This window comes from Zootoca vivipara, chromosome 10, assembly GCF_965207765.1.
Source record: "Zootoca vivipara chromosome 10, rZooViv2.hap1.1, whole genome shotgun sequence".
Lineage (NCBI taxonomy): Eukaryota > Metazoa > Chordata > Lepidosauria > Squamata > Lacertidae > Zootoca > Zootoca vivipara.
In genome coordinates, this window is record NC_142593.1 from 44,460,149 (window position 1) to 44,603,135 (window position 142,987).

Sequence of the window (142,987 nt, forward strand, 5' to 3'; positions counted from 1 at the left end):
CGGAATCCGTTCTGGAAGTCCGTTCAACTTCCAAAATATTCAGAAACCAAAGAGTGGCTTCTGATTGGCTGCAGGAACCTCCTGCAGCCAATCGGTAGCCGTGCCAGACGTTCGGCTTCCAAAAATCATTTGCAAACCAGAACACTCACTTTTGGGTTTCAATCGTTTGGGAGCCAAGGGATTTGAGATCCAAGGTACGACTGTACTCTCTTAAGAAGAATGCTACATCATGTTGCATCACCCCAAGGCATTCTGGGAGGTGAATTTATAGCCCACCTTTCCTCCCAAAGGAGCCCAGGGTGGCAAACAACAAGTGATAAAACAATTCTGAGGGGATTATGAACAGGAATCACACCACAGTCATTTTTTTAAATAAAAAACCTCATTTATTGATACAAGATTAGTCTTGATCTTTGAGTATTTCAGGATGGCTGACGAAGTCTGGCTCTGTACAGTCCATCTGTTTGCTTTAAGACAATATGAAATAAGTGTTCTGGGTTATTGCTGGTTTGAGACAGCTAAAGACCTACCAAGAAAAATGCAGTCATCTTCAACTTCTCCAAACCCAGTCTAAGCATCAACTTGCAGCATAGGGGTCCTCTAGTAATCTCAATCATGGAACTCCAAATCTTTAACCATATACTGTATGTCCAAATTTCTCTGTTTTCCTCTTTCACTCTCTTTCCTCTTTCAGTTTTTCTCTCGGTTTCCCCACCCAACCTCTCCCTCTTCCCTCTCTTAAAAGACAGCGAACCTTTCAATAAATAAGCCAGTTAAATGCTGGAGTTGCCACCTGTGTGACCAGCCATATTGGTCAGCTGATGTCCAATTGCTCTAGAATCTGGCATAATCAAGAAGCAGAGCTAACTGTGAGCCTATGGAGATATTCTTGGGTCATTTATTAAATTTATATCTGAACCTCCCTCCCAAAGGAGAGCAGAGAAGAAGAGAGGCGAGGCCTGGTTTGCCATAGGTGAGTCAGTAAGTGCAGAGAACAATTTAATAGCACATCATTAGTGTCCTCGGACGCCCTCCTTTACATTCTCCCATACCAATGGAACAGCTGCCATTTACCACCGCAGGAAAAAGTAAAGTGCCATACTTAAGTGCACATCTGAAGTATGAATAAAATCTATTCTGTGTTTGACACTGGGTGGGCTGCTCCATCGGAGGGGGGGGAATGCACTGCCCCCATATGTCCTTGAAATATACAAGCCTTCTCTTCCCATATCACCTACAAAATTATGTCCATTTTGCTAGTTTTAATAATCCTCATTCCACCGTTCTCCTGACCCCTTACTTTTTTATTATTATTATTTAGAAAAACGTATAAACTGCTTAATCAAATAATTCCTAAGGGGGGGGTAGACAAAACAAAACAAAACAATTCTCAATAATATACAAATGCAATCAACAAAAATCAACACGTAATACTATAACTAAGTTATTTGCCCAGGGAGACTTGCCAAAGGTTGTAGCGGGAATGTAATGCAGTGTATAACACACTGGAAAACCTAGTGGTTCTCCTAGTGTAAGCAAACATAGACTAGGGATTTTGTACATTGCAGGGTCTTATGCTAACAACAGTGATGTTCTCCCCCTGGCACTTGAGGACGCCAGCCTCGCATTCTGTCATGGTCTGCTGCGCGACCCTTCCTTCCACCTCAACACAAATGCTTATTCCTGTGTCGCCACACTGTCCAGCTTCTTTGCACGTGCACTGGTTGGTTGGATCTAAGCAACCGCCACAAATGAGAAAAAATTAAACAATAGTGAATGAGACAGTAATTAACTGAACGATCTGGATTAACAAGCAGCTACAGGAAGACCAAAAGAAGCCAACCTCACAGGCGTTCCTTTTATCCTCCCAATGCAAGATATGGGGCTGATTTGGCCAGGGCCGGTGCTAGGGCTTTTTGCGCCCTAGGCAAAACACCTTTTGGCGCCCCCGGCACATGCGTCACGACGCATTGCTGACGGCCCTGCGCAGGCATCGAGCGAGCGGCAGCAGCGCCGCCGTTCGCTCGCTGCAGCCGCTGAGGAGCTCACAGCGTGCCCTCCATAGGCGGGAGGGTGCTGAGCTTTTCTTTTGGCTCGCGCTCCTCCTGCCTATGGAGGGGACGCTGTGATCTCCTCAGGGGCTGCAGTGAGCGAGCGGTGGAGGCAGCAGCAGCAGCACCCATAGCTTAAGACTTCAGGTACAGGCGCTGCCACCGCCACCGCTCGCTCGCTGCAGCCGCTGAGGAGCTCACAGCGTCCCCCCCATAGGCGGGAGGACATAGGTGCCAAGTCTCCCGTATTCCCCGGGAAACCCCTGTTTTTCCAGCTGTCCAGCTGGGGAATATGGGAGACTTGGCAGCTATGGCAGAAGGATGTAGGGGAAACCTCTTACCATGACATGTCTCCCACAGTTGGCATGAGCCACAAGGTCTCGTGGATGCAGCAGGAGTCCTGCAGGTTTCCTTGCTGACCAAAGCATATTGCCTGCCCATGCACTCCAATGCGTGTAGCTTGCAGATGGTTAGCCATGTGCTCCTCTTGTTTCTTTGGTCTGTAGCACAGATGTCCAGGGAAGAGCTGGGAGGAAAAGCAGGAAATCACACTATTGACATGGGGCTGAACTTTACAGCAGGGTTGGGGAATCTGCAGCCTTCCAAGATGTTGACTGACACCAACTCCCATCAGCCCCAACAAGCATGGCAAAAAAATCAGAGATTTATTATTATTATTATTATTGAGTTTATACCTCGCAAACGGGACACATTCTAAAAACCAACAAAGCAAAAACATTTCAAAACAGTTAAACTATTCCAAAAAGAATTTAAAACATTTTAAAAACACCTACAAGTTAAAACACCCTAAAAGCAGCTGCAGTTAAAAACAATGATCCCAGGACTGGCAGGAACAATATTGTTCAGCCACCAAATGCCTGAGTAAACACGGATGTTTTCAAATCCCTTGTGAAAGTTGATAAAAGGGGAAAACACAATTGACTTCCGCATATGCCCAACAAAAACTGAAAGGTAACAGGTTACCTATCCCTGCTTTACGGGAAGAGCCTGCACAATTTGTGACCCACAAAGCCAAATGCTTCCCAACAACCAGAATGCTCTGCAGTCCACGCAGCAAAATAATGATGTGTGGACAGTTCAGTATAAACCTGTCAATGACATGTTGCAGAATACACCCACCCTTAGGAATAAACTTAAAAGAAGAATGTCAGGTTGGGCATACATTACTTGACAGAGATTGCCAGTATCACAGGATGGATTCTCCAGAGCTTTAGCAGAAAAAGGGAATCAAATTACTGTATTCATTACTTATCTGACTAGCATCCCCCCCATAAAAGCCATCCATTTTTATTTCACTTGCCTTTGTTAGAAAAAGGTCCCCCCTGCAGGATCTAAGGGTAACTCGCTGCCACACTTCCAAATCTCCAGAATATATGCTTTTGTCTCCTTTTCTCTCCCTATTTTACACACCCAAAGCCCTCTTTCCCCTTTCTGTTACTTTAGCCAAGCTATATCTCTACTAATACCAAATGACAGCTCCATCAAGGCAGGTAAAAAAGATGAAACGGACTAAAGTGGGGCAGGGCTGAGAAAATGGTATTTTATTGCTAGCAAAGCTCGCTTTATTTCTCCCAAAGCTTTCTAATCCGTCATGGGCTCATGCCCTTGGAGGGTTTAGCTTTCTATCAGAAATGAGATACCTATGGCAACTCACCCACATTCATACGGCATCTTACACACACATTTTGCCTGTTGGGCTTTCTCCCATGGCTGGCATTCAGGGGCAGCTGGCCCAGTATCTGTGCTGGGAACTAAGGAGAAAGAAGAAACATAAGATCTAGAATGGAATGAGCAGGTCGGCTAGAGATTATCTTGATAGCCCTGGCAGAGCCGACAATGGTTCATTCCTGCTTTGTTTTCCCTGGAGTTGGGTGGGAAGGCATTTCCTCTCCCGCAATCTCAGTGCCGGGAGCGCCAATTTTATTATAGAGTCTCCGCAGCCATACACGGTGACAAGGCTTCTCGAAGCGCTCTCGCCTCCTGACAATCCCCAGTCACAAAATGCGCCTGGCTAATTTTGAACGCTGCACATTTAACTCTGTTAGCATGTTCGGTAAGACGTTGAGACCTTTCCAGTGCTATGTGGTTCGGCAGGAAGGGCCACATTTCAGTGGCAGGACACCTGCTTTGCACACAGAAGGCCCCAGGTTCAAATCTCCAAATTTGGGCTGGGAGTGACCCCTGCTTGAAACCCTGGAGTGCTGCTGGCAGTCAGCGTAGACAAGGATATATTTTATTTACAGTATTTCATGAAATTTATACACCGCTGGATTGTAAAATTTAAAAAAGCACCTAAAAGCAGTTTACTAAAGAGTTAAAACAATAAAACGATCATTAAGGAAACAAAAAGTAAGGTAAAACTTTTGAAAAGTTAAAACCCTATTATCATGATCCTAACAAATAGACTAAAAAGCAGACCAAAACACACATCAACTTCCTACATCTCTGGATAGGCTTGTCAAAACAATAGTATAAATAAATAATAATAATACCCCATCCATCTGGCTGGGTTTCCCCAGCCACGCTGGGCTGCTCCCAACTGAATATTAAAAACACAATACAGCATTAAACATTAAAAACTTCCCTAAACAGGGGGGCCTTCAGATGTCTTCTAGAAGTAAGATAGTTGCTTATTGCCTTGACATCTGCTGGGAGGGCATTCCACAGGGCGGGAGCCACTACCGAGAAGGCCCTCTGCCTGGTTCCCTGTAACCTCACTTCTCGCAGTGGGAGAACCGCCAGAAGGCCCTCGGAGCTGGACCTCAGTGTCCAGGCAGAACGATGGGGGTGGAGACGCTCCTTCAGGTAGTGTTGTCAGCAGGTTCCAAAAGGAGTACAATGAAGGTGCCTGCCTGATATCCATAGGCAGGGAGTTTCAAAGAGTGGGTGCAACCACACTATAAGATCAAATTCTCGCAAATGTGGAAAGGGTGTTATGTGGTACCTGCGCCAATTCTGTTGATCGAAGCGGCCGAGGGGGCGCAAATGGGGTAAGGCGATCTCACAGGTAAACTGGCCCCCCGGTTGTTAAGGCCTTTATATACCGACTAGTCTCATTCAGCCCGTTAAGAAAACGGGCGCTAGAGGTGCGACGGGGCCGCGGCTTTCCCTCCCTTTCTGCGCTCGGCCGCGGGGTGCGCCAGAAACGCAATTAAACAAAGCGCTCTCCCGTCGTGTCCCGCAGCCTAGCGCAGAGAGGGAGGGACGACCGCGGCCCCGTCGCTCCTCCCACGGGCCAGGTAGGGTTGTCAGGAGGAGGCGGACCAAGATGGCGGCATCGGGTTCCGGGGCCCGATGCCGCCATCTTGATCCGCCGCTGCAGGGGAACGGGAGGCAGAGGGTTGAGGGGGGGAGAGAACATGCGCGTGTGTACGTCCCGCCTCTTCATCCAGTCCCTGTGTCCGTGGGGCACATGCACATTAGCGCGGACAAAGGGACACAGGGAATCTGGACGCAGAGACACAGGGACTTTATTATATAGGATAGTAACACCTTGAGCTTGGCCCAGTTGCAAATCAGCACAATTAACGAGATGGAGCCAATGGTCTGACTCGCTATAAGGCAGCGTTCTATGTTCCTCTCAGTCGGCTGGCTTTGCTGGAAGGAACGTTGTTTGGGAATGGTGCCTCAGTTTCCCTGTCTTTCCCTGGGCTGGGAGGAAGTGTGGAAGAAGAAGAGCCAGCCAGCTCAAAACAAACAAGGGCCTGATTTGCTTTCTGCAAGAATCCAAAGAAATGGCACTGGTGGCCCTGCTAGAAACCTGTTGGGAAAGGAAGATGGGCTGTGAATGCTAATGCCGTGCACCTTCTAGCCTACGCTCAGCCTGTAAACAAAACCATCTATCACAAAGATGCCACAAGACACCGGAGACCTTTGCTCCAAGAAGAGATGCGTGCCGAGTCTCCACCCCTGAGATTTCTTGGAGACTGGAGGTGCACATAGCAATATAGAAGAACAACCACCAAAGGACCAGGAAAGGAAACTGTACAAATTGGATGCTTCACGATGGGCCTGTTTGTGGCCTTTTCTGATAGAGATCCTCCGGTCCCGAGTTATTTCTACTTGAAGTGTAATTCCAATCCATCAAAACATAATTAAAAACCTCCCCCTTTGCAGCCTCTCGAGCAACTGGACCTGTCTTTTCCCTCTGGTTTTACAATGAGGGGAAAATCTATTGACTTTCCCCCTTCACAGTACTGTGACTCAAAAAAAGCCGATTGTGTTTAGTTTAGAAGCTCTCACAAACACAGTTAATGCAGCCCGTCCATTTTTAATATACCTGTTTTAAAACAACTCATATCTTTTTGTGCACCTTTTTTATGAACTTTTTTAAAAAGGCATTCTCTTTCTTTATCACTGCTGCTTTTCTCTGCCCGCACAGTACTGAAAGGGTTAACAGCTGGCAGCCTTGGGCCGAATTTAACCATCTAGCACAGGAGTAGCCAATGCAGTGCCCTCCAGATGCTGTTGCACTACAACTCCCATCATCCCTGATCGTTAGCTATGCTGGCAGGGGCTGATGGGAGTTGTAGTCCAACAGCATCTGGAGGGCATCACGTTGGCTAACTCTGATCTAGCAGCAGTCATGGGGCAAATTCCAAAATGAGGAGGGGAGGGGAAGTTTGGAGCCAAATTATAGGTATCTCCTCCTCCCGATATACTTTTGAATTGAACCCCAAACCTTCTGAACTGGATCCATAACTGGAAACAGAGGCAGCTGTCTCATACAGAGTCAGTCCCATTGGTCTCAGTATCGTTGACACTGAATGGCAGTAGCTGGTTTCAGGCTGGAGTCCTTCTCGAGACCTTTTGCATCCAAAGCAGGGGCTTTAGCACTGAGTTAGAAGTTCAGAAGCTTCAGCTGGTGCAGAATTCAGGGGCCGAGATGGTTTAAACAAATTGCACCGATCCTGGCCCAACTGCACTGGCTGCCAATTAATTTCTCGGCCCAATTCAAAGTGCTGGTTTTGACCTATAAAACCATAAATGGCTTAGGACCGCAATACTTCAGGGACCACCTCTTCCCATATGAACTGACCTGGACCCTACAATCACTATCTGAGGCCCATCTTCTTGGTGAGAGTTCTGGAAGGTGGCAACCTGAGAATGGGCCTTTTCTGCAGTGGCTCCCCATTTGTGGAATGCTCTCCCCAAGGAGGCTCGCCTGGTGCCTTTGTTGCATATCTTTAGGTGAAAATGTTTCTTTGGGGCTGATTGGACTTCCTATGGACTTTTAAATGTGTTTGTGGGAGCAGGGGGGTCATTGGTTTGTTTTTGTTCTCGTTTTATTCTGTATTTTGAGTTTTCATTTTGTATTTTTATGTTGCGAACTGCCCTGTGATCTTCAGAGGAAGGGCGGTATAGAAATTTAATCAATCAATCAATAATATACCTCCCCCATTTTGTGCTGCATCATTCTCTGGTGTTCTCCCCATCCTCCTCCTCTCACACTGTGCAACTTACCAGTGCAAAGAGGCATGGAGTCCAAGGGATGCCATAGCTGGGACTGAGAACATGGGTGCTATGGTGCATTGTTGCTGCACAATTTAGTAATGCTCAGAACCCTTGGACGCTGCAGCAAGTGCCCACTATAGAACTCTGAAACCAAACCTTCTCCCATTTGCAAGAGAGAGAAAGAGAGGAGTTAAGCCTACCAGCTGACTCCAAATACCAGGGATTTTTTTCAAAGGGGAACTCACAGGAACTCAGTTCCAGCACCTCTCAAGTGGGTTCTGGCACCTCTCGGGTGAGCATCATTGCCATTCTAAGAGAATAAAGGAGGTTGTTCCCGGTGAGTTCTGGCACCTCTTTTTCTAGAAAAACGACACAGAGCAGCTCTTGCACACAGGCAAAAGTGACCAGACTTGGCTTCCTTCAAGCAGGAGAAGACTCTCTGAAATCCACTTAATGTCTCTCCACCCAGTGAAGGGCTTTTGTGGTGCAGGGTGTTGTTAAATGGCTAAAACCGACCTGGTCTTAACATGCTCAGGGTTTGGATAGTGGAATGCTTCTCTGGAGGCCCTCGGAAGCTGCTCTGAAGTTTCCAAAGAAAGATCAGGCTGTAAGTGCACCAAAAAAATGTCCTAGAGAACTACATACCTCTCCTCCGGCACTGGATATTGTTGACGTTGGGAGACCATTTCAGGGTGGGTTCACACAAAAGGACGGCTGCTCCTTCCAGCTGTGTGTCTTCTGGGCACGACAGCTTTATTTTCTCTCCTATCTGATACAACGGTTTCACTGGGTCTGCACTCAGTCCTCCTTCCAATGCAGGCAAGACACAAGCCGTTTCTAAGGAATAAAGAGGAGAACCAAGCAGTGGGAGCTGCTTCATTAGGGTGAACATCAAGGTCCTGCCCTGAAGATAAACTGGGCAAGGGAGAGCCGTGTCAGCTACATCCAGAGCTCCTTGGAGGGACGGAAGAATGAAAACACATTTGTATCACTAGCCCTTGAGGGCTGTGAGGTGAAAATAAATGCTCCCTCTCAGCAGTCACCACGCCACCCCCCCCCACCTTCGGCAATCGTCTCGAACAGTTGCATGACAGAAATTTAAGAATGGTGTCTTTTCCTGGCATAGAATGACCGCTCTCCACATCAAATGGAGGGCGCCCTTTGTGTGCCCGCGCAGACCACCCCTGATCCTACATGGCTCCCAGCAGAGCACTCCTGGACCGCAACCCCAAGTCGCAAACCTTGAGGTTCCCACCACACCTTAGTTCAAAGAACCAAGCGTGACAGGTGAGCGGAACAATATCTTTAAGCATAAAAGGGGGTGGAGCCTACATGGGAGCTCTCAGTAAGCTCCAGAGCTTCACCCGCCCTACCCGCCCTTCGTTAAGGTCTTTTATTGCAGGTTAACTTATTCTTTACAGGTATGCAAGCACTGCTATGGTCTTACAATGGTTGCTGTTGAAGGACTGGGAAGGAATTTCCCTGCATTGGCAGGTTTCGCCTTCCCCGTAGCAAAACGTCACAACTTTGGTGGTTATAGGCCTTGGGCGGAATCCTTTAGTCTATCTTACCTAAATTGGGGGGGGAGGGTGTGAAACGGTGACACACACACCCCTGCGGCGGCGATCCCAGGGTTCCCCGTTAAAGGGGTTGTGTTGAGGGGCGTCACTGGCCATACGCTGGAAGGTTGTCAGAGCACTCCCGTGTTGCGGTGAAATGGCGGGGGGGGGCTATCTGCTTAAACATACAGTGGTACCTCTACTTACGAATAACTCTACTTACAAATGTTTCTACTTACGAATGGAGCTCCGTCCGCCATCTTGGATGCAGTTTAGATAGGATTTTTCCTACTTGCGAATTTTTAGATAGGGTTGCTTTGACTTACGAATTTTTTTCCCCAATGCATTCCTATGGGATTCGACTTACAATTTTTTTCGACTTACAAATGTGCATTCGGAACGCATTAAATTCGTAAGTAGAGGTACCACTGTATGTCTTCCAGAGCCAGCCCAATCCCCAGACATATTGGCTAACCCTGATGTGCCCCAGATCCCTGGCCGGGGACTGGGAGGGATAAACGACCAATGCCTAAGCAAGGTCTTCCTACATCTGAAAGGTTAATAAAGTTGTGGCCAATTTTAATCCCATAGCATGTTGTCACGAGTCATTACTCCACCCGGGTGTCACCTAGGGTCGGGGAGGGGGTTTCTGCCTGGGCACAGAAATGTAAATGGTGAATTGCTGCCAAGTCTCCTGCTGAAAAATGCGGGATCAGCAGCGGCGCGGCACCGGAAGTCGCTTCTACGCATGTCTGGGCACCGGAAATCGGGCGGCGCCAGGACCCAAAATGGAGCCTCCCTGGCAGGTAGGAAATCCGGGGGATTTATGGGATTTTTTCCAATCCGGGCTGCCAGTGAGAAATGGTTTAAAATACAGGGGTTTCCCGCGAAAAATGAGAGACTTGGAAGGTATGGGGGGGAGGGTGTGAAGCGGTGACACACACACCCCTGCGGCCGCGATCCCAGGGTTCCCCGTTAAAGGGTTTGTGTTGAGGGGCACACAAATGTAAATGGTGAATTGTACTTTGCAGCCAGCCTTACGGATACATACTCTGGCAGCTCATCTGTCCAACGGTCCACCTCAAGCCTTCGCCACAGGTCACCACTGGGTCCCCCACAACAGCATATCCATTATTGCAGGTGTAAATGATGCTTTTCCCCACAGGATAGGATGAATCGGCATCCTAAAAAGTAGAAAAATTGAGGGTCACTGAGTGGAAGGATGGCTCTCTATTCTTACATGCTTGAATAATTCTTATAGAGTTATAGAATTCTTATAGAGTTATAGAATTATTTGTTTGCATTTTTGAATTATCAGCATCGTGGATATTTCTGTCTAGATAAACTTGTTTACTGCCTAAATAAACCAGTGAACCAGCAATGAAATCCATATAGCACAAACAAAGTACAAACATATGGACTCAGAAGTTAATTTCCACTGAGTTCAGTGGGGCTTACTCCTGGGCAAGTGGGAATTACAGGTGGCCTTCAGATCCTGTTTGGATTATTACAATTTCCATCAGCCCTGACTGTTGCCCATGCTGGCTGATGGAAGCCATAGTTCCACAACATCTGGAGGTCTCCGCATGGGCTACCTTAGAGGTACGCAGAACTGCAACCTAAATTTTACTACTCTTATCTACGCAGAGAACCTGCATAAGGAGGGCATTCTATTGTGCTTCACCTACTTGCACATATCCATTTTCCAAGGGAGGAGGCGGTGGGCAGGATTCTGTGCCCAACGTAGACACATCAAAGCAGTGTGGTTCTATTGAACTATAAATCAAAACATTTTGGGGAAAAAAACACCATGATTATAATTTATTTCAGAGTTCAAGAAATTTGTCGCCTTTCATTTCAAAACACTTTACATCTCAGAGGGGTCTGTTTCTGCAAGGCCATTAAGCTTCTATCAAATTAAAATTATCAGCATCTGGAGAGGGACACAAACACACGCATACAGAAAGAGCAGCTTATGGATGCTCACTAACTTTTGCCCCTTTCTTGTCCCAACCTAAATAAGAATGCTCCAAACCCTTGCATGGAAAAAAGTTACCATAGTTTGAGCTAATAATAATATTATTATACTTTATTATTTGTACCCCGCCCATCTGGCTAAGACTTTTTCCAGGTCACAAATAATTCTCTAATGAGATTTTAAAATTTCAATTTAAAAAAAGTGTTTATATCCTGATCATACAACTGGATTTTCCAACCAGAACTGTGCTTGCCCAATTTCTGCAATGTTGCCATTTCAGGTCCTCCCAAACCATTTGTTGAAGGCACTGAAAAGTTTCAGTTTAAACACTTGGTAGACATTTGTGGTAGTTTCAGAACTCCAGGTCATTCACCCATCTTGCACCTGGCACCAAAACTGGGTCTCCCTGCCTCCATGTTGTTTTATAATTACTCATACTACTTTATGAGCACAAAGTAAAAATGGTAGGATGTGCGGCAAAATCAACACAGAATGCCTGTAATACAACATAAGAAATAAAAGAAGCAATTGAAATGCCATTAAAAGCCAATGCACATATTTAGTGTGAATAGATGCGCTGTCTTCTGACTTCAACCACAAATCCACAGATGTACTGTAGATCACTTGAATGAACCTTGTGGATCACTGGTATTCAAAAGATCACTGTTTGAGAACCACTTCACTACACCATGTATATGGGCTGACCTCCAGATGTTGTTGGACTACAACTCCCATCAGCCTCATCTAGCATGCCCAGTGGTCAGGCATAATGGGAACTATAGCTCAGCAACATCTGGAGAGCAATACATTGACTCTCTCTTCAATGTATAATTTGCAGCAAGTCTCAGGTGACTCCAGGACTTGCCAAACCATATTTCCTCTTAGCAAGTATCATTTCCACCTACCGAAAATGTTGCAAATCCTCATGCTCATCCTCACACTGGCGGCTTTCAGCTGCTTCTCCGATGCAGGACCTTCCACCGCCACTGGGATTGGGATTATTACAGCTTCGACTTCTTGATTTCCCTCCTCCTGTACAAGAACTCCATGAGGACCAGCAGCTCCAACTTCCATCAATGACTCCTTCATAATGGCAGGAAAGTCCATGCATCATTTTTCAGTGGATCTCTATGCAACTCACCATCACAAGATATTCACCTGCACCCTCCCCCCTCTGGAGGGAAGAGCTTGAAACCTGGACAAAATTGGGAAATTTGACATATTTGATTCCCCTTAAGGGGGAACCCTTGTCTATCCACCAGCCTTCAGTTTCAGCTGCTCCCCTTCTTAGAGGTGAAAATAGCAAAACTGTTAACTATTGCGGTGTCCCTACAGTTCACACATTGTTGCAACTGCACAGAAGACCAACTGAGATCATTTGCCAGAGCCCTAGGTGATTTACAGTAAATCAGCAAGAGTTCATGACTCCCAATTGTTTGACAATCGCAAGTAGGGAGGGGGCAGAAATCCTGATGTGCTGATTCCTTATCTCTCAGCACCAGTGTTCCTCACACGTAAATTATGGGTACGTAATTGCTTGCCATTGACTAAGGGCTCATCCAGACTTCCATTTGCACCATGCTTTCTAGGCACAGATCAGCACTTCTTTTTGTCCTAGTACTTTCCCCGGGAAAACCTGCATTTTACCGCTGAATCAGAGCAAATGGCAATTCACAGAAAAGCTGACTGTTGTCTCCCCCACCCCAGTGAATCACAATCCCCAGATTCCCATATTTATTTTCACACACACACACACACACACACACACACACACACACACCCCACACACAAAGAGCAAGCTTCCAGGACTTGTATAACCTGAGATATGAGAGGAAATGCACAGCCACTATTCTCATTTTGTTGTTGTTGTTGTTGTTGTTGTTGTTGTTGTTGTTGTTAGAAACTGGCCTGCTCCCCTATTCAGTGTTTCGCTTTAAAAATTCCTGTGGATGCCTATGGAAAACAGATGTGTACCTTCCAGCATGTGACTTACAGAATGTGGTGGGTTATTATCTCCAGCTCCTCAGCTATCATATTTGCACCAGACTTTCCTCCCCCTGAACCACTCTTTTGCTTCCAGATTTCGTTGAAACCAGGTTTACTAGAACCAGGTTTGGTTGAAACCAGGTTTACCTTTAGATTCTAGTAAAACAAATGCAAGCTACAGTAGATCCTGCAAGCCTACCTCCGACGTTGAAGAGGCCAGACACAAGAGTTGGTCCTTTTGCGCTCTAAGGACCCATCCACACTTTCGCTTAACCCATGCCTAGAAAGCATGAGTCTGGGTGGTTTTCCACTTGACCCATGCTTTCTAGGAGGAGGTCTAATTGGTATTTCCTTTGCCCCACCGCCCTCCCCACCGAAAACCCACTTTTTAGCACTAAATTAGAACAAAAAGCAGAGACATCACCTTGCCGACAAAGGTCTGTATAGTTAAAGCTATGGTTTTTCCAGTAGTGATGTAAGGAAGTGAGAGCTGGACCATAAAGAAGGCTGATCGCTGAAGAATTGATGCTTTTGAATTCTGGTGCTGGAGGAGACTCTTGGGAGTCCCATGGACTGCAAGAAGATCAAACCTATCCATTCCGAAGGAAATCAGCCCTGAGTGCCCACTGGAAGGACAGATCCTGAAGCTGAGGCTCCAATACTTTGGCCACCTCATGAGAAGAGAAGATTCCCTGGAAAAGATCCTGATGTTGGGAAAGATTTAGGGCACTAGGAGAAGGGGACGACAGAGGACGAGATGGTTGGACAGTGTTCTCCAAGCTATCAACATGAGTCTGACCAAACTGCGGGAGGCAGTGGAAGACAGGAGTGCCTGGCGTGCTATGGTCCATGGGGTCACAAAGAGTCGGACACAACTAAACGACTAAACAACAACAACAGAACAAAAAGGCAACTGGCAGAAAACCCCATTGCTGTTTGCTCCAAGTCAGCACTAAATATCAGGTTTCCTTGGGGGTGGGTGGGTGGAAGCAGTGGGAGAAACGTAGTGTGGATAAGCCCAAAGTAACTTCAAATCACGGTAACATCATGTGCGCATGTGTATCTGTGTGTGTGCATCCATTCGGGGAGGGCTGGTAGTTTTCACACATTGCAGTACCTGCTTTAAACACTTCCACTCTAAAACAGGAGAGAAATGACTTGCCTGGCTGGTCTTGCACAAGAGTTCCCAGTTCGCAAGCTGCTCCAAAAGTATACGGTTTGCAGAAGCATAGGCACTGAGTTTCCACAACAGCCGGCTCACCGCCATTTCGACACGGGCGGCATTTGCAGGGATCGTTTTCGCTCAGGTACTCTTCGATGGCTCGTTTCAGGTGATGTCTTTTGACGGATGCACAAGGTACCTCCTTCACCAACTCATACAATGGTGTGAGCTATATATATATATATAATTAACATGTCCAACTGTTTGTTTGTTTTCAAAGAACATTACTTTTTCTTACATTCTACTTGGCTTCCCATTTTTCTCCATGAGGGGAGAATTGCATTCAAAAATTATTCAAAGGGAGAGAAGATGAAATTCACGTGTGGGGTGCAGGGTTTTTTTTGTTGAATTTCCCTTACTTTTGAGTAAGGTGCACATGTTTCAATTAAAACCTAGGAGAAGATTCCTCCCATGTTTTTTTTAAATAATCAGTAAGTGTGGACAGCTGGGGAGGCTGCACAGTGCTGGCCCAATCTTTACTGGAAAGCAGAAATACACACATCCCATGCCTAGCCACCTTGCAATGATGAGAAGTATGCTCAAAACCCCACGCACCTGAAATTGCCCTGAGACACTCCACACACTCTCAACTGCCCTGAGAATTAGGCAGGGGGGGGGGAATGAAACCTATTTTCTTTTTGCAGGGGAAGAAAACTTCTGTGAAATTGGAGGCCAGATTTTGGCACAGTATTAATGGTACTCTTGCCTCCAGAAACGAAGAGCAATGTTCAACGCAGCCAATATTAATGCTTGTCAATCCTGCATGGTTAACATTCCTGTTAAAATCAGTGGGACTTAACTTAAACAACCTTTATTTGTTAGGATCATGATAATAGGGGTTCCAGGTGGTATTTCGCTCAAGAGGTGAGTAGGTTCGGACCTGCTTTAAGAGTGACAAAGAATCTGAGCATCCTCAGACCATTCCTTGGACACCAGAGTAGAAAACTTCTATTGTTATTTTTTAACTTTGCCTTTTGACATATTTCTAGAGCAACTTCCAAAAGGACAGCAGCAAAATTAACAGATGAAAGACAACAATAATGACTAAACAGCCCCAAATAACCAGTAGTTAAAACTATTTGAATTGCCGGTGGAATTGCTTTAAGAATTAGAATTGCATGTGGCATGCAAGATGCAGCTGGTTTACATTCTTTTTTTCTTTGCATAATCTAAAGCAAGTCCATCTTTCGCCAGATACTTCATGAAAAAAGTGGGCTGTGTTTTCAGGTGAACAAGTATTGACCTGTGCATTTCTTGAGGTTTTGTCCTGTGAAGTTAACCAGTCGCCCAGGATAATGTTTGCTGTGTGGTGCCTATACCTAACCAAACTTGCTCATGTGGGCTACACATAGCTGGCAAGCATTGTGCATATGAATCTTAATTATGCCAAATGCAATAAGGTTGAATTGCTTTGCTCAAATCTGATATCTTGAAATTTCTGCTTATTCCCTGGATCTGAGCAAACTAGATGCTCAGATGGAGTACAGGGACCTTAATTAACTTGCAAACAAGGTACAATGCTCACAGGGATTTCTGCTTTTATTTGATTTATTTGACTTAGCAAGCTCAGCAGCAACTTCCTTTCACTTGAATTGTGTTTTTTGGGGGAAAACTGCAATGAAGGAGAAAAAGAAAGGAGGGTTTTTTTATTTTAAAAATGTGGTCATGAGTAAAGGTAAAGGGACCCCTGACCATTAGGTCCAGTCATGACCGACTCTGGGGTTGCGCGCTCATCTCGCATTATTGGCCGAGGGAGCCAGCGTATAGCTTCCAGGTCATGTGGCCAGCATGACTAAGCCGCTTCTGGCAAACCAGAGCAGCACACGGAAATGCCATTTACCTTCCCGCTGTAGCGGTTCCTATTTATCTACTTGCACTTTGACGTGCTTTCGAACTGCTAGGTTGGCAGGAGCTGGGACCAAGCAACGGGAGCTCACCCCGTCACAGGGATTCGAACCGCTGACCTTCTGATCAGCAAGCCTTAGGCTTTGTGGTTTAACCCACAGCGCCACCTGGGTCCCTGGGTCATGAGTAACTTACACTAAATGGAAGTCTTGTCTGGATCTGGGTGGCAGTACCCATGTCAGGGACAGTGATGGTAGAGCTGCTTCAGGATATATCGAGTGATATTGAACTGAAGGCATAAGCCTCCCTCAGGATGCCTTCCAGTAGGAGTCCTCCTTTTGCACTTATAAGAAGCCAATAGACCTTCTCAGATGGTCACGACTCAAGGATGCTCAACATCATGCCCACTGCCTTGCTCCAGATGCCCAAGCATTGATGGTTCCTTTGTAAAAACAGAGCCTCTGCATGCACACGTGACATGCACATAAGCTCTCTGTGTGCAATGGATGAAGCGTGCATTTTGCAGTGCACCAGATCACACCTTAGGGATGAGGGAGAAATCTGGTTCAGTTCGCATTAACTGCGAACCTATCTAATTCGCAACCCCAAAACCAACATGCAAATCAAAACCAAACTATCCTTTGAAATTTGAACTTCTCTGAACTTTGCCATGCCATTCTGCAACCAAATAATATGTAGAAAAACGCACATGTCTGGGGGAAAGTGTGCATAACATTGTGAGCATTCTTTTTTTAAAAAAAAATAAATACAAAAATGCATTATATTAGGAGAAATTGCTTGCAGAAGTGTGTCTATTAGGCAAAATTGCATAGGACAATGTTTACATTGCGATAAATGTGCACTTAAACACTGGTTAATTTTTGGGAGATCATATAAAAAGGCGTTTTGTGGAGACCTGAATGTAAGACTGGAAAAATAAGAGAAGCTGAAATGGACAATTGCATCTTTCTCTAGGGTTCATGCAGCATGCAAATGATATGGGTGTAAGCTCTGTGCAGAAGATGAGGTCAGCATTTGAAGGTTGGAAGCAATGACAAAAAGCATGATAAGAACATAAGAATAGCCCTGTTGGGTCATGCAATGGCCCATCTATTGGTTCTCACCGGGGGGAACCCGCAAGAAGGATTCCAGCACTAGAGCACTCTCTCCTCCTCTGGCTTCCAGCAATTGGTATTCAGAAGCATATTCCCACTTCATGTGTTGAAAATCCCTGGCTTTTAGCCGTGTGAGAATGATTCATCTAATAAAAAAAATATCACACAAATCAAAGTTTTACCTTTTGCTTAATGACTCTAGGAGAATAGGACACCGATCTAGCCCAGAAGGAGTACCGCTGAGTATTTGCCACAGGATCATTTATGTCCATGTAGCTTAGCCCAGCTACAGCTCCAGGACTTCCTCCCTCTACTAACGGGTCAGCTCGAATCCGATTGCTGGTGGTACCTGGAAGCACACAGAGAGCACAGCATTTTAAAAATAAGCATCTTATATTGTCGAACAGTTGCGTTGTGGCACGTACAACTGGCATTTAAATGGACTTTAGGACGTAAAAATTAAGTACAGTCGTACCTTGGATCCTGAACGCCTTGGTACTCGGACATTTTGGCTTCCAAAAGCTGCAAACCTGGAAGGGAGTGTTTGGGTTTGCGGAACCCAAACATCCGACGGGGCTTCCGACTGGCTGCAGGAGCTTCCTGAAGCCAATCAGAAGCCGAGCTTTGGTTTCCGAATGTTTTGGAAGTTGAACAGACTTCCGTAACGGATTCCGTTCAACTTCCAAGGTGTGACTGTATAGTACAAGAACTTAAAAGAAGAGCCTTCTGGATCAGGCCAGTGGCTGGCCTAGCCAAGCAACCTATTCTCACAGTGGCCAATGAAAGGTTCATAGAAAACCTACAAGCAGGACTTGAGCACAGGAGCCCTCTTCCCTAATGTGGCACCTGATATTCAGAAGCATGACTGCTTCTGACCTTGAAGGCAGAGCACAGCCATCTCCATGAATGTTTCTTTGGAAAGCCATACAATTTGGGGGCCATCATTGGGTCAGGGCTGATTCAGCCGCAGGTCAGCACAGAGACTCAGAGACAAGCAGTAAAGTTGATTCTTTGTCAAGGAAACAGAATACAAACAGAGAAACCTACGGCAAGACTGGCCTCGGTTAAGCAGTTGCCGGAGCCTCACACTTCCCCCTGCATCTCCTCCTCGTCCACCTGTTTCCCTAGCCGTCTTAAACTCCTTCAGAGAAGGGCCCCCATGTGCTCTTTGCTCTGCTACATGCCTCTTCGTGCCCTTGGAGACAAGGGAGCTGCGGAGCTGAATATAGTAGGACCGGCCAGCTTCTGTTTGCTTTAGTGAAACGTTCCAATTGGTTAAGCCGGATGGCTGCTATTGACCAGGAAGCCTCTCAGAGAACACACACAAACAACTATTTACCTGAAGATTGTCGCAGCATTTCATCTAGTTTGTTGCATTCTGTTTTCTTCTTCTTTACGAACCAAAAATTCCAACCTGATGAAGTGCATTTGTGCATGTCCAGCGTGCTCAAACCTAGGCCAAGAAATGGGCATTAACCTTGATGATCAATGAATGATCGATGCAATCATTTCCAATGCGCAGGAAAATGTCCCACAGAATTGGGTCCCAAGTTAGCCTAGAACTTCTTAAGGAAGATGGGTATATTTACTGATTTGCTTGTTTATTAAGAGCTCCACCCCACCTTCCTGCCTAAGCAAAAGACTTCAAGGCAGCCTACACATTTTTTTTAAGGTCTCAAACAGAACTGTAAAGGAACCATCAACAGGTGACTCCAGTCTCTGGCTCCATCAAGGCCAAGCACAACTTGCCAGAAATCAGCTGGCAAGCAGAGATGGAGATGCTGGCATCACCTGTATTAGTAGAGAAAGACTCAGATGAACAGCCATTTAACTGGGTAGCGTCACAACCTACAAAGGCTAGCTGCATGAAGCCTTTACCATCTTGGGGGAGGAAGGCTAACAAAAGAGGTAAGTATCCCAGACTCTGGAAGGAGGAGAGGAAATCAGGTAAAACAGCGACAGCATAGCTGCCAAGTTTTCCCTTTTCTCGCGAGGAAGCCTATTCAGCATAAGGGAAAATCCCTTTAAAAAAGGGATAACTTGTCAGCTATGAGCGACAGTCTGGAAGTGCACTAGATTCTACTCTTGCTTACTAGAATAAAGGGATCCTCCGCATTTCATATAAACAGAGAATAATGTTTTGGGGTTTCTCTGTTGCTTGCATGCAAGAATAAAATGCCTTTTATTCCCAAACTCACTCCTTTACTAATTGGGAAATGAGTGCACCAGTACACTACCTTGTGCTTTTGCACTGTCTGAAGCGACATGAAACAGAACTTTGTAATGTCCTCCCAAAGATCCAGAGTGCAGGAAATGTGTTCCAAAACGTTCAATTAACCTTCGGTATGCATTATATTCATAGAAGGTGGGAAGGTTAGCAAGCTCTTTCCAGAAGGGCTCAGCAAGATTTAGAAATTCCGGCTGTTTGTTGATGAACTGAGCAACTTCCACACTGTTTTCGATAACCATGAGCAGATTACTCTAGGAAAGGAAAACATATATAGAACTCAAGCAGTTGTTTTCACAATAGTAGGAAAGTGTTTGTAAAGTGTTTGTAAAAAGAGCAATTTACAGCTGATATCTCCTGGATAAAGAATTCTTTGTTAACTGCGTAATTCCACATGCCAGTTAGCTATTTGGTGTCAGAGTTCAGCAAACAGGGAAATACTGAAATTTCAAACTTCCCGATCCAGTAATGCAGAGGTTTTCAACCTTTTTGAGTCCACGACTCCCTTGACCAACTACATTCTTTCTGCGGCACCCCTGTGGGGCTCAGGAGCCCAATTATGTCACCCCTTGCCTGCAGAGCTGGCAGCCTCTCACCCTTTTCGAACACCCTCCCTTGTGGAGTGTTCCCTAAGCCTCCTCTCCTCTCTGCTCTGCTTGGGTCTCTGAGTCTCTGAGCTGCTCCACCTGCCCGAAAGAGAGGTGTCTCCTCACACTGCCTCACAGGTGCCTGGACTTGTCTGTCCATTCCCAACATCAAGGGCTGCAGGCTGGCTGGGCTCCCTCACCCGCTTGCTTGCTTACTCCGAGGCCGACTCAGATCCTGGCAACCAGCACGCCCTGGCCAGCCCCAGAGGCACCATTTACCATGGATTTTGTAGCCAGGGCTGCTGCAACAAACAGCTGTGCAAGCCTCTGAGAGGCAGAGACGCGTGAGAGCATCAGAGAAGGGAGGGGAGGAAAGAGGGCCAGTGTTGTCCACAGCACCCCTGACCATCATTCAAAGCACCCCAGGATGCCATGCCATACTTCTTGAAAACCACTGCAGTAATGAGGGATGAGGAAGAAATTCAGTTCTATTCACATTTTGATGTGAAAAACGGAACGCAAATCAAAGCACAGTGCACCTTTACATTTTGCACTTTTCCAACTTACAATAAGCATGCATAAAAGGTAAAGGGACCCCTGACCATTAGGTCCAGTCGTGACCGACTCTGGGGTTGCGGCGCTCATCTCGCGTTATTGGCCGAGGGAGCCGGAGTACAGCTTCCGGGTCATGTGGCCAGCATGACAAAGCCGCTTCTGGCGAACCAGAGCAGCGCACGGAAACGCCGTTTGCATAACTGTGTATATTAATAGACACTGTGTAGAAAAGCACACAAATAGTGAAAAGAACATTAAAAAGGCATAAAATTTGGGGAAATTGCTTGCAAGAAATTATGCAGAACACTGGGTACCTTTGAACTGCCTTCTTGAATTGTATTTTTTTCATGCTGGCGGTATTTTTTTCCGGTTGCAAGCCTCTCTGTGTGTTTTCTATAAGCCCAGGAACTGTTGTAAAACTCAGCGCTGAAATCATTCTGAATGGTCACCTATTAAAAAGAAGGAAAAGGTATCTATATATAAAATTCTCTAGAAAGAAATAAAATATTGGCAATTCAATTGTTTCTCAGCCCAGATATTAGGTACCTTCATGCTAGCTATTTTCTTGAGGAAAGGTACAAATTTAACTCATGCCACCCAAAATTGTGTGTGAAACATTAAACCTAAAAATCGACAAACTACACCAAATTTAGTGTATTATAAAGCACCTATCCCCCTCCCCAGCAATCCTGTCATGACTACCAGATACATGCTTTCTCTTTAAAGTTATTGTAATGAACCACAGGTTCTTCAGAGTTGCTTTTCCTCTGTTCCTTCCATGCAAGGCCCACAATTTAAAGCTCTGTCTCCAAGCCCCTCTCTTTGCTCTGGAGCTTTCCCCACAAAAAACCACTCTTTAAAGCTCAATTAGAGTAAACATCCATCCACGGAAAACCCAAATTGACTGCTCCGATTCAGCTTTAAAGAGTGGGTTTTAGTGGGGAAAGCGAGGGTCAAAAAAACCACTCGAAGACGGAGCATTTGGGGACCTCTGCCTGGAAAGTGTGGACAAACGCTGTGTCCATGCAGTTTTAGCTCAACTTGAACCCTAAAGATAACGTACATTCTTGCTTCCCCCAACAGACCTTTGCATTTTAAAAAATGTTATTCAGCTTGTATTTTTAAGCAAACTAACCTAATTCACATCACCTTGACTAAACACGGGATCATAAAATAATTAAGCTATGGGTTTCACACAATCTACATTGCAATACAGTTCTTAGCTTTAAAAACATACCCCAAATGCATATTGCAGAATAAAGTGATTTTAAAAATGTGTGCATGAGATAAAACATTTATATTTGTATACCTATTATGATGATGATGATTATCTGTATACCACCCAATACCTGTAGATCCCAGGGCAATTCACAACATAAAATCACAATTAAAAAGACACAAAATCCATTAAAAAATGAAAAAAAAATGTGGTGAGTATATTTTAAATTGAGAAAACGAGCTGGCACAGACTTGTGAATGAACACATGAAAAATGGACTCCGAATGGAAGTAGGCTGAGCCATGCATGAGAAAGACTGTAAACCAGTGGTAGGGAATTTGCTTGCATGCAGAAGATCCCAGATTCAGGCGTCAGCATCTTCATGTAGGGCTGAGAGAGAGCCCTGCTTGAAATCATGGAGAGCAGCTGCCAGTCAGTGTAGAACAAAAAGAACTAGATGAGCCAACGGGCTGGCTCAGTATAGGGCAGCTTCTTATGTTTTTGTCTAGAAGCAGTTTGCAGGGTGGGACAGAACCATACCTGCTAAGTCTCCCACTGAAAAATGCGGGATCAGCAGCGGCGCAGCAGCGGACGTTGCATAGAAGCAACTTCCGGGGCCGCTCTTCCCATGTGTGGGCACCGGAAATTGGGCAGAGTGGCACCGGAAGTCGCTTCTACGCATGCCCGGCGGCCATCTTGGTGGTGGCCGCATGACGGCGGCCATCTTGGTGACGCCCGCCGCCATGCAGCCACCACCAAGATGGCCGCCGGGCATGCATAGAAGCGACTTCCGGTGCCGCTCTGCCCGATTTCGGGTGCCCACACATGGGAAGAGTGGCACCCAAAATGGAGGCTCCCTGGCAGGTAGGAAATCCGGGGGATTTCCGGGATTTTCCTCCATTCGGGAGAACAGCGGGGAATGGATTAAAATCCAGAGGTTTCCCGTGAAAAATGGGGTGCTTGGTAGCTAAGGACAGAACCACTACACTAGCTTCCATACAGATGCGTTGCTATTGGTTGTCAGGAGGAGCATAGCAGAAGTAATTCAACAAGGTGCAAATGCACCAGCTAAGCCAATGCTGCTCTTTTGCCAGTGTGTTTGCACTGCACCAAACTATTTGCCTTGCCTGATAGGCAACAGAGAGCCAGCTGCCAAGATGCTAAAGTTTTGCCCCACCCCCCAGCCAGTGGGCTGCTTCTGTTCCTATCCCCAGATGATACTGTGGCTGAAAACAAGCAATCGGACACACCTGGAATGTGTAAGCAAGGACACTGTCACTCAGCCGATAATATTCTCTCTGGTCTCCACTGAACACTTTTCTGCATTGGCCACCAAAGCTCTTAGTATGGATGACTCCACCTCTGCTCTCACCCGTAAGAGCGTCAAAGCTGCAACCAATCAGAGTCAGGACACAGATTGCAAAGTTCACAGGATTTAGAAACATCAGTTGTTAACTAAATGTTCGCATACATCAGCAGACTACTTCCAAAACTAAATTATGCAAAGAACAGGGCACTTTGTAATGAGATTTTGTACTGGCAGAGCTACGATGCAAATCCCCGCCACTGCAAGTTACATCAGGGAAAATAAAACAAAATGTTTCCCCAACAGAAAAGAGCAAGCACCTGATCGTTCTAATGCATTTTATCTCTATGGCAACTGCCCCTGCTATGTTACATTTCCAGGTAAAATTAATGCAACTTGACAAACAACAATGGTCAATCTCCTCGTATCTTTTTTCTCCTCCTGTGTTCAGCCTGAATTGAGGTCACCAACAAGGCCAAGGGGACACATAAAGCCTGTAATTTATTTGCTTTGAAATAATCACCTGCCATTTATGCTGAAGTTCTGGTACATCCACCAAGAGCTAAGGAATAGCAGCAGTAGTTCATTGCGACCACTCCTATGAGCCATTGCAGGGAGGTGCTAGACTCAGTATACCTCACCCACCTGCAACATATTGGCCTATTATTGGCCTATCCAACATGTGTTTTGTAAGAATCGCTACAGTAATCATTGTATGTTATTCGACTCTGCCCCCTCCCATGACATCACATGCGTGACGTCAGGATGTCTCAGTGGGCCCCCTCAATCAACTGGAGAAGATGGCGCTTCTGGTCAGGAGTCTACATTGTCACGCAAGGCCCATGCCTCTGGAGCTCTGGGGCCTCCTGGTCTTGCTGTAGCTGCTCAAGCAAGCAGTGGCGTGAGCAGCAGTAGCAACCTCTTCGTGCCTTGCAGGGCCAACTTTACCCAGGGGTGCAAGGGGTGCGGGGCACCTGGGCGCTGAATTCTTGGGGGTACCAAATGTATATCTACTGTATACCGGTCCCTCTCGATCAGCGGCAGTGAAAAGCAATGGAGTGAAAGTCCAGGCACCCCCAAACTGCGACCCTCCAGATGTTTTGGCCTACAACTCCCATGATCCCAAGCTAACAGGACCAGTGGTCGGGGAAGATGGGAATTGTAGTCCAAAACATCTGGAGGGTTGAAGTTTGGGGGTGCCTGCTAAAGACGGCCCTGGTGCCTTGTTCTCTCTTTGAGGAAGGCAAGGAAGGTAAGGCTCAGAGGGAGATTCAGGCAAATGGGCAGCAGCAACAACAATGGCAAGGAGGAAATGGTCCTCGTGCTCTGGGAGGAGGGCCCCTTAAGAGCAACTCCCACCCAAAACAGATGCCAAATGGCCTATCCGAGAAGTAGCTACAATGCTCATGAAAAGATAATCTTCTCACTTCATATGGCCACGAGACAACTGATGCTTTGAAGACCTGGAACTAAATAAATGCTTTGCCCTATGTACGTAGAAGCTAAATGTTTTTGTTTCTCTTAAATAACCAATCATCGTTGCATCAAAATGAATAAGAACGACAAAGAACTCACCCTGCTCCTGTAAGCTCTACATTAGGAGGCGGCTTCAAAGGTGGCTTGGTGTTTTCACACACCATCTTGATCTCATCGCATCGGTCCTCATCAGCGCCATCTTCCTCACAGTCGTGATCTCCATTGCACACCAAGGATTTGCTAATGCACTGCCCTGTGGCCATAAATACAGGTAACATAGGAACGATGAAGAAACTCTTGCACCCATCTAGAGAACAGAAACTGATTCTTCTGAGATTCCTCCTCCCTCATAGAAAGGTGGGGACCCCTACATGGCTCTCACTACCACAATGCCCCCAAACAACTCACTTGGTACTTATGGAGGCCCCGGTCCTCTCCTGGTTTTCTTTCTTTATTTTACATTTTGTTGGGTTTTTCTTTTCTTTGACCTTGAACAATGCTGGGCTGAGCGGAAAGTAAAGCTTCAGCCTTCAGATGTCCTCTTTCTTTCCTTTTTGTTTTATGTTTGGGAATGGATCAACAGATTTTTGCCATTTTTGGTAGCTTTGCGGATGGACATGTTTCTCCAAGCGTCTTGGAATTTTCTTTCTGTGAAATGGGTTGCCTTGGTTTGGTGTTTGGGACTGAAAGCCAGCCCCCGCCTCCCACTAAGTTTCTGGGTTAGTTATTTGTCCTTTGTGACAAGGCAAATCTCCTTGGCTTCTCCTTTAGGGGCTTCTCTGGAAACCTCATGGGCAAGCAAGGTCCATTGGAGCGTAGTAAGCCCTTCCATCCTATCCTCAGGTTGTATATATGTGTAAATAAAACTCCATATCCTAAAGACATCAAGTCTCCATTGACCTTCATTTCAAGGAAACTGTACCCTGGGTAAGCACTGGAACTCCTGGGGTCTCTCAAAGCTCAGAGATTGGGGTGCAGGCAACAATATTTATGTGCTGTTATCTGATGCCTGAGAGTTCTGTTATTTACCACTGTATAAGTCATTTACTGTGAGTCCCTCTAGAGACCCTGCATAAAGAACTAACTCTCTCTCTCTCTCTCTCTCTCTCTCTCTCTCTCTCTCTCTCTCTCTGTGTGTGTGTGTGTGTGTGTGTGTGTGTGTTTATATATATAAAAGGTAAAGGGACCCCTGACCATTAGGTCCAGTCGTGACCGACTCTGGGGTTGCACGCTCATCTCGCATTATTGGCCGAGGGAGCCGGCGTACAGGTTCCAGGTCATGTGGCCAGCATGACAAAGCCGCTTCTGGCAAACCAGAGCAGCACATGGAAACGCCGTTTACCTTCCCGCTGTAGCGGTTCCTATTTATCTACTTGCACTTTGACGTGCTTTAGAACTGCTAGGTTGGCAGGAGCTGGGACCAAGCAACGGGAGCTCACCCCGTCACAGGGATTTGACCTTCTGATCAGCAAGCCCTAGGATCAGTGGTTTAACCACAGCGCCACCTGGGTCCCTGTGTTTATATATATATATATAAATAATAGAAATCATAATAAAGAGTTACACTTGCATTCCCATATCTCCCTCTTTTTGGTCCCATCGGCTTCTGCTGTGGAACAATAATAAAATCATAGAATTATAGAGTTGGAAAGGACAATGAACAGGTCAGTTGGATTCTTGAAGGAACGTACCCGACGAACATCTAAAACGATTGCCACACCCATCTTCTGTTGGGCACCCTCTTGTAGGAACACAAGGACAGGTTTCAAAGGAACTTCCTGGACATGGCTGTCCTCCAAACTGCCCATAAACTGCTACGGTCCGTCTGCGAATCTAAATCCAAAAACAATCCTTTAGGCTAGAAGTAGGTTCCAGTAGTGCTCTTAGGAGCAAGGCAGATGATATGTTAGCTCTGAATTTGTGCCCTTTGAAGAAAGGGGAATGTCACAAATTTCCTGGGGAGGCAGGAAGGTCAATGCTGGGCCTTTTTGCCACCATCTCCATCATCTGCCGCTCTCAGTGGTCAGATGTAGGGTCATGAACTTCATCCCCAAAGTGCAGTCCTAATTGTGTCACTGGCAACATCACATGTGCACCTGTCTGCAGAACAAGCTGCTGTTATAAGGCATAGGAGTAGAACCTGGTTTAAAAGTTGGCAACCCTACCCATGTGTGTTTTATATTGCCGGATATTCAAAAGTGTTGTATTTGGATACGAGAGACCCAGTTTCAAATTGTCACTCAAGCAGAAAATCTTATTAAGTTTCCCTGCGTTGGTTACTGAAGGCCAAAAACTCTGTATTGCTAGACCACATGTTCACCATTTATGGTGTGGGAGTTTGCTTAAAGAGAAAATTAACTAATAATCTGGTAAGAAAACTTGGATTGTTCACCAGCGCTGCCTTAATTGAGAAACATTTCAGCTACTCAGGCAATGAATCTTGTAAAAGTAACCAGCGAAGAATATAAACATGGAAATAATTTGCATTTTAATTTGAGAGTTATTGTTGCGGGGAAAACAGGCGGATCTATTTGGCCACATCAGCAGCAAATGAAAAACAGCGGTTTGGTTTATAGGCTGTCTGTTCCTGGATTTATATATCCTCCGCTAGAGAACTCAGATGCCAGGAAATTAATCTATATAGGAAAGCTAAAGTAGTTTAGTTTAGCTAGCTGAGGTTGCAATCCTATACCTTGGGAGTAAGCTCCATTGAGCACAATGGGACTTGTGCCTGCATAGGCACGCATAGGATTGCCCTGTGAGGCACCAATCCTATGCACATGTGGTCCCACTTAACTCAGTAGGATTTACTTATGAGTAAAGATAAATAAGATTGAGGTGTGAAATATAGGGTGTTTCAGGTGGGAATCAGTCATATACTGTGGTATCTCAGTTTTTGAATGTAATCCGTTCCGGAAGTCCATTCGAGTTCCGACATGTTGGAAAACCGAAAACTGAAAGCGGAAGCCTCAAAACGGAAGCCTCAAAATGGAGAACTCAAAATGGAAGCCGTGTTTCCTGTTTGACTTCTGAAGCGCGTTCAAAAACTGAGGCATTTACTTCCGGGTTTTTGGCGTTCAAGTTCTGAAACGTTCAACTACAGAGGCGTTCAAAAACCGAGGTACCACTGTACTGACAAATTAACCTTGCACAGTTAGAGAGGCCTTGTAGGGGAAGATGCACTGGAAAGTGTGGGGTAACACTTGCTCTGCCACAATCATAGGATCATAGATCTAAAAGAGGCCACAAGGGTCATCAAATCCAACCCCCTGCAATGCATGAATCTCTTTGCCCAACATGGGGCTCGAACCCACGACCCTGAGATTAAAGAGTCTCATGCTCTACCAAGCTATCCTTCACATAGTGTTGTCTAACTTTCCTGCAAACAAATCAAAATGAATGTTCAAATGGCCAGCATCATCATCATTTAGCCTTCCCAAGTTAAATGAATGAATGCTCATAAACAGGACTTCTGGATGCACCTGTAGTGATTGTCTAAGACAGGCATCCCCAAACTTCGGCCCTCCAGATGTTTTGGACTACAATTCCCATCTTCCCCGACCACTGGTCCTGTTAGCTAGGGATCATGGGAGTTGTAGGCCAAAACATCTGGAGGGTCGCAGTTTGGGGATGCCTGGTCTAAGATGACTTTAAGCAATGGTTGCAGATGAAGATCTAGGGCAGCAGTTCCCAAACTTTCTCTTCACAGACCACTTGCTGGACCCTGTAATGGTTTTTCTGCCCAATGTAGCAATTTAATGTGTTGTGCTAGTACGATACTAAGTGTATTTTTATTGGGTCCCCCCCCCCCCGGGTTATATATTGTATTGCAACTTAAGGTGTAATTGTGGATTTCATATTGCCATGAAATACAATATAAGGAATAAAAGAAACAACAAAAAGACAATCAAACACCAATTGAATATGATGGATATGCCAACTCCAATCTTCAACCACAAATCCACAGATACATTGTAGGTCACCTGCTGGTCTGAAGACCACAGTTTGGGAACCCCTTATCTAGGGCACAATCCTCTTGGAAGTTCTCCTGTGCAAACCCTTTTGAAAGAACAGGCTGCGCAGAAGCTCAGCAGTGTTGCTGTGCAGTTAACGCATTCCAAGGCACTTGAGCACGCGAACTTCCCAAACGATTGTGCCCTAGACCAAGGGTGGGCAATCTACTGGTAGATCTTTGGGAGATCTGTAGTAGATTGGCCAGGGTTTCCAATTTTTTAGTCGTTTAACAGTAATAACAACATGACTTCCCCATCTGAGACTGCTGAAATGAAGGAAAGCTAAAAGGATTTCCCATGAAAGGGTTGAGCTCAGTTCTATTCTGGTGCTAAAAATAAATCTCTTAGGGTTTAGAATGTACTTCAAAGCACCATGTGTGTGTATATGTGTCATTAAAATTTTAAGTACTGGTATATGGTATATGTTATTTGCACCTGGTTCTGGTTGGTAGATATTGGAGTATTAATAAAAGAACTAAGTGCATCACATAAGGCTGACCATTCCTGTCCTAGATCTTCATTCATAACCATCACTTAAAATCAACAAATTACCTCTATAATCCAATTAATAATCATGATTATTAATAAACATATGATCCTCAAAATATTGGGTAACAAAATAATGGCAACCAGATTGCTGTTGTTATTATTATTACTACCCGAGTAGCATACAAATGGCACACATTTATAATACTGTACCTGAGTCTTAGTACAGCCATCACATTCTGACCAAGGACCAAATGGATTCCAGCTGCAATCGACTGGAGAAGCCCTGGATTTTATACGGGGAGAAAGAAAAATACTGTCAAGGTTTCAACATTGGGAGAAGCACCATAGGCCAATGGTAAAGAACATGCAGAAGGTCCCAGGTTCAATCACAAGGATCTGCAGGAAGGTCTCGGAAAAATTCCCATTTGATCTTGCAGTTATCTGTTTTGAAAAGTTGTTGACTTCCTCCATAACAAAGTAATCTCGAGGAATCCCAAAGTTAGTGGATGGCCTGGATCAAGCTACATCTCAATCATCCTGTTCAGCACTGCCCCTTCCAACTATGAGTTGTAGCCAGTCCTACTCAGGGCAGATCCAGGTAACAAACCTAAGTTAATCATGTCCATTAACATCAGTGGGACTACTCTGAGCAGGAGTAGCATTGGCTGCAACCCTGTGTTGCTACTGCCCTGTGATCATTCCCTTGGGAGAAAGTTCTGAGTAAATGTGGTTAAGATTGGGCTGCACATCTTGCTGACGAGGAGCTCATGCATATGATCATATGATGACAATAGGAAGCTTCCTGTGCCTCCATCAATTCTTCCTTGTCCGTAGGACGTTCTCCTCCAAATCACTGCCTTCCCACACTTTCTCCTTCCTCAGTCCAGATTTTCTCATTCCCTCTCCTTTTGGAGTATCCCTGGTAAGAGAAGATCCAGACTGATATAGGAGAAAGTGTGGGAAGGCAGTGATTTGGAGGAGAACCTTCTATGGACAACAGAGAATTGATGGAGGTGCAGGAAGATTGCTATCCTCACTATAAGACTGTATTGAGAAAAGCCATTTGCTCTTCTTCCCTTGCTGCTGGGCTGCTCCAGTTCTCTGCCTGCCTGGCCATAGCTCTTCCCCTTTCTGTTACTGCACAAGGCCATGCTTTTTATGTAGCAGATCATATGGAAGTGCGGAACAGCCAGTGGTTGCTGCAGCTTCACCAGCAATTGTTTTTACAAAAGTACAGCAGCGCTTCCTGGAAATGTGCAGCAAGTATCAAAACATGTTTACTCTGAAGAAACTGAAGTGGTACCACTTGTACTGCTTTTACAGTCACGGCTTCCGCCAAATGACCTTGGGAACTGTGGTTTGTTTGCAGGGAATTGTAGGTCTCCTAACAACTCTTAGCACCCTTAAAAACTGTTGTCCCCAGGATTATTTGGAGGGAGCCATGACTGTTAAAGTGGCATAAGTATGGATGTCATCTGTTAGGGATGCTGGAGAGAGAAGATCCAGCTATATGGTCTCCAAGGTCTCATCCAACTCTATGGTTCTATCGTAATATGAAAAATCTCATATGGAGATTGCACATGCAATAGCTGTGGGGTTCTCTCCCCTCCCCCCAATAGAGCTCCTGCAGGGTGGTGGAAATCATAAGTTTCAGTTTCTGATTTTTGTGCAGCCGTCTTCTACCTCTAACAATTGCATAAAAAGCAGGAATTCAGTTTGTGATTCCCCCCTCCCTTGCAATAGCATTTGTCTATCTGTTTATCCACAGGTGGCGCTGTGGGTTAAACCACAGAGCCTAGGGCTTGCTGATCAGAAGGTCGGCGGTTTGAATCCCTGCGACGGGGTGAGCTCCCGTTGCTCGGTCCCAGCTCCTGCCAACCTAGCAGTTCGAAAGCACGTCAAAGTGCAAGTAGATAAATAGGTACCACTCCAAGCGGGAAGGTAAACGGCGTTTCCGTGCGCTGCTCTGGTTCACCAGAAGTGACTTTGTCATGCTGGCCACATGACCTGGAAGCTGTACGCCGGCTCCCTCGGCCAATAACACGAGATGAGCGCCGCAACCCCAGAGTCGGTCACGGCTGGACCTAATGGTTAAGGGGTGCCTTTACCTTTACCTTTTTACCAGCTGAATTTCTGCCTATCATGCAGCTATTAAAAGCACAGGAGCCCTACCAGAGAGAGAGAGAAAAGTTGGCAACCTAGATAAGAAGAAGGAAAGATCACTCTCAATCCTAAACTTATACTGCACAGCTGAAGCTAACTAGCTACTCAAGTCCTACCGATGAACAGAGGAAAATACATGCTGAATATATATGCTCATCCCTTTTCAAAGTGCCAAAGAACCGCTCACCTTGAAAAAGCAGGAAAGGAGGCCACAATTGCCACCAGAACAAATGTTCCAAGGGCCTAAAGAGAAGGAAGGGGAGACTGGAATTATTGTTCGGCTCACATTTGGCCTGATTTTCCAAGTATAACAGCATAAGCCTAACCATGCCTACTCAGAAGCAACTTGTATTGACTGCAAGGAAGCTAAATCCCAGGTAAATGGGGTTAGGATTGCATCCAAATCAAAGGCAAGCAGCTGTCAAAGTCATAGGGCTGAATTTAAAAATTCCAGTTATTGCAACTCACCATGTCCCCATCGACACTCCCCCCCCCCCGCCCTTACACCCTGGTAGTTCTTCATCCATATGCCTTGCATAAATGAATATTACATTAGACTTGGTTTCATCTGCAGAAATTGGCTCAATGATTGCCTTACCTTCATGTTGGGAGAAATGCTCAACCTACATGGCAACTAGCAGTGAAGAAAACATTCCTCCTCCGGGAGAAGAAGGCAATTTAGAACCAGGAGGAGCAGTCGTCAGCCTGTCTGTCTCAAAACTTCTGGAGACTAACCCTGCCTGGCGGTTCTACTTTTTCTTTCACAAGAGAGGCCTTAAGCAATACGGAGGAATGTTAACAATAACCCATCTCCTCTCCTCTAGGGACACTTAACAGCCTGTTCCTGTAACTTCCCAAGTATCTTAAAATAGTAAGAACTACTAGATTATAAAACAAAGCTTGGCTTGGAGTGGAATAAGCCCTGATGAACTTTTTTTAAAAAAAGAGAGTTTAGGAAGCTGCCTTGCAACATATCAGACTATTTATCCAATTAGACCAGCGTTGTATACAACTTTGAATGGCACCTGCTTTCCAGGCCCTTTAAGGGAGTAGCACAGTGGCAGAGCAGATCCCAGGTTCAATCCCTAGCACCCTTGGGCAGGGCTGGGAATGTCCCCTGCCTGCAGCTCTGGAGAGTCATCTTGCTTTATTAGCCGAGGGAGCCGGTGTACAGCTTCCGGGTCATGTGGCCAGCGTGACTAAGCCGCTTCTGGCTAACCAGAGCAGCGCACGGAAACGCCGGTTACCTTCCCGCCAGAGTGGTACCTATTTATCTACTTGCACTTTGACTTGCTTTCAAATTGCTAGGTTGGCAGGAGCCAGGACTGAGCAACGGGAGCCTACCCCGTTGTGGGGATTTGAACTGCCGACCTTCTGATCGGCAAGCCCTAGGCTCTGTGGTTTAGACCACAGCGCCACCCACGTCCCAGAAAGTGTAGGCAACTCTAAACTAGCGGGACCACTAGTCTGATTCAGTATCAGAACATCCCCTCCAAGTGCCCTGATTTTCCAGGCATATTCCCGGAATTATGAAAGCTTCTAATTTGATCTGCCAGTGCTGCCGCCACTGAGCTTGGGGAGGAGGATGAGCCAGAGCTTGCCCAGAGTGGCAGCAGCAGCGAGGGAGGATCTCATTGCCTCTCCATGGCCTCGTGCTAATTTAGACATAGAGATGCAAAGTTAAATATAATCACTAGGATTTTCAGTAGAAACACAACACCTAGTGGGGAGGATTTGTGAGAAGGTCTTCAATCAAGGTGACTAAGGCTGTTTTGGTACTGAAACTCTGGTTTAGATAACCTGCTTCCTCTAGGGAGGACCACTTCAAGAGGGGCTGTATCACCACCGCTTTCAAAGTGGCAGGGAAAACTTCCTCCCATAATGAGGCATTAACCACTCCCTCGATCCATCCCATCAAGCACCTCTTACTAGATTTAAACAGCTTCACCACTACAAGCCTCTTGCTCACATCGCTAGGCTGCAACAACATCCACAGTCTGCAACTTGGCAGTGCTCCACAGCTGTCCAACAGGCCTGAACTAATTTGGGCATCGTTTAGCATGGTTCCAAGCAATTTTGACTTCAAAGTGCTTCGCAAATCTTGTAGAAAAGGTATAATCTTTTCAGGACCAAGTATTCCTTTGGACAATGATAGGACTGAACAGCCTCCCCAGACCTGGTGCCCTCCAGACATATTGAACAACAACTTTCATCAGTTCTGGTCTGCACAGTGGTTGGAGAAAGCTGTGCTAGAATTTCTGCTTGGACAATGGAACAGCTGAGGAACTTTGAGCTATGGAACGAAGAACCGAGGAAAAGAAAAAGGGAGGAAGATGAGGCAATATGGTGCCATGAGCTTCAGCCTTCCCCAAACTTTTTTGTTTAGTGCAGTAAGTAATTTAAAACTTGCTTCACAAATAGACAATACTGGAACTGAATGTCTAGGGACTAATGGGATGTTTCTGCTTGAGTCCCTTCAGGCTACTTCCATCTGTCGTCTAGAACAAAACAAGATACTGCCTAAGAAAGCTTTAATTCTTCTTCCTAAAGCGTTGTAGTGTTCCAAAGAGTCTGTTATATTTCCTTATGAGTTTTGGCTTTCTATGCAACAGAAATTCAGGTTCCTCCTTAAATTTCAAATGCCTTTGGAGCATAGTAACATCACACTCATTAAAATTGATTTCAAGTCATGGATCTTAAGAAGTCCTCTGATCTCGATCTGAAGATTGCAGCTGACAGACAACCTAACCCATCCCTTGATGCACCATCCCTGTTAATGTACAAATATTCTCCCTCTCCATTCATTATCTGTTATGTTCCCAGATGCCAACCCTTTCTCTCTATTACTTCTGCAGATGGTGATGGTCAAATTACGGCTGGAAAGAGAGAACATTGGGCTGATACGTTCTTAGCTTGGGAAATTGGCTGTCAGCGAGAGCTTCTGGACTTTCTTCTGTTAGCAAATGTCACCCGCTTTTTCTAATTAGCTGTAATTAGCTGGCTCCAAAGTTCTTAAGGTTTTTATCACATTTCAGGGACTAAGAGAATGAGCCTAGGGACGTGCCTTTCGGAAATGTGTCAAACAACAGTGTTTGGCTATTTTCCTCAGAACAAATGGTTCTTTCCCAGGGGGCTTAATGGAAGTAAACTTTCATAGGAGCCTAATCAACCTTCTGTTGCCTCCAAGGAAAACAAAGGATTTATTTGCACATTCATGCGGCAGGTTATATATATACTGCATCATCCATTATGGACATAGGGTGGCTGAAATTAAGATATGAGTTGCAGAACAATTCCTTAAGCTCTCAACCTTAAAGTGCAATTTCAGCAACTAACAGTACCAGTTTTGGATTTCAGATGGTAAAGAATACCCAGAATTGGCAAATGAAGCAATCGGCCACCTGCAGCATTTGGTGTCATCTGTCTTTGTGAGCAGGATTCTCAATGATAGTGATCCTCAAAACAACCCCCCCAAAAAAACCCCATATGTTTAGCCGTATGAAACGAGTCAAGAGGTAGCCTTTCTAATATAACCCCTCAGTGGAATGAAATCTGGAAGAACTAACATGCCCAGATGCCTCACTAAAATCCTTCAGAATATTTGTATCTTGTAGGATTCAACTTTAAAGAAATAGTGGGGTGTCTGACTTCACCTTTCTCTTTAATTTGACTTCACTTTAATTTTAATTTCCCTGCTGACCTTTTGAAAATCACAGTAGTTACAATCACTTATTCCCTCCCACCCTCAACCCCAAAAATAACTGGGCAGATGCAAGCGGTTAACTGGAAGCATACTGACCTCTAGTGGCAATCTGTGTTTGTGTTGTCCACATTAAGTCAACACAATGTAACTAGCAGAGCACCAGTTGCTTGACAACAGTCCTATTTTGGCAATCTAAGGCAAGCAGCGAAACCAATAATTTTATCAATCCCTGATGTGCGCCATACACGACTTGTGGGATGTGCTTGATTTGGTGGGGCTCAGCCCTGCTGGCCTCTGCCTGCCTCCAGCAATGCAGGAGTCACCGACTGAACATGCAGGCAGGCGTTAAGTGCCACTAGTGGATTCTTGCCTGCAGCAGCCACCCAAGCCTCATTGCTGGGGCATCCACAGAATTCAAAGCTGGCTCTGCCACCATTGCATGAGGGCATCAGGCCCAATTGTTGCACCAGTTTCAGGGAAGGGGCATAGCTCTGTGGGAGAGCCTCTGCTTTAAGTGCAAAAGGTCCAAGGCTCAATCCCTGGCATTTCAAGGTAGGGCTGAGAGAGACATGCCTGAAACCCCAAACAGGCTGCTGCTAGTCAGTGCAGACAATACTGAACTAGATAAATCGCTGGTCTGAGTCTGTAAGGCAGCTTCCTCTGCTCCTATAAGTGGGGCAGTGATTTGCCTTCATCTTCCTGTCTATGTTCTGCCCCAGGAAGCACACTAGACCTCTGGTAATATGAGGCTGCCTTCTAAATGCTTTGTTGTTGTTGTTTAGTCGTTTAGTCGTGTCCGACTCTTCGTGACCCCATGGACCAGAGCACGCCAGGCACTCCTGTCTTCCACTGCCTCCTGCAGTTTGGTCAGACTCATGTTGGTACCTTCGAGAACACTGTCCAACCATCTCATCCTCTGTCGTCCCCTTCTCCTCTTCTAAATGCTTTATATATATATATATATATTTATAAAATAATAATATGCAGAGTAAAACTTTAGGCAATGTAATAGAGAAGAGGTTGTAGCAATGCATTAGAATTGGGATGTTGGGAAAGAAAGCTCCTATTTTCATCTATGAAATTAGTAGATACTGCACAACTGAAGTTGAGCCAACAAAAAAGAATTCACTTTTCAACTCTCAGGATTATGTTCAACCCTATGTATGTTCACAGAAGTCCCACTGTATTAAATGGGCTTACTCCCGAATACTGTCGCGAGCTTTCGTTTAAATTGTTCTGTAGTGTAACTGCAAAACCAGCATTTGGTAGAATCGTGATCTGTGGGTTGCCGTCTTCACATGCTTCCCTGAGAGTAAGCCTTACTGAAAACAGCAGAGTGGTAAACACGCACAGGGTAGTGCTGCAAGACGTTCTGTGCAAGAGTTTTGCAGGTGGTCCATTTATTTCATAAAATTTATACACTGCTGGGTGGGGTGAGAGAGAAAAACCACACCCCTCAAAACAGTTAAGACCAAACAATAAAATCAATTTAAAAAATTACAATAGTTTAAAAACGTACAAAAAAGTTATCGAAAACTGTGACCCATTAAAATTCACGGCAGAATTTCTAAGCGTCTGGGCCGTTTGCATTTGGATCCCCTCCCCCCAAAAATTGAATTTGCAACTCTATGTCTGCTGCCGCATCCAGGGGTTGCAGCGTAGTTACTGTAAGTTATATATACTGTAAGTTACTATTTGCAAGGGAGGCCGAGACCCCGCCCCCACTGACGTCACTTCCCCGGTCCCTAGCCCTTTCCTCGTGTCACCCTTTCCCCCTTCCGCTCCCCCTCTGCATGCTTATTCAAGGGAGCCTATTCAGCGGTTGCGCTTCCTTCGCCGGAAGCCGCGGCGAGGATATTGCGGAAGTCGGGGTGGAGCTAGCTCTCTTTCGTTGTGGCGGCTGAAGGAAGATGGTGAGTGCGAGTTTGGGGGCGGCGGAGAATCCTTTGCCATCCGTCGCCGTTGAGGGCCCTGCGGCCGAGGCCGCGTAGGGAAGCGTTTACCTGGAAACTGCTAAGGACCGGGAGCCGTGTATTTCTGCCCCGTCCCTCAGGCGTTGCGGTCGCTCAGCCGCCGGAGCCTCGAGTTCCATAGCGCGAAGAGAGCGCGGGGAGCTGCTACAAGGAGGCCCGGTTGGGCCTACCAGCGGGCTTCGTCTGTCTCTGCAACGCCACGGGTTGGTGGGGCGGAGGTTAGAGGGGGAAGCCGTGCAGAGGCCCAGGCCTGGCTCGGGTCACCTCGCAGCTCGAGCCACGGCCCGTTGTCTTGTTTCTAGCGTTGCTTTAAGGCGGGGGATGAGAGTGACCAAACGTGTGCCTGTAAAGTTCATGGGTTGCAAGTATACTGGCATGTTAGGCGTGTGTGTTTGCTCTGATTTCTGGAGTGAAAGGTGATACTGGGCTGAGAAGGATGCAGAATGCTCGTGTACTGTAAAAAAAATGAAAGCTCTTGGGTGTTTTTTAAAATATATATATATTGCATACATTATGTTGGATAGCTTAGGTGTGCGTATGTATGGGTCCCCTAATACTGATGCTTTGGCCACTATACCAGTTGGTATTAAAATGCCTAAGGGTGCCTCAGTGAACTTTGTGAATGTCCAGAAATGCTTTACAGCCGGATCCTACCCATGCATACTCAGATTAAAACCTCAGTTTCAATGGGACAGAGGCCTTGGGGTTTGCATCGCTGTAATATTTTATTGGGTTTTGTTAGTATATCGGCTGAATCAAGCACAACCATAGCAATGGAAAGGTGAATTAAAAAACAAGAAGGTAAGGGGCTTTGGGCACCTTCTGAGGGAGGCTGGCACCCCTAGTTCTTAGAGGGGTTTGAACTGCATTTAAAATTTGAAATGCATTGTCGTTTTGTATGAAAAGCATGCCTTTCATTTAATAATAAGGTAGTGCTTGGAAAACACAGAAAATTGACAGTGCCTGTAAACCCACCATAATATTTCACGTCCTTTGTATGGTTAAGCCTTCACCAATCTGGTGTCCTCCTAATTTGTCCGACTGCAACTCCTATTTCCCCCAGTCATCACAGCTGTGCTGTGCTGGTATGGGATGATGAGCATGTATATAGTGCATTTCAAGGAAACATTCAAAAAGATCCTAGTAATCCCAACAGTGGGCCAGCATTGTTTCTGTCTTGCTGGGGCAAAGACTGAGGGAAATTTTACTTTTCTGAAACTGCAAAGTGAATGGCATAGCAGAGATGGGAGTTGAATATTTTGTAGTTCACACTCTTAATATGCTGTACCAACCCAATAACTTTTGTCCTTATACTATGTATGCAAAGTACACTTGGTTTTTCTATAAAACGCTTGTTGCTCGTTAATGCTTTATCAAAGTGTAGGATTAAGATTGTTCTGCATCTGTTTATTCTAATAATATAACACTGCATATTATTATAATCGTAGCATTTGCATAAACATTTCCATTTACGTTTTAGACAAAGGGAACATCCTCCTTTGGAAAGCGTCGCAATAAGACGCACACCTTGTGCCGTCGATGTGGGTCCAAGGCCTATCATCTCCAGAAGTCCACATGCGGAAAATGTGGATATCCTGCTAAGCGCAAGAGGAAGTGTAAGTGCAGAACTTCCCAAATGCAGGAACATATCTGACTTTAACATGACTGGTTCCGTAATACCTTGCTGCTTTGAGATCCATGGTGTTGCACCATATAAATGCAAATACATACCGTAGTTTATTGTGAAAATATTTTGCCTGAGAAAAACAGTGTAGCTTTGGATTTAAGGACTGCTTGGGCAATCGGAGGTTTCATGCAGGCAAGTGACTGGGCTGAGGAAGGAGTAACAGGTTGTGCCATCCTTTTTTTGCTTTGATAGAAGCAATTTCAGTGTAGAAATTCAGGCTACCGGTACTAGCTTGAGCACACTAGTAAACTGTATGTGTGTATGTGTTTAACAGTTTTAACATATGTGGGGAACACAATTTGTTCACATTTTCTGAGATTGCTATTCATATTTTCCACCCTTGGCCTTTTCAAAGAGAGCCAGGGTAGGTAGAGTGGTTAAAGTGTAGGGACTTTATTGAAGTCAACAAGGTTTGAATCCTTACTCAAGCCATGTGTTTCACTGGTTGACATTGGGCCAATCACTATGCCTTATCTGTGAGCATCAAAATGGGCAGGAAAACCATGGAGGGAAGCTGATCTGCAGATCAAATAAACTTGCTTCTTGATTGTAATGCATCACACAATCTACTTTTTTGTATTTTAGATAACTGGAGTGCTAAGGCCAAGAGACGCAATACTACCGGAACTGGCCGTATGAGGCATCTGAAAAAGGTCTACCGCAGATTCAGGTACAGTAGTGTATCCTTGCTATTACAGATAATGTGTTCTGGAATGCAATGTGGGTTATTTAATGCAAGATCCATATGAATATATGCTGTAAGCTACCATGGTGGGTTTTTTTTTACTAGGCAAGGTATAAATATTAATAAATAATGAGTTCTAGCTAACTAGATTAATGTGCTTGTTAGTCATGTCCATTGCAACATTAATAGGTAATAAAGCAATTATATCTCTTAAATGAGATTAAGCGTCACTGAAGTCAGTGAGACTTTCTCCTTAGTGGGATTGCAGTGTAAATAGTCATAACCTGGCAGTGTATTCTAAACAAATAGCAGCCCCAATGGCTGATATGTTTCCAGCAGTGCATCTTGAAGTCCACTATACTGTTGAAAACACTACCAGGGTTTTTTAATCTTACTGCTAACCCACAAACACACATGCAATATATAATATATATAATCTTACTGCTAACCCACAAACACACATGCAGTATATAAACTGAGGATTAAAGTTACTCATCTGACAAAGTGATGCTAGTCCATGAAGATTTATGACATAATAAATTGGTTAGTCTTTAAGACTGGTCTGTGTTGCAACAAACACAGCTACCTCTCGGGGGGGGGGGGGACATTAAAGCACACTTTAAAATGTTCAACATGTTGAGAAGTGTTTGTTCATTTTTGCAGCTTATCTATGATGCTTACAAAAAACAAAAGTCTGAACATCTGAGTTCATAAGTGATTTCATTTTTTAACTGAGATAAGCTGATGAAAAAGAACACTAAAATCAGTTAAATGGATACGTGCACTCTAGAACAATTGTAGTAATCACTAACTCCACTTCATCTTGTATACACAGGAATGGATTCCGTGAAGGAACAGCGCCAAAGCCCAAGAGAGCTGCTGTTGCAGCATCCAGCTCATCTTAAGGACTCAAATGTCTTTTTAAAATAAATGGCCTGAACTGCGAAGAACGCTTGTCATCTTTACATGTTCCTCAGTACCTCCTCTTCCACATTGAGACCTTTGTTCAAGCTTGGTTGTTCAGATAGTTCCTGATGGAATTAATCTGAAATTTGATGAGATAAATATATAAAATCTCATGTTCAAATATACAAAACTTTTTTTTTCCAAAAAAAAACACCCAAAACCTTAGTACTGGTTGTGTGAAGCTTCATTTTGGTGGTATGGTACAGTTGGATATGTTGAAGATGTGTCGTGAGAAAACTTGCTCCAGAAATTTATAACATAAAGAATAGGTTTTATTGGAGTGTCCACAACTAGCTTTGTATATTCACATATAGAAGATTGTAATTTAGGCTGTAATCCTTAAAGTTACTTTGTATAATTCTCCACCTGCTCCCAAGCAGTCCCAATACTGCACCAAAATGAAATTGTTCCAGGAATGTTCTGAAGTGCAATACTGCATAAAGAAGATCGCAACTGTACAGTGGTACCTCTGGTTAAGAACTTACAGTAATACCTTCCGGAGGTCCGTTCTTAACCTGAAACTGTTCTTAACCTGAAGCACCACTTTAGCTAATGGGGCCTCCTGCTGCCGCCGCACCACCAGAGCACAATTTCTGTTCTCATCCTGAAGCAAAGTTCTTAACCTGAGGTACTATTTCTGGTTTAGCGGAGTTTGTAACCTGAAGCATTTGTAACCCGAGGTACCACTGTACTTTAATGTGGTTAGCATTAACCACAGAGTTTCGAGTAAACAAAAACTCCAAACTGCATAGGAAAAAAATGCAAATATTTACTAAGGTTCTTGTTTCCTTGAGCACTTGTTTTATCACTTTGCTTTGTTGGTCTTTACTACAAGCATTGCTTTATTGTTGCAAAGGGGAAGGACTTGATTTGACAAACATCTCATCATTTTGGGCTTACCTTCAAAATAGCCATGTCAGGTTTCACTTTACTTATGATTATATCTACCGAGGTCTTGCCTGAGGTTTGAAATTGGCACATCAAGTAGGGGCTTTCACACCTGAAATTTATTGAGACATTCCTCTGCAAGTTCACTAGTAAAACGATACTAGGAACAGCTTCATTTTGGTTTAATACAGGTGGAGTTGCCTTGTAGTCTTGACCTAAACCATCATACATTTTAGCCTGTACAAGTATTTATTACAATTCAAATGTTGAATTTGCCAGAGGGCATGTGCCCTTTATACTGCTGAGTTGCCAGTATATGGTGAATTAAAATAAGGCATATTATGAGATACTCAGTGTTGGGTATCCTTGCTGTGGCGGCGTAGACCCTTTGAAATCAAAATACTTGAGTGTCAGAGATTCTACTACAAGTATGACTAACACTGGATATCACCTGTATATGCATTTAATATACAGTTGTCCATTGTAAGGGGAAAGGTCCAATAAAGTAAGGATTGTGCTATGTATGATAGTATTACATGGCCAAAGTTTGGAGGCACATGGGCAAACGAGCATTGACTTCTTTGCTATCTCCATACAGTCGTACCTCGGGTTACGAACAACCCGGGTTACGAACTTCGCAAACCCGGAAGTATTTTCACCGCGTGCGCAAAAGCGCCGTGCGCCTTTGCGCATGCGCAAAGCAGCGGTTCGGGCCCTTTTCGGGTTACGAACTGCGACCCGGAACGGATCACGTTCGTAACCCAAGGTACCACTGTATTGGTCTCCAACACACAAACCCAATATAGCACAACATAGCTTTGGGCAAAAAAATTAGGTTTGCAGGGCAGGTTGCTCTGAGCCAGTATTGCTGTAGTTAATACTAAGCACTATATAAACAAGAAATGCTATATTCTCTAATGTACAGAACCAGATTTTTGATAGCTTCAAGAACAACTTTTTAAAAATTTCAGCATAACTGGGACTTTGCACATTCAACAACTGGACTGTAGAGCTTAAAAGCAACACTTAAAGAAAAGTAGCAAAATGCATATTTCTCCGTAATTATGGATGACCTAGATCAGGCATCCCCCAACTTCAGCCCTCCAGATGTTTTGGACTACAATTCCCATCTTCCCCAACCACTGGTCATGTTAGCTAGGGATCATGGGAGTTGTAGGCCAAAACATCTGGAGGGCCGCAGGTTGGGGATGCCTGTTCTAGATCATTTGTTGGTATAAGATCTGACAGTGTCTGGTCATTGGTAGACACAGTGGAGTAGGGCCTTGGTGAGATCTGCTCTGTAACGTATGCCATCTGGGATCAAATTCTGCCATAGCTCAGAGGGAGTCTGCATGTTTTGCACACAGGACACATATGGTTCTAGTCCGAAAGCCTGGAAAGCTGCTGCTAGTCAGTGCAGGCAGTACTGATCTCTGTCAACCAATGGTCTGATTGATGCTCCAGTTAATGCTTAGGCGTGTAAAAGATGAGTTTGAGCATAATTGGGAGGAGAGACCACAGTTCAGCAGCAAATGCATTCTTTTCAGTGGAGTTGTAAATCGGATGCAGAGGGTCCCATCCAGCAGCCATTTTCGCAGAGACAATCTCCCACCACCTGCATGCAGCTCAATGGAGGTGTGTGCACTTGTTATTGGGATACTCCCAGTATTTTGTGATTCACTATGTGCCTTCACCACATACCACTGCAGCAGTTATTTTGTCAGTAGTCATGTCCCACACCGCAGAAACTTTTTAAGAAATTCTAGATGTATGCACAGACCAAAAGGCTGGGAAGCCCATCCTATGAACTTAGAGAGTGTCTGCTAGATTGTGAAGATGCACAGATCTAGGTAAGGCCATGGGTTGTCTCAATACCCGGCACCTTTGTACATTCTAGTTACATATGTCTTGAATCCACATTCCTAGTTCCATCCCTTGCACCTTTACGAAGGAGGACTACTGCCAGAACTGGAGTAAATACTTCGATTTCATGAGTTGAATTTGATGAGGTGGCTGCTATTTTGTTATAGGCATGGGTAAATCGTAGCCTGTGATTTGCCAGACCCTGTGATTTGATAGTTCTTTCCAGAGAATGTTATCTCTTGTTGCAGTGCGGAGTACTGCGCTAATGCACGTTTGGCATATTAATGCTGCAATCCTATGCACGCACACTTGAAACATCTACCTTTTAATACAAGGCAACATATTTTTGAGTAACCTTGGAGGGCTTCCAGCCTCTCTGTGTGAAATAGTGGGTGTGTTTTTATAATGGAAGAGAAGGAGAACTGTGAGTCAGCCTTTCTTCCGCCTATTGCGCCTCCCTTGATCTGGCCCTTGGCCAAGTTCATTTCTGAAGAGAGAATCTCTTCTGTGTGTGTCTGTGTTTGAGCTATTCTGGAGTACATTTAGTAACTTTAAAACTGATTACTGCCCTGTATTTTAATCTTGGCATGGCCTGCAAAAATGAGATGGGTAAATATTTTCCTATCTGCCAGGAAAAGTTTGAACATGTTTGAACCAGTGGTCAACACCACCTGTCTAAAGAGGATAACAAGGAGGGATCCAGTCTAACCTCTCTTGGGAGGGAATTCCACAATATTGGAGCAGACACTACCACCCAGGCCTCCAGCTCACCTCACTCGATGACAGTGGGGGCAGAGCACGTCCAGAATGGTTAGGAGCCAGTGGGCAGCCTTATTCACCATGAATCTGCCTAATCCAGGGGTTCCCAACAAAATTTTATCGAGGACCCCTCATCGAGCCGCTATTGTGACAAGGACCCCCATTAATTCCTAATCCTAAAATTAAAAAGTGAGAGCCAAATTAAGAGTCTTTTTATATTTATACGTTTTTTACAGTTACAACAGAGTACTCCATCAGTATACAGTTAGTTTTAATTTTCAGTTCTTAATGAGATGGGTTAAATCTGTCCTTTGAGTCCATTATTTCTGAAATATTAGGTTCCAAACTTGAAACTTTCACTCTGAAATCCGACTGCATGTCGAGCCGATTCCTATATTTGTTTTTCATGAAGCACATGGAAGAAAATGCTTGCTCACACCGATATGTGGTTGCAAATGGAAGGATCTTTTTCATTGCCTTATCTCCAAGTTTCTGGTTTACAAACACTACTGTTTTGCAAAGAGGCAGCGCACGCCAGGGAGGAGGGAGGGGAATGGAGAAGACAGGGTACCTGCAAATGAAGCCGACGCGCGCAAAGCATCTTGGGGAGGTGAGCGTTAGTAGAATGCATGCGCTGCCTCTTTACCTAGAATCATAGAATCCTAGAGTTGGAAGAGACCACAAGGGCCATCCAGTCCAACCCCCCTGCCAAGCAGGAAACACCACCAAAGCATTCTTGACAGATGGCTGTCAGGCCGTCAAGCCTCTGCTTAAAGACCTCCAAAGAAGGAGATTCCACCACACTCCTTGGCAGCAAATTCCACTGTCAAACAGCTCTTACTGTCAGGAAGTTCTTCTTAATGTTGAGGTGGAATCTTCTTTCTTGTAGTTTGAATCCATTGCTCCGTGTCCGCTTCTCTGGAGCAGCAGAAAACAACCTTTCTCCCTCCTCTATATGACATCCTTTTCTATATTTGAACATGGCTATCATATCACCCCTTGACCTTCTCTTCCCCAGCCTAAACATACCCAGCCCCCTAAGCCGTTCCTCATAAGGCATCATTTCCATTTCCATTTTGGTTGCCCTCTTCTGGACACGTTCCAGCTTGTCAGTATCCTTCTTGAACTGTGGTGCCCAGAACTGGACACAGTACTCCAGGTGAGGTCTGACCAGAGCAGAATAAAGGGATAAGATTACTTCCCATGATCTAGATGCTATACCCCTATTGATGCAACAAAGAATTGCATTGGCTTTTTTAGCTGCTGCATCACACTGTTGACTCATGTCAAGTTTGTGGTCTACCAAGACTTCTAGATCCTTTTCACATGTACTGCTCTCAAGCCAGGTGTCTCCCATCCTGTATTTGCAAAACAGTAGTGTTTGTAAAGCGCCACCTAACGGCATACAGCAGACCTACTGCCTCTATCTAATTCTAGTTTTGCGCTAGACTCTGCTCATGCAGGAGGCGGCCAAAACAAAAAAATCTGTTATCATACAAAATATATTTAATATATTTTTTATTCTAATAGCATCTTGCGGACCCCTCTGGCATAGCTCGCGGACCCCTGGGGGTCCCCGGACCACCTGTTGGGAACCACTGGCCTAATCCACTTTGAAAGCCATGCAAGGTGGTGGCGCTGAACCCACCCATGAGGGAAGGTAAGGGAACTGCCTCGGGGAGCAGGAGTCACTGGGGCAGCAGATTCAGCCTCCAAGGAATGTAGATCTTGGTCCTGATGTAGATCTTCACTCCCCACTTCTTCCCTGGCACAGGGTGGGAGAGGGACATTACTTTACGGTTTGACTCGGGAGCCAAGATATTTTGGGCCAGCCCTGCCATCACTATATTCTGTGGGAGCGAGTCCCATAGGGCAACGTGCTGCACAAAAGGAGTGGATTTATTGTGGTCTTTTAGTTGTGTGTGTGCTGAAGCAGACTATATATATGCAGACATATATTTATCATAGAATTGGAAGGGATATCAAGGGTCATCTAGTCCAGGGATCTCAAGTAGATCATAAACGACAGAAGGCAATTATATGCCTTTCCCCACCGCCATGGACTCAAGTTGGTTCATAGCCCAGGAACCGAATTGTTGAGCTTAATTAAAAGGCTTGGGATCCAAACAGCATCTACCTCTGAAACAAGTCCCCTTGAACTCAACCAGGCTCACTCCAGGGCAGGGATCCCCAAACTCGGTCATCCAGATTTTTTGGACTACAACTCCCATCATCCCTAACTAACAGGAACAACGGTCAGGGATGATGGGAATTGTAGTCCCAAAACAGCTTGAGGGCAGAGTTTGGGGATGCCTGTCCTAGGGTCTAGAAGCAAGGCTTTCTGTCCTTTCCCAATTTCCCAAACAGGAAATTACATACCCTCCAACATTTCAACGATGATAATAGGGATTTCCCATTCCATAATGATAATTATACTATTTATCCCCACCACCACATCTTACTGGGTTGCCCCAGCCACTCTGGGCAGATCCAACATATATAAAAAAAACATAATAAAACTTTACAAAAAACAACAACAACCCTTCCCTATAAAGGATTGCCATCAGACGGATAACATCTCCAACATTTCCTCCAACATTTCTCCAATGAAAATAGGGACATCCCAAGGAAAAGCGGGACGTTCAGGGATCCTATCAGAAACCGGGGCGGCTTTTCTAAATCGGGGACGTCCCTGGAAAATGGGGACATTTAGAGAGTCTGGGATTATTTGGAATAATGATCCCCCAAGGCCTGCCTATATCTCCCCACCTGCCTCCCGCCCCTGGTCTCCGAAAAGCGGGGTAAAAGCAAGAAGTCGCGCAGTCTCGCTTCTAGGCTTTCGAGGCGGGCGGGCGCTTGTGTGGTTGAACCTCCTTCGCAGCCCGCACAGCCTCGCCTGAGCTCCTCTCTCTCTCTCTCTCTCTCTCCCCTCCTATTGGCGAGGAGGGAGGGCACCGGGCCGCCTCGCTCCCCCGCTCCCTTGTGCGCAGGCTCGGCTCTCGGCGCAAGATGGCGGCGGCGGATAAACAGAAACATGAGCACGGGCGGGTGAAGATAGGGCACTACATCTTGGGGGACACGCTGGGCGTGGGCACCTTCGGCAAAGTCAAGGGTGAGCGCGGGGCAGGGAGGGCGGAGGCGGCAGCGGAATGGACCCCGTTCCCAGATCATTTGGGGTTAGGGTGGCGGTGGAAAGGGGTTGTGTCCTTTCCACCCCAAAGGCTCTGAGGGGCAATGCTGGCGCCTTTTCCTAATGGGGAGAATTTCGGGGGTGGGTGGGAGAGGCGATGATGGGAGGGGCGTTGCTTAGTAACCTGGGGAGGGGTTGCATCAGTGGTAGCTTTGCACCCCCCCAAGTTTTGCAAAACGGGGATCGTTTTTTTTAGGGGGCGGGAGGTAGGGAAGAAGGTAGGCTGGTTGCACCTTTCGGTCTTCCAGCTAAATATCAGGATTGGCTGTGAAAACACTCCCTCCCCCCCCCCGCAAAAAAAAAAATCTACCTGCAAAACTTCCCAGCAACCCATATCTTATGGCTCTGCTAATGCAAGATATCCGGATGCAAGTTCACTTCTATGGAAGGGAGGGTGTAGGATTGCAAGGCTTAACCCGGCAGGGCAGCCCCAAACCTGTGCATGTTTACTCTGAGGTAAGAGCTCAGTCAGTTCAGTGAGGCTCTGCTCCCAGAGGTTGGGATTTTTTTCCCTGACAACCTGATCCTTAACAAACTTACTCGCTCAGGACACAAGGTCCCATTGAATTCATTTGGATTTCTGGGTTGCAGCCAGCCTTGCAGTTGCAATCCACTGCACTTTCTAGACGGAAGTAAGCCCAACTGACTCCCATATCACTTACTTCCAAGAAGTGGTATGTGCATTTATGGCTTGGATGACTCACAGGAGTGACAGTTTGTGTTTTTTCCAAATTACAGTAGTTGATGTGGAGCAAAAGTGTGTAGTTTTGTTAAGACTTCAGACTTCTTTTCTGTTACTGTCACCTTGCAATCCCTCCTGCTGCTTGCAGCCAGGGCTAAGTTCCTTGTTCTTGCCCTAACCAGTTTCAACCAGTCCAGGGCTGCATGCCCCCCCCCCAATTCCCCATAAGCAGATTTTGCTGAGATCTGTCCTGAAAGTGATATGTTACAATAAGAGTGTTGGTTAAATATGGTCAGGTAGAGAATTGTGCTCTGTCTGGAAAACTTTGCAGCAGTAATCAACAGTCTAAATTCTTTCTAAAAAGAACAGCCTAGTTATGAGTACAAAAGCCGAGGTGATTGATGTGTATACCGTACATGGAATCTCAAGTTCATGGTGTTCTTACTAAAAGCTGGCAAGGGTGGAATTTGTTTCTCTGTTACTTCTTGCCAAAAGAAAATATCCCTCTAAAAATCACCATTGGAGATATTGCTAATGGGGTCTTGGATCTTACAAGCCAATCATGTTTACTTAGATGCAAGTCTCAGGGGCTTCACAAAAGAAATGACTTGGAGGAATAAAACAACACAGATACCACAGTAATTAACTTAGCATCATAAAACAATTACTGTACACACATTAAAATAATAAAGACAAGGTAGGTAGTTGTACATTTAAAACTAGCTGGAATAAATGAGGATTTGGTTTGTCTTCAGAATCCTAATAGTTTTGTAGTCTGGCAGACTCTCTTTGGGAACATATTCTAAAATGATGGTGTTGCCAGAAAGTCTCCATCCTCATCACCCACTTGTAACAATTAGACAATGATTTGGCCCTTAGGATTGTACTTCAGACTCCTTCGCTCCATCCTTGCATGCTTCAGTTCCCTCCCTTGCTTCCCGGTTCCTGCTTTCAGCCAGGCGAGCTGGAAGTTATAGTTTTCCTGAACCAGGAAGTGAGGGAGGGGATCCGGAACATAGGAGTGGGAGTCTGATCCCAAGAAATGACCCCAAGAGCCAGAACATGGTTGGTTGTGCATCAAGCTGATGGGTTAACCCAGGCATCGCTTTATTTTGATAAAAATTAACTTTGTTGCATCACATTCCTCTTTCTTCAAATTGTGGGTGGAGTGATTTGCTTCCTTCCTCAAGGGTGTGTTCAAGTGGAAACATGGAGAGATTCTCTTCCTATAAAGCTAATCAGAGGATGTTTTGTTGTCCCTTGATAGCTTTTCATAAAATGTTACCTCTGGAATTTTGACTGTCAAGGTAGCTTTCTGTACTGCTTGTTGGCTTGGGCTGGTCCTTATTTAACCTCCCGTTAGGATGATACCTGGAGCAGTGCTCCTCCTGAAGCTCATATGGGGGGAAAACGTTTCCTCAAATATAGTGGCCCTGCTGATTTCATGCTCTGAAGGTAATCGGAGCTAGGATCTTGAATTAGTCAAAGTGTACTAAAGGTAAAGGACCCCTGGCAGTTAAGTCCAGTTGTGGACGACTCTGGTGTTGCAGCGCTCATCTTGCTTTACTGGCCAAGGGAGGCGGCATTTGTCTGCAGACAGTTTTTCTGGGTCATGCGGCCAGCATGACTAAGCCGCTTCTGGCGAAACCAGAGCAGCGCACGGAAATGCCGTTTACCTTCCCGCTGGAGCGGGATTTATCTACGTATTTATCTACGTACTTGCACTTTGATGTGCTTTCGAACTGCCAGGTTGGCAGGAGCTGGGACTGAGCAACGGGAGCTCACCCTGTCACGGGGATTCGAACTGCCTGCCTTCCAATCAGCAAGTCCAAGAGGCTCATTGGTTTAGACCACAGCGCCACCCGCGTCCCTGTCAAAGTGCATATGAACCAAAGTGATAATCGCCAGGTTCATACATAAATTTAAACCATGATTAAGCTTAACTATGGCTTAAAGCATGCTGGTGTTCATAGGGGGAAAAAATTGCTGCCTTTTCATTCCTCCGCTGCTCCTGTGCTGTCAAGAATTAAGCAATGTCTTGGGTTAATGTGTCCAAACCCAGGGTCATGGTTTGTTTGACAGAGACTAACCATGTGCTTCGGTTCAGACTTCTAAGCCAAACAGTGGAATACTCTCAGTTGCATGGCAACCACAAGGTTAGCTATATTTAAAAGTGATGTGCTAACGAGAGCAATGTGTCTTCTTTGCATGATTCCGGCAGGCAATTGGATGGTAGAATTTTGTATCTGTTTGCACCTCGGTTTCAGAGCACTACCTCTACAGGAATAGATCTTGGAGGTTGCAAGAGCATAAGTGACTGTGGCAAACCATTTTCTTCAGGGAATGGTGGCAGACTGCTTACCAGATTCAACTGAATAAATCTTGCACAATTGCACATTAAAGATTTGTTTGCATTAGTAAGTAGCTGTGATCTGTTGGCACCTACTATCTGACAAGAAGAGCTTTCCACACAGCAGATGATCACTCTTCATTTGCAGGGACAATGTAGAGGAAGATACTCTCCGCTGTTTGTCCAAATGTTCTGTTCTTGAAAAAGATAAGGTGCAGATACCTTTTCCAACTGCTTGCTAAAATGACTTATTGACCTACTCTGCAAAAGGTTCTGCATGTATTTGCAAGCAGCGTTAACAAGCAGTTACTGGATCTTCTTACTGTTGCTAAATTGCACAGAAATATTCAAAACAGTAGTTTGCTCTTTCTTATGTTTGATTTTTGGACTTGATAGTAAACTTTGAACTGGTACTGTTTTGTCGCTGACTGTTTTGACTGGCTTTCTAGTCTGTCTGACAAAGTTCTGTGTCACTTGTTCAGAATGCATTGGCCAAATAAATGGCATTGCCTAATTTGGACCCGTGTACTAGAGTGGAATACTTTGTAATCAGTGCTGTGCTAACAGAATAGTAGACATTAAGACTGTATAATGTGTATCAACCAAGTTTAGGAGCTAATGAATTGTGATTTTCTAGAGGACCTTGTAAGGCAATTGCTAAAAGTAATAATTGTGATGGATTAGGTGATTATCGAGGATGAACATAAAATCAAAGTCCTAGCCCAGGTTGTTCCTTTCCTTTCTCATTCAGTACTTGCTGTGTAACTGCAATGTGCTCTAGCTACTCTAGTCAACAAGGCCTTGCAGCTTGAACCTCCCATGCACATTTATGTAGAAATTTGGAGACGTTTGATGACACTTATTTCCAAGAAGGTGTGCATAGGGTTGCAGACTTTGAATAGCGTTTTGCAACCTATTTTCAGTCTTTTCATGAAGTTACTCAAAGCAGGTATCCATTTGTATTCCGGATATACGCAGGTGGGATTAGTTCGATCCCATTAATAAGTCAAATAATTGGCAGACCTGTTTTAAAACAAACAGAACTGGAACAATGTCTGTAACATGCCCGCCTTGTAGCATTTTAAAATTTATTTTAAAGGTGGTATAAGCTGTTAATGCAAACCTCAGTGGAGAAATTATCTCTCTTGCAGCAATTGCTCTGTGGGCAATTCTAAGAAATATATTAAGCATCTGCTGTTTTGCTTGCTGCTGTCTGAGACAGGATTTTCAGTCGGATGAATCACTAAATGTACGAATCAAAATGCCAATTTCTAATGCTGTTCCAGCATCTCTGACTAATACTAGCAGAGCTGAGTTGACATAAGAGGGGAGAATGTTGGTGCGGTAATAACTGAGTCAGGGGCAAGTTGTTAGTCCTCTTGTGTAAAGGATCACTGAGGGGGCCTTTCCAAAATGTAAGTGTGTGTTGGGGTCATGCATACATGTATGTATTTGTGGAACTTTTTACCCCATCTTTTCCAGCAGGCTTTCAAGCATTTTTATTTTGGGGCTTGAACAGTTGATGGAATCAGAATCATCACGTGACTATTTGGATAGCATGCAGCAGATGCTTTGTTCTTTTCCTGTGTATCTTCACAGGAAATTGCAGCCCAATTACATCTAGGTGAAGTCTTGTTCCGTGTTGCAAAAAAATAAAGCAGTTATTGGCAAGGAAATACTTTTCTTTCACATTGCACAACTGTTTTAATTCAGGTCTTCCCTCAAATGAGAATTTCACTGTCAACCCAGCCCATGTTAATTAGAGCTTGGCAATTACTTAAATTCTTTGGCCCAAAACTAAATCTTTAGGAGCACTGAGCACCTTCAGGGAGGTGTTCAGGGAGTTTTCAGTCCTGTTGGGCTTTGCATGACAGTTGTATAGCACTACATTCGCTTACAGTCTTAGAAACTTGGATAGAGAATTATTCGCCACATGGCTCCTGGAACCTTGGTTACAGGCGCAAAAACAGAAAGTTTCGTCGCCATCTTGTCCTTTTTACAAGAGTAACTCGCGCCGTGGCAGGGAAGCGGTACTTCACTGCGCCGCAGTGTTCCTACTTTGGAGTTGGCAGGGAGGCGTTTTTCCTCCCATGCCCTCAGTGGCAGCGGTGGCAATTTTATTATCGAGTCTCAGTCGCCATACACGGCAACAAGACTTTTGGAAGTGCTCACATTCTGACAATTGCCCGTTGCAAAACGTGCTAGCTAATTTCGAGTGCTTATGTTTAGTAAGAGCTAGAGACCTTCAAGAGCTATGTGGTTCGGCAGGAAGGGCCACATTTCAGCGGCAGAACATCTGCTTTGCATGCAGAAGAACCCAGCATCTCTAGGTAGGAGAGACCCCCCAGTCTGAAACCCTGGAAAGTCTATGCTGATCGCTATAGACAATATTGAGCTAGATCAGGCATAGGCAAACTCGGCCCTCCAGATGTTTTGGGACTACAACTCCCATCATCCCTGACCACTGGTCCTGTTAGCTAGGGATGATGGGAGTTGTAGTCCCGAAACATCTGGACGGCCGAGTTTGCCTATGCTTGAGCTAGATGGACAAATGATCTGACTTGCTATGGCAACTTCCTGTGTTCCTAACAGCCTTAGAACATAACAGGTAATATAGTCTTTCTGTTTTAAAACAAGATCATCTTCTTCCAGAGTCTATTATTTTCTGTTCTGTACTCCATATCGGAGGTGGCCAGCTTAAAGTCTGCAGGCCATAAAGTGCCCGGAATAACTTTATGAGGCTCCCAGCAGTCCTGCCAAATTTGATTCAAGGTGTGGTTTAAGGTCCATTTCTCTCTCTCTCTCTCTCTCTCTCTCTCAGAAAAAGGAGCAATGCTCAGTTAAGACAAGGGACAGCAGCAGATCTACTTGGTGAGCAGAGCTTTGGGGAGGGACTTTTGTTCCTTTGCAGTCCTGTTCATGATCTCTCAGTAGGGTGTCTGCATTAGGTTCCTGTGAAGTTACTTCTCGTTTTGCTCAAGACCCCTACCATATGCGTTTCGGGTTGTGTTGTTTGACCCCCGTGCTCTAGGGTAGCACAACCCCTGAGAGTTTGGATGGAAGTTGCCCATCTCCGCTCCGTCCCCTCTATACTAAGAGCGATTTCAGTTCTCGGAATAATGGTCCTTACGTGATACCATCCACATCCAAGAGGGAAGTGTCAGCAGGTTTGGGGAGCCCTGAGATTTGCAGAAGTACACGTCTGGGTTGGGGAAAGGGGCCCTGTGTGGTTCGAATGTGCTCAGTGGACATGGAATACTGACTAATTATATGGGGCAGGGTGAAAAAAAATGGGAGGAAGGGGAATAGAGTAGAACAGGGGTGTCAAACTCAAATTCATCGGGGGCCGCATCAGCAGTTTGGTCACCCTCAAAGGGCCGGTTGTATCTGTAGGACTATGTGTCCACTCTTTATTATCATAAATTATTGTCACTGCATTCAATTATTACTGTTTTTGTAATAATGTAAGTAATAACTAGCTCTGAAAGCAGAAACATGGTCAGAATAATGGCAAGTAGATATTCAAATGTACAATTATTGTACAATTTATTGAAAAATGATTTTTGGTAACTGCACTGGGTGGTGGAGGCTCGCTAGGGTTTCATGCAGGACCTTTGCAGAGCTACTAGTACCTGGAGATGCTGGGGTCCTTCTGCATGCAGGACAGATGTTCTGCCAGTGAGCCACCACCCTTCACCCAAGGGACTGGCTGAGGTTGACTCACTGGAGCTGCTCTCCTGGTTCCAGGGTTTAAGGGCCAGAAGTATAAAGCAGCATCCTATGTTTGCAAGGAGAGGGAGAGGGAGGGGAGGGGAGGGGAGGGGAGGAAGGAAGGAAGGAAGGAAGGAAGGAAGGAAGAAAAGAGGGAGTGGGAGGGAGGAAGGAAGGAAAGAGGGGAGAGAAAGAAGAGTAGGAAATAAGGAAGGGAATAAAGAAGGAAAGAAAAAGAAAGAGGGAGAGAAGACGGAAAGGAAGAAAGAAGGAAGGAAGTAGAGGGAAAGAAAGAATAAGAATGAGGGAGAGGAAGAAAGATGGGAAGGACGGAAGGAAGAAAGGAAGGAAGTAAGGAAGAAAGAAAGAAAGAAAAAGAAAAGAGGGAGCAGGAGGGAGAGAGGAAGGAAAGAGGTGAGAGAAAGAAGAGTAGGAAAGAAGGAATAAAGAAGGAAAGAAAAAGAAAGATGGAGAGAAGACAGAGATAAAGAAGGAAGGAACGAAGGAGAGGGAAAGAAAGAATAAGAACGAGAGAGAGGAAGAAAGAAAGGGAAGGGGGGGTCGCTGCCTTGATTCAGCGCCAGAAAAGAACGCGAAGGGACCCAGGGGCAAAAAGCATTTCCCGTGCAGTGTGAGGCAGCGGGTGTCCGTTTTAGGAGAAGTGCGTAAAGCCGTTTTAGGAGAAGTGCGTAAAGTTGCACATTCGTGAGGCTGAGCCGCTGCTGAGCTCACGTTCATGAGCAGGAGGAGGAGGTGAGGCAAGAGGAGGCAGAGGCGGAGGCTTGCCGGGTCGGTGCCCGGCAGCGCCGTGCGGAGAGTCCCGAGCCTCTGGGACGCAGCAGTGCTCTGTAGCACTTTGAATCCTCCTCCTCCTCCTCCTCCACGTGGCGCTGCTGGGTGATTTGTCTGTGCTTCAGCAGCAGCAGCCGTTTCCAGGCGCCGAGCCGTGGCAGGAGGAGGAGGATTCAAAGTGCTACAGAGCACTGCTGCGTTGCAGAGGCTCGGGACTCTCCGTGCGGCGCTGCTGGGTGCTGACCCGGCAAGCTGCCTCCTCCTTCTCCTGCTGTGGCTCGGGGCGCTCCACGCAGCGCTGCTCCAGCCGCCTTTCTACCCCCTCCCCAGCCCCCAGCTGTTTGTCGGCGCGGCGCTTCAGCAGCAAGGTCCCGCTGCTGGGTCCCGCTGGCTGGGTCGCTCGGCGGGCCACATGACGAGGTCTGGCGGGCCGGATTTGGCCCCCGGGCCTTGTGTTTGACACCCGTGGAGTAGAATATCCCAGCAACATTTTGTTTCACATTCCATTTGTCTTCTGTAAAGTGGTGTTTTCCTGGTGGGTAGATGCTGTCTCCTTCTGTGGTTTCACACACAGCCTGAACCTGTGCATATTTACCTGGAGGTGAACAGCCCATGTGGCTGCAACTTTATGTAGGAACGTGGAGTCTGTCCCGTCCCCGTCCCCCCACCCCACCCCACCCCACCCCGTCTCCTTCCAAAGGTCTCACATTGTGAAATAAGCTTAGAACCCACTGGGGCAGAAAAGAAAATAATCTGATTATTTTATTGCCCTGCTAATCCCTCAGCATGTCAGCTTTCACAGCGGATGAACTGTAGTTGTTGTGGAAATAAATGTTTATGGACCTGAAGGTGATGGTCTCTGTTCCATTTGGTAGTGAGGGCTTGTTCCAAGAGGGTACATGATACTTGCCTTTCCTGTTGTATCTCAGTTTCATTGGAACATCCTCCCTACCTTGCCCTTAGGGAAATGACAGAAGCCAATGCGTTTTGCCCGACCTTTGAAATTATTGACATTTTAGCTGCTAGTTTTAGAGTGAGCTGATAGCCTGATGATAATGATAGTTGTTACTGGTTTTATTGTATGTGTTTATAGTCTCTATACTGCCCTGGGCGGTTGCATAACTGGTAAGGAGATCTATAAAATTTAAAAATAATAATACCTTGCTTGAGTTGCTGAAGACCATAGCCCACATCTAAATCCTGGCTGGCTAATACATTCCCCCCCCCCTCCCAAAGGCCTCTTGCTATCATCGTTTATAGCATGCTGTGCTGTATGCTTTATGTTTCATAACAGTGCAGGACCTAGTCTTCTCAAGGCTACTATTTTGACCCGGGACAACAGTACTGCTATGTTTTGTGGGTCTTGAATCATATTCTGCCCACGCTTTGTTATGAGAAATAATACTCATGTTCTAGGATTACTGTTTTCTCATCTAGTTGTTACGCACAGCTTTTAAACTTTTGTTGAAATTGGGCTTCGTTGTGCAGGCCATGTGCCAGGCTAAACATATTCTCCAAAGCATCATAGAATCATGGAATTGCAGAGTTGGAAGGGACCACAAGGGTCATCTAGTCCAACCCCCTGTAATGCACAAATCTTTTGCCTTTGGGCTTTTGCCTTTGGGCTTGAACCCATGACCCTAAGATTAAGAGTCTTATGCTGTACCAGCTGAGCCTTCCCAGTATCAAATCAGGCTTTGTTACTGTGCTTTATGTATGGTATGATGAATTGAGAGTAATGTGAATACAGTGCAATGCTAACTTTCCTCCTCTGTTTAAACTTGGACACAGTACCTCTGAAAACTGGCTGTCATAATTCAGTCCTCAGAATCTGCAACTCTCTGGTTCAACCCACCTTAATTCAGGCTTAGGCCACTTTAAACCACTTGATTCATGTTCTTAAATAGGTGGTGCTATTAAAAAAAAAGGTGAGCTATTAAAAAAAACACAAATCACCTTCCTGGTGGGCAGGCTTCAAAATCTTCCCTGCTTGTCCAAATCCGTTAGACAGCAATCTGAATTCCATTTACCTGGGAGTAAGCCACAATGACTTCAGTGAGACTGACATCTCAGTGGACATACCGGTAGTTAGGATTGCAGCCTGTCAGTATACACCAAATGATCAACATGGGTATTTGAGACCAGGCAGGCTAGTTAAAATAAAAATGAGGACTAGTAACCTTTTGTGAACTTATTAGGCACGCTAACTGAACTTGCTTCACTTTGATAGTTAAAATTGTGCATCTGAGTATCTTGTGTTCTGATTTTAGAGAAAAGCTGTGTTTTGTGTCCTTGCTTTGTGTGGGAAATAACTTGATGGGATAAGGAAGGAAAGTCTGCCTTGCCTTTTCTTCCTTTCCCACAGAAACCAAGGCAATGCTATGAACTCTTCAAGCTTGCTTTGAACTTTGCAATTCAGTCCCAGAGGTGGAAGCAGCCAACTGTCTGTCGCCAATGAATTTTTCGCCGGGTCCTTTGAACACTTTCTGCTTACCAGAGATTCTTGTTCTCGCTCTTTGTATTAAAAGCATACAATTTAGCAAATTTAGTTTGGCTGCCTGGCTTGTCTTGAGGTTTTCCAGAAACTGAACAATAAAGCTAGAAATAAAGAAGAAATTGTGAAGGTGAAGAGGGAGGAGATACCAATGACCAAAAGTGACTAGGCACCAAGAGATGTGGTTTTTTCCTTCCTTATTAGCAGTCAGGGTGAATAAAAATCAATGATTTTTTAAAAAAATAAATTAAAAAATCGGATTTTTTTATTTAAATTGGATTTTTTTATTTAAATCGATTTTTCTAAATAAAATGCTTTTTGAGGAAAATATATTACCATCCAAAGGTTATTCCATCATGAAATAAAGATTAGTTTTTTAATTACCGGTATGTAGAATAAGGTTGTATATGTTTAATTTTTTGGGTAAATAATTTCCATTAATCCATTCACAATGTCATGCTCTTCCAGAGGTTTTTGTAAGATTATTGGGCAGTTTCTCTGCCTACAAGATATTATCACAGATGCTTGGTTTACTTTTGCAGTTTTCAAAACTGAATTTGACTCGAGATCACATGCCTCTTCTTCACAGCAAAAATGTTATAACATGAACAGAGTTGAGAAAAAGACCTTAATCTTATTGTTCTACAAGCCTATGAATACAGAAACAACCCCTTCAGTGCTAAGTTTCAAGAAGTTCAGTGAATAGAATAGAAACAATATTTTTCTGATTGTTTGGAGTGGACAGTATTTAAGTTTTTCATGTGTAGGCTGGGCTGACAGTCTAAGTTTCTTAAAATATATATATTTTGTTTTTGTTTAGCCAAATTAGTTAACAAACATGGATGTTTGTTTAAGCAAATAACATATGCTGTAATGTTATTGTTTCAGTTGAATAAATCTATTTAAATTGTTATTATTAAGGTAATGATTATTTTTCTCCTTCCTAAGTACAACAGTAAAGTTGTCCAAATATGAATGATTAACCTATTAAACTGGGGATAAAAAACTAATATGAAAAGTTGTTATTCTAAAAATCTTCATCTACTTGCATATTAAAGTTATACCAGCAAGAATTAGTCTTTATGTAGAAAACTATGATTTAAATCAAGCCTTACTGACTAGTGATTTAAATCGTGATTTAAATCAGTTTGGTTTAAATCAAATCCACCCTGTTAGCAGTTCTCCCCCCCCCAAATAATATTTTAATAAGGTTTTTCCATAATACAGTACAAGAAAAAGTAACCTAAATAAAAACAAAAAGAGAAAGAAAATAAAATGCAGAGTCCTCTCTTAAAGGTCGAACTTAACCCTTGTCTCACACAGAAAGGGGTGAGCTTTCCTTTCTTCTCCCACCCTGGGAGATCTTCCCTTCTCTGCCCCTCATAAAGCGTCCTTCACCAACCATCCATCACCTTTCTGTGTATATAATCCCAATAAAAGTCACAGAGTACCCTGTTTCTCATATTTTAAGACATACCCATAAAATAAGCCATAGCAGGATTTTTAAGCATTCAAGGAATATAAGCCATACCCCGAAAATAAGACATAGTGATAGGCGCAGCAGCAATGCCAGCCGCGGCAGGAGGAGGAGGAAAAAAATAAGACATCCCTTGAAAATAAGCCATAGTGTGTTTTTTTGAGGATAAAATAAATATAAGACATGTCTTATAATATGAGAAACACGGTAGAGGACACCAAGAAAAACAAATGGGGGGGGGAAGAGAAGAAGGAATATTAAAAAAATAGCAGCAAAAGGGAAAACAGAAGGAGAGATGAAAAGGACTTCTGATTTTCCAACGCGTATTAGCAGTTCTGTATAGAAAAAGATATTCCTTTGCAAACGTTTCACAGTCACCCTTGGGGGAAAAAAGCTGCTTATTGATTTTAAGACATTCTCTATTTATCTAAATATTTGGCCATGCTCTGGCAGTTGCAGCTTCATTTACCAGTGCAGATAATCCATGTAGCATATTTTTCATGCATCACGTCATAACTTCCTCATACATTTTCTCTCTTGGGATAGGGAGGCCAAGTGCAAATGATTATTATTATTTTTTAATCAGGGGCGTTTGCAGAGGAAATGAGTGACTTATCTCAGGACTTGATCTCAGGACTTGATGGTAGGTTCTCTAGAGAGTGATCTTGTCTGTAAATTAGGCTGCACCATATACCAATAAACTAGAGAGCCCAGTGCAAGAGAACAGAGTTCGTGGTTGGTTTGCTGCTGCTCACTCTTAAAGGAGAAGCAAAAGGGAAAAATCTGCATTCACAGTAAATGATTGTCCACTGCAAACCAGAGTTTACTGTTCATAGTTTCCTTTACAGTGATGTGCAAATTGGGCATATGAGCTTTGTAGCTCTAAATTTCAGTTAGACACATGTCTTTAAATCTTTATTGTGATATGCATTGAATTCTAATTGTGGTATACATTTTACATGAGCCTCTATTATAAGGTGTTGATTAACATACAAGGCTTTGGTTTTTTTTCTTGTATTGTAAAAAGGCATGCAAAATATACACCCCCTTCATGCAAAACACTTGGATAAGTGCATGTGTTCTCAAACAGGAAAAATTGAATCGGTTTTATGTTTGACTTGCTAGCATTTGTACTCTTTATTATTAGGGAGGGGCCATAGCACAACCGTGGAGCGTGTGCTGTGCATGCAGAATGTCTCTCCTTCAATCCCTATCATTGTCAGTTAAAAAGGGACCGGGCAGCTCAGCCTCCCAATGTTTTGGGTGATAGCCTCCATCAGCCCCAGCCAGCATGCTCAAAGGTCAGGTATAATGGGAGTTTTCATCCAAAACATTTGGAGGATACCATGCTAAGGGTGGCGGAGGCAAGTGTTGATATTAAAAATCTCTGACTGAGATCCTGGAGGGTTGCTGTCGGTCAGAGAAGGCACCTGCTGTACACAGAAATCTTACATCAGGTTGTTCAGAATTGATTGTAGCCTTTCTTTTCCTGTTCTTTTCTAGTAGAATATTTTTCAAATAGGTCTTGGGGTTGAATAGAATCCAGCGATATTTGGGAGCTGGGGGTTGGGGGGAATGCTGCACATTGGATGTTTTGGGGAGACTTCCAACATGTAGAATAGGTACCGAATGTTAGGTGAACCTTATATTCCATTGACATCATCAGGAACCCTATCCCAGTTTAAAACATTGAATTCAATGGAAAACAAGCACATCTAAGTACCTTGTTCTGTGTGTCCTTGAAAACCACAGTACTTCAGGTAGAACCTGTTTGTTCTTTGAGTGTTTGCCAAATGCGGATAAGCTTTGGAGCATTTGCTTTCATACATGATACAGGTTTTTATGTAGAGGAAAAATTAATCTGAAAGGCATCAATGTGCCTCTCTCTCTTTTCTCTCTCTCATGCTTGCACACTTATGTTCCTGCTACAATTGCTCCCCAGAACTCCCAGGGTGCAGGGTGCATATATATAGGGTATATATAGATATAGATATGTAGTAAAACACAACATAGGGTGTTAATCATTACACTCAAAATGCTAAAACCCTAAATACTATATTAATTATGGGCAATAAGATTTCTCAAAAGTTTCTGGGAAGAAAAAGGTTTTTCAAAGGGAAAGCAGAGCTAGCTTGATGAATTTATTTAAGAACTGAACACAGCAATGGCACCACTTGCTGAAAGGACTCTGCTTCCTCACCTTAACTCTCCACACTGAAAGCATATTTTATAAAGGCGCTGAATGTATCATCCTGCCTCAGACCATTTTTGCATGTCATGGTAAGCCATAAACCAGGGGTCAGCAAACTTTTTCAGCAGGGGGCCAGTCCACTGTCCCTCAGACCTTGTGGGGGGCCGGACTATATTTTGAAGAAAAATTTGAACGAATTCCTATGCCCCACAAATAACCCAGAGATGCATTTTAAATAAAAGCACACATTCTACTCATGTAAAAACACCAGGCAGGCCCCACAAATAACCCAGAGATGCATTTTAAATAAAAGGACACATTCTACTCATGTAAAAAATGCTGATTTCAGGACCGTCCATGGGCTGGATTTAGAAGGCGATTGGGCTGCATCTGGCCCCCGGGCCTTAGTTTGGGGACCCCTGCCATAAACCATAGTTTGCTGTGCACAAACAAATCTTCCTTCCTTCCTTCCTTCCTTCCTTCCTTCCTTCCTTCCTTCCTTCCTTCCTTCCTTCCTTCCTTCCTTCCTTCCTTCTCACTCTAGTAAGAAACAAACCACAATCCCTGGCTTTGCATTGCATCTAAATCTTTTGCCACTAGTGACTTTACCAATTGTGGTTCGTTGGAGCAGAACAAACCATAATCCCTGGTCTACACATAACACCATTAGCACAGAGGAAAGAAAAGTTCCAGTAAGACGGTTCATTACTTCTGCAACATATAATTATGGCTTACTGTGACACGTGAATGAATCTGTCCTTGTAGCTCAGCATTGTGGTCTCCTGGGATCTCAGTTGTGGTATCACAGCACCTTCAGACACCCTCTTGGTCACCGGTTCCTTCAAAAATAAATAAACTGAAGATTGGGTTTTTGGTGCATTTTTGAGTTCTTTGTTGGTGGGTTGCCTTCTGTTGGTTTTGGAGTGTGTGGGTTTTGCCAATGTTTGGGGTGGGGTGGGGGGTTTCACAGCATCACCTGTATTTCTTTTGGGAAATGGGTATTTTGTGATGCCCACAACAGTTTCTTAGATTTCCAAATGTACCTGAGGCCCCAAAAGTCTGGGGACCCCTGGTGTACTCTGACGGGGAGTGGCTCTCCAGAGGTCTTTCCCAGCACCTACTAACTAAGGTATTTTTTCATAGTAATTGCCAGGGATTGAACATAGAGCCCTTTTGCATGGAAATCATGTGCTCTTGTTACTGGGCCACAACCCTCCAGTGTTGTTGTGATGTGAACGTGTCGCTGTTTCTTTCCCATGCTCCATTACACTTGTTTGCCACACGATGCTGTGTCTTAGAGACCCCCTACACACACCTGCTGACTCCGTAGCAAAACATATACTGGCATTAACCGGGACATAACATAGTTAAACATCTAGATTGTTTGGCTTACCTCCCTGTGTGAAGATGTGTTAATTGATGGTAAATTATTAACAGAACCACCATCCTAAAAGGGGCAGTAGCATCTCTTAATGAACTAAGTGTTACAAAATGTGCTGGAAGCTTTTTTTGTTTCACAGAACTCCTGTCTAAGCAAAATAAGTGGCCAGACATTAAAAGGAAAAAAGCAATAATAGATGTCAATACCTTTGAATAGTGCACTGTTTTCTCTGAGTCATTAAGACCACATTATCTTTCTTCTTGGTACACTGTGTTTTTCATTTGGCACAGTCTTTGGCTTAGCATTATGTGCAAACCAAACTATGCCTTAGCACAAGCAAGCAAACAATGGATTTCCAGAGCAAAGATCATGATTGCTGTGTCTTCCCTTGGTCCTGCTATACTACCCAGGGCTAAACCATGGCTTGGGGTTGTGGTACATCTGAACCTGGGCCTGCGGTTTGCCCTGCTGCAGAGAAACCATACAGTTTAACCAAGGTTTGTTACTGGTTTACCACTCATGGTTTGTCTGCAGCAAGACAAACATCAAATCCTGGTTTGGGCATTAGATTATGTCAAGCCATGGTTTAGGACTGAATAGCACAGCAGGATCAGGACTGAGGAAAGAGCTCAAGTGCTCTGATCTTTGCTCCAAGAACCTGCATGTTAGCACAAGCAAGGAAAGCCATGGTTTGGCTTAGAGCAGGCATCCCCAACCTTCAGCCCTCCACATGTTTTGGACTACAATTCCCACCATCCCTGACCACTGGTCCTGTTAGCTAGGGATCATGGGAGTTGTAGACCAAAATATCTGGAGGGCCGTAGGTTGGGGGTGTGTGCCTGGCTTAGAGTTACATGAGACCTGGGCCAATGTTCAGCTAGTAATGTGCTTCATTTAACTATTGGGGATTGCATAACCCCCAGGTTTCTTAAATGCATTTGACCTTTTTAACATCTACTCCTTTGCTTCCCTTTAACTGGGCTTCACATTTTTAAATTCTTTTAAACGTTTCTGTGCTGGGTTTTTCTGGACAGTTTCCCATTTCCTAACTTGTTACTGCCTCCAAACATCTTAACTGTTGTGCTACTCAGACAATGCTTTTGCTTGGAGCTAGGGGCACTGTTATACAATGGTTCTGCTCCTTCCTCCTGGGCCATGTCCAGAAAGTAGTGGCGGGGATGAATATTGAGATCCCTGAGCTCTCACTTGTGGGGTGCCTCAGGGCTCTGTCCTCTCCCCCATGCTTTTTAACATCTACATGAAGCCTCTGGGAGAGATCATCAGGGGGTTTGGGCTGGGTGTTCATCAGTATGCGGATGATACCCAGCTCTACCTCTCTTTCAAATCAGAACCAGTGAAGGCGGTGAAGGTCCTGTGTGAGTGTCTGGAGGCGGTTGGAGGATGGATGGCGGCTAACGGATTGCAGTTGAATCCTGACAAGTCAGAAGTACTCTTTTTGGGGGACAGGGGGCGGGCTGGTGTGGGGGACTCCCTTGTCCTGAATAGAGTAACTGTGCCCCTGAAGGAGCAGGTGTGCAGCCTGGGAGTCACAGCTGCCCATGGAGGCACAGGTCAATTCTGTGTCCAGGGCAGCTGTTTACCAGCTCCATCTGGTACGCAGGCTCAGACCCTACCTGCCTGCAGACTGTCTAGCAAGAGTGGTGCATGCTCTAGTTATCTCCCGCTTGGACTACTGCAATGCGCTCTACGTGGGGCTACCCTTGAAGGTGACCTGGAAACTACAGCTAACCCAGAATGCGGCAGCTAGACTGGTGACCAGGAGTGGTCGCCGAGACCACATAACACCAGTCTTGAAAGACCTACATTGGCTCCCAGTACGTTTCTGAGCACAATTCAAAGTGTTGGTGCCCATCAGATGTCAAAGAGATAATAATAATAATAATAATAATAATAATAATAATAATAATAATAGGTCTATTTTAAAATGTATTTTATTTGACTTCTGACACTCCTGATACCAAGGGTTGAGGCAAGTAACATGTTTCTTATTCTGCTCTGTTGCTGGTTCTCAACATCTGGTTAGAATAAAAATGTGCTGCTTCCAGAATGTGCAGAGACTGAGACTTTGGTGAGTCTCTAGAGAAGTGACTTCTAAAGTTGAGGTTACCTGAAGCACCAGTTTCGTGTCCTTACAGTCCTGTTGTGTTTTTATTTGTATCTAGATTTTAGGTTTGCCCAGGCATTTTGAAATTGCCACATGTCTCTTTTGCTGTCTTCCTAATTTCTCTTTGTGTTTGAGGATCATCCTATGAGTTTTCTGTTTGGAAAACAAGATGATGATATTGTTCACTAATTCATAAATGCAAATTTCCCCAAAGATGGCGTGATAGCTGTGTTTTACTTCTTGGTGGCTTTTCATAACTCTATGTATTCAACAGTAATGCCTCCCTTTATAAGACAGGCTGTTCTTTCAGAAACTGAGGCTTTCTGGTTGGTTTGTATAATGAACATTGGAAGGTTTAGGAGTTGAGTTCTGTATCATCTTCGTGTAGCTAATAGTGGCAAGCAACTGTATATAATTTATGTGGATCTGCACTTTCCCATTCCATAAAGACGCTTAAGTAAAATATATATTGACATTGAAGACTTCTTGATAGCATTCCAATTAAAAAAAACAGCATGGAAAATAAAATATTGTGAATAATAATAATAATAATAATAATAATTTATTATTTATACCCCACCCACCTGGCTGGGTTTCCCCAGCCACTCTGGGCGGCTTCCAACAAGACATTAAAAGTACAATAATCTATTAAACATTAAAAGCTTCCCTAAACAGGGCTGCCTTCAGATGTCTCCTAAAAGTCTGGTAGTTGTTGTTCTCTTTGACGTCTGATGGGAGGGCGTTCCACAGGGCGGGTGCCACTACCGAGAAGGCCCTCTGCCTGGTTCCCTGTAACTGGAAGACATGATTGAATGTGTATAGTGTTTGTAGAGTAATGGGAATATAGACTCTCCATGATAATCTGTGTCTTCCAAGCTGCCAAACTGGATATGATATGGAAGGTCGCTGATCAGGATCTCCCAGTTTTTATTGATTTGCAGTCCCACATGGCTGCTTTGAATACCAGGGGACGTTCTCACTTACCCTTTCCCATTGCCAAAACTGTTAGTAGCTCTGCAAAGAAAAATGGATAGGTGCCTTATGAATTTCAAGTTTCACCCCATAGAGCTAATAGCTTTCTTTTGGGGGGGGGGTCCTCTCTGCTTGTTTGTAGGTATGTGATTTAGATGGGAAAATGACACCACCTTCTCCACTTCCCTGATCTTTGAAGTAGTCCTGCGGGACTGCTAATCATTCGATGGAAAACCACCGACAAGCCCCTCCCCCCAATGGAAAGACCATTCTCCTTGATTTCCCCCTGTAATTCTGCTTTGGCCCTTTACCCGAGGCAACTTATGTTTGTTAGCCTGTAGGAACTGGCATGTGGGGCAAAATAGCTGCAGTGCTGGTTGATGACATTTACTGATGACATTGTGACATTTACTGAAAAATGATGGCATGGTTAAGTGGGCTAGCCACCTGTTTTTGACCGAAGAGAACCAGAGATAGCAAATACGTTGTGCTGCTCTTAATTTATTTTAATTCCGTACCCACCCTTCGCCACAAGGTGCCAGAGTGGGTCACAGCAATCCAACCTGCCTCCCTCAATTCAGTATTACAATTAAAATTTGCAGTCAGGATCATAGGGTAGGTCCTACAAATACATCTCTCGGGCATCGATGGCAAAGATTAAGTACACGATAGAAGCTGTGCAGTGGAAGTTTCAGGTTCACCTCTGTGGAGAGAGGATTTTACAACATAGGGGTTGCCGTAGATTGAAAATGCCCTCTCCCAGGTTCTTCCCCAAAGCTCCTGAGAGTGGTGAAGCTACCAAGAGGCCCCTGCTGCCCATTTTAACACCCAAGAAAGTCTGTAGGGTATTTAAGATATTTGGGGCCCAAGCTGCTTGGGGGGATTTAAACACATTGCTGAATTTTGCTCAGAACTGACCTGGCAGCCATCACAACTGATCTAGTATGTCTTCCCACTCTTCCTTTAAATGTTTCTGGAGGGGCAAGTTCTTAAATAACCATTTCCTATGTTTAACCATAGGACTACACTGCCTCCAATAACCTCCTTTCACAGCAATGAAATTTACTACCCTCCGCACCTCTCCCATAACAACACACAACTGTTGCTAGTTTCAACCATAGACTGTCTTGTGACCCTCCCTGTTTGCAAGGTACATTCTCTTGCTCTTTTAAAAATTCCTCCTCCCAAACAGTCTTGCAACCAAGTCTGTGCAAGTTACTGTCCCACAAAAGTATTTTCTTTTATGAACCCATCTTTTCCCACACATGCCTTCTACAGTATTTGGTTTTTGGTTTTGTTTTGTTTTTGCATATCAATCGACCCTCTTGCTGTTTACCAAAGCTTCTCTGCTTGCTTAAGGTAAAGCTAAAGGGACCCCTGACCATTAGGTCCAGTCGTGACCGACTCTGGGGTTGCGCGCTCATCTTGCATTATTGGCCGAGGGAGCCGGCGTATAGCTTCCAGGTCATGTGGCCAGCATGACAAAGCCGCTTCTGGCAAACCAGAGCAGCACATGGAAACGCTGTTTACCTTCCCGCTGTAGCGGTTCCTATTTATCTTCTTGCACTTTGACATGCTTTCGAACTGCTAGGTTGGCAGGAGCTGGGACCAAGCAACGGGAGCTCACCCCGTCACAGGGATTCGAACCGCCGACCTTCTGATCAGCAAGCCCTAGGCTCTGTGGTTTAACCCACAGAGCCACCTGGCAGCAATTCTTACTTCCCCGGTCATTTTTCTTCTTCTTTTGTCTGGAAGGCAGTGTAGTGTAAATAAGCAGAACTGTGTGTGAATGATCAGGAAGTAAGGTGTGTCCTGCTGAATAACTCCTGCAGAAGTAACCAGTGTTGCTTGCCTTTGTTCAGGTGAAGTCATCTGAAAGAAGCCCCCTCCCCCAACCTCTAATAATAATAATAATAATAATAATAATAATAATAATAATAATAAATTTTTATTTATACCCCGCCCTCCCCAGTCAAAACCAGGCTCAGGGCGGCTCACACCAATAAAATTACAATAAGACATAAAAGAAAAGAAAACAATTAATTAAAATACAGATTAAAATACAATATTAAAATTAACAATGCAGCCTCATTTTAGGTAGTCCATAAATCCAAACCATGCGAGAGGAAAACACAGGGGTCAGACTGAATCCAACCCAAAGGCCAGGAGGAACAGCTCTGTCTTGCAGGCCCTGCGGAAAGATGACAAATCCCGCAGGGCCCTGGTCTCCTGTGAAAGAGCGTTCCACCAAGTTGGGGCCAATACTGAAAAGGCCCTGGCCCTAGTTGAGGCCAATCTAGCCACCTATTCGCTCGGGATCTCCAGAATATTGTTGCTTGTGGACCTTAAGGTCCGCCGTGGGGCATGCTAGGAGAGGCAGTCCCGTAGGTAAAGGCACCTGATATAGCATCAGTGAAATAGTCTATGAGAGCCCCTTGGTTCCTGGAGTTTTTTTGAAGCAATATTTACCAACATTTCTGGCTAAACATTTCTTTTCTTTTCTTTCTTTCTTTCTTTCTTTCTTTCTTTCTTTCTTTCTTTCTTTCTTTCTTTCTTTCAGTTGGCAAACATGAGCTGACTGGGCACAAAGTGGCCGTGAAGATCTTGAACAGGCAGAAGATTCGCAGCCTTGATGTGGTGGGGAAAATCCGCAGAGAGATTCAGAACTTGAAGCTTTTCCGGCATCCGCACATAATCAAGCTGTAAGTTCATGGATGTTTCCGTTCGAGAATAATCTCTCTGACGCTGGGTGTTCCTCGAGAAACGGAGCTCTCCCGTTCAATGGGCAAAATGAATGTTGGCAGGTTTTCAGGTGTGGTTCTTGTTTCTTCTTTGTGCTATAAACCAACCATGGCAAGCAAGCATTTATAACTCACAGGGAGCCGGAAGGCACTTGGCTAAAACGTCTAGTGAAGGCTTTTTTAGTCGCACAATAACAAGGATGGAAAATAACTCCCTTGGGGAAGTCAATGGAAGCAAGGCTTGCATATGTGTTTTTGTGTGTGTGTGTGGGGGGGGTATTTTAGTACTAGGTAACGCAGTTGCCCCATGGCAAACAGTTAAATGTCCACCAATTCCGGTGTGTACCCTCTCTTCTGACTACCTGCTTGTGTTGCGGCTGTAGTAGGTCTTAGGAGCCGCTAGCACAATTTTTAATTGAATGTATGCCCCAACTTTCTACAAAAGTATACAAGGCGGCTTACGCAAAAACGACACAGTACAAATTAAGACAAAAGTGCAACCTATAAACAAGACAAAGTGCAATCTAAAAAGCAAAACCAGCAAGCAGCAGATCACACCGTAAAAGATGGGGGCCATAAGACTCTCCTCTCTTCCCTTCCTCTGATTCCAATTTCTTCCGCAAGCCTTATCCAGGATTCCCTCTTAACCAGGGTTTGGCAACCAGGGTCTGAAACAGCTTCCAATGTTAAGAAGGGGTTTCTTTAGCAGTAACACTCAATGCTGATGTAATGCACCATCATGGTTAAGGCAGAGGGAGTCTTGTGAGGCATGGCAAGGTTCAGGGAGATGGCTTGCACGATCCTGGGTTCCCCTAAAAATCTTGTAACCATGGTTCAAAACACCGGGAGTGGTATATTTGTATTGCTTGTATGTGCCTCAGGCTTTTACAACACACAATCCATCCAATGTATAACCTAGTTCAGGCATCCCCAAACTGTGGCCCTCCAGATGTTTTGGCCTACAACTCCCATGATCTCTAGCTAAGAGGACCCAGTGGTCAGGGATGATGGGAATTGTAGTCCAAAACATCTGGAGGGCCGAAGTTTGGGGATGCCTGACCTAGTTGATCAAGAACCTGCTTTCTCAGAATCTCCTCTCCTTGTTTTGATGCTGTGGAAGCTTTTGCCATAGTCAAGTCATACTGCCTCTTTGGTGATGTGTGGTAAAATAGACTTGGTGGTTGAAATGTTTCCCGCAGCTCCAGACAGTAGTACTGCACATTTTCTTTGGTCCAGGATAGTCCAAAGCAGTCACTGAAGACTTTCAGGAGTGGGGCATCAATCAAAGCTACCATGGATTCCATCCAGGTGCCACAGGTCTGCTCTGCATTTTTTGCTGACTCAGAAAATCCTGTGATAGCTGCATGTGTAAAGGAAAGGCCTGAGGCAAATCCTTCGCACTCTGAATGTGAAAGTAAGCTCCATTGAACCTGATGAAACTTCACTTCCAGATAAGCAAATGTATTATTTGGTTGCTCATCCATACACACCCTTTAATTGGAAGAGCTGCTCACTTTGTATGGCTCACGTAAGTGTATACAGTGAGTAAAATAATATATTTTCTTTCTCAGGTACCAAGTTATCAGCACCCCATCTGATATATTTATGGTGATGGAATATGTTTCAGGAGGTGAACTGTTTGATTACATCTGTAAAAATGGAAGGGTAAGTCTACCCAGTTTTTTCGAAGTTCTCCATATATTTTTCAATCTTGGGTGGGCTGCTGCACAGAATTCATTGGTTCAGACATTGAAAGCGAAGTATGCGAAAAGTAGCACATTGGAGTAGTCTGATTATATGAACTTCCTCCGTTCTAGAAAATTGCAGTTTCACAGTTCACGGAACAGAGCAAGTGACCGGACTGTTCTCTAACCCCATGTTACATTGTTCCCACAATCACTTTTATGGGCCATGTTTTTGTGCAAAGCGGCCCACCTTGAGTTCAAGGACCCAGTCTCTGGCTTATTTAGAAATGGCATCAACTCTGGTACCGTGTAGATCAGCAGTAGTGGGTGATAGGATGCATAAAATGTTCACATACAGTGGAACCTCGGTTTATGAACACCCCGGTTTACGAATTTTCAGTTTACGAACACCGCGGACCCATCTGGAACGGATTAATTCACTTTCCATTACTTTCAATGGGAAAGTTCGCTTCAGTTTATGAACGCTTCAGTTTATGAACAGACTTCCGGAACCAATTGTGTTCATAAACCGAGGTACCACTGTACATGTAAACAAATACCAGTGGTGTTCCCCCCCCCCAATTTCTGGGGTTAACCTTTGAAGAAAGTATCCACAATAAGTACTTCTGATCATTAACATCACTCTTCTAATAGTAGTAGTATTGTATGCCAGTTCTTTTTCAGAGAATTGTACAGTTGGAAGAGACCCTATGGGTCATGTCATTTGACCCCCTGCATTGCAGGAATCACAGCTAATCACAGACAGGTGACCATCCAACCTCTGTTTAACAACATCCAGTGATGGAGAGTCCATCACCTTCCAAAGTATTTTTTCTCAATGTACCGTAAATATTCTCCTGGAAGCAGATGCAGACAAATGGACAATGAACTGGAAAGGAGAATGACTGGCATTCTTTTTCCTACCAGTGAATACCCTTAGTCATGTATCTGTGGCTGCAATTTTTTCCTTCCCTTCATTATTGATATATCTGTATGACGGATGAATGGTTGCACACCGGTAAGAAGCGGCACGAAAAGGCATTTTGCTGGGCTGCAGTCTAACTTCTAGCTTCAAGGATAAAGGCTGATATTTGGTTTTGTAACTCACTGGCAGGACACAGGTGGCACTGTGGGTTAAACCACAGAGCCTAGGGCTTGCCGATCAGAAGGTCGGCGGTTCGAATCCCTTCCTCGGTCCCAGCTCCTGCCAACCTAGCAGTTCAAAAGCATGTCAAAGTGCAAGTACAGTAATACCTCGGGTTACAAACGCGATCCGTTCCGGATCGCAGTTCGTAACCCGATTAGTTCGCAAACCAAGCGCGATGGGCGCCGCCATTTTGCGCATGCGCAAAGCGCGCGATCGCGCGCGCACGCGGCTTATGCGCGCGCGCGGGGGGCGAAAACACTTCCGGGTTTGCGCAGTTCGTAACCCGAACTGTTCGCAAACCGAGGTGATCGTAACCCGAGGTACGACTGTAGATAAATAGGTATCGCTCCAAGCGGGAAGGTAAACGGCATTTCCATCCGCTGCTCTGGTTCGCCAGAAGCAGCTTTGTCATGCTGGCCACATGATCTGGAAGCTGTATGTCGGCTCCCTCGGCCAATAATGTGAGATGAGCGCCACAACCCCAGAGTCGGTCATGACTGGACCTAATGGTCAGGGGTCCCTTTACCTTTCCTTTAACTCACTGGTAAGAGTACATGGTTTGCATGCAGAAGGTCCCAGGTTCAAATCCTGGCATCTCCAGTTAGAAGTGTCATGCTGCCTTTGCCATGAGACCCTGCGTAGCCATATTCAGGCAGATAAAGTCTGGGCAAGATGGGCAGTAGTCTGACCGTACATATGATAGCTTCCAGTGTGTTTTCCTTGTGCTTATTTGAGCTCCTGTGAGAGCAAGAGCTTTTCCATTGGTTTCATTGTTGGGGGGGGGGGGACTTTAAGTATCCGTTTCCATTGCAAACAGAGCTACAATCAGTCGAGATGCCTGGGTAAATATGAGAACTGCAGGTATGGCCTGGTGAAGCTTTGTGTGATATCTTTGATCTTGGTCTAGTCGGTGACAAAAGGCGTCAATATTTATACTGAACCAGAGTTTTTACCCAAAGGGATCCTTAGTATTGTTTTCAAAACCAAACAATGTTTGGCATTGTTTAGAGTGCCACCTTAAGCGGGAACTGATGGACCCCTGGTTTGGATATCAGAATGATTGATAGCTTTTCATATGTGAATGTTGCATTATTACTTCTTCACTAGGGAAACAGCAAAATCACGTATTAGCATTGCTAAAAGTGTGTCACAGTTTCAAAAGAGTTTAGTTTAGTTGGGGGTCGGAGAGGTTGAGGATTTGTGTGTGTGTGTTGACATTTTAAACCATGTTAGATAGCCTTATTAAGTAAAGTCAATGTGACAAAGCATCTAAGAAGCTGCTTTCTGAATCATGAAACATCGGTTTTGACACAACTACGCTTTTCAAGGACCAAATGGTGTTCTTCTTTTTCTTTTTTTGGAGACAGCAAAGTTCTTAATCCAGCTCTTGCCACTACCACTAAGTAGGCAATGAACTTCATGCAACTCTCTAAATTTTCATTACAAGGAGAATTATTCTAAGATTTATTTTAACTTTCTCAATATTCCAGCTGATGAAGAATAGTCGAAACAGGGCCTTGTCCTGATTTTTACTGGAATTTGAATTTATCTTTATTTGCCTTCAACATTGGGCTTGATTCCCATTTAAACTCCGCATCAAATCAATAAAACCTTGTGAAGATTTTTTGGAAATCATATTCTTTTGGCCTGAGTTCTTGCAATTCATTGCTTATTTCTGGACTTTCCCAAGAACTCCAATTTCCACTACCACTAAGTAAGCAAGACTTATTTAACTTTTCCAACTTCTTTTGTACCCCAGCATTTTTCTCCCCACCCTGTTTTTAAACAAAAGAAAACATGGAATATGTTTGGCATCCTAATGCCACAAAGCTGACATGCTCTGCCATTAATAAATTGGAAATGCTCAAATGTCTTGCAGTATGTTTGTGTGTTTGTTTAAAAATGTATCCCTTTTCTTGTTTCCCCCCCTCCTCTCTTGTTAGCTTGATGAAAAGGAGAGTAGACGTCTGTTCCAGCAAATCCTTTCTGGTGTGGATTATTGCCATAGGCATATGGTAGTGCATAGAGACTTGAAACCTGAAAATGTACTGCTTGATGCACACATGAATGCCAAGATTGCCGATTTTGGTAGGTTTCCTTTCATGAATGTCTCTTATATTTTGGTATACAATGAACATTTATGTAGTACTGAGTTCCTGGTGCTTGCATTGAACTCTGATACTAAACAGAGATCTGTGTCTTGTGGTACTAAGGTGTTCCTTTGCCTGTTTAGAGGAAAGAAGGGTTCTTAAGGTCTGCCCTCCCCCACAAGTTTTTTTGTAGTTGTTAACTTCTAAAATGCATTGATTATTTTCTTTCTTCGGGGGCAATTCTTTTTGTTGGAACACTGCAGAAAAAAGCTGTTGAGGCATCCTTCTCCTTTGGGGTTCTGCCCATTTAGGAAACATTTAGCTCAATACTGCTGCTGTTTGCATTATTATTATTTTTAATTAACAAAATACATTGTTTGAAAGTTTCAGCAGAAAAAATGGTAACTAAAACAAACAAGAACAAAACAGAAAAATGCCAAACGGTGATTCAACAGCTTAATAATTAGTCTCCCTCACCAGGTAAAATTGGTCTGCAGAATGTTTAATTCTATATAGACTAATAGATTTGGAAGATTAGCTCCTACATCCAGATGATGCTCACATTTTGTATTTAAAAACCTCATTATAATATACTTTAGTGAAACCCAGTGGCATTAAAAAAATAACACTGCAGTGCATTCTGTATACTTGCCTATTGCTGTTTGAAATTAAATGCAAACTGTTTTGGATTTAAATTTGAACGCTCAACATGCATCTTGGTGATTAAACCACCCAAGAGGAAAAGCAGATGTCTTACTAAATCCTATTTACTCTGCCTTCTTTTCTCTTTATATGGGATCAAAGCCGGTGGCAAAACTTGCTTTGACCAAGCTTATGTAATGTGAATTTGCAGCCCAATCCTGTGCTTGTTAACTTGGTAGCAAGTCCCACGAGTTCCATGGGGACATTCCAAGCAACCCTTCATAAGCATTGCATCCTTAATAGTGCAGTCCTATGCATGTTTAGTCAGCAGTAAACTCCCACAGTGGGGCTTACTCCCAGGTAAGTGTGTAGGATTGCACTCACTATGTGAGTTGGCACCTTACCATCAGCCAGCCACCCACTGTGTCAGCTTGCAGTCCCTTCTTCCTACTCCATCCTTTTAGTGAAGAACCTGTCATCTAGACAGAAGAGTCCCCCCCCCCATCCCTAAATATATCATATATCCATGCTGTTTGTATGCTGCCTTGGCTTTTAAAAAAACTGAGTCAGCTTTGAGGTCTCTGATGAAAGATGCTGTGCAAATGCTAAGTACTTAGGTATGTCAAAGGTACGGTATAATTGGAGGTTCACCATCTTGCCACATCTTTCCTCTCTGGTGGACTGCTACATCTCCATGCCTTTTGGGACAGCAAACAACTTTGCTTATTTATTGTTTAAAGTAGAATGTCATTCTAATTTTGCAATATTAAATATAATTTAGAACAGCATTAACACAAGGAGCTGCCTTCTCCCAAGCTGGATTGCTGCCCAAGTGGCCCACTGTATCTGTTCTCACTAGCAATTGCTTTCCCAGGCAGATATCCCAGCCCTTTTTTGCTGGAGAGGCCGGAAACTGAACTTGTAGACTTCTGCATGCAAAGCGTATTCCCTGTTGCTTAATGTATGTCCCTTCCCCTTCTGCCAGCCCTTTGCAAATAGAGTAAGTAATTTGCCTGTGGTTGGCTTTAAGGGGAAATGAGCTGTCCTGCTCTGGCAGAGCTGGGGAACCTTTTGGACTCAGCGGGCCAGAGCCTTATCTGGCCACAGCCCTGCAGGCCAACTTTGACCGGTGGGCAGGACAACCCACCCACCAATCACAGAACAGCATGATGCTGTTGGATGGTTGACAGGTAGGTTGTCCTGCTTACCTGCCAAAATCTCTTGCACAGTGGTTCCCAAGGGCCCAGCAGCCAGCTGGCTGTGGAGGGCTTGGAGACCCAAGCACAAAGCGGTTTGCATGCCCTTTGCAGCTGATCCGGCAGGGTTCAACTTTACCACCCGTCAGCTGCTGTTGGGCAGTAGAGCCAAAGCCTGCCTTCCCATGCCACTGTACAACTGGGAACTAGACCCCTGTGAACTGGCGACTGCATCTCTGCCTGCCCCATACCTAACATCACATATGACGTCAGGTGTGGAATGGGTGAGTGTGGTTTGGGGAAATGGCTACTTTGAAACCCCGAAGAGCCGGATTTGGACCGTGGGCCAGAGATTCCCCACTTTGCTGTGCTGCACAGAGGATTGTGCAAATTTGCGCTGTGCCACCATTGCATGTCACCTCAGCAGAGCTGTACCTTTTGATCTAATAACGCACACTTGAGAAGCATGATGTTTTCTGGGTTGTGGCTACCGTTGCCGCTCGCTTCCCAGTCTGGTCCCCTTCCTTCCTGCAGAAGCGAAAACAAAAATAAGCTACAACTTTGCAAGTGGTTGAGGGGTCATGCTGAAGTGGTGGTGCGTCAGCTGAAGGAGACTTAGCAATGAATGATAGCAGCATGATATCTCTGTTCTTCTTTATGTGAAGGGTACATGAAACAACATTTCCACTTTATATGGGTCCAATGTTAAGTCATTCTCAGAGTAGGCTCATTGAAATCAGTGGACTTCAGTGGTCTACTCAGGGTTTGCCTTATCAGTGGTGGCCAAACTTGGCCCTCCAGCTGTTTTGGGAGTTCCCATCATTCTTGGCCACTGGCCCTGTTAGCTAGGGATGGTGGGAGTTGTAGTCCAAAAACAGCTGGAGGGCCAAGTTTGGCCACCACTTAGCTGGATATCATCCTGTGATTTGAAGTTTGGATGTGGCATCTATAAAATACGCTTGCCATTAGTTGCCGATTGAGTTTCTTATTAATTATATTAGCAAGTTCTTAAAACTGATGCAGAGGAACATTTCCTCCATATCTTCTGGGACACAGCTGCTGTTTTCTTTTCTTAAACTCCCTTCAGAATTCTTGGTCTTGCCACATTGTGGTACAAGCCTCAAAATTGCCAATTTAGTTTTTCCTAAAACTTTAGTTTGGGGGGGGGGCAGGGTGGGACTCATTTTTACCCTGTTGTGTATAATTTCTGCTCAGATTACTACCATAAGACTTACTTCTTTACATTATTGTATGTTTGGTGTCATCGTTTTATTTTTTCTGCCTGTAAGTTATAAGCCCAGGTAATAGTGTGCAGGTAGGCCAATGATTATTATTTTTAGCACTTTGAGAGGCTTTAATGTATGTTAGTTGTCTGGGGCTCATCCTCCTCATTTGAACTTTTGTGTATTTTCAGGCCTCTCGAATATGATGTCAGATGGAGAATTTTTAAGAACAAGCTGTGGTTCTCCTAACTATGCTGCTCCAGAAGTAATTTCAGGAAGGTAGTTTCTCTTCTTGGATAAATGTATAATATGTATTGTCAAAAAACAAAGCCCTGCTCTTCAGTGTTAAAGCCACAAGGTAGATTGCTGAACTTCCAGGTTTGGAAAACTTGAAATGTCTGACTTTAGTGACTTCTTTTGGTTCCTTTCAATGCTTGTTATGTATAAGACTTTCTTGGACGCTGGCATTAGGACAGTCATACCATAGTAAGCCAAGATCTGTATATGAGACTTTGGCTGCAGATGCAGCCATTCCATTTCTCCCTTTTAGACAAACCATTTTGTCCAAACTAGGAAAATACAGGTGAAACTCAGAAAATTAGAATATCGTCGAAAAGTGCATTTCTTTCAGTAATGCAACTTATTATTTTTTTATTTTTCTTTGAATTTTTACAAATGCTTTCTTTTGGAAATTCCACAGTAATAAAACATAGTTACAATAATACAAAAATAAACATTGCTATAACATTTCATTAATTACATTCCATTTATAATTGACCCGCCTAACGACAAATAATTACAACAAATAAAGGCCTGACATATCTTGCTCTGCATGTCATGCATCTGTCTCATATATTGGTTCCACCTTTTAAGTTGCATTGCTGAAATAAATGCACTTTTCAATGATACTCGTAATTTTCCGAGTTTCACCTGTACAGTTAACTGCAAGACTTCTGGCTTGTTTATGTGAAAGGAAAATGGAGGGGCTGCATGCCTGCTAACTTGTATCCTCCATGGAGTCGCCCTGCAAACAGTGGCATCACTACAACTTACTAGAATGAAGTAGGAGGAGCAGGATAGCAGTGATGTTGGGGGTGCACAGGTGCATCATGGGAGCCATTCATTGCTCACACTGGTGTACCCAACCATGCGGTTTAGATAGGATTTTTTCTACTTACAAATTTTTTCTCTCAATGCATTCCTATGGGATTCGACTTACAAATGTGCGTTTGGAACGCATTAAATTCGTAAGTAGAGGTACCACTGCGGTTAAAAAAATAATACAGTTTGCCAATTTTAGTCATTCAGCTTTGCTGGAAATATGCAAGCTCTTGGCTTTAATGAAGATGATAAACTCATATCTTTGGGGCATGCTTGGGAAAATAATTTCGGTGTCTTAAGAACCAAGATAACCATGATCCTAGCAGGGTTTTCAGGCTTTGCCATATGAATTTAAATTATCATAATGTGGTTTTGGTTTTATCCATTCTGCTTCCTTGGATCATATTGGGTGATATCCCTAGCCCTGTGATGCCAACAGAGGCATCCATTCATAGAAAAAGCAGGGAGACAAATAGTAGCCATGGTTATGAATAACCAGGGCTTGCTTCTAACCAGGTTCTTGACATAGACATGGTGGCTTGCTAAAAATTCATCACACTTTGTTGGGTCCATTTTATAGCAACAGTTAAAAGCATACTTAATTTTAGTGCTGTGTGTAGTCTTTTCCATTAATTGCTGAATGACTGACAAACCAGATCAAGAAGTGCTTTGTGTATGTGTTACCTGAACAAAAGTTAATGATGAGCTTCGTTTTTCAGGTTATACGCAGGTCCTGAAGTGGATATATGGAGCAGTGGAGTTATTCTCTATGCTTTGTTATGTGGAACACTTCCATTTGATGATGATCATGTGCCAACTCTTTTTAAGAAGATATGTGATGGTATCTTTTATACGCCTCAGTACCTGAATCCAGCAGTAATTAGCCTTTTGAAACACATGCTGCAGGTGGATCCCATGAAGAGGGCTACAATCAGAGACATAAGGTATTTTTCACCTGAAGTAAAAAATAAAATATAGACCAGGATGCACTCCTTTTCCTAAATTTTTATGCTAGTGTGTTAAAAATAGATTTAATACAACCTTCATTTTAAATTTCCTAGAGGTTTGAATAACTTCCTACACTCATGCTTTAAAAACAGTATTTGCAGGATTCATTTCTTTGCTTTCTCATTGCTTTTCTTAGTTATAGTAATGTATTAAGTCCCTACAGTATATTTAGCTTTATCATATGTTGATTTTTATATTAGATTTCATTGTAATTCAAACGTTTTGCAACCACCATTCAAGTACAGGAGAATAAGTTTTAAATAACAGGAAAATAGACTCATATTATAAAATACAGTGGTACCTCGGTTTAAGTACACAATTGGTTCTGGAAGTCTGTACTTAACCTGAAGCGTACTTAACCTGAAGCGAACTTTCCCATTGAAAGTAATGGAAAGTGGATTAATCCGTTCCAGACAGTCCGTGGAGTACTTAAACTGAAGCGTACTTAACCTGAAGCGAACTTTCCCATTGAAAGTAATGGAAAGTGGATTAATCCGTTCCAGACGGTCCGTGGAGTACTTAAACTGAAAGTACTCAAACCGAAGCGTCCTTAAACCGAGGTATGACTGTATGTAGAAAAGATTAAGTCAGTTATAAATCAAGTTGTGAACAGAGTCTTGTATCTTATTCCAGCTTCACTTTTAAATATCTGTTAGAGATTATAAGTCGTATCCTACATCAGTCATACTCAAGAGTAGACCCACTGAGATTGCTGGACATGAATTATTTCCATTAATTTCAATGGGGCTACTCTGAATTGAATCCAATCAGACACAATCCAATATGAGATGAAGGGAACAATGCTGCCACACTTAGACCTTTTGAATAAACATGGTTAGGATTGCAGTGTAAGAGAAGTACTCCTGTTTAGACTCTGTAAGAAGCATTAGCTAGAAGTCATATGTTGGGTGGAGAGAATACTAAAAAGGCTTCTATCCTAGCCTGATGACTACTTTGGCCACAGCTGCAGCAATTATCCCAGCGTTCTGCTGTGAGCCACTTCAAATTCCATCTGCAAAGTGAGAACTGAAAGTTCCTAAGCTGCTGAGTCAAAGTGAAATCCGTATTTGCAATGTTTTGTTGATAAAGGGCTTTTTAGCTAATACACCAATTAGCTTTTGAAATGACTGGATTGTTTTGCATCCAGGGAACACGAATGGTTCAAGCAAGACCTCCCCAAGTACCTCTTTCCCGAGGACCCGTCTTACAGTTCAACAATGATTGACGACGAAGCCTTAAAAGAGGTCTGCGATAAATTTGAGTGCACAGAGGAGGAGGTGCTGGGCTGCCTGTATAACCGGAACCACCAGGATCCTTTAGCAGTCGCCTACCACCTGATTATCGATAACAGGAGAATAATGAATGAAGCGAAAGACTTCTATTTGGCTACGAGCCCACCAGATTCCTTTCTCGACGATCACTTCTCCCGCCCCCACCCCGAAAGAGTGCCATTTTTAGTGGCCGAAACGCCAAGGCAACGCCATACGCTCGACGAGCTAAACCCACAGAAGTCCAAACATCAAGGGGTCAGGAGGGCTAAGTGGCATTTGGGAATCCGGAGTCAGAGTCGACCCAACGACATCATGGCAGAAGTTTGTCGAGCAATCAAACAGCTGGATTACGAGTGGAAGGTGAGGTTATTACTTTCTGCTAACAGTTGGTGGTTTGAAAAGGAAGTTACAAAAATTGGCTTAGGGTTGAATCCCAACTCGGTGGACTTGTCATGTCTATCTTCATTGGCGTCAACCTATCCATTACTGCTTTGGGAGTCCCTTAATTAAAAAAAGAAAAAAAGGGTGGGGTTTTAACTTTCAACTTTGTTTCCTAGGTTGTGAATCCATACTACTTGCGTGTTCGAAGGAAGAATCCAGTGACCGGCACATATTCCAAAATGAGCCTCCAGTTATACCAGGTGGACAGTAGGACTTACCTATTGGATTTCCGTAGCATTGATGGTATGTCGTATCGATCATTTGCCAGCAACCTCTTCCTTATCCAAAGTGCTGCAAAACATTTATTGTGCTTATCCCGCCCGCAGATCTGTGAGGCAAACCACTATTATTCCACATGTGGGATCTGAGGATGGCTTAAAAACACGATGAGGTTTATTGCAGTGGGTTTAATCCATTAATTCACTATTATTACAGTGGTACCTTGGTTGTCAAACATCTTGGCTCCTGAATGCCACAAGCCCGGAAGTTAGTGTTGCGGTTTGCGAACGTTTTTCTGAAGCCGAACGTCCGATGGGGCTTCCGATTGAGTGCAGGAAGCTCCTGCAGCCAATCAGAAGCCATGCCTTGGTTTTTGAACTGTTCCGGGAATCAAACGGATTAAGTTCAACAACCAAAGTACCACTGTATTATTAATTCAGACTTAATAGTTACTTGTTACCTGGAGGTCTCCAAGCAATTTAAACACATTTAAAACATAAATATAAATACTCTAGTCCATCAGAAACTTGGAACCCATAGGAAGCTTTGGCAGCACACTAGTAACAAAACAACATAATTTTAGTTCTTATTAAAAAAAACCTGGGAAAAGAGATAAATTTTTACCTGGTGCTGAAAATATATCAACAAAGGTGACCATGCCTGGGGAGAGCATTCCGCAGAATGGGGGCCACCACTAAAAAGGCTGTCTTGTCCCTACCCTCTGAGCCACCCTCAGTTTCGGGACCTGGAGAAGGGCCTCAAAAGAAGGCTAAGCATCTGGGAGAGGCATATTGGGAGAGGCATTCCAGAAGAAATTTGGGATCCTGAGCTGTAAAGAGCTTTGAGCTGGGCTCGGAAGCATGCAAGCAGCAAGTGTAGTTGTGATAGAATTAAAGCATTCGGTTCACCTCAAGCCTGCCAGCAGTTGTGCTGCCACATTCTCTACTGTTACCACATGGGCAGGTGAATACTGGCCATGACTTTTCATGGAGGAAAGGTGCCAGGGTATCATGTTATGTTAGTTGTATGAGAGACTCCGGTTTAGAGATGGTATACATCTAAGGACCAGATACTGGGGGACTAATGGAATGGCCAGCACCGTTGCTTGCAAGCTTCCTGGCTGGCCACTGGTGGAAACAGAATGGTAGGGGGAGATTGAACAGCAAGGCAGTTCTTGCTGCCCCATTGAGTTCGTAGGATTACTTCCAGAACCAGGTGTCAGCACTTGTTCCACTGAACCGCAGTGGCTTAGCCTGGTGAGCTGTGACCATAATAATCCACCGGTTCTTGGGTGTTGTAGCAGCTTCAGCTACCTCATTTGCCATTGTGTAGCCTTGTTAGCGTGGCTCTTAAATTGTTTTCTTTTCTTGCACCAGATGAAATCACCGAAGGAAAATCGGGGACTACCACTCCCCAGAGGTCAGGCTCTGTGACGAACTACAGATCTTGTCAGAAGGATTTGGACACTGACGCTCAAGGAAAATCCTCTGATATGTCTCTTACCTCATCCGTGACCTCTTCCCTTGATTCCTCTGCAACCGAGTTAACCCCAAGATCAGGGAGCCACACGATAGAATTTTTTGAGATGTGTGCAAATCTTATTAAAATACTTGCACAATGATTTGTAAGATTGGCTTTTTTTTTTACAGCAATAAGCATGCCTAAAAAAAAAGAGAGAGAGAAATCATAGTCTGATGCTTCCAGTTATAATCAAGTTGTAGTTAACTTTGGCGCTGAGAAGACTAGCCACATTGCAATTTGCACAGGAATTGAACATACATTTAAAAGCAGTCTAGACCTCTTAACGTAATGAAGCAAATTATGATTAGACAGTCACTGTTATGATAACAGGTACAAAAAAAATATGACAGCCTTTTCCAGCAAGAGTTTATCTTTCATTGTACGCACATTGGGACTTCATGGAGTATTAACCGTGTGGATCATTTTTGTAGTATGTATTTCTATTGCTGATATTATTTACCTGTTACAGTATAAGTGGTCACTTTCTAGATGAGGGGTGACTCTTTGGATCCCAGCCTTCAGCTGCACCCTCCTCTGTCAGTATAAGCGTTCTCTTTGTCAAACAGCTCTTGAAACTTGTGGCACTGGTCTCAGGTTTTTGGCAGCCAGTGGTGCGCTTGGATTAAAAAAGCTAAAGCAGGCACCCCCAAACTTGGGCCCTCCAGATGTTTTGGACTATAATTCCCATCATCCCTGACCACTGGTCCTGTTAGCTAGGGATCATGGGAGTTGTAGGCCAAAACATCTGGAGGGCCGCGTTTTGGGGGTGCCTGGGCTAAAGCAACGCCTACTTTTGCTAGTCAATGTGTTGGCAGATGCAACTAGGTTGTACGCAGAGTAGACCCATTAAAATGAAAGGACTTAAGTTAGTCGCATCCATTGATATAAAAGCGTCTACTCTGAGTAAATCTTAGTTAGAGGCAACCCAATGCCGGAAACCCTATGCATTTGAATTCTGCATAAAGCATAAGAGTGAAAATTGTAAGGCCAGATAGAGTCAATCAAAGCAGTGTTGGGTTAGATATTGTGGTAAGAGTGGAAGAAATGGGCCGGGATCTAAAGAATCCCGGAACCTGTTTTTGAGTCTGAGGGCGGCTTTAGGCGTGACTTTTCTTGAGCAGCCACTGCATATTCCACACACATGTTTCAGAAGCATTTCAGGGACCTCTGTTTAGTTGGGGGAGCAATTCAGAATTTCCACCACACTTAGTGCAGGCTCTTTCTGTGAGCCTAATCGGATGCTTGGATCTTGTTGGTGGGATTTAGTCAAGAACTGCAGAGAGCAGGGGATGGAAAACCTTAGTCCGTGGACTGGATGCAGCTCATAACCAGAGTTCATCCAGCCTGTGGGTCCCCTCTTGACCACCAGCTGCTCTGTAGGGTGGGAAAAGGCCTTTGATGTTGTGCAAAGTCTGCAATTCCAGCTCCTTCCTCTGCAAAGAGATCTGCTGGAATGTGGCCCCCAACAGCTAATGCGGCCCTCAGCCCCCCAAAAATATTATCCACCCCTGACTTAGGGAAAGGGGCTCTCCAGCCTCTGGTGCTACCGATCTTTAAAGTCAAGAATATACTTGGTAGGTTCACAACTGTGTAGATTCAGTGACCCAGCTTCCTGCATGCTACTTACAGGATGTAGCTCCTGTGCCTGCACCCAAATGAGCATGTGGCTCATCAGACAGTCCCAAGTGGATTGGTGCATGCAGTTCTGGAATCTTGCACTGAGAATTCCTTGGCGCCCTGTTTTCATATGGCTTTCATATACAGATTTTTTGGCAGATTACTCTTCTGGTAATGGCCTGTGTTGCATAAATCACTTTTTTTACACAACTTTTTAAATACTGAATTCAGATTTCTAAAAAAAAATAAGTAGCTTTGGTTCAGTTTTGAAATGTACAGGAACCTCTTGATTAAAGGTTCCTTGATTAAAAAATGAGCGAGCAGGTTTGGCTGCTAGAAACTTAAGTGTGCTTTTCAGTAATGAACTGCAAGTGTTGACAGAATGGCCAGCAACAGCAAAAAGCACCTGGCTGTGTTGTGGGTTTTTTAAATGTTTATTTGATGAATTTACTCCAAAGAACATGTTGATTTAAATGTTTTTGTGTGTGCGTTTTTTAAAAAGAATTGCAGAAGGATATGCCAGTTGAAATGCTACATTTTTCCAATCATTGCCCCATGCAGACATCCCAATCATGATCAACACATACTTTGGTCTGTTCCCTTAATCCTGGCTAGGATTTCAAGCACACCAAACACACAGTGAAGCTGGCCAAGCTAAGTCCTAAGCTTAGTTTGCCAATCTAAGTCCTGCCCCAAATAATAAGGTACAGAAGACCTGCCTTTCACCTTGCAAGCAGGTAGAGCAAACTGCCTTTCCCATGGTGCTTTGCAGATGTAGCACTTTCACCATGGTTAACGCAAACTGTTTTTGCACCTTAGTTTGTAGCCAATCCTTAACCATGATTTAGGTCAGCCTTCCCCAAACTGGTGTCCTTTCAGATGTTGTTGTACTATGACTTTATTATCTCTGACCATTGTCTCCTGGCTGGGGGTGATGGGATTTGGAGTCGATAAGAACACCCAAAGGGCATCAGGTTGGTTAAGTATGATTTAAGTGTTCAGACGGTTAAGGAAAACACAACCAAGTTAAGTGCTATGTTTCCTGCACAGCACCTGCAGATCACAGAAAACGGATCTCTTATTCATTCATTTTGGTGGTTATCTTCCAAATGTATTGCACCAGCAATAAGTAGAGAACCACCCGAGGAAGCAATCCTCTTTGAACTGATATAATATTAATCTGGATCTGCTGAGTGAGCTAATGGGAGAATTTATAACAATAATTTTTCGGTGTAATGAGCTAAAATATGAACAAGCCTTTTATGCTGCCTCTTCGCTCCTTGCTTTGTGATAGGAACAAACCAAACAAGAAGCCTTCAATTAATTATAGTTCCCTGTTTTGTATGAACAGAGAAACCGTAGTTAGCAGCTTCAGAACAAGGCAACATTTCCCACCAAATTCAAGCTGTGGTTTAATACTTGGCCTGTTGGGTTATCCATAGTTTTCCAATTAGGACAAAATGGAAAACTATACCTGATTTCCTTGCTAGCTAATGCGAAGGGGCTTTGTAACACTTGTTCACAGCTTGCCTTTAAACCAAGGTAATGATTGTCCCAACATAGTCAATATCTGCGCTTGAATATGCACTGAGTTAGAATAAACATGCAGCTGCTTAAGCCCACATCTGCTGCATGAATTCATGCACTGTCGACTGTCGGTAGTTTAACTAGAAGGAAGTTGGACCATTGCATGGCTTATTATGGTGTCAAAAGCCCATAAACTCCAGCTACTTGGGAATTTTGCCATGCCCTGGTCTTTCAGAGCCAGATACATTGAATGGTCTTCTCACATTACATTTTCCGCCTATTTTCAAACAGTGACATAACTTTCCAGAATGCAGCAATGTCTTTAGAGTGGAACTTGAGTAGCAGTCTGTAATGTGGAGTCTGTAAAGGAGAGAGAGAGAGAGAGAGAGAGAGAGAGAGAGAGAGAGAGAGAGAGAGAGAGAGAGAGTTGTTGGGAGGGATGGGGCTTTAAAGGAACAAGGAGTATGTACTGCTGTTGTGATGCCGTAAGAGAAAGAGGTTGTCTTGGGGGACCAAGCAACAGTCCTTACCTTTTATATAAATACCTTTTATGTCTAGTTCTGCTGCACTTATTCAGTAATTGTGATTTTGTTTTTTGTTGCTAATAGTGCACTTGGCAAAATGATATGAACACATTGTTCCCCACCCCTGCCCCTTTATTTGCTGGGTAGCCTTCCTAGGATGTGTTCAGAAACCAACCCGAAAGCTCTCTTTGGCAAACGTCAGACAATAGTGGGCCCAAGCCATAAGCATCGCTGCTGCACATCGTCTGTCTTATCTCTGTGGGATATGCATCCCAATTGTATGCATGTTTCTATGGAAGTCCCACAGAGTTCAATGGGGCTTCTTCCTAATTCTGCTTGCATTAGGACTACAGCTTCGGTGAGACTCCTATACAAGCTCCATTGAGAGGGATGGGACTGGGAAGATATATGCCAGCAACATCTGTGGATTGCACCCTGTGTCTTTGCACTGGGAAGTGTCATGGTGTAACAATATATGCCATTTTTGTTTGTGCTACCAGGTTGTCTGGGTTGTATCCAGTGTTAATTCTTACATAAAGCAGAACCATTGAAGTTAATGGGCATTAATTTGGGTCCTTTAATTCTAATGGGTCTGTTCCCAAATATAACTTGGTTGGATACATCCTTTATATTATCATGGTCCCTAGCAGAAGGGTACCGTTACTTAATCTTAAATGGCCAGTTTTATTTTTTTAAGAAAATAGTTTTTGGCCATGAAACATTCTCTTTCTATTCAGTTCTTTTAAAAAATAACTTTTGCCCCCTCCCTAAAGTGCAGGATATCCAATGTGTATTAAGAAAAAAACAACCCTTTTTCATAGGTTTTTTTTTTTACACTTACAGTGAAATATTGATGTTGTAATTAATTCCTTTTTGTGTGACCCTGTGAGGTCACCTTAGAGTTGACATTTCTTAGTGGTATGTTAGGATAGGGCAATAGATGGTCATGCAACAAGAGGAACTGCTTTGTAAAAGAGACAGCCATGGAACTGTGAAGAAGGGAAAAAAAGGGCTTTCTCAACAGCAACTTCAAAAATAAAGTCAATAGGGAGCATCATGTTAATGGGCCAAGTACCGTCAAATGATTTGTTTTTACTGAAATTCATAATCAGTTGTGAGAGGTGTGTGTGTATAAAACTGTCCACGTGCAATGTAATTTAACACTGGTGAGAGGGTAGAAGTCCATCTTTGTGGTGCAATATTTTCAAAAAGACCAACTTTCGTATGTGTTCTGACATTTTATGTGTTTCAGTACAAGCTTTTGAGATACTTTCTTTTGTCAATTGATTTTACCATTGTATAGCTTATGACATGGATGACCACCTTCTCTTACAAACAAGATGTGCCTACTTCTATTGCGGATTTCTTTTTTTCTTTTTCGGCAATACTGAATGAAAAATAAATGCTTGTGATAGCTGTATATGACTTGTTACTTTTAATAAACATTAAATTGTATGCAAATAAATCTGTGAAATGTATTTGTGTGCACGGTGTCCTGGCTTTCTATATGCTTTATTATGCTTAAAGGTAAAGGTACCCCTGACCGTTATGTCCAATCACGGATGACTGTGGGGTTGCGGCGCTCATCTCGCTCTATAGGCTGATGCTTACACATCAACAAAACACAAAAAAGAAAATCATACATTTACATCATTTACCACACAAGTACAAAGTCACCAAAAAAGAAAAAATAGGTTCGTAAACTTGACAGTAAATTTTCTTTAAAGACTTCTAACTTCCTGTCTTCTCCATACTTCGTTTCTTGTTCTTTAACTTTTTGCAAAAATCTATCCACTCATTCCAAAATAAAGTATTATTTCTCCTATATCATTGTTTCTTTCTTAGTACAGCTACAGAGGTTATTCAAAGCCAGCAACCGAATTCAGACTACCACAGTTGTTCTTAAGATATGTTTTGAAAACCTCCCATTTTGCAATAAAGACTTGTTTTGAGTTGTCTTTCAATTTTTTGGTTAATTTGGCTAACTGCATATTCAGCTAATTTCAATAACCATTCTGGCTTTCTTCATACCTATAGTCTACATTGACATCTTAGCCCTTTGGGAAGGTGTTAAACTCGATTTCAGGCTTACAAAAGTGGTAAAAGTATAAAAACTACACCAATGGAGTTCTACTTCACTTCTGCTTAATATCCACCACGTGCTTTTCTTTCCCGAAAGAAGCCCAAAGCAGTGAATCAGAAATTATCAATACAGCAATATCTGAGCAGCCCTTACAACAATATAGTTAACAATAAGTAGAATGTGGTAGTTATACTGATTTCATATCAGAACTGTATAAAGATCAAAAAATCACAAATGGTTATTAAAGAATGCAACAATAGCCATTTATTTCAACTGTTCCTGAGCATTTGCTGGGTTTCTAGACATGTCAGATTCTTTAATAAGGTCATCGGTAACGTCAGACAAGCTTCCCTGAAAAATGTTTGTCCATTATTGCTGTTGCGATCAGTATATTCTAGGGGATGGATTTATGACATAGCTGCCAAGTCTCCCGTATTTCGTGGGAAACCCCCGTATTTTAAACCGTTTCCCGCTGGCAGCCCAGATTGGGAAAAATCCCGTAAATCCCCCGGATTTCCTACCTGCCAGGGAGGCTCCATTTTGTGTCCTGGCGCTGCCCAATTTCCAGTGCCCATACATGGGTAGCGTGGCACCGGAAGTCGCTTTTACGTATATCTGGACATGCGTAGAAGCGACTTCCGGTGCCGCACCGCTGCTGATCCCGCATTTTTCAGCGGGAGACTTGGCAGCCATGGTTTATGAAACCAAGTGAGGTGGTGTGAAAGTTTGAGAACCACTAGAAGAACATTCTAGAGGAACATTCAGGATAGCAGTAAGACCCATGAGATCTAGTCCAATGTATTTTGAACTATGAGTGCCCACATAGAGGACTGTGGGGGTACTCAGTGCCTAGAGTAGATTGAGCCGGGGAAGGGGGTTGCGGCCTGAGGAGAGTGGGAGGCAGTTACATTGTGCAACCAGAAGATGTGCTGCCATTTCAGTTTAGCTGCATCCTTTATATTGCCCGCCTTGAGAGCATTTGTGATGAATCGTACAGAATATAAATGTATAAATGAATTATTATTTATTAGTAGCATTTTTAAAAAGTCAATGTAACTCAAAGCAATGTAACTCAATGCAACACAACCTATTAGTCAATGTAAAGTCAATGTAACTCAAAGCAACACAACCTATTAGCAGATACAAGGGAAGCTGGCAAAAAGAGAGAGAGAGAGAGAGAAACGTAACATTCTAAAATACAATAATATGTTGGAAAGGGAGGATTAAATTTTCCTAAGTCCCTTCTGGGGGGCCAGGGATGGGTGGGAGGGCATAAATAAATAAATACATAAACAAACAATACCAAGAACAACACAGCCCACTCACACAAGGGGCTGCTGCTCATTAAGTGCCAATGACTTGGCGAAAAGTTTTTGACTGGTGACTGATGCTATGCAATGATCGCACCAGGCAAGCCTCCCCTAGGAGAGCATTCCATTAATAGAATAAATGATTAGGTTAATACATTAGCAGGGTTTTAAGATTACTTGTAATTTTGCTATGAATGGACAATAAGGATTTAAATAGGTTAACATTTAACAATAGACATGCAGTATGTTGATAAATATATAGAACCAAGGAAAGGATTACAGGGAAGTAGATTTATTTTGTTTTTGTTTTGTTTTTATTTTTGTTATTTTAAAACGTTATTTTAAAAAGAATTTTTTTAAAAAAAAAGCAAGAAATAAATTTATATTCTGATTAGGGATGGGTTAGACTAGAGAACAGAGGCACCCCCCAAAGGTCTTCTGTTAGACCTAGCAGTGCAGTTTAAAATCAGTTGTAAAAAAACCCTTCCCTTTCACAATAAGTGAGTGAAGCTTTTCAGAGAGCACATAATTTCAGAAGGGTAAGATCAGCGGGGTTCCATAAATGGGCGTGGTTCCACTGTCCCCATGCCAGATATCTGGTGTGCGCATAACCCCTTTTTTGTGGCATCCCCCCATCAAGCCTGTTGTTTTTGTGCATGGAGTTTCCTGGAGTTGGCTTGCCAGTTCCTGCACCAGGTGGATCACGTTTAGTCAAAGCTCTCCACTATGACCTGTCCATCTTGGGTGCTGCCGCACGGCACACCTCATAGCTTCTCTGAGTTAATCAAGCCCCTTCGCCATAACAAGGCAGTGAGACTCTTGAGAGTCCCATGGACTGCAAGAAGATCAAACCTATCCATTCTGAAGGAAATCAGCCCTGAGTGCTCACTGGAAGGACAGATCGTGAAGCTGAGGCTCCAATACTTTGACCACCTCATGAGAAGAGAAGACTCCCTGGGAAAGACCCTGATGTTGGGAAAGATTGAGGGCACTAGGAGAAGGGGACGACAGAGGACGAGATGTTTGGACAGTGTTCTCGAAGCTACGAACATGAGTTTGACCAAACTGCGGGAGGCAGTGGAAGACAGGAGTGCCTGGCGTGCTCTGGTCCATGGGGTCACGAAGAGTCGGACACGACTAAACAACAACAACCCCACCAAACAGCCAGTGGCGCACCAGGGCGCTGCTGCCTTCCTTGACCTACAACACCCAGCATGCTCTTGATCGGAAGGGTGGAATTCTCAGTTTCATGCAACGGCGAAGGTCGAGCGTCGCCGCGATTGGCGCAGAGCGTCGCCGCTCTACCATAGAAATCTTTATGGTCTCTACCAGCCCTGAGAGAGCGAGAGAGTCGCGTTAGAAGACCGTCAGGGGAGAGCGAACGCATTCCTGAGTTCTAGACCGGAAGTGGCCTCATGGACTGCCATAGACGCTGGTTTCCCAAACCTGCCGAGCGCGGCTGCTTCCGGTTCTTCCCTGTCCCCGCTTCCGGGGAGCTGAAAAGTCAGGTGTGACCCGGCTCGGACTGTGACAGAGCTGGAGAGGGGAGGGGGCTTCAGGTAAATATCGCCCCCCCGTCTTCAGTTGGGGATTTTGCCTCCGCCCCTCCCTCTGCATTAATAATAATAATAATACTAATAATAATAATACCCGCCTTTTCCCTTGACAGGGACTCAAGGCGGGTTACAGGTTACAGATAAAAACCGCTAAAAGCATAGAGGGCGCGCGCGCGCGCTTGGGGGCGGGCGGGGTGTCATTAAAAAGGCAATTAAACATGGATAGAATATTCTCAAGGGAGAGAAATGGCTGCCCGAGCACCTTATTCTCTGCTTGCTGAAGGAGAGAAGCACCTTCTTTTAAAGCCTTCCACTTTTCCTCTCTGTTTTCTGTGAGGGAGGTTGAGGAGGCAGTGGAAGTTTGGAGGTACAGCTTTCTTTCCCGGCACCCCACCCCATAATAGCCATTGCCATTTACTGATACTTCCCTGCCCCTGTATTGCACCCCTCTCTGATAGATGTAGGGACAGTGCTGGCCCACCCATGAGGCAAGGTGAGGCGACTGCCTTGGGTGGCAGGACCCCCAGCCAATCCCAGTGTTGGTCTTCCTTTCCCTACCCCCTTGTTCCTGAAGTAGATCTTTCCCTCGCCCTTTTAGGCTTTGCTTGAAAGGTGGCCCAAATATCCTTGTAATAGTCACAATTATTATTATATTTGATGGAACCTACCCTTTGGAATTCCCTCCCATTAATTATTAGATACATGTGGCAACTCCTCTGTTGCCATTTTTATTATTATTCCTAATGTTATTATTGGTGCCAATTGCAGACCTTCCAAGTCTTTAAAGTTTACAAGTGGAAGTCGCATCATGGCCAGAATTCATTTGCATAAATCAGTCCCTTTTGAGCAAGTTAGCCTCTGTCGCAACTAATTTCAGTTGTCATTTGTTATGGTTTGTGTGAAAACTAAATGGTGCCAATGGTTGAAATTACATTTTTTTCAAAAGCTTTCCGAAATGGCTTCCTTTGGGTGGAAGAGGAAGATTGGTGAGAAGGTGTCGAAGGTAACATCTCAACAATTTGAAGCTCAGGCTGCTGATGAGCAGGATCTTGCTGACAGCGATGAAGCTGAATGGTCCCATGACATTAAAAGAAAAAAGGGGCTTCTCCTGGAAGACTGTGTGACCAAAAGTAAACATCTGAAGGATGAAGGTGCAATTTTGGCTGAGAATGAAAGGTAAAGATGATGGTTTTTGAAAAATTAAAATCTTATGATGGATTTTTTCAGGTGTATAGGTTGTGTTGGCTGGGCAACAAAACTTCCTCTCTGCTGTGTGCCACCTAAATCTGTTCTGAGGGTTCCCCCAACCCTCTAGAGTGGATTTGAGGGGTGTGTGGGGCCAGAGCGGGGAGAGAAGGGGGAAGATCCATTGTTTATGGTCAAAAGAAAAGTACAGATCTAAAAAACATTCCCCCCCATGATCTAGTAGTAGTGTTGACTAGCCACTAGATGGTGGTAAAGACCTCTTTAATACAGTGGTGCCTGAGGATTAGAAATAGGGTCAATTTTAAATTATTTCTTGATTAACAAGATCTTTGAAAAGAATAGAAAGATAGGAGGCCTAGAAATAAACTGAGAGAGTTATTTTAGCCGCTGTGGATACATTTCTGACCTACATTGTAACCTTGCTTAATGGAGTCCACACATGTAACCTGAGACTTCTGCACAGAAACCATCGCTGCACTTCCCTCTTCAAGGCCTTTCTGGTTCTAGTGGGGTGGGAGATGGTGGGGTTTCAACCAGCCCACCCCTTGGCTGATCAGCCTCTTCCTCCACTCCCAACATATCCTGTGCCCCACTTAATGTCTCTGACTGCTCAGACCCTTCCCCTTCCCCCCATCTTGGTTCCTGCTTCGCGGATGGCACCAAACTCCGTAAATTGCTGGCCCCTCTCCTGGGTCAGCCTTCCGCCCTCTCTGCCTCCATCACACACTCATCTGAGCCCTGCCAGGACTTCTCTCTAACACCCATGGGCAGGGAGTTCCAACATGTATGTGTGGCCAGGCTAAAAGATTGATTTCCTGCAAATGTGGAATTAATATTATGTAGCATTTGTAAATGTGCCAGATCCTTAAATCTATGTGGTCAAGTGGGCACATATGGGGTGAGGCAGCCCTAAGCCGCTGAGGGCTTTATATACCTATAGTAACACTTTAAATTTGTTCCAATAACATATTGGCAGTGAGTGTAAGATCTCTGAGCAAGATCATCTTGTCAGTGATCATGCTGCAGCATTGCGTGCTAAGCATGGCTTTCAGACTAAGCTCAATGGAAGCCCCACATATAGTGTGTTGCAGTAATTGTTGGCCTATTGATAGACATAAACGCTGTTAACAGCTTTGCTTCCTGTGTACTTATTGCTGCTCAGGTTATTAAAAAATTATCATGGAGGTCAGAGCTGTTTAACATTACGCAATCAGTTTGTGTTTGATATGGGAACAGCGTAAAGAACCTCATTTTTCTTGAGATCTGAAGCCATTATGGTTGCTAATTCCAAGCACGTGTTTCCTTCCGTAGAATGTTATGATACCAATAAAACATTATCTCTTGGCTTAAAGGTACATTAGATGCCGGATCATTTGATAGTAATGAAATTATGTTCTTTCCTGGATACCAATTACTTTTAAATGTGGGGAACGTTGACAGAGTACAAAGTTGTTGGAGTTGCTTAATCAGTTGAGGAAGCTGACACATCTTGCATGAGTGTAATATGATCATAGAATCATAGAATCATAGAGTTGGAAGAGACCACGAGGGCCATCCAGACCACAAGGGGGGTTCATTGTGATATGAACCAAATAATCTCAAGAGAAATGTACTTGCTGCTAAATAGCACATAATAATGTTATGCAGTTAAGAATATGGCATGCAGTTAGCATGCAGGCTTAAGCGTAGCTTAAGTTGCAATTTCAGTAGGATACTGTGACTTGGGTCCCAAGTGGTTAAAGCAATCTGGGCAAGCAACTCATTAGAAGAAATGTTGTTCTGCTCCGGAAAGCAGAGCCCTTGTGTCAAGTTTTGCTCCTACCTACTCCGCAATATGTTGGAGAACTTTCCCTGTGCCCTGTACTCTCCTGTCCAACTCCACTTCATTGGTTGCTCTTTGAAGGAAAAGGCTGATGATATCTGGAGAAGAGAATGCCATACTGCTTTCTACAGAAGATGGGAGTAGATTTAAGATGGAGTACCATTTTGAGTGATTATTCAGACCTTGTGATCTGCAGAAGCAGGGAGAACAGGCTTGTTAGATTGCTGTATGCAGAGAATATCAAACTGGGGCAGCCCACAAGGTTAAGATTGGAGCAGTACTGTAGTCATACATTTGCCTAGAAGGAAACCCATTGAACATATTGGGGCTTGCTTTTGATTACACATAATTCTGGAGATTCTACAGGCCATACAAGAAATATCATTTCACTGTAATTTGTAGAGTATACAAAGGTTTTCATCAGAATAATTTATAGATTTATCTTTTCTGATTTTAATAGCTTTCATTATCAGAATGAAACTTGAGTTCAAAATATCAGGCTTTGGACATTAAGAAAAGTTTTTATTTAGTGTGCTTACAGGAAAACATGGAGTACTTTTAGAAACAACCTAAACATCCTCCACACATCAGCATTTAGGTTTCCACAGATTGTTGCAATTGTAACATATATATATATACAGTGGTACCTCGGGTTACAAACTTAATTCGTTCCGGAGGTCCGTTCTTAACCTGAAACACATCTTGACTAGCTTTTGCTAATGGGGCCTCCCGCTGCCACCGTGCTGCTGGCACTCGATTTCCGTTCTCATCCTGGGGCAAAGTTCTCAACTCGAGGTTCTACTTCCAGATTAGCGGGGTTTGTAACTGAAAGTGTTTGTAACCCGAAGCGTTTGTAACCCGAGGTACCACTGTATATATATTGCTGAGTTACCAAAATATTTTATTTTATTCCCCAGTGTGTATGTAAATTTCTCACACACAAAAAGTGCCTTGTGCCTTGTAGAGATTTCTGTGCTTGGAGACTGAAGAGGTTCAGCCCAGGAAAATCTTTACTATGTTATTTTTACTAATTGTGTAGACTATTTATTTATTTATTTATTTATTGTTCATTTACATGTCATTCCATAAAAACATAGCATTAGCAATACCAATAAAGAGCAGTGATGTACATATTTTTGCATATGTTCTAAATCAGCTGTACAGTATGCATATTAATCGTAATGCTTTTTGGACCCTTGTTTCTTTTGAACATGGCAAATGTGGGGAGTTGTTGTTGTGTAAGTGATATGGCATAAGGATGGTAGTTCCAGGCGTTAAAAATCTGTAAGCCTGTAAACTGTAAAAGCTGCAAACTCTTTCTATGGAATAAAATGGGGAGACTGCACAAGCTTTGGAGCTAACATCACTGGAGCCCACTAAGCTAGTACATTATTTCTGAAGACAAACTTGGATATTGTACGTGACCTGTTACATGTTCGGAGAATGCTTGTAAGTGTTTGGGAATTGTTTCCTATACTAGATGATGAGAGATCCCGTCACCTAAGATGTTTCAGAGCAGCACTTGATTAATGAACAGTAATTGTTCATTAGGAGACTCAACCCCCTGATTATTATGATGATAACAAGTCTTGGTTGTTTCCAGTGATTCCAAGGAAGAGTAAGAATGAGCTCATGCGGTGGGTCCCCAAAGAGCATTTGTCCAGGGTAATAAAGCACAAATGCAACAATTGCTTCTAAGGAGAAATGAAATGTACTTGCAGTGCTACTGGTTACCATGGCAGTAGTAGAATATAGTTGAAGGGAAATACCTTTTGGGAACTAAACTATAAAATATATACAAAAGAGATGAAGGGTGGGACATTTATTTGTGGCTCATCTTTGCAAAGCAGCTATCCCTGCCTCCAGCCATTAAAAGTTCTTGAAATCAAGAATGAGCCGTCTCTGTTTTCAGGAGAAATTAAATGACCAAATCCTCTGTACAGAAGTAGAATTCATTGAATCGCACACAGCTTTAAATTGCATGATGATGCCCAAGAGAATGATCGTTACTGAACAGGAAATGAGCTAAGCGGGAGTGGGGGCATTTCAGAAAGAAGTGAGTGTCATTGTCCAGAGAAAGCCAGGTCCCCCCCCCATACTACGCTTTAGTCTAAACCAGGCATCCCCAAACTTCGGCCCTCCAGATGTTTTGACCTACAATTCCCATCATCCCTGACCACTGGTCCTGTTAGCTAGGGATCATGGGAGCTGTAGGCCAAAACATCTGGAGGGCCGCAGTTTGGGGATGCGTGGTCTAAACCAATGTAAGTTTCACAGCTTTTCTGCAGGGCCCTGGGGATAGAATCAGGGTCTAGGGCAGAGGCTCTCAAATTATAGTCCACAGACCCCTGGTTTTCTGCCAGCTCCATTCAAGTGATCTATGGGAAAATTGTGGAGCAGTCAGGAGTGTCTGTCCTCTTAGGTGGAGGGGGGGCTGCACCTCAGTGGCAGAGCATCTGCTTTGCATGCAGAAGGTGTCAGATTCAGTCCCTGGCACCTCAAGCTGGGTGGGGAGAAACACCTTTCTGAAACCTTGGAGACTCTCTACTAATCAGTGCGAATCATCCTGCGCCAGATGGACCCAGTAATCTGTCTCTGGATAAGAAAGCATCCTTTCTGTGTTGGGCCTTGCATTTGAATCTTCTTATTTTTTTCGGATAATAGAGGCCATTGTTGTGACTGTGGCCAGAGTTACGCCATCAACATTGGGTTCAAAGACATGGATTATTATCTTTTCAGGGTTTCCTAATTTTTCTTTGTTTCTGTTTTGATGCATTCCATTTCAGCAGTTACTATGATATCTCTGGACTTGTTCTTACAAGGTTCTCTCATGCATAAGGCTGGTTTTCATGTGACAAGTGCCTTCTCTCATAATTTGTTTGATAGTGTTGTTTTCTGTACAGACCCAGTTTGTGAGTTGCAGCTCTTGTCTCCTGATAGATGGGTCCATTGTCATTGTGATGCAGTAATAAATAGGCGAAACTAGGTTTTGAACCCTCCCTTTGTCCATGGGTCTATATCCTTGATTGCCCTACTCCTCTCTTACATCTGCCAGTGACATGAAAACTTCTTTAAGACACCAAATATTATAGATTCCCGATGTGTTAATGCATGTGTAGACAGCAGCCTTTTAAAATATGGAGCAGTTTCCATTCAAATTAAAATACTGTTCAGGATAGACTAATGACATTCAGTGCAAGACAGTTGTTATTTATTTAGAATGCATACATTCTGCTGTATAGCTCCATGAGGCTCCATATAGTCAAGCATCATTGATTTAATTGTAACTTGCTTTCCAAGCGAGTGCGTTTAGGATTGTTGTGTGCCTGTTGTCGTATTGTAGCATCAGTGCATCATTAGATTTCTTGTAATGTATTGCCCATTGTGTATTATAACAGACCTGCAAAAGTGGTGATATCATTTGTGATATAATCTAGCTATGCTGTATCACAATCTGTTTATGAAATACATGTTTATATATTTCTAAATTTTGTACTACTTTTGTATATGCTTTATGGGGTTTTCTTCTTGTTCCTTAAACAAACAAACAAAAATTTGCCAGGCCATTTTTAATCAGATGCCACCAACAGCTTAGAAATGGAAGGTGCAGGAAGGATATCAAATCAAAGCAATAAAACTCACATACCCTGATGTGTTAAGTGATCTTGAGTTCACACCTTTTAAGAGCGACCTTTTTCCTGCCCACAATTGAATATGACCAAAGTACCAAGACTTAAAGGTAAAGGACCCCTGACAGTTAAGTCCAGTCGTGGACGACTCTGGGGTTGTGGCGCTCATCTCACTTTACTGGCCGAGGGAGCTGGTGTTTGTCTGCAGACAGCTTCCAGGTCATGTGGCCAGCATGACAAAGCCGCTTCTGACAAACCAGAGCAGCGCACGGAAATGCCGTTTACCTTCCCGCCGGAGCGGTACCTATTTATCTACTTGCACTTTGACATGCTTTCAAACTGCTAGGTTGGCAGGAGCTGGGACCGAACAAAGGGAGCTCACCCCATCACCGGGATTTGAACCGCCAACCTTCTGATCGGCAAGCCCTAGGCTCCCAAGACTTAGCAGCCCATTATTTCAGCCAAGAGATGCCTCAAACAGCACTGTTTCTCAGAATCACAGTTCATCCCCGCTGTAATAAGTAATTGTGATTCAGATGGAAGAATGCTGCCAGCTGAATCAGCAGTACCACGTCCTGTCACTTTTGGAACCTTTTTTTTTTTTTTGCTGGTGTTTGGTTTTTGCGGTGTGGCCACAGGCCATTCATTCACTGATGTATATAATCTATGGCCTATTAAAAAGATAAGCCCCTTCAGTAAGAAAAATCTTTTCTCCAACTCCTGCAGTGTCTCTGTGTTTTATAGGAGGAAATCTGGTCCTTAAAAAAAAAAAGAGTAACAAAAAGGCGAACCTCTCATTTGTGAGAGATAAAAGGAAGAAAACAGCTTCCTTTTCAGGGGGGTCTTTTATCCTGTTTTCTGAATGTATTGGTCTGGTTTTGCCAGGAAACCTCATTCCCCACCCCCACCCCTTGACGCCCACAGACATTGTCAGGTCAGACATCAGCAGTTTGATATCTCCTGAGATCTCCTTGTTTATAAATGTTCTGAGAGTAGATTTGACTTGTATGGAAATAATATTGCTCTTCTTATCGACCTGGGAAGCTTGTACCAGGATATTCTTATCGGATAGCAGATACTATGACGAGTTTAAGAGTGATAAACTTCACACAATGTTCTTTGACCTGGCTTTTCATTAATTTATTGTGTGCCTACACATCAGAGTATTGGACATGGAGATTATATTGCAGTTTCTTTGTCACATAGAAATATAGCAGCACTAGTTTGAAACAGAAAAACAATAGTTCCCTTTAACAAGCGGCACGCACAGGGCAAGCTGCTTCCTTTGGATGCTGTTGACACAAGCCCTGCAGTGCGGTCAGGATTGGCTTTGGATTTGCAGACTTGAAAGAAGAGGAGGGGGAAAAACAGAAGGTGGGGCCTGAATAGTTGGAACCTTACTGGCTCCTCCCCTCAACTTTCCTATGGGTGGAGCAGAGAGCCCAGTGGAAGCTGGTGAATGTTTGAAGAAGCTATGGGGGGCGGGGAGGAACTGGAGGTGTCAGTGATTGAACAGGAGCCCATACAAGGGGGTGCAGTCTTGTCTTCTAGAATCAGGTGCCACCTTTGCAGATGGGGCAGACTGCATGAAAGAACATGGATTTGTTATTCCAACATTCCCACATTCCAACATTCCTTGGTGGATGGGGCATGGAAAACTTATTGGGACAGTTTCGTTGTCTGTCCAGTTCTGAACTTCTTGCCCTGCTCCTGAACTCCTGAAGCATGGCTCCTGAGCCTTGTGCCTGTTGCTGAGCCTATACCGTTATTTGCTTGCATAAAGATCTCTTTCTTACTTACAAGAGCTTTTATGTGTGTATTTGGGGGCGGGAGACAAGGCACTATGACCGGCCAACTTCTTAACAATGTGGTACAGAGCCAAGATCACCATCTATGGTTGTTTGAGTTCTCTCAGAGGCGGCTGTTGTGCCTATGGAGTTTCCTCCCATTTGAGGTGCCTCAGACCAGGTGTTCAAAGCAGGTATACTAAATGTCTGAAATGGGGAGTGTATCTCTTTTTTCTGCTGGATTTTTGCTGTTTCGTTGTTCTACTACTATTATTTTACTTTTATTGTTTTGTAACGGCAGTTTCAATTTGGAAAACAAAAGCAGATTACAAATTTTCTAAATAAATCAAGCAAACCTTTGTGCCTACAGTGGCTTCCAACATCTTTAGGCTCACCAAAGCCTGAACTTTGGAAGCGTGGAAGAAATGTTTTCAGTTCTTAGTGAAAATAGCATAATATTTTAGCTATTTGATCTACTTTTTTAAGTTTACTTTAGAAGTTCTTTGTAATAAAAAAGTGGCATAAAAACAAAATATTCAAAGTGGTTTGAAAGAAATCTTTAAAATTCCAGCAGTACCAAAGACTACCAGGAAAAGTTTACTCGGAGTGTGTTTCATGCCCCTCTCCCGCCGAGTGAATATATCAGAGATCATTGTTATGTTCATCAAAGTTGTTGCTATACACATAAAGTGTTACGTAGATGAATCATAATTATATAAGATAATATATCAGCTACATCAATATAACTGACTAAAACATAATATGTAGCCCAGTGTGCGCTCATGGAATTCTTACTGCAATATTTGGTCCATGGAATCATGTGTAAATGGTTTGAAATGTTTGACGCTGCTGGAGTTAAGTAGATTGCCTGTATATAAGCACGAGAACTTCAGGCATTCCAGATGTAGTCTCCAGGCATGTCTGTTTATCTGCTACCTTACTTTAAAGAAAGAAGATTAATATTGTATATCTTAAAATTTAGCAAAAATGCTGTCTGATCTGTGTTTTTTAGTCTGCTTGCTGTTGGCAGTGTTCCACCATGAATGCTGATATGTGCTTGACACTTTTTAAAAAAATCATTGTGCAGATGTGCATCAAGCAATCTACCAAAAACAATGGTCAGCATAAAATATTAGGTATGGTGCCCCACCAAGATTGAACTGGTGCTTATTTCTATTTTTAAAAATATCAACTGTATTAAAGCCAAGAGGCACCAAAGTATGTACAGTACATTTCTAGCCGGGCCTGTGACTGGATCCAGCAAAGCTATGTTCTCATGCATCCACAAATCTTGTGTGTGTGTGTGTGTGTGTGTGCGTGAGAGAGAGAGAGAGAGAAATTGGCCTTTAGAGAGAGTTTTTCAGGCTTCTAATTTTCCAGCTTGCTTGTAGAGGTGGTAATTGGTTCTTATTCACAAGGAAATGTTATTTAATGTTTCCTTTTATGTAAGAGCAAAGCCAATTAATGTCCTTTTCATAACCTTCTCATACTACTTCCTTGCAAAGGAGTCTGAATTCATCTGTGCAATCACATAGGTAACATTAAAAAACTCAGTCCAGATGGAAGGACCCGTGGTTCCTTGCTCCTGTTTCTGGATGAGATGAGGCTTGCATGGAGAGGAGCTTCATGTGTCCTTTGACTTCTGATATTATCTTTGTGGCCTGGGAAGGAGCAGCACTCCACAGATGACTTGAGTTGATTCCATAGATAGCAGAAGATAACTGGCATAGTTCCTCCCTTGCTGCCTTCTTTTTTCATGTGGGGCTAGAACAGTGTTGGTGTGAGGTTCGCTTCGGTCCCACAATTTCTCCTTGTGTATGTTTGAGGTCCCTCAGCCTGTTTCCTTGATCTTAAGCAACAAAATGGAGACGTAGCCCATTTGCATTTCTCTGCTGCCAAGTGGTGATTTCTGGATCTGGTAGGGAGCAGGTGGTCATGTTACCGAGGCATGGAGATGGTATTGTGGAACCTAAAGGGTCTTTTACCTGAACTTTTCCACCATTGTGATCAGGATATGTTCCACTAGAAAGCAGAAATAAAGTGAATAGGTACCGTAGTGTTTGGAGAACCCACAAACTTTTCTTGGTAAAGTATGCCTTTATCACCCTGGGAACAAGAATAAGGAAAAATGCTATTGTATTATAGATTTAAAGGCCATTGTGATATCATCAGCAAATAAACCAATCCTCTCCCATCACCCTCTTCGTCTAAATAACAAGTTGGGCAATGATGTAGGTCTCACAAACCCCTCTGATAGTTCTACATAATGGCTGAGATGTGAAGAGTCAGTGTGTGCATATGCAGCATGTCCCATTATAGGTGAAACATGCTTGAAATTCAGAGTTAGAAAAGATAGCTTAAACCTTTCCTTACTTTTCCATGCCAGTCTTTCTTATACACATCTCTCAGTGGCGGCATGTGAATTCTTTGTTTTTATTTTTCGCAGTGTTTGATATGCTTTGGAATTGCAAAGTATGTGGGGCCAGGGCTGAGCTCCCTCCCCCCCAATCTTCAGGGCCTCCCTGCAGTGGCACCAGGCCTCCTCCCAACGCTCATGATATCACACGTGTGATGTCATGCACACGCGATGAGCCCCTCCAATGTCGGGCAGAACTCGGTGCCTCACTGGGGCACCAAGGGTTTTCACAACCCCTATTTTTATCATATGATTGGGAGGCAGCAGGGAAAGGAGGAGATGCTATGTCAAATTTGGTTCACAGTCCGAGGTTCCACATTTGTGTTGGCAAAATGTTTGAGGCCTCTGTAGTACCCTCTAGACCCAAATGTTTCAGATTCTGACCTGGAAGGGCAACACTTCATTCATTGTGCTGAATTTTTCCTCAAGTGTATGCAAATATTTCTTTTTCCTATTCATATTCCGCACATGGAAAAATATGTTGTCTCCTTGCTCGGCATGGATTATGTCCTGCATTTTTTCATTCATTTTGCTGACTACATAAGCCCCCAAAGAGTTTAACTTTTATTACAACTCAAAAGTCATGGTTTTAATCAGCCATTGCCCTGACAATTTTGAAGCCTTGTGGTGTTTGTTTATTCTCCAGATATTTTCAGTAGCACATCAAACATTCAGCTCTCTACATGTTCTGTCCTTTTTTAAAAGAAGAAGAAGAAGAATATCTGTTTTTTCTGTGGTTTTTTCTTTCTTTAAAAATAATAATTGCAAGATTGCATGTTTTACATTTGAATGTGATATATGGTTGTGAGGCAGCTGTTAATAGTACAATTCTGTTTTAAAAAAAACCACTTTCAAAATAGAAAACTCTCTTTATAATTCATTGTATACTTATCATGAAACTGTATAATTATTCATTTTGTAAGGTTTTTCCTTCCATTTAAAGTAAACAGCACTTGTGGAATGTTAAGATGGGCTATAAATTAGTTATTTATACAGTTGCTACAGCAAAAAGGTTGTATAGGATGCCTTCATAATTTTAAAGGTGGTGCAGTACCACACTAGCACAGTTTTGTGGCCAAGTTTAGGAAAGAACTACCTCATCAAAATCTTGTTTCAACATTCTGACTAAACATCAGGAAGAACTTTCTGACAGTAAGAGCTGCTTGACAGTGGGACAGACTCCCTTGGAAGGTGGTAAACTCTCCTTCCTTGGACATTTTTAAGCAGAGGTTTGATGGCGATTTGTCATGGATGCTTTAGTTGAGATTTCCGCGTTGCAGGCGGTTGGACTAGATGACCCTCGGGGTTCTCTCCCAACTCTACAGTTCTGTGATTCTATGATGACAGCTTGAAGCTAACAAAATGCAGTTCACTATTTTTCTCTAGTGCGTATTTTTCTCAGACATAGTCATCCGGATTCTGCTGCCGCTTCCGAGGAGGGGGTTTCCAAGGTCCAAAAGAAAGTTTTTATTTATCCATCAGGGCTTCTCTGTGCACTTTATCATGCGTATATCTCCACAGGTTCAGATTTTCACACTTGAACTAGTTGCTTCAGTTGAAAGGATGACATGAGCATAATTGCGCAGGGGTTCTGTGCAAACACCAGAGCAGGGGAACAGTCACTTATTTTCTGCAACGGACATAGGAGAACTTGCTATTGCATTGGCCCCAGGAATGGCTAAAACATGTAGAGTAAGCTCCAGATTTGGCTGAGAGGTCACATGCCGAGGCCTACTTTATTCCCAGCAATTGCATGCATCTGTTCAAATGCATACTAAACCATGTTTGGCAAAATACACAATTCTGAGTCCATGTTATAAGAAATTGAAATTGCAGTGTCTTTTTTTTATTTTTACCCCTGAGTCTCATGGGGTGGTGGGATGGAATATTAATTTATATTTGTGAGATGCTGGAATGAATATCTAGTCAAAGCAATGTTGGTCCCTTAATGAAAAGCTAAGAATACTGGCCTTTGAAACACCCATAAATCTAGTAAGAATGAACTATTGTTTTAACAACTTGCAGGTACCGGGAGGCTATTCAGAAGTGGGATGAAGCACTTCAGTTAACTCCAGAAGATGCTACCCTCTATGAGATGAAATCACAGGTAATGCATGACAGAGCCACAGCAGAGTAAGAATTTGTGAATTTATTTTTTTCTGACCATGGGCCGTAATGCAAGTGAAACACAGAGCAGATAGACTTTTTAAAAGTAGCCCACATAGTCTGTATGCGTTTTTCTGGGTTAATTGCACATGCAGCATCCCCTCTACTCGTAGTGTGTGTAGGGCAGGAGGGTGACAGGGACTGGTATGCTGCCAATGTTTCCCTTAGGAGCCAGCTGGATGCATGACATATGGTAGTGGCAGGCAGTTGGTTTCTGTGCTTAGAGGGGATGGTGGGGCGAGGGGACAGTGGTTAATCAGAATATGATGGCACTGAGCTGCCTCTTCCTACCTTCTTTGCATGGCTGTTTTATCTACAAATGACTCCTCTCACTACTCACAAACTTGGAATAGATCCCTGAATACACAGACAGCTTCTTCAGTTAATAACTGGTACCAGCATTGAAGAAACATAGAGTCCGAGATCTTTAAATCTATGTATGAGCGCTTTCACAGCCACCTCAACCGAGACCCTTTTTAACTCCCTGACCACATCTCTTGATGTCTGACCACATCTCGATTGCTCAGGCGATGCTTTCACAACTTTCTTAATCAAGCCATAAACATTCTGGCTGCCTCTGTGTCTGCACTGCTTTGGCTCCTGCTCTGTTTTTAGTAAACCTGCCAGATGGTGTCATCCTAACCTACTTGTTTGCCCTGCCTGCAGTTTTAATTTATGAAGCATTTGTAATGCGGCAAGTGCTCTTATTGTGCTGTCTTTCCCCATAACCATGGGAGGCATGTAGCTTTGTCCAAGGGCTCACATATCCAAGTGCAACTCCACACCCACTGAACCGCATTTTCAGTGCCTGCATCCACACATTATTGTATTCACTGCCTTCTCACTTACCAGTCTCGTCTTGGGGGGGGGGGGGGGAATAGGTTCTTCGCTCCTGACTTACAAGACTGTTGGCAACTGCATTAGCATCAATAACATTTTGAATCAACCGGATAAATATGAATGGGTTGTTTCTCCCAAGCAATACCGCCACAATAACGTTATTTGTCACTGGCAACATTAAGGCGACTGGTTGGTGTGCAGAAGATCAAATATAGAATTGTTGTGTCCAAGGCTGCATCTGTCTCATGGGAGTTATAACTGGAAGGCAAAGGTGAAGAATCAGCAAAAAAGTTATTGTTGCAGACGGCAAAAGTTTTATTGTAGCTGCTGGTTTCCAATTTTGGCTGTAATGTAGAAGGACTCTGATTCTGAGCTCATTGTTCTGACCTAGATGATGAACAAACAAGTCCTGGGAAGAGCTTCTCACATTCCAGTTTTTACAACCGGCAGTATCCTGCAATTGTTCCCATTTGTTCCCATTTCCCAATGTTTTGTGGGAAGAGTTAATACTTGGCAGAGACTTGGATCTCTGCAAACATCCAAATGAAACAGAAGCTTCTGTTAAGCATTTTCTACTTGACAGCTGGTACAACGTTCCTGCGTAAGTCCTCTTTGGACAAGATGAGCAAACAAAATGAGCCTGAGTGAAAGTGACAGTGAATCTGATTGGGTTCGCTTCTTTCCTCATTGCTGAATGAGACCAGAACTTTCCAGAAACAAATGGTTGAACCCAATTAGAACCCCAGTACGTTTCCGAGCACAATTCAAAGTGTTGGTGCTGACCTTTAAAGCCCTAAATGGCCTCGGTCCAGTATACCTGAAGGAGCGTCTCCACCTCCATCATTCTGCCTGGACACTGAGGTCCAGCACCGAGGGCCTTCTGGCGGTTCCCTCGTTGTGAGAAGCCGAGTTGCAGGGAACTAGGCAGAGGGCCTTCTCGGTGGTGGCGCCTGCCCTGTGGAACGCCCTCCCAACAGATGTCAAAGAGGAAAACAACTGCCAGACTTTTAGAAGACATCTGAAGGCAGCCCTGTTCAGGGAGGCTTTTAATGTTTAATAGATTATTGTGTTTTATTTTTCTGTTGGAAGCCGCCCAGAGTGGCTGGGGAAACCCAGCCAGATGGGTGGGGTATTAATTATTATTATTATTGTTATTATTATTATTATTATTATTATGGTCCCTCATTGAATTTCCTGTTCCTCTTCTCCCCCTGTACACCTATATCTGCTCCAGAGGGTATGGGGAATGACTTAATCGGATAGAACTCAAGGTCTAGTAGTTACTGGAGAGATCAGTGTTTTTGCATGAGATGGAAATTATATGTCTATGTTGATAACAATCCTAAATATTCATAAATTTAAAAGCTGAACATATTGTAGAGCTTGAGTAATGGAGTAGTTTGTCTAAAATTAGGACTATGAGTTCAACCAATAAATCCTAATGAAACAGAGGATGTTGTCTTGTAGACCCAGGAGCTTAATCCTAATGCTTGTGAGGACTAGCTAATTCTCGGACCATGGTATCTTCCATAACTTTGTAAAATACTGGTGACCATGCTTGACCTCAACATGCAGATTTCTTCAGCCAGCATTCTTAAGCTCAGTTTGATTGAATATTCCAGATTTGATTTTGAGAGAAAACGTTGAAGATAGGCAGTAAGCAACCAGCTTCCTCAGGGACAAAAGTAGCCCTTAGACAAGTATCCGTTTGATCTTCAAGTTGTTAACTTAGAGGCAGGAGAGGTGTGTGCAAGGTTGTGGTGGTTGAGGACTTGCCCTCAGTTTTAAGGGCTGGGGAATGAGGGGCTGACCCTCCGTCTCCTTTGTTTTTGTTGACCGCAATGTGGATTTCTGTATGGTTGTTTGTCTTACATTCAAATTTCATTTTAACTGAGCATATCTTTAAGATGGACAGTATAATCATTTTAAAAATAATTCTTTTTTATTTTATTTTAAAAAATATGAACTCCTGGGACCCACTTAATAACTGCTTTATTCCACTTTAGTCTTCATTAATCATTTGTATGCTGTCAGCCATGTGTTCAGTGCAAGAGAAGCAAGGGTTGGGATTGCCGTGTTAGTTATCTTGAATATACTGATAATTTTTGGTTCTTTCCTCCAGGCTTCATCCAATTTTCTCTGGGTAGGTGGTTCATTCTGATAGTCCCTTGTTCAGGCTAAATATAGTGATGCCTCAGGTTAAGTTCTTAATTGGTTCTGGAAGTCTGTACTTAACCTGAAGCGTACTTAACCTGAAGCGAACTTTCCCATTGAAAGTAATGGAAAGTGGATTAATCCGTTCCAGATGGGTCCTCGGAGTACTTAAATTGAAAGTACTCAACCTGAAGTGTACTTAACCCGAGGTATGACTGTACAGAGTTCTCTGTGAGTGGTGGTCATTGGAATCCCAACTGGTATTTGTATGGGAATGAGTTTGTTTACAAAACTGGTTGATAAAGCGGACCGTCAAACTGACTACTGTGTTGCTTTTAAAGAAAGCATTTAGGACAAGACCAAATTGCGTAAGTATGACTCCATTTATGTGCTTTTAAAAATCAGTGCAGTTCAGAGTCAACCCTCTTCCCTGTGGTGCAGTTAGCTGCTAACCAGAAGCTTGGTGGTTCAAGCCCACTCAGGGATGGCTGGGAGCAGGATTCCTACATTGAAGGGGGTTGAGCTAGATGACCCTTGGGGTACCTTCCAACTGTAAAATTCTAGGATTCTGTGACAGTTCTTTTGGAGGTAACTACCTACCTCTTAACTGACCCCAGAACCATCTACATTGCAAGCCCCTCTGCATACTCGCCTTTTGAACTCTTTTTGTATTTTTGCGATATAATTGGTTAGTTTACGGTTTGTTCTGTTGTGTATCCCCTTCCTAGGTGCTGATGTCTCTGCATGAAATGTTCCCTGCAGTGCATGCTGCAGAAATGGCTGTCCAAAGAGATCCCCATTCTTGGGAGGCATGGCAAACTTTGGGACGTGCTCAACTTGGATTAGGAGAAATCGCACTGGTAAGTGTTAAAAAGGAGAAAGGCTCATCTTCCACTCCAAATTGTTTACAGACATACAGCTATATCTTGCTGTGGCCTTCACAGTGCATGAAATCATCTTTATAAACTTCCTTAGATCAGAATACCAGATATCCCAAAGAGAACAATTAAAAACTTTAAAAACAAGCAAGTTTCAAACACACAGGCTTGAGAACTATAGATAGATTATTCCACTAATCACCCCTGGGCGACAATGGAGAGGGCTTGTGATGTTTTTGATGAAATGTAGCAATTTTTCTCATTTTTATAAATAGCCAAAAGCTTTTGGGACTATGGCTGCCTTTATGGGAGGATTCCAAAAACAATCCCAGAGTTCTCTGCTGATCATCCATTTGAAAAGTAATAAGAAAATATCCCTTGTGTTTCAAAGAAGCACTTTGCTTCAGCGTAATTTATGCATTATTTGAAGAAATAGATGCTATTTGTTCTGCCATTTGTCAGGCAAGCAGAACAAAGGAAATTTTATTCGTTTCAGCAGCTTGGAAATGATCCGAAATAAAAATGCTTTCTCAAAATACGTCAGACCTGTTCTTAGAATAGATAGAGATCAGCTTCAGCATCTTGTGATTTTTATACTAATATTGTTAGTTTTTGGATGTTTTTGTTTGGGGGGAAAGCTACTTAGGGTAGAAAGAAACAGATGTAAAGGCAGTTCTTTTATTTGCATTGGGTCTGCTGTAGAAGAGCTAAAGGAAGAAGTGTGAAAATGTAGGCCAAAAGAAAAAGTCAGCATAAACCAGGAAGTTGAATAGCATCTTCACATCAGTTTGAGTGCAGTTCCCTAGTAGCAAATTTGGAACCTGATAACATGAGGGAGGCTAGTCAGTTTATGCTTTCCATCTATTATCATTATCATTATTAATAATATATAGTGGGTGTTAAGTATCATTTTCTGGTCCCACACCGGATCTCACAGAGAAGGAGGAGGAAAGGCAAGGCAAGGATGGTCAGAAGTTGCAGTACCGTGGAGAGCTCCCAGTGAGCCACTTGCTCAGGTTGAGACTAAACTGAGACCCTTTAAGCCACTTGCTCTGCACTGCCTCATTTGAGCTCCACCCTTTAAAGGGCCAATCCTCAGGTCTGAAGACTGACCGTCCTCCTTCTTTCCATAGCTTCCCTCCCAGTGTGTTCCCTGCCCTGCAGGGACTAGTGAAGTGTGATGAAGAGGCATGTGGTGGTGTGGAAAAGTTCCTATTTGGGTCTAAACCCTAGCCCTACAGCCCCTGTTGGTCCAGGAGTTTCTGCTGGGGGCTCCTGCCTGATAGTCTTAGGTGCAGTGCTCTCCTGATCTCCATCAGCTGGTTCAGAGTCTTGAACATGATCCATTTGCCTAGCTGGTGTCTCTGGATTCAGAGGTCACGACAGAAAAACTTTCATTCCCCATGCCACCTAATATTTCACAGGTGAAAATAGGCATACAGGCATAACAGCCGAATTCAATGCCCTGGATTGATGCCCAAACCACACATGCACATTACATGTCGCAAAGATACCATAGGAAAACATAATTGTCATAAAATATGTTGTCTGTGCACAAAAGGGACTGTCTTACTATCTATAAGCAAGCTGGATAGCTCAGTTGGTTTAAGTGTGGTGCTGATAATGCCAAGGTTGCGAGTTTGAGCTGTATGGGGCTGTATGGGACAAGTTGCATATTCCTGCATTGCAGGGGGTTGAACTAAGATGATCCTTAGGGTTCGTTCCAGCTCCAAATGAAAACTCTGAAGTGTGTGTGTGTGCGCGCGTTTGTGTGTAAAAATAATAATGATTCTGATCAAATGTGCATGTTGTCAAGTTTTGCTAATCTGACAGCATGATAAAACCAATCATACTGATTGGGGGATGAGAGATGACTCCAACGAAGTAACATAGAGAATAGAAAATTTGCTTGGCCGTATTACCATTGTATTGCAGGGAGCCATTTACTGATGGCAATAGAGCAATTGTACAGGTAATTCGAGGTCCTGCAGAAGAAATAGTTTACTAATGTGTAATAAACGCATAATAATAAACAGTACATTAAATAACCGGAGTTGCAAATGCAAGTAAACATATTGTTGTAAGTGATGCATACAAAGCCATTTAGTAATAAGTTTCCTAGCTCTGTTTACACTGTGCGAAAGACACTTCCTATTGGATACATTCTATGAGGTATCTCTCATGCAGAGAGGTGTGGCCCTTTGTGTGGAGCCCATCCTTTGACCCAGCCATGTGGGTCACACACATTTGGAACTGTTGGGGAAATGGTGAGTTGATAGCAGTTCAGGCAGAAAGTGGGGGGAGATAGAGCTGCAAGGAGATCGTCTTTCTCCCTATCAAATAGGTGCCTAGTGTGACTTCCAATGGATTAGTAGTGCCAAGTGGAGTCCTGGGTGCTGAAACACAGGTGTTGCAGGCCATGTTATGTAGCTTTTCCCTTCCTATTATTATTCCTGAAACTGAAAGCGGGTGGTGTGTGTGTGTGTGAGAGAGAATTGGCCATTTATTTTAATTTAATTCCATTAAATTAGTGCAGGAATGAATTCTAGAACAGATAGCAATTTTACCATTCACGTAGCCAACTATACTTTGTCTCCCCACCAAATTTCTCTCTCCATTTTCAACCTTTGGCAAGGATTGTTTTTGCCACGGCTGATAAATTTGCAATAAAGCATCTGTCTCTTCTAATTCATTCTTGTAGATACCCTACCAATATAATTTCAGGGTTTCTCTCTAAATCATGCCCAGTTTTGATTTTGTAATCAGCCCTACTCTGTGATGTATCTTAGCTTTCAGGCATTGCCCTGAAACAAACAAAGTTTCTTCATTCTGAAAATCCAGATTTTTACAGGATGTTTTTGGCAGGGGCTAGAGTTAAATGACTTGTGGGGGCCAGGTTGTTTAATGGTATGCTAATCCTGTTACATTTTAGCATCCTTGGCAGGCTTAAATCTGACTCTGGAAATGTTCATTTATCCAATAGCAGGCATTAGTCTAGATATACTGTTAGAACAAAGGTGCTTAGTAATACAATTTATAGCCTCATAAAAGCAAATAGTACTTTACTGACCAAGTTATACAGTGACAAACCTATGCCCTGAGGAACTTTTAAAAAGAAAGAAATCAAAGCGGTCTTGTGTTGTTTTGTAATACTTCGGATATTTTCATATTTACTCACAGTTCCGCAGCCTCTTGATGCTAACAGCTGTTGACTGGTGCTACATTGAAATAATTAAGCTACACGGTTCCAAACATTTGCCGTGTCAAGCATGTTCAGAAACTTGAGTGCTGGCAAGTAGCCTTCAGATGCAAATCCCTGTCACCCACTTTTCTTCCTTTCTTCCTTGGAAACCAAAGGCAGTTGTTCAAGACGAAAAACAAACATGCCATAGTTATTATCTGGGATTCAGCATTTCTTTCACAGAAGTCACAAGGTTCACAGCTCTTTTCTGCTGGGACCAATCCATCTCCATATGGAATGCATATGTTGCAATGACAACTGGGGCAGGAATTAGTTGGCTCTGTTTTTTCTGCCTTTGTAGTGGCAGAAGGAAAGCTCTGTTATAAGCAGTTCCAATAGCTTTAACAGAGGCCTATAAAACGAAATGCCTTCTATCAATGTCTATATGTGGAAGCTTCTGAGTCACTAAACAGTATAAATCTGCTGAATGCCAATGTACCAACATGCAAAACAATGCCTTCTTTATTTTGCATTGTAAGGAAGTATCTAAAACAGCTGGTGCTTATACCCTAAAACTGGAGGGAGCGGATGCATGTGCAAGATGTGATTGTTTTTGTAATGCATTTTTTAATTTTTTATTCACCCTTGCTGCTTTATTCAGCTTTTACAGATAAGAAGTGCAGGTCGTGGTTTCCCTTCTATGATCTGGGAAGATAGCAGATTTTAGAATCACAGTCTCACACGAATTCTCAGCTCTCCCCTTATTTGTAGCTGATCTTGGGCATCCGCCCTAAGACTGGAATTGCACTTTATAAATGTGAAGAATTATTATTACGCTTATCCAAAGCCACCAGTGAGTTTGTGGCAGCGATTTGGCCACATCCCATAAGTTCAGCAGTCAGATCTGTGGACCTTACTATTTGAAAATATCAGGTTCTGTAACGACTGTTATTGGCATTTATGAAACATCACCTGTGTTTTGCTCAATGATGTGACTTATTCTCTTGTGCCCACTGTGTCTGTTTCATGTGGGCAAATTCTCACTGTGTTGTGTCCCTGCTCACCATTACAGGCCATCCGAAGTTTCCAGGTTGCCTTGCATATCTGTCCACTAAGCCCTGAACTGTGGAACGAAGATCTGTCCTGGGCGAGGAAATTACAGCAGCAGAAGAAAGCAACCAAAGCTGAGACTGGGACGCAAAGCACGGCATCTCAGGGAGAGACTTCAGAGGAGGCAATCCCAGATTACGATTTTGAAAGTGACGAGATATTAGCGGTGTGTGCAGCCATTGCCGAGAAGGAGAAAGCCACACTGGCCTCTAAAACTGTTGTCATCGTCTCTGCTTCCGGGGAGGTTGAGACGGTAACTGAAAAGAAGGAATGTGCAACAACAACCCCTGACGGTACCATTTTTATCAAAGCACGGTAAAGGGCACCGACTCTGCTGATTGACAGCCGTGCCTTTGAAATCCTGTTTTCCAACTTTCCCCCATGCTGTAGCCTGTTTTTGGATCACCTTGCACTGGAGTTCATCTGCCCCCAACGAGTTAAGCTTCAGTAGCTGCAGTTGCTTCACTTTACTTCCTGAACCCCTCGCTACCGATATCTCAAGGAAGATGAGAAAGGGCCTAAGGGCCACAGCAGTGCCCTGGAAATACGACAGGGCACTATGAAGACAGAGGTGGCTTCTCCTGGACTAGTTGGGTTTCCTGAGATGGAGATGATGGTTTTGAGCTGGAAGTTGGGGAGATGTGCATTCCTCATCCCATAAACAGCCTTTTGTTAGGTTTCCCTCTTCTGCCTTACTTTGTTGTTATTCCTGTCATGAGCAGGAGGGGAAAGGAGGGAGCACCAAAGTGACAGGAACACGAAAGAAAGAAAGGAAAGAAAGAAAGAAAGAAAGAAAGAAAGAAAGAAAGAAAGAAAGAAAGAAAGAAAGAAAGAAAGAAAGGGGAAAGGGTGGAGGCCAAGCCTCAAAATGATGCTTAGAAGAAAACATTTCGCAGTACGTGGTATGCCAAACATGTTTCAACTTAAAGACTCTGGCGACAAGATCTGATTTAATCAGATTCCACTGTTACTGCAGCAGTTTATGGTATCGGATGTTGCTTCTGATACAAGATGCTCCAATTCTTTTCTTTAAAAAAAATCCAGTTACAAAAGAATTCCCTATTTGCAGTTGAATGGATAAACGTGAGGAGTACAGGGTGCAAATTGTCCCCTTCCTTCCCTTCCAAGAAACAGGTCTTGTTTCTTCACAAAAAGTAGTGCACTGTAAAGTAACGGTCAATAGAAGTTTGGAGTACATATATTGTAGTTATGACTACCCAAATATGTTCATAAACTGGATTGTCCTGCTCATCTTGTTTCCAGGGTGTGGAACAAGTTGGACACTAGGTTGTGGAAACAACTAGTTTTTACTACTGCAATTTTAAAATGAAATGAAATAGAAATCTGCAAAGAAACAAGATAAAATGCAATGCCCTCCATAGTATTTGCCCTCGTGCTCATGCCATTTGTCCAAGTTGTTGGGTCAGGGTTGATGAAATTCTAGTATATTGAATAAGATGTATGTGTAAGTGTGCTCTTTTCTGTAAATTCCCTTGTAATCTCGAACCAAATTTCTTTGTAAAGAGATCTGCACCACAGTAGCACTTCTCAGGTCATCCCATGAAATCTTGGTAGCCACGCTGAATTTAAAGTTCTTTTTAAAAAGCCATTATTGAGAAATTGTTTGACAGTAAAATTTGGAATAAACTCAGTTACACAAACCTGAATTAATAATCTTTTGAATCAATGCATAACAGGTTGAAAAAAATGCTTTTGTAAGGTCCATTGATTGTCATAAGATTCATATGAAAGGTTTTTTCATATAGTTTCCCAAGATCAATGAAGTCTTTGACTCAAATCACATTGTTCCCATAATAGTTCCACATTTCTTTTTTTTATAATAATTTTTTATTAATTTTTACAAACAAAACTAAACAAACTACACAAACATACAATATAACACTGTCCCTTCGTCTTCCCTCCACCCACTGGTTCACCTCTGCCACCAGTGAAACCCGTGTGCTTTGAGAATCAAAGGGGTCCATTGTAAGTTAGGTTTGGCCTCCCTCCTCCCCCCTCTTCCCCCCCCCCTGCCACTGAGAGGACAGGAATGGAGGAGCTCTGAGGATTGGTTTCCCCCAACTCATTCATAAGTATACTTAAACAAATACAAACATAACAACAATAGGGGAGAATTTTAACTCCCCAATTCTTATTGCCTTAACCTTATACTTGTGACTTCCTCGGTGGTCTTCCTCCTGGTTTTCCTTAAACAAAATCTAAAGTTTATGGCGGGTTTTCTATTTCAGTTTAGAATCCTTTTCTTATAATATTAACTCAACCCTCCTCCTTTTCCATGCTGCCCTCCCACAGGCCCCCTCCTGCCACAAGAGAAACCTGTGGGGCACAGCATTTCCAAGGTTCCATTATATCCCCTCCTCACCCCTCTGAGCACTCCCTGTCACTGAGTATCTCAGAGTAAGGAAAGGAGAGTAGGCAGCTTTCTGCCTAAACCTAACTTAACTTTCAAAAATTTACATTAACTTAAATTCTTTCCTAAGCCATTCTTATAATTCCCTCCAGAAAGCACAACTTTTTCCATTCATTTTTACACTCCATCTCCTCTCCCTAAGTCTTTTCCCCCCAATTGGATCAGCATTTCCGTTAACAGGCCAAAATTTCAAAAACCGTCTTTCAGAAACGAAAAACAAAATCTTTTAACTAAAATATTCACCCCACACCCATTCTTTCCCATATCCGTCTCCAGACCCTTGTCCCCCCCTGCCCCTGTCTTTCCCATTCCTCCCTAACATCACTCCACATTTCAACCCCTACAGGATCTTCAAGTCCATTAATCCTCAAATACCTTTGCTTCTCATTTTCTTGTTCTACTTGATTTTCTTCCTTTTGAAGTCCATGCTTTGCTTCATCCCCAACATGTTTTTTATAGTCCAAGTCCTCTTTAAGGTTTTCAACTAGTTGTTTCTCCTGACATCCAGATTCAATCTCCACAGTGTCCAAGATCAAATTTTCCTCTAAATCCTGGACTTGGACTTCATCCTCGACTGCTGGTAAATTGGGATGTTGCCGTTCCTTATAGATGTCCTCCCATACTTGTAGATAGTTTAGCACAGCCTCCTGGAAGGCTCGAGAGTACTTTGTTTTCATATTTCTCCTGACCGCAGACAAACAGGAGGTGGAGAACAAAGAGGTGCTGGAAAATTCCTTCCTCAGACGATCGACTCCATTTTGGCAGTTCTTTTCCTTTGTCTTTTAACTCAATCACAACTCCATTCTTAGTTCCAATATTAAATAGTTCTACCACATTTTCAGACAAATTTTACTGATTGCAACAGTACAATAAATCCACCCAGTCTTTTGACAGCTTGACAGCTTTTGACAGCTGTCAAAGCACTCTCCCCCTTAATAATGCTGTACCTCAAGGGGTGCCGGACTCGGGAGTTGAGAGGGTTCAAAAAAGTCTTTCTTTCTCTCGGGTCCACAGTCCCAGATGCCTTTTGTCGTTCAGCTTAAGATTATTTAAAGCGCCTCTCAGTTTTCCATTAGGAAGAGACCGACTTCCGTTTCTTTAAAGCCTCTCCTATTTTTCCAATTAACGAATTTAAAGTCCGTGATCACAATTCCACTTACTTTTTGGAAGTTTAAATTTGTTCGGAAGAATCTGCCGCTTGCCGGGTCAGGACTCGGAGCTTCACTTCTCAGAGGTAAGATATAGCCCAAAATGGCTCCCGCGGTTCCACCCCGCCGGCTCTCGATCGCTCTATTGAGCTCTCGGGCAGCGGGGGATCCGCAAAAAACGGAGCAACCGCTGGGCGCGTGAGTCACCAGGACTCTCTACCCGGTGTTTTTACGGGGAATCCGCTCGCTCTGCGGACTTCCCCCCCCTCCGCGAAGCCAGGGACATCGGCGCGCGAGGTCCCTGCGTCCTTCTCTCCGCCGCGACAGACCGGAAGTCCCACATTTCTAATTTACTTAGCCATCACTTTAATCCAGCTATTCCTGTGCATCTGATCACTCAGAGTAAGTCACATTGAGTTTAAAGGGACTTATTTCCAAATAAAGGTGCATAGGATTGTACCCTATGAAAGACTGGGAATCTGGGAGCTACAGTGACATTTTTCATCAGCCTCAGGAGAATCTAAGCTGCTGGTGGTGTCCTTGTTCCTGCCAGCTTGAACATGGAAAGTGTTATCCTGAATTCATTTAAGCTTACCAGAGCTTTTTTGTTTCAGTGTTGTGACTTTCATATATGCACCACAGTATGAGAGCAAATGAATTAAGAGGACAGAAGATCAAGACTTCCCTCTCAGATATGTAACTTCATCAGAAAGTCTCTTGAAGAAGTAGCTGTTGGTCACTGTTCTTTAGCTACTGATATTTTATCCATTCTACTGGCTTTATTCGTTTTATCCTGATTTCATATCCCTGGTTATGTTTTGCATGCCTAGGTTTGTCACTGAATATTCCCGTGTTGTAATTAAAGTTTGCTTAGTAAGAGAATGAAGTCTTTGCTTAAAATCTGAGTTGTCCTTCAGTAGTCACTGAGTGCTGTGCCCTGGTTGTGCTCCACACTAAAGAAATTATGTATGCAGGCAGTTCTGAACCATGAAGAGCTGAGTTCTATGATATAAATATGCAGAACTACTTACATTTTGCCTGCTTAGTTTGTCAGTGTTTAGCGTTTTGCATAACTTATTTTGGTTTTCTAGGCTGGGAGCAGGGAAGGGACAATGAAGAGCACTGGGGTTCTTGTTGTGCCTTGAGAGAGGGCCAAGCATGAGATGCTCGATGCACCGAGGAGGATAACTCTGTTCCTAGCCCCACCAGGTCCTGGCCAGCCAGGCTTCCCCTTCCCCTTCTGTCTCTGGTTCCTTCATTCCTCTCAGTGGGCTGCTGCCCTTTCCTTATATTGCTTTGCTGTGCAACTTCCCCAAGAGGGAAGAAAGGAGCTAGAAGTCCTGTTTCTCCAGCCAGTTCTAAAGAGGGGTAAATAGCTGCCTTCTCCACCCTCTGTTCCCTGGTCTCAGCCATATGTCAACCTCCTGTCCCCCGTCCTTGTTTGGCTTAGCCTGCCCCCCCCCACACACACACCTGAGCCTAGACTTATGACAACTATTTTGGGCAATAAATTTACATGGAAACTTAGGAGTACCAAGAAAAGGACTGCTTAGCTATGTCTTGCATTGGTGTCTGGACGTAGCTAAATCCCTTAAAACAGGGATGGGGAACCTGTGTGCCTTCAGTAGTTTCAAAGACTCCAACTCCCATCAGCCCTCCTCTCACCCCACCAGCCAGCCAAGGGTAGTCAATGATCAGGGGTGATGGGACTTGTAGTCTGGAGGGTCACAAGTCACCCACCTGACTTAGATGTGTGCATTTATACTTGTTGAATGTGGTGTTTGTGTTATGAAAGGTGAGATAATCAAAGACTTGAGCAGACAGACACAGACTTCTGTACTCCAGTGGCATGCCTGCATTTAATGGTGATTGCCAGAAGAGATTTTGTGCCAGTACAGATTTTGTAAAATGTATCGCTGACATTCAGGCTCAGAATTGTAATTCCAACAGAGAAAGCAATGCACATGGAAACATGTTGAGCAACATAACATGCTTAATATTTTTCTTGACAAAAACCAGGCCTCCCAACTAGCTGTACAGGATAACAACACCAGGAGGCAAAGTGTAACCCTTTGAACATGGCACACAGACATAAAATCCCTTCTAGCTTTACCTGTTATTTCTAGTGAAGTGAAATCTTAAGGCTAAGAGTCCCCCTGGTATTTTACTGGTCATTACTTTGTGTCTCCTTTTTTTGTTGAGGTCCAAAAATCAGTGTATTGATTTTTAAATGTGAGGGACTTTTCTTTTCCCCATGTGTTAGTGCAAACTTACTTTCTCTCATATAGCAGGTGGAGTGTATAAGGCCAAACTGAGCAGTCTAACTTCAGATGAGCTGAAACTTCTTTTCTTACATTCTTCTTCCATCATGGAACCCAAGGCGGCAGACTGTGATTCCCAGGCACTCACCCATCCAGACACCAACCAAATGGAGACCTAGACCTGCTTAGCTTCCGCAAGGTAGTGGCCTCATGTGCCTTTATACCATTGCTTCCCAAACCTGGGTCTCTGGCTGTTTTGGCGCTATAATTCCCACCATCCCTGACCACTGGTCCTGTTGTCTAGGGATGGTGGGAGTTGTAGTCCAAAAACAGCTGGAGACCCAAGTATGGGGAAAGACTTCTTTAGACCACACCCTAGCAGGGGGAGGGTGGTGTCGAGCAGGGATGGAGAACCACAGGCCTGCGAGCCTCCCTTGTCTGGCCCTTGGGACTCTCCTCAGGCCACACTTCTCACTAGTCCTGCTTCACATCCTCCTCAGGTCCCTTTGCTTGTCAGGAACACACCCTTGAATTAGGACGATGCCTCTCTCTTGTTTGCTTGCCTGCCTGCCAGATGGAGAAATGTGTGTGGGTATCAGAAGCTTCTCACTTTCCCGTGGGTGGAATACAGAGCTACTGTACAACAAAGGTAAGGCTCGCATCTGTTGCTCTGTCTATTTTTGCTCCCAACCCCACCCACCTCTGGCATGCAGCCCCCCCCCCCAACCAGGCTGCCCATGGTGGAATAACTGATCATCTCTAGGTTCAATCCTAAAACATGCACATGGACACAATACGGCACCCGGTCCTGTGTTTCCTTGCTTCTCCACATCTCGTACAGTGGTCCAACCCTTAATACAGAAAGCAATGGTAACTAGAACGGTAGAATTGGAAGGGGCCCTCTATTGACAGTTGAAAAGGTATTCTGTGCAGGCAACTGGCAATAGTACACTCCTGTAAGCCAAGGGACACTGTACAATGATACAACATTTAACAAGTCAAAATATTTTAGCAGCTTTCTTTTTTCAAGGCTATGCATTTCTTCATGCAAACTTGGTCACCTCTAACGGATGATGTGTTCATGGCACGGCTGTATGAACTTTCATGGTAGGATCTACTGCCCCCAAATCCCTGCAGCCAAAAAAATATGCAATGGCAGTGGTTTTTTTTAAAAAAAAAGCTGCCACAAGCACACACACACACAGCAGCTGCATATACATATCCCATGTAGAAGCAGCACTTCCTACAATACTTGCAACTGTACAATGCTTGTTCGACCACTGACAGCCCTGCAAACTCCGGCACAGGAGCAGCTAGCTGCATGAGCTGGTCCTAGGATTACAATCCTAAACCTATTTGCTTGGGCTCCACTCAGAAGTTTGCTTCCGAGGAAAGAAGTTTGAGGTTGAGGAAAACGGGCACGGGCCAGAGATGGATGTTTTGAGCCATGATCCGGGAAACATTTTCCAGATTGCAAGAATTCCCACTATCATAATTAAGGCTGCAAAAGCTTCCTCCTGCTTGCCTGAGACTAAGCTCCACTGACTGAACACAGCGGGACTTACTTCTGAGTAAACCTGAGTAGGATTGTGCCGTAAGTGCGGATAAAATGTTTAGGGGACTGGATTGTTGGCCTACGTTAAAGCCGCTGCATTTAGAGAAGACATTCACAACACATAAACTCTGCTTTCTTTTTCTTTCTTAGTACACTCACACACATACAATACAAGGAACATTTAAAAAAACATAAAAGCCTTTTCCTTTATTTCCCCCAGTGGTTTCATAACATTTTCCTCCTCTAATTCCAAATCCCTCCACTTCCTGCCTTAGGAATTCGCTCTGCTATGGCCTGCTGAGTTTGCATATCTGAAAAATAAATTTAACGTAAAACTATCTATCAGCAGGCGTAAGGAGGAAGAGAGGGCTGGCAATATTTCTTTTTATATACTTTGTATTAATAATGAACCTTCTCACAGAGAAGAATACAGCATTTTTTAAAAATACATTCAGTCACGCTATACACAGCCAGAGAAATTCACATTTTTTTTCCCCCACACCACAGGAGAGATTCTCGATTTCACCATTGACTGGAGCAGTTTACGCAGTTACCAGCAACTGCCTGAATTAGTTCTCTCTAAACCTTATTAAGTAATAAGGGAGGGGAGAGGAATAGTGGATAAGTATGCTTCGGTCGTGTCTGGATGGGGGAAATCAGCAACTCTTTCCAAACCCTGGATCTTCTGCAAAACAGTCCTGCGTCACGGGGCAAGGAAAGGCAACAAGCAGCAGCAACAGCCTGCACACCTGCATGAGCTGGTCCTAGGATTACCTGCCACCGCCATACATTCACCTGTTACATCAGCAGAGTCTGATATGTCTGTGGGGTGATCCTTGGTCACCTGCAAGAACTGTGCTTATCACACTCAAATGAACATCCGCTCCAACGCCCAGCTCTTCAAGAAAGATGGCATACGTTTTGCAACCAGGATGTTTAATTCCACCCCGTTGCCATTTCGTACCCAAAGGAGCTCTCTTACTAGATGCCCGTTTACAGCTCACCTTGCCCTAAACGGCCACACAGTCCCATTAGATCGGCAAGGCAGCCTTGTTAGGCCTCTGGTGTGCCTTAACCACAATGGGCAGGGCAGACCAGATGGCAAAGGGCCGGACATTTGATATGTCCGCTGTACGAGTTCCTCTCCGGTCCTCTTCCAAAGGACCTTCTGCACCTCACAAACGTCCTCCGTTCCTTTATATACACTTCTCTGACAAGTTCAGCGTCTCGCTGGGGAAGGTGACCTGAAGAGAGCTGCCCTTCTGAGCAGCGCCGGACCTGAGTTCGTTCACCAAAAAGACAGTCTCCGACTCGTGGCCCTGGGACGACTCCGAGGTGTTTGAGCTCCTCAGTGTCCTTATGGACGTAGTGTCTGACTGGGCCGGGCGGCTGCTGGCCCCTGGCAACAGCATCCGGTCCCCAGCGGGCCCCTCGCTCGGCTCCAGTGGGTACAGAAGCGTCTGCGAGGTGCTGCTAACCTCCCTCAGCTCCCGGGAAATGAAGGAGGGCGAATGGGTGGCCGTGGCAGAGGAAGCCCGGCGGCCGTCCGCACAGTTGAAGTTGCTTCCCGAGTGCTGGCGGTGGCCTCCGCCGATGCGGCAGAAGAGGCACTTGACCTTCTCGATGGCTTTGCTCAGCACCGTCTTGCGAAGCAGGATGTACACCCAGGGGTCCAGAATGGGGTTGACCGAAGCGATGCGGATGGCCTGCAAGTCGGGGTTTTGCTGAATGTCCTTCACCAAAGGTGGCTGGTACAACTGGTTCACAAAGACACGCACCTGAAGAGAGATTGCGGGGAGGGAGGAAGGGAGAGAGAGTGAAATAAAAAGTTGATGAGTGAGGGCCAAGCTGACATTTCAAAGCTGACAGCTGGCTTAGCAACTGCATGTTACAGCAGGCAGGGTGATGGGCAGAGCGAAGGTTTGTGTCATGTCAAAGGAGATAAAAATATATTTGTACCCCACCCTCCATGCCATCTAAAATACAGTGGACGCTTGGGTTGTGAACGTGATCCTTGCGGGAGGCACATTCGCAACCTGCAGCGCCGCATCTGCGCACATGCGGGTCATGGTGGGGCGCTTCTGCGCATGCACAAAGCGCAATTTAGGGGTTCTGTGCATGCGTGAGCGCCGAAACCCAGAAGTAACCTGTTCTGGTACTTCCGGGTTCGGCACGGTACGCAGCCCGAAAACACACAACCTGAAGCATCTGTAACCCAAGGTATGACTGTACTGGCATATTAGCAGGCCAATGAAACCTGTTATAAGAAAAACTGCTCCCTTTCCCTTATGGGGTATTCCAGAGCCTGTATAGAGTCTTTAAGTGGGTTCCCTATCAGTAGGAGAATATAAGAGGCCAACCAGAGTACAGTATATTGAGAATCAAAGCGGCTGGTAACCCTGATCTTTATTCAAGGAACTGTTGCAACAGGGTCCCCACTTATCACACGCAGGAGGGAGGGGAACCCTGAACAATGGTGTGCAAGCCCTTATATAGACTTTTGAAATTGCCCACCCTGTGGCCCAAGACCACCCACCTAAAACAGCATACATACATCACAGAAGGAGGCGGTCTACAGCAGAAATCCTGCCTGCCAGGATACCTGGTAATGGTCACTGATTTCATTACCTGGGCAGCCTGGCCATTCTTTTGTGATGGTTAATGTTTAGTTCCTGAATCCAGGTCACAGGCTCACCCTATTCATACACAAATACGCCCTTAAGACAGGATTTGCAAGCAAAAAGACAATGGGAAGGCTCTCCCCATTTGCCTCCCTTACTGCAGAGGAATATTTGAGGTCATTGGGAGAGTCCAAATGGCTTCAGGGTTGCTCTCCATTACTATTTCAGACACATGGTTCATATATTTAGATATGTGTGCATTTATGAAAATCTATTCTATATTTGAGACCTTAAAATTCTTATAACAAACATTTTGTGAATTATTTCTGATGTGACTGCTCTCTGCACTCCCTGACATTCCGTCTCTCTTCCCTAATTTAGAGCTCACAATTAAGCTTCTTCCCAGTTTTGTTTTTGTTATTTCAGCCGCCTCCTTTTTCTCTCCCTTCTACAACCAACTCTGCTATTAACTGTTCTGGGTGCGTAAGAGCTGCAGAATGTGGCCTTGAGTCATTTCGGGAGATCCAGCCAATCGCCCTAATCCAGCCAGCCTTCTCATAAATATATGTTTCCAAAAAAAAAAAAAAAAATTGGACCCCGAACTTCCACCTCCAGGCAAATTCTCTTTCAGGGACAAGCCTGGAACTGTTTGCTCTTTGAGGTTAGAAGTAACTTTTGCTAGTATCTTCCAAGACTTGAGTATTCCAGTGTGCATATATATATATATATATATATATATATATATATATATATATATATACACCCTCCATATTATGCCTGTAGAAGCTTGTCAGAGGATAGACTGCTTTAACGACAGCTTGCCTGGAACGAACCTTTTTTTTAATAAAAAAAGAAATGTACACCACTTAAAATGATGAACCGCATCAAATTATGCAGTTGACACCTTCCCATGTGAATCTGATGATGTCCTATTTATAATGTTTTACACTAATCCTGGCGGCAATTGGACAGATAGTTTAAAGTTGCACAACAATGGCATAGGATGATGGCTAGGTACTTAAAGACTATGGGCTGTACTTCACACAGAGCTATGCAAAATGCTCTGCCAGTGCAAGGATTCCTCCTTGTGCAATGTGATGTTCTCCCTCTGGGTGCCCGCCAAATCTTTTCTGGGGTTTCCCCAACCCTCTGGAGCAGATCTGGGGGGATACCCCAAAGGTGGAGAGGAAAGGGGGAATGTTTCATTGTGCCTGTGCTAATCCTTATGCAAGCACAACCTAAGGGCACGAACCATCACTTTGTAAAGTCCTGCTTGGCTTTAACTGTGAGATAATTATGCATGTGCTGAAAGCTTTTATTGAATTCAGCAAGACCTGAAGGCGCTGAACTTTGGGCTTGGGCTAAACCAGGCATGTCCAAAGTCCGTTTGGGGGGACAAATCCGGCCCGCCAGTTGATTTAATCCGGCCCCCGTGGCAGTATATGTCCTGGGGGGAAACCCTTTAAAAAGCTCAGCAACTTCAATCCTAAAAAAAGCTGGACAACTTTGGTCGGCCCTCATGCATGTTCACTTCATCAAATCTGGCCCTCTTTGAAAAAAGTTTGGGCACCCTTGTGACCTAAGCGATTGCACTTTTCATTTAGGAATGAGCTGCTGCTACAGCATAGCAGCTAAGAAACAGAGCTGCAAAATCACGAAGCCTGCAGTTCAAATCTCACCTCTTGTTATAGAGAGGAAGTCACTCTCAGCTCCTCACCCGCCCCAATCTGCAATGTGGGGGTAATAACACACTGTCCTACCATACAGGCTTGTACGGGATTTGCAGAAAAGTTGAAGCTTTCAACACTCAATAAATGCTATATAAATGCTAGAGAGTATTAGGCAGAGCTGCAAACTTCCATTTGTCAGATTAATAAACTAAAGTTTCAGTTGACTAACAGGTGGGTACAAAGATTAATGAAAGGGACAGAGAGTTAAGGACATTTTGATAGTGGTGATTGAGAGCAGATTCTAGTATCTGACTGCACTAAGAAATGAAAGAAAATAGTTAGCACTTTCTTCTAAGAATGAGTAATAGCTGATTAACAATAGTACCTAATAACAGCCTTTGTTTATTGCGCTGTAAATTATCTTACACTTCCTGCAATGTCACAAAAGGCAACTTATATCGAACTTTTGGCAATATGGAAATCACATACAGTGGGACCTCGACTTACGAATTTAATCCGTTCCGAATGCACACTCGTAGGTCGAAAACTTCGTAAGTCGAGTTTCCCATAGGAAAAGCGGTTTCCCATAGGAATGCATTGGAAACGGAAAAATTCGGAAGTCGAGGAAACCGCATCTAAAAACTCGTAAGTCAAGGAAACCGCATCTAGCCGCGAACGGGTTTTCCATTCGGATGTCGAGGAAATTGTAAGCACACGGCCACTTTTTCCGCTCGTAAGTCGAAAACGTCGGATGTCGAGGAGCTCGTAAGTCCAGGTCCCACTGTATTGTAAATACCTTGTAGATAAAAGCAGCCATTCCCCGCCATCATAAACTTTTCTTAAACATCCACCTGAAGGGATGTGGCTCCATGGCTGAGCATCTGCTTTACCTGCAAAAGGTCCCAGGCTCAATCCCTGATATTTCTCTGCTTTAAACTCTGTAGAGCTTCTGCCAGTCAGTGTAGACAGCACTGAGCTAGCTGGTCTAAGGCAGCTTCCTAAGGAAGTACCGTAACAGGCTCACATCTTACACACCAGCGGGCCCTAGGATTTCACTTGCTCTGCTTCTCATTCTATGGCACCAACGATGCTTCCAGACAAATGTTTCATTATGGGATTGGTGCTCTTTGTGTATGCAAGGTGGGGTTTTTTTCTCCGCATCCACACAGCATTGTTGGCATCAAAATACTAGCCCAAATTTCACCCTGTTTCACCCCATTTAACTGGCAAATCTATGCCAGTATTGCATTTGCAAATTCTCAACGACCTGTTTGCAGAATAAGCCCCCATCAGGAAGCAAATCAGCTCTACTGGAGTGTAGTTGCTTTGACCTGAAGGTGTTACTGGTTGAATTCAACTCGGACACATTCAGTTCAAACCACTAGGTGGCAGAGAGACTATGCTTCTGATGGTGTCTTTAGAATTTGCTTTCGGCTTTGGAGGGCTGTGGCCCAAAGGGAAAGCTGGTTTAATATAAAGCAAGAAAGTGCAGCAAAAGTCAAACAAAATTAGATTGTGAAATTTTAAGCCACATGCATCGGATTTGCACCCAAATTCTATGGGGAACTCACCACTTACCTGCATAGAAGTTAAAACAACAAAAAGTCTTGTGGAAATTTAACCTTTAACACTTGGCATAAGCTTTTGGGGGCTAACCTTCTATTTCATCAGATGCTCTAGGCCTCAAAAGTTTATGCCTTACTAAAATGTATTCGTTTTTAGGGTGCCCCAAGACGTTTTGCTGCCAGAGACTAACACGCTGTCTCCAATCATTTAGGAGCTGTTCAGGGACCTCTCTATTTATTACAGTGAGAAGATCAGCCATTGTAGAAGACCAGGGGCTGCCCACCACTTCTGATCTTTGCAGTTAATTCAAGGGCGTCTCAGGTGAGATCTAGGTACAGCATGCACTTTCAAACCAACAGGGCTGGCCAACGTAGTGCAGAATGTGAGCTTTCAAATATTCGCAAGTACCTGTTGCAACACAGAGCAGATGCTAAAATCCTTAGCAGACAAGTGGATGTGGAAAGTGTTTCCTGAAAGGAGAAAGTCTGAAAGCTGGTGGCTTAAGGCAGCCTTGTAAATAAGCCCACAAAAGTTACTAGCCTGCAAAAAAGAAGAAGACGCAACCTAGCAGGAGGAATAAGGAGCGCTGTCTTGCTTATTGAAGGACCTTGACTCAGTGGCATGGCATCTTCCTTGCATGCAGGTTCAATCTCTGGCATCTCCAGGTAGGGCTGGGATAGACCCCTGCCTGACACCCTGGAGAGCTGCTGCCAATAAGTGTAGACCAGGGGTGGCCAACTCCCAAGAGACTGCGATCTACTCGCAGAGTTAAAAACTGGCAGTGATCTACCCCCTTTTTTGGTTAAAGTTGTTGAGTTGTTGTTGTTTTAGGAAGGAAAGCCCTGTTTTGGGGGGATCTGGGTAAAAGTTGTAGAGCTTTTTTTAGGAGAACAAAGTTTGTTGAACTTCTTTGGGGTGAGCCAGCAGTCTACCAGTGATCTACCACAGACATCCAGTGATCTACCGGTAGATCACGATCTACCTGTTGGACACGCCTGGTGTAGACAATACTGAGCTAGATAGACCCAGTGGTCTGACTCAGCATAAGGCAGTTTCCTATGTTCTTCCAAGAGGGAGGAGGGGCTTCCCAGCCCCCTCACTCATGGGCATTCAATTCCTTGTTGCTTGCAGCCACCAGGCAAGTGTTTCAGTACAAGGAAGGCTGAGGGGAACCACGTTTCCTCATCTGTGCTACTTTGCATTTACCATTTTACAGAGTGAGAAACGGAGGCAAGCAACAAGGGCTATGCCATGAGTCCTCAACAGAATGCAGATTTGGAACTCAGGTGCCCAATCCAACCGCAACGTGTTGGCTGTCCAGTTTCATACTGCTAAGGGAGAAGAAGACAATCACCATCCCATAGGAAATGGTAATCAACCCAGCTTATTCCCTTACCTCCAAAATACCTTTAAGGTATCATCTCTCTTTCCTTAGTGACTCACCAAAGGATGTATCTTGGCATCTTTTGGGAGCCTGCAACAATTTTCTGTTAAGGCTGAATTCCGAGTATCCCGGTTGTAGGTTGTGCAGGGGTGAAGTCACTGCATATTCACTGCTCTCTTTTTTTTTGCATATGCTTTAATGTTCTGCAGTCTTGCAAATAAAGCCCACAAAAATATTGACTGAGCCTGCTTGCCTACACATGCCTATGTTAATTGTTTGTGGTGTGAAAGGAAAACAAACAGCACTGTTCCCCTAGAGCAAATCTCGCTCACCACAGGTGACAAGCCAAAGACCACAGGTTTTGCACACCCAAAGTCTCAGGTTCAAACCCTAATTAAAAAAAAATAGCAGAAGAAGGCAGGAATCTAGAGATCCTGGACCCTAGAGAGCCGTCACCAGTCACAGTAGGGCAATACTGGGCTAGAGGGACCCTCTATACAGCTTTGTACATTCACCTCTAAATAAATAATAAGTATATTTTATTATTTGGTAACAAATATCAAAGCAAGGGTCGCTGTTTTCTTTCATGTGCTGATGGATTCCATCAGCCCCAGCCAGCATGGGATAGAATTAGAGAATTGTAGAGTTGGAAGGCACCCCCAAGGGTCATCCAGTCCAACCCCCTGCAATGCAGGAATCTTATGCCCAACATGGGACTCGAATCCCATGACCCCAGGATTATGAGTCTCAAGTTCTAGCAAGTAAGCTACCCCAGCTGTTGGATGCTGTAGGGCAGCAACAAGCGGAGGGCTAAAGAAGAGCTAAAGAAACTTCAAGATAAAAAGAGAACCATTTGGAGAGCAACATGCCCCCCCCACGAAACCCAGCCAGACCAACAGCACACCACCCCCCACAAGGGAACCTAGAAGCTTCGCTGTGTGTTATATGGGGCCAAATGCCTGGCTGCATTCTGTGACAGTCATGGATAAATGTACCCCACATACTCTAGTTGAGTATGTGGGGTACACATAGTTGAAAGCATTCATTTCACCCACATAAAATATGTTACCTGTAGGGCTGGGGGATATGTCCATATATCATCTAAAACCCAAGTTTGAAGTCCATATTGTGATATCGATTTCATAATTTTTGACCTGGCAATATATTGTGAATCATGATGTGTGTGTGGGGGGGGGGGGGGGCTATGCAGAAATTATAATGTGGGGGAAACCATAAAGCCAGCCAATGCATCTCTCGATTCCTGCAGCCCCCATGAACTCTGCCGGCTCAGGTCTCCCCTGCCTCCTTCAGGGGACAGCGAATCACAAGCACGGGCGCTGGCAAAAATCACAAAGTGGGGGAAACTGTGAAGCCCGCCGATGCCTCTACATAGTTGCATTCTTAGTTCAGACATTGTGATATATCGGTACATTGCGATGTTCAGCTGCTAATATATCACAATGTTGAAAACCAAGTATCGCTCAGCCCTAGTTAAAGTACATCTTACAAATGGGCAGTACTGAGATGTGGTGCCGCTTCTATAGAGTAGGCATGAGTTGGCAGCAAGCTAGATGTTCGCTAGATGTTGCTGGTTCACAACTCCCAGCGGTCATGGCTAATGGCCAGAGACAGCCAGAGTTGTAGTCCAGCAACATCAGAAGGGCAGCAGGTTGAAAACAGCTGTCCGACGAGGTTCTGGACAACCCTCTCAAAAAATGGCCATCCGGCAGCCCTGCTGGTAGATGCCAAACCTTTGTTTCCGAGCAGTTCCTATGCAAGTATAAGTGCCAGACACAACCAGATAAGCTTATCTGAATTCACGAATGTCTTCCCACCCACCACCCTCCCTATAATTGCACAAATGAAGTTGCTTCTTGCTTTAACACAGCTACTCCAGGGAAATGCAGTCATGGTCTAAATTCCACTCTCAGACGAACAGCTTGTTCGGATAAAAGCCTTCTGATGCACAGACCGCTGCGGGGAAATATTAGTGTGTATCCAGCTGTTCCTAAAACTTGTACGAAGTTGACACAACGCGCCTGACTAATGCGGATTTTCTAAAATAAAAAAAACAACCCAATCAGTCACTAAGCAAACTAGAACACTTAACTCAATAAACTTCACTTTTATCGCACTGCTGCATTAATTGCTGGATATTTGTAGGGGCTGCTGTGTGCTAGCGATGCCTGCCGGTTGTAACTCTTTGCAAACAGGGAAAGGTGCTCATATTTTGGAACCTGGTCACGGGAGACAAATGACTTCATTCCCAAAGGAAGCTCCACCCAGCCCTCTTTACTAGCAGGGCTGCTGGTGGAAATCAAACTCAAAACAGTGCAATCCAACCCATGTTTGACTCAGAAGCAAATTCAGCCGAGCTCAATGGGAATTGCTTCCATTGAAATCCTTTCCAGCAGAGGTGGGGAACCTATTGGAGGCCACATTCCAGTGGTGGTTGAGCCTGGAAAAGAGGAGACTGAGAGGACAGGGGCGTCTTACCCATAGAGGCTAGTGGCGCATGGCGACAAGTTCTGGAGGGTGCCAAGGAAGAGGCGGAGACTGGACGTGGCACCTCCCGGCATCAGCTCGCCGCCCTTGCCCACCTCCACCATGCCGCCTGCGCCGAAGCAGCACCACGCTTGGAGCCTCCGTATGCTGTGGCTACCGCAGCATGTAGTGGCCAACTAAGCTTCCCCGCTGGAGGAGCTGCCCTCCAGCCACTGCCCGCCTCCACCACCCCCGTCGGCAGTGGCGTCCTCTCTAAGAAAAGGTTGACAACTCTGAAAAATGGGGGGGGGCACCGGAGGGAGCTTTGCACCACAGCGCCGGATATGCTTAAGACAGCCCTGTGAGAGTAGATATGATAGCCATCTTCAAATATCTCAAGGGCTGTCACATGGAGGAGGGAGTGTGCTTGTTTTCTCCCGCTTGGGAGGGTAGGACTCGAACCAATGGCTTCAAGTTACAGGAAAAGCGCTTCCAACTAAACATCAGGAAGAACTTCCTGACAGTAAGAACTGGTTGATAGTGGAACCGTCTCCCTCTGGAGCTCGAAACAGGAAGGCTTCTATGCCTCAAACATGCTTTTAGAGCAGGCACCCCCAAACTACGGCCCTCCAGATGTTTTGGGACTACAACTCCCATGATCCCTAGCTAACAGGACCAGTGGTCAGGGATGATGGGAATTGTAGTCCCAAAACATCTGGAGGGCCAAGATTGCCTATGCCACAGAGTTCAAATATGAAGACTCACATGCGGTACAGTCCCCCGCTTGGCTGTGTCACCTCAGAATGCACATGAGAATGGGTGACAAGAGTACGGCCCCATTTCAAAGTCTCCCTCCAGGTGGAAAGCTTCCATATCCAGATAAGATATTTAGCTCCCGGTGTGATTGTGAGGTTTGGCAACGCTAAAAAAAGACAGTATTGTGAGCCAGCCCTCAACACCGAGCTTACACACATGCCATGCATTTAAAGCACAGTCCCCCACCAAAGAATCCTGGGAACTGTAGTTTGTTAAGGGTGCTGGGAATCATAGTTCCGTGAGGGGTAAACTACAGTTCCCAGTATTCTGTTACGGGGTGGGAGGGATGTGCTTTAAATGTGTCGTGTGCAAGCATGGGCTTTAGTTTTTATCCAATACTTGAAGGGAAGGGGTGTCGTCGTCCCCCCGTCCTGACTAAAGGCAAACATTATATACGCCTTACCCAGCAAAGCTTCCCATAAAGTGCCCTTTTATAGCAGTTACCTCCCACAACAAACAAAGGAGTCTCCTTCCACCAAGTCTTCACCTGTGCTCATAAAAGTCCCTCTATCACATTCTGATACACGGCTATATATAGCCAGCCAGTTAATATTAAGTGGGAGGCTGGATTTACAAAGTACCGGTAACCTTTGCCCAGAAGAACTTGGTACTTGTCTTACGCAGCCTCTGTGCACTTCCAAAATCTGGCCTGCTACCTCATCAATGCCAGCTGAAACCAATCTAAAGGGAACATGGGAGGGGGGGCTTTGTTCAGGGACCCCAGGTGATCACAGAGGAACAGAGCAGGGATGTTGGTAGCTCCCATCAGTGCACAAGGATGATAGGAGTCATTCGAATCAGTCCCATGTTGCAGGATGTGAAAAAGGGAAAGACTGCTTGCTCTAAAGCAGGCATCCCCAACCTTCGGCCCTCCAGATGTTTTGGACTACAATTCCCACCATCCCTGACCACTGGTCCTGTTAGCTAGGTATCATGGGAGTTGTAGGCCAAAACACCTGGAGGGCCGCAGGTTGGGGATGCCTGCTCTGAAATCAGTGCAAGAGTCCAATTGACAGCCAGGGCTAACTTCAAGCCAAACTTCAATAAACAGTCACTAGCGCTTTGGTGGTGGGGAATCACTTGTCACCACAGTGTAACTCACTAAGCTGCTTTTGGTCAAACCAAGAATGGCTGGACAGAGGATCAGGTCTGCTCCTTCAAATGCAAGATACTATTCTTCTTAATACCTCAGCCTAGTGGAATAAAATGCCTGCCTCTCACCGGGCAGATCTGGGTTCAAATTCCTGAGTTGGTCTTAAGCCAGCCATTCTCTCTTATGGGGGTCCTGTGGTCCTCCAGATGTTGTTGGACTGTGAGCTCTGATGGCTGGGGCTGATGGGAGTTGGAGTCCAGAATGTTTGGATGGGACCAGGTCGTAGATATAAACCACGAGAAACTCCTTTCACGTAGTCGTAACTTATTGGAGTGAGGACATGACGCAAAGACATTGTTGCTGCAGTTTCCAAAAAAACACATGCAATAAACCTTGTTATGACATGGTCTCATTCAGCAGGGAATGTGCTGTTTGCTAAATATACACCTCCTTGGGTTTATTACTTGCCTCTTCACTTTAAAGGTACACTAAAGGTCTTCATTCAGTGTTTGACCATGAATATACAACCATTTCAAATGTGTGGAAGCAACATGCTTTTATTTGTCTGTGTGCTGTTTTTAAGTGGCTGGGGAAACCCAGCCAGATAGGCGGGGTATAAATATTATTATTATTATTATTATTATTATTATTATTATTATTATTATTATTATTATTCTGCTCTTAATTTCTTCCAGTTTTCTGTCAGATTTTAGCCAAGTAACTTGACTCTTTCCTTGCTTCAATAAATATGGGGCACTAGTTTCTGAAATAAGCTCAGTAGGGGGGGGGGGTTTCCTCCCACTGATTACATACATTTACCATTTAACTACTTTCATATTCATTAGCCAGTTTAAATTGCAAAGCATATGTTAGTCTGGTAGTTTTTAGTTTAGTTATCTATTCCCCATACAGTACCTTTTTTTATTCTTTTGCTACCAGCACTGTGCGCTAGATTGCCTGTGTCAGCCCTGTGAGGGCAGAGTTGTCCTCCGCTGTGGGATCGCTCCTCACGCAGGAAATAATGTTATCCAACTTCCCAGCTATGTAGTAACCGTTGCGTCACCAATGCCACAATCAGCCTCAACATTCCCCAAACATAACATACATTCAACATTCATGAGTTTTGGGCTTGGACCAGAAATACTTGATTTCAAATCCATATTCATTCATTAAGCACACAGGGGGGTCTTAGGTAAGTCACTTTCATAGCTGTCAAGTTTTTCCTTTTCTCGCGAGGAAGCCTATTCAGCATAAGGGAATTTCCCTTTTAAAAAGGGAGAACTTGACAGCTATGCACTTTCTCTTAGCCTAATAGCATAGATGATAGATAGATAGATAGATAGATAGATAGATAGATAGATAGATAGATAGATAGATAGATAGATAGATATAGAGCTAGCACTGGAGTAAACTCAGCTCCCCTCTAAATCGGATGCAAACATTTTCAATCAGTGCATCTTTTCCTTAAAAAAGAAAGAAAAGAAAGTATGCACCTCCAAACAGCTACTGGGAAGAAAACCCCACAGAATTTATGTACCCATGTCTAGAACTCACTGACTATTACACAATTATCCCATCTTTGGATCCAACTGCTGTTTCCGATTGACAATCTGGACAACCATTTCACATGTCCTGTTTCATTTTGGAATCTCAGATGGATTTAATAAGAATATAACAGCCTTGCTGGATCAGAACAGAGGTCCATTTAGCCAAACAGCCTGTTCCCACGGTGGCAAACCACCTTAACCTTCAGTGCTTCCCGAAGTGCCTCTCTTCCCTGCCCCCACCCCCATACTCTGCATCCCGGTAGACCCACCGCTGGGCTGCCAGGGTTTTTGCTATCCACTAACTTGTGGAACTCGCCCACTCCCTCCTTTGCATCCTACGGCATGCGCAGAGGGGCTTGGGAAGAAGCAGCTTCTCTTGATTTGTGTGGGGTATGGAGAGAGGTAAGAAACAGCGGGACTCTGTGGTGCTGTTTCTTACCTGCTTGAAAAATGCAGTAGAAACGAGACCTGAGAGGTAGGGATCAGTGTGGTACCAGGTGTCTACAAGAGGACACTTGCCCTGGGGAGCTGGCAAGCTGGAAGATGCCTGTTAAAGTACGAGCCTATACCTCTTAAGAGCTGGTACAGTTCTGGACATCAGGCTGCAGGTCATATTACTGTATTTTTGATACAAAAGGTATCAACAACATCTTCCAAGAGATAGATACAGTAGATAGATAGATAGATAGATAGATAGATAGATAGATAGATAGATAGATAGATGATAGATAGATAGATAGATAGATATAGATAGATGATAGATAGATAGATAGATAGATAGATAGATAGATAGATAGATAGATAGATAGATAGATAGATAGATGGATGGATGGATGGATGGATGATAGATAGATAGATAGATAGATAGATAGATGATAGATGATAGATATACAGAGATACAGAGATGAGAGAGAGAGAGAGAGAGAGATTTTAATATCTTAAAAACAAGAACACTAGTTTTACTAGTTGCAACAGAGCTTTTGTAGCGGTCCCCAGCATGCAGTCTGAAATGGTACGGTCCGGAATTCTCTCATCTCAAAATGTGTAGGAGGCTCCATCACGGCCCACTCACTATAGCTTAACTTCTAGGACCAGCCGCTGGCATTTAGAATATGTTTAGATGGAGAAACAGGAGTTCCAATTTATGTTTATTAATACACGTTGCAGCAATGTCAAAATGCTTGGGTTATTCTGCTGAAACATCTGCTGCTGAAACAAAAACAGGCTAGTGCCTGGGCAGTAAACAAAGTCTATTTTCACTGTTCAGAGTTTCCTTTTTGTCCAAAAGCACACAACTCGGTAGGCTCAGATTCCCTCTGTTTGTGAACGTAGTCTATTTGAAATACCCCGCGACCCAATATGTTTTTGTCTCAATCTGTTCCATGTTTTACAAGGGTGCTTCTTCCTACACAGAGACCATCTCCATCCACGAAGGTAGAATGCAAATGTGTCTCTTTTGCTGTGGCAACCTTTTCAGAGCACTGACAACATGCCTCTCCTATGTGTCGATTGCACTTTCCCCCCCTTAAATGGAGATGGTTTCGGTGTAAGAAAAAGACTCTGTGCAACGCAGCCCCTGTAAAGAGCACCGCATGCAAAAGTGTCCAGTTACACACCGGAAAACACCAGCCAGACAGCTTGTCAAGCACTAGTAACCCAGAACCACAGCTGGATTATGCTAGTTATGCAGCAAAACTGGCCTGACTTGTAAAAGTATACCATTTACCTGAACAGTTCAGGATTGTGCTCAGCCCAGTCCTCTTTCCCTCTTAATTATGAGCCTCCCTGGTTTTGCTACGCCCTCGAGAGGGAGTTATTTCAGAACGATTATCGCCTACAATAAACTCCATTGCACCAAGCTGGATTCGCCGCACTTCTCCCCTAACAACAACGGCTTAGCTCCCGGGGTGAAAGGGCGGGGCGATAAGCAAGTATGTGCTGTCAGTAGTTTGTTTAATGTACCCTTGCCAAGAAAGAAGTAGTTTGCCATGTTTCATTGGTTTCTGTTTTATTGGTACAAGTCTCAGCTAAACTCACAACTGGTTTTCCCCACCACCACCACCACCCCCCGGCACACACCTTCACCCTCCACACCCCAGTCAATGGGGAAAGGAAGACAAGCACAGGTCTTTCTTTAAGGGTGAGCTTTTTTCTAGAAGATTTACCTCCTGACATCAAGCACACGACTGTTACTGAAGGAAGCAATCTGCGCAACAATAACATCTCTGCATTTCTCAAAGGGAGATCTTTTGGAATCAGCTAAAACCAGCAGACTGCAAGGCGCAGGCTGTAAATGTTTCAGCCTGAAATCCCCATCCAGAAATATTTATGCAACACACGTATCTCTAACAGTTGGGGATTTTAAAACACTTCAGTCATTTTATTCTCTAGCATGTGAGTGTCTCTGCAAATTTCACGCTAGCCCTATAAACATGTAGAAATTCATCCAACTTCCCGTGCCGACCACAAACTTTGCAGTTTCAGTAAGTTTGAGGTTAGGAAGTATCTGTGTGTGCATGTATGTTGCTATGAGCTTTAGTTCACGCAGCACATTGGTATAGAATTCAAGTATTATTTAACTACTCCATATGCAGGGCTGCTTTTATATTTGGGGAGCTATTGACAATTCCTGGGGCACAAAGGGACTTTTCAAAATTGGGCTTCAATCCGTTTCTCCCATACACTCACAGACACACCCACCACTTAACTTTGAGTGCAATGTGTATTTCACATTTGGACTGGCCCAGAATGTGCATTTAATGTCTCTTCTGCATGCTGTCCCACGTGAGCAGGTGACACAACATTAACATGTGACACAAAGAGCAAGTTCAAAGGTGCTTCTTAGTTTCTTTATGAAAATGGCCACAGCCTTCTCCTACCCCGCCTAGCAATAAACAATGTCAAAGAAGAAGGCTGGCTGGGATAGAGTCGCTTCCTTCTTTTCCCTTGTGGGTGAGAGAACATTTTAGATCACCTGCATGAAAATATTGCAGTTATGAACCTCCCTTTCCAAGCACAGTGGCTTTTTCTACTGTGGGGAATCTGTAGCTGCAATGACGAAACTGGGAAGAAAAGGCTAAGCCAACATTACTCACCACAAGAGGAATGGAGCAGATCAGCACAACCAAGGAGGTGGCAATGAGCAAGATGACCATTTGGATCTCTGCGCCGGCCATGCGCCGGAAGCTCCTGCGCCGGCGGAAGTCTGACAATCGGCTGGCGGTATTGTCCGTCCCCAGGGAGGTGCGCCGCATGAACTGTCGGTGCATGCGGATCAGGGCCATGCACACCAAGACGTTGGAAACCACGGTGACCATGATCAAGAAGGAACTGAAGCCAGCATACATGTAAGAATAGGCGGCGTGCGTGGAGACGTTGGTCCGCCAGTCTATGAAGCACCAAGTCTGGGGGTACTGCAGCTTTGTGCTGCCCAAGCCCATGCTCGGCAAGGCACAGAAGAGGACGTTGGAAACATAGATGGCAAAGAGCGTGAGCGCTGCCAGCTTCTTATCCACATAATGGCTGTAGAAGTATGCATGGTTGATGGCTAGGTACCTCTCAATGGACATAGCGCAGATGATGCTGAGTCCAGACAGTCCAAAGAAGAGGAGGATGAAGGTGCTGTATTCGCAAAGGGGTTGGCCGCCCGGCCACTCGTTCTTCAGGTATGTGGCAATCGTGACCGGGCTCACCAGGCAGGTGCCCAGGAGGTCCGTGACAGCCAAGCCACACACCAACGTGTAGAAGGTGGTCTCTTTCTGCTCCTTCCTGGACTTGCAGAGCACCACAATGGCAATGAGGTTCCCCACCACCCCAAAGATGAACATGACAGCTGGGATGGTCAAGGGCTTGCTGCCCTCAGGGGCCCCTCCGGTCCCATTGGAAGAGCCGTTGGCAGAAGACAGCATGGTGTGGTTGAAAGACATGGTGAGGGTGGGACAATTGCAAGGAGCCAACTGCGCGTGGGTCAAAGAAGAACAAAACAGCAGCAAAAGTCAAGAGTCCCAGATTTCAGCCGGAAGAGGATGGAAATCCAAATAGGAGAAAACTGAACAATCCTGCATTTCAAAGGCTGAGCTAGGAAAGCAGATGGTGGAAAGGAGGCAGGCTTTTTCAGAGAAATTCATAAAGTGGGGAGGTTAGGGGGAAAAAAGAGGCCAATAATAGCAAAAAAGCTCTTAGAAGCCGAATGCGATTTGGCTAGCCAGCAAAGGATGCCTTTTCTTGCACAAAAGCGACTTTCTCAGCTGTCTGTTAGGCTGGCTTTCTTTTCTTGCCAGGTCTGGTGCTTTTCAAAGTTCAGCTTGCAAACTGGTCTTTGCCTTCTGCCTCAGTGGGACTTTCCATCCCTCTCTTCTAGTTCGGCCAGTCCCCGCCCACCTCACTTGCAAGTCTTCACCTACGTATGCATATGCAATATGTCAACCTGAAATGAATCCCCTCCTCTCCAATATATGTACAGTATATATACACACAACAACAACAATAATAATCCGAACTGTATCTCCTTCAAACGCTTTGCCAAGTTCAAAGCCGATCCCCGATTCAAAAAGCTTCGACGCCACCCAGAGCCCTTCGGTGGCTTCGGAAAGTCCGTCTGCCGTTAGTAGCGGTGGCGACTCAAGTGTCCGCTGCGCGTCTTTTTCTTTTCAGCGGCGCGCCGGGAGCAGAGAGGCGCTGGCGGGGCGCCGGGCGTCTCTCTCTCGGGGGAATTCATCAGCCGCCTTCCAAGGGCAGCTGGGAGCCCGGAGGAGGAGCGCGGGGGCGAGAGAGACGGACAGACGGTCGCTCGCTACCCGGACCCGGCGCCCGCGCGTCCTTTCGTCGCCGCTGCCACCATGTGCTCCCGCCGCCTGGCTCGCGGATTACTCACTCGCTCGCAGCGCCGTTTGCAAGTTCGCTCCTTCGAGCTCCTCCAGTCGGGGAGGCAGTTCGGCCCGGCTCCGCCCAGCCCCGCGCCCCATTGGCCACGGGCAAGCGGGTGCAGCCCAGCCGCCTCGGGAAGTGCCCGGAGGGCCTTTTCCCGCGGCCGCTCCGGAGCGAAGGCTCGGGCTTGCCAAAAGCGCACGGAGAGGGCGCGGGAGCTGGTGGACGCCGGAGAGCGAAAGGGGCGCCTTCCCTCGACAGCAGAAGCATAGCTGCCAAGTTTTCCCTTTTCTCGCGAGGAAGCCTATTCAGCATAAGGAAAAATCCCTTTAAAAAAGGGATAACTTGGCAGCTATGAGCATATGCCCTCTCCCTCTCCCTCCAGCTAAGTCCCCAACCCCCTGATCGCCAGTCTTCATCCTGGCAAAGGATGGGTGCAGCCCTGCTGTCCCGCGACCGCGAGTTCAGCTGAGCGAAATCCGTGGTGTAGGACTAGGGCAAGCAAGGGCCGTGGCGCGCTTGAGCCTCTGCGCGTTTAATTTCAAGTAAAAAGCCTCGTCAATGTTGCAAATGGATCGGGTGTGTTCATGCTTTTTCCCTGTGGCCTCCACTCAAACGAAGTATTTTCGGCGCCCCCCCCCCCCCGACAGGTCTGCAGTTGGGAGTTCGGCACGTGCGCGAGAACGTTTCGTCCCCATCCAACGATACTTTGCGTCATTGCGTGTAGAAAGCTAGCATGTCAGCATGAAAGGTTTACCAGCTTATTTAAAGGTTTGGTTCCTTTCTAATCATGCAAAGGGATAGTAGCGTCTTCAGCCTACCCGCAGCAAAGAACCTTGTTTGCCATCAGCCAGCATCTGTACCGTATAGTTCAGCCATACAGACTTTGCTGTGCCCGCAAACGCAAACTAATACACAAAGGGAGAGACAGGACGGGGAATGGAGATTTCATGCCACGTTGAAATGCACAGACTCTCGCCTAAACCTGAGGTGGTGCCGTCCAGGGAATATATTATTGCTACTGCTTGCTTCGGGATACCCCTTTCCCTGTGCCTTGGTAATCGATTGAACAGTCCTGCAAAGGCAATGCAGCCAGCTCGCTCTTCTGTGTGCTGACTTGGGAAGGCAGCCTGCAAGAGAATCAAGTGGCAATACAGTACTTACCTACCCTGCTCTGTACTGTCTCATACTGCGGACACAAGTTTGCTTTTATTCAGTACTTTTTCTGTGTAAACGTTTCCGCATACAAACACTAAGCTGAACCTTTTCCCCTGGCAGGCTAGTTTCCCACATAATCGGAGGTTTTTAATGTCATTGCAATGCCTCCCTCCCTGATCCTGAGAAATACTCAAACATGCCATCCTCCCCCTGCAGGGTGAAGTGGTATAGTCCAAGGAAAGTGTCGCCGCTTGATTCTCCTCCTGCAAGTACAAGCAGAATTTAGAATTACAGAATTGTGGAGTTGGAAGGGACCATGAGGGTAATCTAATCCGGCCCTCTGCAATGCAGGAATCTTTTGCCCAATGTGGTGCTCGATCCCACAACCTTGAGATTAAGAGTCTCGTGCTCTACCGGCTGAGCTGTCACAGAATTAGCTTGTCTTAGCTTGATTCAGCTGGACTTCTAAGGAAGTGCAGATAGGACTGCAGCCTTATAGTCACCATATAGAATTGGGGGTATTTAGCAATGGCCTCCTGTTTTTAAGTATTAAATATGGAAATAGGGGTGGTTATATTCAGCGCAAGTCCTACTCTGAGTAGACCTATTGAAGTTAATGGACTTTGCTGACGTAGGTTCTTTAATTTCAGTGTGTCTAACTCCAGTTAGGGACGTGGGTGACGCTGTGGGTTAAACCACAGAGCCTAGGGCTTGCCAATCAGAAGGTCTGCGGTTCGAATCCCCGCAACGGGGTGAGCTCCCGTTGCTTGGTCCCAGCTCCTGCCAACCTAGCAGTTCGAAAGCACGTCAAAGTGCAAGTAGATAAATAGGTACCGCTCTGGCGGGAAGGTAAACAGCGTTTCTGTGTGCTGCTCTGGTTTGCCAGAAGTGGCATTGTCATGCTGGCCACATGACCCGGAAGCTGAACGCTGGCTCCCTCGGCCAATAACGCGAGATGAACGCCACAACCCCAGAGTCGGTCACAACTGGACCTAATGGTCAGGGGCCCCTTTACCTTTTATAACTCCAGGTAGGACTTAGCTGACTACTCTGGGTGCTTAATTATTATTATTACTGTCATATTTCATTGCAATATCTGTTTTGGATGAGAAGACCAAAATAACATCCCAACACATCTCTGCAAACTTAAGAGGAGCCTGCTGGATAAGGCTCATCTACCGTAGTTTAGCATCCTAGTTAGTTAGTTAGTTATTGTTACGGTTCTCGACTAGCATAAGTTTAGCATCCTATTTTCACAGTGCAGAAAGTCTTATAACAGGACCCAAACACAAAAGCGCACTCCCCTTCTGCAATTTCCAAAAAGGGGACTCTTATTTTTACAAGGAATACTGTGCCAAGTTATGGGTCTTTGCTGCCTACAGCACCCTCTCTTAATAGGGCATGATCCAGCCACAGATAAGCACTTTTGATTGATTGATTGTCCTGTTGATTTCAACAGAAGATTTAAGCATGCGCTTAAAATCTTTCCCGCTGAAATAAATGGGGCTTAAAGTTGCTGAACTTTGGGTGTGCGCAGACTCCACTCACCCCAAGCTTCACACTGCAAGAGCTGAACCCGAGACTTTGAGGGCAAAGGCTGCAGCATATACCCTGCATGCAAAAGGTCAGTTCTCAGCATCTCCCATTGAAAGGACTGAGGTGCACAGGATGTGAACACCCTCGGGGCCAAACTAGAAGCTTTTGCTTCAGAGCCAGCACAGGTTCAAATTCAGGAAAAGGGATTTGGACTAAGGCTGCATACACACCATATGTTCAAAACATATTTTCTCACACACAGAAGGAATCCTGGGAACTGTAGTTTGTTAAGGGTGCTGGGAGTGGTAGCTCTGTGGGCAGTAAACTACAGCCCCCAATAATTCTTTGGGAGGGTAGATGTGCTTTAAATGTACGGTCTCTATGCAGCCTAAATTAGATGTGGCTAGCCACCTGAAGGGACCCAGGTGGCGCTGTGGTTAAACCACTGAGCCTAGGGCTTGCTGATCAGAAGGTCGGTGGTTCGAATCACTGTGACGGGGTGAGCTCCCGTTGCTTGGTCCCAGCTCCTGCCAACCTAGCAGTTCGAAAGCACGTCAAAGTGCAAGTAGATAAATAGGAACCACTACAGTGGGAACGTAAACGGCGTTTCCATGTGCTGCTCTGGTTTGCCAGAAGTGGCTTTGTCATGCTGGCCACATGACCTGGAAGCTATACGCCGGCTCCCTCGGCCAATAATGCGAGATGAGCGTGCAACCCCAGAGTCGGTCACGACTGGACCTAATGGTCAGGGGTCCCTTTACCTTTACCTTAGCCCTTTCTTGACCCAAGGATCATGTTCATCTTCGACCAACCCTCTGGGGCTTACATGTCGGTGGGTGTGGACAACACACACACACACACACACGTACAGGACACACAATTCTCCCTTGTGCAGACCTTTTTCTTTTATTTCTTTATTATTTTATTAAGAAAATTTCAATTATAGAAAATAAAAATAAAGCATGGTGCACCAAATAGAATCAGTTACACTACCATATATTATTATATAGATCTAGAAGTATCATTGTCCAACTGTAAAAGGGGGACATTTTCAACCCCATTCCTGCAGAGAGAGTACAAGAGAGACTTTAAACCTAACGGAGATCTGATGGCGATGGAAAACCATGAATGAAGAATTCTGATCAGGTGCAAAGTAGTTTTGTTTTGTTTTGTTTTTTCAATGCAGCCGGTGATGCAGTGCCACACAGCTATTAAAAGCACAGGTATCTTGACAGATACCAACAGGTGGCAATTTTGGCTGTAGTTACATTTTACAGCCGTGTAATTTGCATAGCTGATGAAGGGAGCGTCCCTTAGAAAGAGCACTCCTGGTTATTATTTATTTAAATGCCCCATTGCATTTGAAGCAAGCACCGCAGCTGAGGCATGGTTCAAATTAAGCCGGATCCACGTGCAGTTTCGAGGGCTAGGCTTCAGCGGATTGCCTTTGAAAACAGAGCGGATATTTAGGGAAGGTGGGGGAGGGGGAGGGAATGGCAGTCATGTAATTCCTCCAAGGCAGGTATATTTCTAGCCAGCTCACTGGTTTGGCACAGTTTATGCATCGAGAGTGAAGCTACCTGATGCAGCGACATGCTCCCTATCTGTGTATGTGGTCTGAACCTCCCACCATAGCTGTCAAGTTTTCCCTTTTCTCACGAGGAAGCCTATTCAGCATAATGGAATTTCTCTTTTTAAAAAAGGGAGAACTTGGCAGCTATGCCTCCCACCCCTAACTTGAGTTTTCTGGAATTCGGTTTCCCGGCAATTTTTTTCTTTTCTTTATTGAGTTTCAATTCACCAAAAAGTTTTATTTAAATAGGACGCCGCCCCAGATGCGATGTAAAATGCTGCCAAATCCATAAAAATAAACAAACAACTGTCCCAACTGCCTCACACCAATGACAAACTTAGTTGGTGTCTAAGATTTTTTTTTTATTTTGCCCCGAAGTGGAAACAGTATACGAAAAAGATCTCAGTAGTGTTCTTGAAGCTACAAACATGAGTTTGACCAAACTGCGGGAGGCAGTGGAAGACAGGCGTGCCTGGCGTGCTATGGTCCATGGGGTCACGAAGAGTCGGACACGACTAAACGACTAAACAACAACAACAACTATTGTGCTGCAATCCATTAAACTATGGGTCCGATCGTGTGGGAGCCAGCCATTTCTCGCTGCCGGAAACAGGAAGCCCAATTCTGTGCACTCTTATTTGGGCCAGAGCTGGGAAGAGCCATAGCTCAGTGGCAGAGCATATTTGCACCCAAGCTGCATCCCTTGCATTTCCAGGAAAACTACTAAGTGAGGAAGAGTCATTGGTTTGTCTCACTATAAGACATCTTCCTGGGTTCCTATGGTTGAATTCAGTGGCATTTACTTCTGAGTGAACATGCATACGAGGATCAGGCTGCAAGGCCCTGCATTGCACCAGTTCCCCTTCCACTGGGGTCCAGCCAGTGTGTTTTTGCAGCATTGAATAAAACAAATGTCATAGGGCAATGCTGGAAGAAGTCCCATTTCCCTTAGGGGGAATGTGTGCTGCTAAAGGTGTGTACAGGTAGCGATGACATGCCTTGAAATTAGCTAATGAGGAGGTGGAGAGGATGCCACTTCTGTGGGTGCCATAAAAGGGAAAGATGGGCATGTGGAAACCGAAGTTGCTCAATGTTTCCCAAGAGCCAAAAAAGTGATCTCAGCCTTCTAAGATTGCCAAGAAGAGAAGTGGCAGAACTCCTGGCAAAAATAGTCAAAGCCCCAAGCAGTCGACTTTGGTGGTTTCTGTTGTTGAGATGAGATCACCCTCCCACCATAGAATGAGCATCTGCACTCGATGATCCCCTTCATTTGGCAGAGTCTCAAGAATATTTTAATTATTGTAAAGTGTTGCTAACAAGAGGAGGGTGGGTGTGCATGGCAGAAAATAATAGAGACTTTTGTTCGAGTAGGAACATCATTTATTGCACTCCTGATAAAGGTAAAGGACCCCATGATGGTTAAATCCAGTCAAATGTGACTATGGGATACAGTGCTCATCTCACTTTTCAGGCTGAGGGAGCTGGTGCTTGTCCACAGATGGCTTTTGGGTCATGTGGCCAGTATGACTAAACTACTTCTGGCGTGACAGAAGCCAGAGCCCATGGAAACGCCATTTACCATCCCGCCACAGTGGTACCTATTTATCTACTTGCACTGGTGTGCTTTCGAACTGCTAGGTTGGCAGGAGCTGGGACAGAGCAACGGGAGCTCACCTTGTCACGAGGATTCAAACCTTCCACTTGGCAAACTCAAGAGGCTCAGTGGTTTAGACCCATGTCCCCACACTCATTGCAGCTTTACAACACCAGACTCTTGGGATGAAAAGATTGCATTTAGTGTAGAACGCTGGTGGCAGCTCAAACTTACCCACATTTCTAAGATGATTTGCAGCCCTGTGCATCCTGTGCATATTTGCTTGGATGGAACTAAGCCCCACTGTGGTAATTCCCATGTATGTTTGCATAGTAGGGCTTCAACCTTATGCACACATAGCTGGGTGTAAGCCCTATTGACCGTAATTGGGTGTTTACCTTAAGCCAAAGATGGGGAACTGGAAGTCCTCCAGGTGTCA

General features: G+C 44.3%; 5 protein-coding genes and 1 non-coding gene across 7 annotated transcripts; 4 read left to right on the top strand and 2 right to left on the bottom strand.

The window, feature by feature from the left end:
- Positions 1-363: 363 nt before the first annotated feature.
- C7 (complement C7) lies at positions 364-32,128 on the bottom strand. Its single transcript, XM_035100474.3, has 18 exons — positions 31,864-32,128; positions 31,453-31,508; positions 29,313-29,385; positions 26,292-26,433; positions 24,700-24,853; positions 23,069-23,207; positions 20,915-21,049; positions 19,469-19,712; positions 18,571-18,684; positions 17,414-17,580; positions 14,212-14,440; positions 11,969-12,146; positions 10,774-10,861; positions 10,137-10,269; positions 8,172-8,363; positions 3,727-3,823; positions 2,393-2,577; positions 364-1,734 (listed from the first exon to the last, which is right to left on the bottom strand). Exons 1-18 carry the CDS (start codon positions 31,867-31,869, stop codon positions 1,547-1,549), a joined length of 2,520 nt encoding a protein of 839 aa, XP_034956365.3. The 5' UTR covers positions 31,870-32,128; the 3' UTR covers positions 364-1,546.
- Positions 32,129-36,851: 4,723 nt separating this feature from the next.
- RPL37 (ribosomal protein L37) lies at positions 36,852-40,260 on the top strand. The gene is made up of 4 exons (XM_035100784.3): positions 36,852-36,881; positions 38,422-38,557; positions 39,214-39,298; positions 40,149-40,260. Exons 1-4 carry the CDS (start codon positions 36,879-36,881, stop codon positions 40,216-40,218), a joined length of 294 nt encoding a protein of 97 aa, XP_034956675.1. The 5' UTR covers positions 36,852-36,878; the 3' UTR covers positions 40,219-40,260.
- Positions 39,975-40,056, top strand: LOC118077374 (small nucleolar RNA SNORD72). The gene has a single exon (XR_004691630.1). It is a non-coding gene; the product is annotated as a small nucleolar RNA SNORD72 (small nucleolar RNA).
- Positions 40,261-46,734: 6,474 nt separating the features above from the next.
- Positions 46,735-86,585, top strand: PRKAA1 (protein kinase AMP-activated catalytic subunit alpha 1). 2 transcript variants are annotated; one of them, XM_088653265.1, is made up of 9 exons: positions 46,735-46,901; positions 67,715-67,856; positions 69,467-69,560; positions 72,671-72,815; positions 76,070-76,157; positions 77,699-77,923; positions 79,135-79,618; positions 79,816-79,942; positions 81,295-86,585. In XM_088653265.1, the coding sequence occupies exons 1-9, from the start codon at positions 46,799-46,801 to the stop codon at positions 81,537-81,539; spliced, it is 1,653 nt and encodes a 550-aa protein (XP_088509391.1). In that variant the 5' UTR covers positions 46,735-46,798; the 3' UTR covers positions 81,540-86,585. The 2 variants fall into 2 exon arrangements, with proteins under 2 accessions (XP_088509391.1, XP_034956423.1); XM_035100532.3 differs by having other exon boundaries at positions 46,791-46,901; positions 67,715-67,966.
- A 3,406-nt stretch (positions 86,586-89,991) lies between these two features.
- On the top strand, positions 89,992-115,706 carry TTC33 (tetratricopeptide repeat domain 33). The gene is made up of 5 exons (XM_035100432.3): positions 89,992-90,059; positions 91,003-91,232; positions 102,942-103,023; positions 106,805-106,936; positions 111,208-115,706. Exons 2-5 carry the CDS (start codon positions 91,012-91,014, stop codon positions 111,562-111,564), a joined length of 792 nt encoding a protein of 263 aa, XP_034956323.1. The 5' UTR covers positions 89,992-90,059; positions 91,003-91,011; the 3' UTR covers positions 111,565-115,706.
- Positions 115,707-116,664: 958 nt separating this feature from the next.
- Positions 116,665-137,082, bottom strand: PTGER4 (prostaglandin E receptor 4). The gene is made up of 2 exons (XM_035100431.3): positions 134,917-137,082; positions 116,665-120,418 (listed from the first exon to the last, which is right to left on the bottom strand). The coding sequence occupies exons 1-2, from the start codon at positions 135,745-135,747 to the stop codon at positions 119,837-119,839; spliced, it is 1,413 nt and encodes a 470-aa protein (XP_034956322.1). The 5' UTR covers positions 135,748-137,082; the 3' UTR covers positions 116,665-119,836.
- Between the last annotated feature and the right edge of the window lie 5,905 nt (positions 137,083-142,987).

What these genes read in the sequence shown, in the direction of transcription:
- C7 (XM_035100474.3), bottom strand. An exon ending in TCCTTTCCTGCTTTTTCAAG is followed by an intron (nt 29,386 to 31,452) that starts GTGAGCGGTTCT and finishes TATAAAATCCAG; the next exon opens with GGCTTCTCCAGTCGATTGCA. An exon ending in ATGGCTGTACTAAGACTCAG is followed by an intron (nt 26,434 to 29,312) that starts GTACAGTATTAT and finishes TTTTGGATTTAG; the next exon opens with ATTCGCAGACGGACCGTAGC.
- RPL37 (XM_035100784.3), top strand. An exon ending in TGCTAAGCGCAAGAGGAAGT is followed by an intron (nt 38,558 to 39,213) that starts GTAAGTGCAGAA and finishes TTTGTATTTTAG; the next exon opens with ATAACTGGAGTGCTAAGGCC. An exon ending in AAGGTCTACCGCAGATTCAG is followed by an intron (nt 39,299 to 40,148) that starts GTACAGTAGTGT and finishes TTGTATACACAG; the next exon opens with GAATGGATTCCGTGAAGGAA.
- PRKAA1 (XM_088653265.1), top strand. Translation starts at nt 46,799, where the DNA reads ATGGCGGCGGCGGATAAACAGAAACATGAGCACGGGCGGGTGAAGATA. An exon ending in CACCTTCGGCAAAGTCAAGG is followed by an intron (nt 46,902 to 67,714) that starts GTGAGCGCGGGG and finishes TCTTTCTTTCAG; the next exon opens with TTGGCAAACATGAGCTGACT. An exon ending in AGCTGGATTACGAGTGGAAG is followed by an intron (nt 79,619 to 79,815) that starts GTGAGGTTATTA and finishes TTTGTTTCCTAG; the next exon opens with GTTGTGAATCCATACTACTT.
- TTC33 (XM_035100432.3), top strand. Translation starts at nt 91,012, where the DNA reads ATGGCTTCCTTTGGGTGGAAGAGGAAGATTGGTGAGAAGGTGTCGAAG. An exon ending in ATTTTGGCTGAGAATGAAAG is followed by an intron (nt 91,233 to 102,941) that starts GTAAAGATGATG and finishes AACAACTTGCAG; the next exon opens with GTACCGGGAGGCTATTCAGA. An exon ending in GATTAGGAGAAATCGCACTG is followed by an intron (nt 106,937 to 111,207) that starts GTAAGTGTTAAA and finishes TCACCATTACAG; the next exon opens with GCCATCCGAAGTTTCCAGGT.
- PTGER4 (XM_035100431.3), bottom strand. Translation starts at nt 135,747, where the DNA reads ATGTCTTTCAACCACACCATGCTGTCTTCTGCCAACGGCTCTTCCAAT. An exon ending in TCTGCTCCATTCCTCTTGTG is followed by an intron (nt 120,419 to 134,916) that starts GTGAGTAATGTT and finishes ATCTCTCTTCAG; the next exon opens with GTGCGTGTCTTTGTGAACCA.